This window comes from Malaclemys terrapin, chromosome 3, assembly GCF_027887155.1.
Source record: "Malaclemys terrapin pileata isolate rMalTer1 chromosome 3, rMalTer1.hap1, whole genome shotgun sequence".
Classification (NCBI taxonomy): domain Eukaryota; kingdom Metazoa; phylum Chordata; order Testudines; family Emydidae; genus Malaclemys; species Malaclemys terrapin.
Window position 1 is genome coordinate 194,612,868 of NC_071507.1, and position 144,179 is coordinate 194,757,046.

A 144,179-nucleotide genomic window follows, 5' to 3' on the forward strand; every position below is an offset into this window, starting at 1 on the left:
GGAGGGGAAGTGCCCGGCCGGGGGCACAGGGTCCGGAGGCATAGGGGCTGCCCGAAGCCCGAGCGCTACCGGCTTCACGGTTTGCCGGGCAGCCTCCAGACACTGCGCCTCCAGCTGGGCGCTTCCCCTCCCGGGCTCCAGTTGCGCTGGGGAAGCGCCGGCCGGGGGCGCAGGGACTGGGGGCTGCCTGGCAAACTGTGAAGCCGGTAGCGCTCGGGCAGCCCTTTCCGCGTGGCTGGGAGTGGGAGGTTGGAGGGGCGGGGTTAGGGCGGGAAGGGGTGGAGTCGGGGCGGGGCCAGGGGTAGGGAAATGGGCGGGGCCAGGGCCAGTGGAGGGTCCTCTTTTTTTATTTATTAGATATGGTAACCCTAGCTAAACCAGATTGCTGGGCTTTCAGCCAGCACAATGAGATCCATAGACTTCTCTGTCAACCTGTTACATAAGCCTTGGTTTGACAAGCCAGGCACTGCCCCTTTCACGGTGTATTGCAATCCTCATTTATTCACTGAATGGGGATTAGCAAATGACTGGGGAGGAGAATAAATTATTTGCAGTCACCTGATAGTTTAAATACTAGATTATAGGTAAGGTCTATGCAGTAGCTAATATGACGGGCATTAGTGCTTCACGCTGCTAATTTCTTCCAACGGACACTGATCATATTTTTATTGCACCCTTTCCATTTTACCCTGTGCAGCAATTTGCTTATTGAAAGGCAATGGAGTGGATGGATCCCATTTCCATATTTTTACTTTTTGTCCTGACTGTTCTGTTTATTATGAAAACTGAAAAATTCTGGAATAGCAACTTCCAAGAGGATTTCCCCCCGGGACCAAAGCCTTTACCCATCATTGGAAATCTGCATATAATGGACCTGAAGAGGCCCTACCGGACTATGCTGGAGGTAAATCCTTTTGGTGTTTGTATTATCAAATTGTTCACCAAACCCCGTTATCCCCAAGGTATCCTCCATCTCTTCTACCTGTCACTACCCGGATGTGTAATGCAATGTTAAATATAGGATCATTTTGCCTCACCCTGTGCAGGTTGAGTAAGAGAGACAGAGCTTAGAGATAGAAACCTGTAGTGAAAACCTGGCCTAATCGAAGGCAATAGCAAAACTCCCATTGGCTTCAATATGACCAGGATCTCACCTATGGTGTCCATTTACTTTGGAATGTTATAGATCCCTAACATCAGTCATGTCCATGAACCCAGCATTGTAGATAAATGTTCATGGGCTTATACTTGCCACATCCAGCATAAATTTGACAGAGCTACTTAGTCATTCTACTGCATGCTAGAAACCGACACAAAGGTCTGGTTTTCAGCTGGATCTGAATAGATTCCACGTTGGGGGGCACACATTTGCATCAACAAATAAGTCTACTCGCTATGAATTCTGGGTGCAAATACAAGTTAGACATTTTACTCTGCAGTTTGAGTACAAGGTAGATGTTTCAGTACTGTAACAGCAGGTGCAAATTTGTATCCACAAACATGCGTGCCTTCCCTAAAGATCAGACTCAGAGGAGTCAGAGTTGGGTTGTATGCCCATTTCTTTGAATATTTGTCTAAATTACTTTTTGCCGCAACAAATTTAACAAGCAAACTGGACCAAATAGATCCCTGGTGCAACACCACTGACTTCAGTGGATGAATTTGGCCCACTATGTTTATCATTCAGTATTCAAGCCTCTACTAGATACATAGGTAAAAAGTCTGAAACCTTATACTCACACTGAACTGAAATGTTTAACATTATAGAGAACCCTGACTTGAGAACGTATTTTTTACCAAATCCTGCTCTCAGCTGCACCAGCCTAACATTGGAGTAATTGCATCATAGGGTTGCCAGGCATCCGGTTTTCGACGTTAAAAGTCCGCTTGGCAACGCAGTGGGAGCCCAGGGCTAAGACAGGCTCCCTGTTTGCCCTGGCTCCACACAGCTTCCAGAAGTGGCTTCCAGGTTCCTACGGCCCCTAGGCGCATGGGTGATCAGGAAGGCTCCATGCGCTGCCTTCGCACAGAGTGGCAGCTCCCCAACCACCTGCCCCAGCCCCTAGCCCCTCCCTGCCCCAAACCCCTGATCTCTGGGCCCCACCCCAGAGCCAGCACCCCCAGCCGGAGCCCTCACCCCCCTCCCGCACCCCAACCCTCTACCTCAGCCCAGTGAAAGTGAGTGAGGGTGGGGGACAGAGAGCGATGAAGGGAGGGGAGATGGAGCAAATGGGGAGTGGGACCTTGGAGAAGGGGCGGGACCTCGAAGAAGGGGCAGGGCAGGGGTGTTTGGTTTTGTGCGATTCGAAAGTTGGCAACCTTACTGCATTATCATCAATGGAGTTACACTGGTTTTACAAGTGTAGCTGGCTCTGTGGTATTGCTTATAATTAGCTAGAATCAGTAACTGTATATGTCCTGTGGTTGTTGAATAATTGTTTTTTTTAATTCAATTGCTTTATGAGATGAGTGCAGACAATGAAATGACCAGGCCCGGCCCAAGGACTCAGAAGTCCAGGCATCTGAAAATATATCAGCAATGCAAATCAACTTCAAGTTTGGACCAAACAAATCTGGGAAATACGGCTTATAAATAGATTTATGGGTGTGTGTGTACATATAAACAATGAGAATATTTTCAATGCTAGCTAAAGACTTTGAAACCAAACTCTCCCTGCCTCTTTGAGCCAGCAGAGAAGGAGATTTGATCTGAAAAGCATGAAACAAAAGGAAAATGGTAACATGAGAAACGGAGTTAGGATTTTAAGGTCAAAATGTGGCTAAACTGATTAACCGGTTGCGCAGCTCCTTCACCATGGAGGAGTCCTCAGACCTGCGTAGAGCTAGTATCTCTGGCTCCTGGGTCACCACCCCACATAGCATCTGGCAAACAAGTGGGCGGAGGTATGACTGGTGTGCTGCTGTGCTCCAACAATCCCTAGCTAGTGTAAAGGAACCCGGGGAACCAATCCAGCCAGCATACCTTAGAGCAGCCCCATGACTGCTCTAAGCTCGGTCTCTGGGCTGCAATAGAATCGGACCTCAGATCAGGGAGGTGCAACCAGCTCCTTTTCACTTTCTGTTATTCCCTGCTGAGCTGCACCCTGTGGACGTTGGGTACAGACAAGAATCTGTGCCTATATTTTCATGCTCGTCATCTGAACAGATTGACTTAGACTGTAAGATCTTTGTCACAGTGACCGTATTATGTAGCACCTAGCACAATAAGGTTCTAGCCCGGACTGAACACTTTGGGAACTATAGAGTGACCAGGCTGCCAGTTTGAAAAATCAGGACACGTTTTTTTCGGGGGGAGGGGAGGAGAGCTAGTTGTGTACATAAGACGAAGCCCCTAATATCAGGACGTCTGGTCACCCTAGGGCATTATGACCCAGTGGGAGTTATATGCTTAAATACCTTTGAGGATCTGGGCCTATCAGCATAATTAATAATTAAAACATCTAATGATAGCCTTATTACTAATCACAGCTTCTTTTTCTCTGCACGTAGGAAAGAATTTGACATTGGAATAACATTCAGTCATGATGGCAAAATAGTGTTGAACCAGCTGTGACTTTCACTTCTTTCTTTAAGTCATTGTATTTTCTTCCCCATTTAAGCTGTCAAAAAAATATGGCCCAGTCTTCAGCATTCAGATGGGATGCCAGAAAATGGTGGTGCTGGCGGGATACGAGACAGTGAAGGAGGCTCTTGTGAACCAGGCAGATGCATTTGCAGAGAGACCTAAAGTTCCAGTACTTGAAGAGATTTCAAAAGGATATGGTGATGGTTTTCTTGTTACTCATAAGCCTAACTTACTCAAACAAATGGAATGGTTTCTCTGTGGAGGGAGAGAATGGCTTAGGCGCTGGCATACCAATTTGGATCAGTATGTCTGTCAATCAGCATACATTAGGAGTAACTTCAGAGAAGCCCATGGACTTGAGGCTAAAAGTGGCGTGAGTGAGAGCAGAAACATCCTGAATGAGCCACGAGTTCCTTAGAACTAGTCCTACCCCTTGTACCCATGTCTAAGGGAGACTAAGTTGAAGTCACATGTTGCAGAAGTGTAAGGAGATGGACACTGAAATGGCAGCATTGCTGACTTTCATGATATTGTTGTGACCCTCAGGATATTGAGTGTTTTTCATAACGCCCCAGCTCCTGGAATCATGTGAAAACATCTGCTTGTATTTAAAAAAAAAATAGTTTCTAATGGAACCTGCTGGTGAGTATGTTACAGGTTCCACACTGTACTGCTCCACAGAGGACGTGAGTTGTTACAACCCCAAATTACAGTAGCTTGGCTGTTTAGCTCAAACAGTAGCTGCTAGTGCTTTTAGCACTGGAGGTGCTTGATTTAATCCCCTCTATATCAGCCGTGAAAGCCCCTATTACACTAGCTCTGGTTGAGATAAAAGCTTGAAAATATGAATCTGAAAGACTGAAAACCCAGAGGGCAAGTACAGAACATACAAATTGTAGTTTTTTAAAAATGTGTTACTTTTTAAAATCTTATGATTTTTTGGGGACCTGACAGGTGATTTTTAATGTTTGGGGTTGACAATATGGAAATAGTCTCCTCTCTAGTTTCACTCACACCTTCCCCTGCCTCCCCTTCTGGGTCCTCAGCCACCATCATAGGCCACATAGGATGGTTGTAAATAGGTCTCGGGCAGACAATCTTCCCTATTCGAGAAAGTACGCAAGCAAGTTCTTTACTTTAAGCATGTATTTAACTTCTATTGATATCAATGGAACTTAAGCTATGCTTAAAGTTGAGCATGTGCTTAATACTTTACTAAATAGAGATGTCTTCCTGAATCAGGGACTCATTGCGTACAAAGGGATCCAGAGGAAGGGAATGTAACTGATGCCACCTTGGGTAGGATCTCTGAATTTGGCCCATGCTCCAGATAGTGATTTTTCTGGATGATTTTGCTAGACTGAGTGATTATAAAGCTCAATAAATATGTTTTATAAATTACAATTTAAAGAACTTAGATAAATTCTTCTATCTAATGGATCACACTGCAAAAACATAGCAAATCCATATCACGCAAAAACCATTCTGATTACTGTAGTGTATCAAAAAAATGTTAATTTATTACGGTGTGTCTTAAGGCTGGAGGAAATGTTTCTTATTTCAAAATGTCCATGATACTGGGATGGAAAAAACAGAAAAAAATGTAGATAAAATTTTCATGACAAAAAATTTCCCTCCCCCATTTTTGACTAGCTCTAGCACATCAAAATGAATGTTCTGGGTGTAAGGTTACATCTCTAAGAAGTATTTATTTTAATTATTCTGCTGACTTGAAGCTCTCCCTCCACTTCAGGTGTTATTTTTTCTCACGGCAATAACTGGAAAGTGATGCGAAGATTTACTCTCACGACCTTACGGGACTTTGGAATGGGCAAGAGGGCCATAGAGGACCGGATTGTTGAAGAATATGGATTTCTGATGAAGGATATTGAATCTCATAAAGGTGTGTGTGTGTTTCACTCCACAGACACTTCTAACTTTTGTTGCATGTGCCTTTGAAGAGGCAACAAGACAAAATTCGTCATCATCTCATCCAACATCCACCTTTTTAGGAAATGTCACCATCCATGTTGTGTTGCTTTTGACATCCTTTTTTCAGCAAACTGCGAAGCATTTTGTGAAGCAGTGAGATTTTACACCACTCTGTTGTTCTCTCTTTCTGCTGGGCACGCATGGCCTGCTGAAGCCAGCCTTTCGATCTAAAAAGCGTGCAACCATAGCCCCTCCCCTTGTTCATCCCCAATCTGTGGGACCAGGAAATGTAAGGCCTCATGCACGGTGAGCCATGTGAGCAGATCTATTAAACACTGGGCCCGATTTTCAGTGGACAAAGTGTGTCCCTCCATGTGCGATTCCTCCATTAGTGACAATCTTTGATTAGTTCAGAGGCACCAGGAATTGAAATGAAAGGTAACTGCAAGAACAGAATATCTATAATACAAACACGTTTGCTTCCCTAGTTTAACATAGAGCCCTAAATACCCTTTGATGCAAGATGCCCTAGAATAGGAGACATAGTCCTAGATCCTCAAAGATGTTAAGGTGTCTAATTCCAACTGAAATCATTATACCTTTGAGGATCTGGGCACTAATATACAATTAGTTTTCTTTTTATTCAGTATTACTTCTTACTTGTCTTTTTACCATTTCTGTGAATTGCAGTAGCCAGCTGTTAGATTATGAGAGTTAGTTGTGTGTTTGTGCTGACTTGTGGCACTTATCTATATACAGTTTGTGAATGCTGTTTGATTTTATCAGCTCCCTGCATATTTATGCCCTTCTGGCTATCCTCTGGTGTATTCTTGAATCATACTTCTTGGGCTAAGGAGAGGGGGGCTGGTGTCTGGATGTCTGCCTCTGAATGGGACAGGCTTTGAGGATCATCAGGTGAATGAGCCTTGCCCTAGTAGAAAAATGGCATTGTTGCAACCTAAGTAAAACCAGTTTTTCAAGTGTGGACTCTGTTGAACAGGAGTACTTGTGGCACCTTAGAGACTAACAAATTTATTAGAGCATAAGCTTTCGTGGACTACAGCCCACTTCTTCGGATGCATATAGAATGGAACATATAATGAGGAGATATATATACACACATACAGAGAGCATAAACAGGTGGGAGTTGTCTTACCAACTCTGAGAGGCCAATTAATTAAGAGAAAAAAAAAACTTTTGAAGTGATAATCAAGCTAGCCAAGTACAGACAGTGTGATAAGAAGTGTGAGAGTACTTACAAGGGGAGATAGAGTCAACGTTTGTAATGGCTCAGCCATTCCCAGTCCTTATTCAAACCGGAGTTGATTGTGTCTAGTTTGCATATCAATTCTAGCTCTGCAGTCTCTCTTTGGAGTCTGTTTTTGAAGTTTTTCTGTTGTAATATAGCCACCCGCAGGTCTGTCACTGAATGACCAGACAGGTTAAAGTGTTCTCCCACTGGTTTTTGAGTATTTTGATTCCTGATGTCAGATTTGTGTCCATTAATTCTTTTGCATAGAGACTGTCCGGTTTGGCCAATGTACATGGCAGAGGGGCATTGCTGGCACATGATGGCATAGATCACATTGGTAGATGTGCAGGTGAACGAGCCCCTGATGGTATGGCTGATGTGATTAGGTCCTATGATGATGTCACTTGAATAGATATGTGGACAGAGTTGGCATCGGGGTTTGTTACAAGGATAGGTTCCTGGGTTAGTGGTTTTGTTCAGTGATGTGTGGTTGCTGGTGAGTATTTGCTTTAGGTTGGGGGGTTGTCTGTAAGCGAGGACAGGTCTGTCTCCCAAGATCTGTGAGAGTAAAGGATCATCTTTCAGGATAGGTTGTAGATCTCTGATGATGCGCTGGAGAGGTTTTAGTTGGGGGCTGAAGGTGACAGCTAGTGGTGTTCTGTTATTTTCTTTGTTGGGCCTGTCTTGTAGGAGGTGACTTCTGGGTACTCGTCTGGCTCTGTCAATCTGTTTTTTCACTTCAGCAGGTAGGTATTGTAGTTTTAAGAATGCTTGATAGAGATCTTGTAGGTGCTTGTCTCTATCCGAGGGATTGGAGCAAATGCGGTTATATCTTAGAGCTTGGCTGTAGACAATGGATCAATGTTGAACAGTAACCACTGAGAGAAATCCTTGGTTACCTGAGGGAGGTTTTGAGGCTGACCAGGAGGGTCACATAACAGAAGGGATTAGAAGTTACAAAAGGAGCAGGTCTGTTCTGAGCAGCTCTGTCACACCAACCAGAACAGGAAGAGAAAACTGACCCGGAGGAGTGAGGTCTATGAGAGGGGACCGATTAGAGTTTCCAACTTTCTATTTGCTGAAAACCAGACCCCCGAGGCCCCATCCCCACCCAACCCCACCTCTTCCCGAGGCCCTGCTTCTGCTCTGCCTCTTCCCTTGAGGCCATGCCCCCTGCTCCGCCTCTTCCCCAAGGCCACACCACCACTTACTCCTTCTCCCCCTCCCCCTGTCGCTCGCTGCTCTCCTCCCTCCCCCTTCCTCATCACTGGATCATCTCCACCTCCCTCCTCCAACCCCCAGCTGGGCTCACTCTGCTCTGGGGCTGGGACAGGAGTTGCAGCCTGGCTCAGAGCCTGCCTCCCTGCAGATAGGAGGCGGCACTGGCTGAGCTGGGGCTGGCATGGGTTGATGACCAGGCGCTCCCACCCCACCCCTGGTGGTAAACCAGATTTTTGGCATCTGGTCAGTGCATCTGACCAGACACTGCCAGGTCCCCCTTTTGACCAGACTTTCTGGTTGAAAACCAGGCATCTGGCAACCCTTCCTGGGACCCTAAAAGACATTGAACAGATCCCAAAGAATGCTCAAGAGTTGTCAGGAAACTGAGGCATACAGGGAGGGGAGGTGGAGGGAGGGTACAGTTTGGGGGAGCTGGAGGGGTGTGTGTGTACTGGGAGGGAGAATTTGGCGGGGTGCTGGAGGGGTGTTTGTGCACTGGGAGGGGGTATTTGGGGAGTACTGGAGAGGCTATCTGGGGGTTGCTGGAGGGAGACCTGCAGTCTCATGCCTGAGATGGGAGGGAATGTCGCTCCCTGTCATGGTGGCAGGGCGGCTGGCTCAGACCCGGGACACAGTGCCAGCCATCAGTCAGCACCTCCCTGCAGGACTCTGCCCTTCCCCAGGGTTGGGAGCCAGGGCCTGGGTTGGCGGGAACCGGCAACTGTGGCTGCAGGGGAGGGACCAGTCGGGGCACAGAGACCCGCTCTTTCTCAGCTGCAATGTCTGCTCTGCAAAAATCCCAGACATTTCCTCTGACTTGAAAAATCCACCTTGACAGAGAGCTAGAGTTGCCAGGCATCCAGTTTTTGACTGGAATGCCCAGTCGAAAAGGGACCCTGCTGGCTCTGGTTGGCGGTGTCGGGGGGGCCCAGGCCTAAGGCAGGCTCCCTGCCTGCCCTAGCTCTGCGTGGCTCCCGGAAGAGGCCACCTGGTCCTTGCAACCTGTAGGCGCATGGGTGGCCAGGGAGGCTCTGCGCACTGCCCCCGCCCTGAGTGCCTGCCCCACAGCTCTCACTGGCCAGGAACCGCAACCAAAGGGAGCTGCGGGGACGGCACCTGCAGGCATGAGGGCAGAGCATGGTGCCTCCCTGGCCGCCCAAATGCCTAGGAGCTGTAGGGACCTGGCAGCTACTTCCTGGGAGCTGCAGTAAGTGCTGCCGGGACCCCGAATCCCCTCCTGCACCCCAAAGCACTGCCACAGCCCAGAGTCCCTTCCTGCATCAAAAATCCCTCCTGGACCCCACACCCCAACCCCCTTCCCCAGCCCTGAATTCACTCCTGCACCCCAAACCCCTCATCCCTGGCCCCACCCCAGAGTCCACTCCACAAACCAGAGCCTTCACCCCAGCCTGCACTCCAGACCTCCAGCCTGGAGCCCCCTCCTGTACCCCAAACCCCTCATCCCCAGCCCCACCTCAGAGCCTGCATTCCCCAGCTGGAGTCCTCACTCTCCCCACCCCCGCACTCCAACCCTCTGGCCCAGCCTGGAGCCCTCTCCCACACCCTGAACGCTTCATTACTGACTCCACCCAGAGCCTGCACCCCCAGCCCAGTGCCCATACCCCCCCGCACCGCAAACCCCGCCCCAGCCCGGTGAACGTGAGTGAGAGTGGGGGAGAGCAAGCAACGGAGGGAGGGGGGATGGAGCAAGCGGGGGAACGGCCTTGGAGAAGGGGCGGGCCAGGGGTGGGGTAGGGGGTGGGGCGGAGTTGTTTGGTTTTGTGCCATTAGAAAGTTGGCAATCCTACGAAGGGCAGAGGATCAAAAAAGAGGAAACGTCTGGGAAAACCTGGATGAATGGTAACCCTAACAGGATCCCACTTCCTGAGAATGGGTACCAGACAATCTATGCCCAGGGAGTGAGCCTAGGGGCTGAAGAAAGTGCCAGAAGCCTACTCAGACCATGTGAGCTTAAAAGATCATAGAGCCAGCAGATGGGCCCAAACCCAGCAGCTCGGTGAGTGTCACGGAAAAGGACCATTGGCCTATGATAGTGGTTAAGGCACTAGGCTGGCACTCAGGTAGAGCTGGGGTCAATGCCTGCCTCTGCCAGTCTTCAAGAAAACCACTTAATCTTTGTTTGCCTCAGTTCTCTATTTGTAAAATGGGAATTAATAATAATTCTTTTCTCCACCCTTTTTCCTGTCTATTTAGGTTGTGAGCACTTTGAAGCAGGGACTGTTTCTCACTATGTGTATTTACAATGGCTATCACAACGGGGCCATGATCTTGATTTGCCGACATCTAGGTACTACTGTAATAGAAATACATTGTGATAACTCACTATTAACCATGCTCTTTGCACAATCTCCTCTTGCATTTGAATGCTGTTTTTAGGAAAGCCCTTTGATATCGCTACAATTATGAATGCTGCAGTTGCCAATATCATTGTGTCAATATTACTTGGAGAACGGTTTGACTACAAAAATCCCACATTCTTAAGACTACTAAGTTTGATGAGTGAAAACGTCAGGCTGGCTGGAAGTCCGTCAGTTACGGTAATTCTAGTGATTTTAACGTCACTATTCAAGTGCGTGCAGTACACACACAGTAATTGTGTGCTGTATACTTACATGACATCAAATCATTTCTACCAATCAGAATAGTCCAACAAATAGGAGGATAATACATATGACTATCTATCTATACACCCCTACACTTACCATCATAGTAAGTGGGTGTCTGCCAGATATTTATGGATTTATCCTCACAACATCCATATGAAATACTAGTTTCCACATTTTAGAGATGGTGAAATGAGGCACAGAGAGATTAAGTGACTTGCCCTAGGTAACGTAGGAAGTCTGTGACAGAACTGGGAATTGAAACTACCTCTCCTGGATCCCAACGTATCCTTAATAACAAACCCATTAAAACTGTCTGACAATAATTCATGTGAAGTACAGTGGCAGTTGTGTATCAAGTCTGGAGACATGAACCAAACTAGCTCTGAAATGAATTCCTTAGTAGTTCATGTGTTTATATATGTAGATGAAATGAGTTTATATTATAACAAATAAGGGGTAACTGGCTGGGGTTTAGAGTGGCCTCTCATGTAGAAGATCAAACTAGATTATCTGGTGTCCCTACTGGCTACGTCTATACCCTGCTGTTCTGTTCCCTCTGGGGCAATGGCAGTAGTAATTAGCAACCAAAAAGCCTCCTTAGGAGAAAGTATTATTTATTTAGAACAAAGGCAATTCAGAGAAAACCAATCTTAAAAACAAGCAAATCTCCTGTCATCATCATCATGTTCCCATTACGCCTTCGGTGTTTCGGGCAGCGATGAAGCTCCTCCAGTCCTGTCTGTTTTTGGTTTCAATGGTTCCCCGGCTGTGCCCCAGGTTTTTCAGCTCGGCTTCCAGAGCTCTTCGCCAGGTTGTTTTCAGGAAGCCTCGTTTTCGCTTGTCTTCAGATGTCCATCTTATTGCTACTCCGGTGATGGAATCAGTTTCCATCCGAATCACATGGCCAATCCATCTCCAACACCTTCTTGGCTGCACTGTGCAAATAGATCCTGGTTTGAGAGTGTTCTGGGCCGAAAGATACGGAGGATTTTTCTCAGGCAGGTTAGATGGAATGAAGACAATTTGGACATGTGTCATACTTTGTCATTCCCTAGCATTCTGCACTATAAAGTAAAGTTGAAAAGTCTCCTGTATACATGTCTAATTCTTCCCTAAGGCTGCCCATGCCCTGGGCCTGGGCGCCCAATTCCTTCAGACTCTTCCACAGAACCTGTCAGTGTCAGCCTGCCACCTTAGAGTAGTGACCTCCTGGACAGCCCCTGGTGACTGACAACCCCCTACCTCATCAGAGATTCAGAGAGCTTATGGCCAGAAGGGACCATAAAACCATCTAGTCTGACCTCCAGTGTATCACAGAACATTAAATTTCACCCAGTTACCAGTGTATTGAGCCCAATAACTTGGGTTAGACTAAAGCAGTGGTTCTCGGCCCACGGGCCGCTTGTGGCCCAATCAGCACACAGCTGTGACCCATGTGACACCCTCAGGGCCATACAGGTAGTATATCTATTGTGTGGATGTGGCCCACATAACACATAGAGAGCTGCATATGTGGCCCACCATGGTAAATAGGTTGAGAACCACTGGACTAAAGCATTTCAGTCCCCAGGAGACTAAACTGTTGTGTGCCACAGGCAGAGAACGGGAGAGACCAAGGTGCCACCAATGCCTGAGGCCCCTGCAGTGGCAGGGAAATGATAAGGTAGAACATGCCCAGTTGATCCCTTAAGTCTGTACTAGGCTATTCTTATCTCAGAAGTCATTGTGTGGCTTCCTTGTTGTCCTTCCCACAGCCCTTATTGAATTCAAGCATTATCATTTATAACAAACATTCTCCTATACTAATATGTGTTATACAGTCCATCTAAATAACTAAGATACAAGTCAGTAATCATGGATTCTTACAGAGCACCTCCTACAGGATTCATAACATTTATTCCATTTCAGCTCTCCCTTCTGTCACAGTGAGTTTAAAAGAGAATCTGTATTAGCAGTAGAGCTGGTTGAAAAATGAAATGAAACTTTTGAAAAAAATCATTTACTTGTGTTTTTTTCTGTACAAATTTGACATTTCAAGGTGTTTTTTTTTTTTTTTTTTTTTTTTTTTACTAGCTCTGGTTAGCAATATAGAGCCTCTGAGATACTGATGAGCAGTTCTGATTCCATCCAGTGGAGGGCAGTAGTTACACAATACACACTATCCAGATTGTTACAGTATATTCAAAATATGGCTACTTAATCTACCTTCTGGGATATATGTTCAAGTGATAGAAAATTCATGATTGTTTGGTGGCACAATGCCAAAGATAAAAGAACCAGGATGGACAGCAGCCTAGGAATTCTTGCCCAATTCTGTGCCTCAAGACAGGCGGGGTCTCTGAGGAGTGAGGGCTTGTTAGCTGCTCATACCCCCAGGCACAGCAGATAATCTTCCTATGACTCAATTTCCTTATCTGCAAAATGGACATACCAACAGTCACTTGCTTTTATGAATTTGCTTTTAGATCTTTGGCAGATAAGTGCTATAATAAGTGTTAAGTATTCTCATTACTTATTTTTGCTTACTCTGACATCTTAAATTCTTTCAGCTATATAACATGTTCCCAGCCCTTGGATTTCTACTCAGGAATTACAAGATTCTTTTGAAGAACACAAGTGAATTGCATTCTTTTATACAGCGTACTTTCATAGAACACCTGAAAGAACTGGACAAAAATGATCAGAGAAGTTTTATTGATGCATTCCTTGTAAGACAGCAGGAGGTAATTATGATCGCTGCAGACTTACACGTTTCCTTTTCATATTTTATATTTAAAAACATATTTGCATGAAAATTTAGCATTGGTAAAGTATGCACCTAACAAACTAGCAGAGTTGAGCTAATAGCTTGCTATGACTAATGTATACAACAAATTTCCCCCCCACCTTTGCAATAAGGATGGCATGGATGGAACATTTGGCCTGCATGGAGTCCCACTGGTTTCAGTAGTTCAGGAGGTCCAACTATCCAATTCTTCCAGTGACCAGGGATCAAAATCTGTTTCATTGATAGTTGAATATTCCCTCCGTTAATTGCAATTTCCTCAAATGTATTCATTGTTTGAATTTGCTTGACAAATGTCTACCTGATGGAGTAATCCAGAAATATTCAAACTTCTAACTGTTTTGGTTACTTGTGATTGATCAGATTAGTCACATAATATTTTTTCTATTACTATTTTATTTTTACAATAGCACCTAGGAGCCCTAGTTATGGGCCAGGACTCCATTGTGCTAGGCAGTGTACAAAAGACAGAGTAAATAGCCAGTCCCTGTCGCAGAGAATTTACAGTCTAAGAATAAGACAAGAGACAAGAGATGGATATGGAGATGTGAGGCGATGTGGACATGAGGGAGCACAAGGAAACAGAGAGACAATATTGGTCAGCATGATAGGCCACTGGTCTACTGACACCATGGCCTAACTGCTGTCAAGCTTTCTGTAGACATCACAGCAAAGGAGAGTTTTAGGGGGGGATTTAAAGAAGGAAAGTGTGCTAGTTTTAAAGATGCTTGTGCGGAGCTCCTTCCAAGTGTTTGGGGCAGCATGGGAGAAAGGAGCTGACTGAGGAGATATCTGAGTCATTAGTGATTATCTTTGAAAAGTCATGGAAGATGGGAGAGATTCCAGAAGACTGGAAAAGGGCAAATATAGTGCCCATCTATAAAAAGGGAAAGGACAACCCAGGAAATTACAGATCAGTCAGCTTAACTTCTCTACCCGGAAAGATAATGGAGCAAATAAATAAGCAATCAATTTGCAGACATCTAGAAGATAATAAGGTGATAAGTAAGAATCAGCATGGATTTGTCAAGAACAAATCATGTCAAACCAACCTGATAGTTTTCTTTGACAGGGTAATAAGTCTTGTGGATGGGGGGGAAGTGGTAGGCATGGTATATCTTGATGTTAGTAAAGCTTCTGATACTGTCTCGCATGACCTTCTCATAAACTAGGGAAATGCAACCTAGGCAGCGCTACTACATGGTGGGTGCATAACTGGTTGAAAAACCATTCCCAGAGAGTAGTTATCAGTGGTTCAAAGTCATGCTGGAAGGGCATAATGAGTGGGGCCCGGCAGGGATCAGTTCTGGGTCTGGTTCTGTTCAATATCTTCATCAGTTATTTATATAATGGCATAGAGAGTACAGTTATAAAGTTTTCAGATGATAAACTGGTAGGGGTTGCAAGTGCTTTGGAGGATAGGATTAAAATTCAAAATGATCTGGACAGACTAGAGAAATGGTCTGAAGTAAATAGGATGAAATTCAATAAGGACAAATGCAAAGTACTCCACTTAGGAAGGAAAAATCAGTTGCACACATACAAAATGGGGAATGACTGCCTAGGAAGGAGTACTGTGGAAAGGGATCTGGGGGTCATAGTGGACCACAAGCTTAATCTGAGTCAACAGTGTAACACTGTTGCAAAAAAAAGCAAACAACATTCTGGGATGTATTAGCAGAAGTGTTGTAAGCAATACTTGAGAAGTAATTGTTCTGCCCTACTCTGCGCTGATTAGGCCTCAACTGGAGTATTGTGTTCAGTTCTGGGTGCCACAATTCAGGAAAGATGTGGACAAATTGTAGAAAGTCCAGAGAAGAGCAACAAAAATGAGTAAAGGTCAAGAAAACATGACCTATGAGGGAACATTGAAAAAAATGGGTTTGTTTAGTCTGGAGAAGAGAAGACTGAGAGGGGACATGATAACAGATTTCAAGTAAATAAAAGGTTGTTACAAGGAAGAGGGAGAAGAATTATTCTACTTAACCTCTGAGGATAGGACAAGAAGCAATGGGCTTAAATTGCAGCAAGTGAGGTTTAGGTTGGACATTAGGAAAAACTTCCTAACTGTCAGGGTGGATAAGCACTGGAATAAATTGCCCACGGAGGCTGTGGATCTCCATCACTGGAAATTTTTAAGAGCAGGTTAGATGAACACCTGTCAGGAATGGTCTAGATAATACTTAGTCCTGCCACAAGAGCAGGGGACTGGACAAGATGACCTCTCGAGGTACCTTCCAGTCCTATGATTCTATGAAAACACGAGAGTGCTTGTTTGAAAATGTAACACATGGGCAATGTAGGCTGGTGTCACTGGTCAATTGGAGCCAGGACTCGACATCTTAACAGTGAATGAGAGAAGATGGGCAGGGTGGGAATTGGTGGTGAAGGGCCTTGAGAGTGAAGACTTGATACATTTGAGAATTGGTCCGAAATCAATGAGATGAAATTCAATAAAGACAAAAACTGCATTTAGGAAGAAAACATCAAAAGCAAAAATACAACATGGAGACTCATTGACTAGGCAACAATTCTGCAGAAAAGGATCTGGGGGTTATAGTGGATCACAAAGTGACTGTGAGTCAACACTGTGATGCAGTTGAGAAAAAGGCAAATGACATTCTGGGATGTATTAACAGGAGTGTCATATGTAAGTGGCAAGTGATCATTGCCCTGCTCCGCTCAGCACCGGTGAGGCATCAGTGGAAGAACTGTGTCCAGTTTTGGGCACCAGATGTGAACAGAATGGAGACAGTCTAGAGGAGAGCAACAAAAATGGTAAAAGTTTTAGAAAACCTGACCTATAAGGAAAGGTTGAAAGAACTGAGCATGTTTAACTTAGCAAAGAGGATGCTGTGGGAGGACGTGATAATAGTCTTCAAATAAGTAAAAGGTTGTTATAAAGAGGGCAGTGATCAATTGTTCTTCATGTCCTCTGATGGTAGGACAAGAATTAATCAGGCCACTTCGAAATGCACTTTATATTAATAGTCTTGCCAGGAAAAGTCAATATCTCAGATATTTGCCGAAAGATTGGTGTACCTGGTCAAAAGGAACCGAATTTCCTGTGGATTTTTTCTATGTTGCTAGATTATTTCCCAGCTGCCCAGACGTGCATACAATTCACATGTGTCACAAAAGAATAAGAGAATGAACTACAAATAACAATAAAGTATAAAAAAAGCAAAAAGAATAGAGCATGATTGTGACTTAATGGATCAAGCATCGGAGTGGGACTTGGATGATTGCTGGCTCTGTTGCTCATCTTCTGGGTGACCTTGGATAAGTCATTTAGTTTCTCTGTGCCTCCAGCTCCCCATCTATAAAATAGGCATATGATATTTGCCTCCATTATAAGCACTTTGAGATCTATTAATGATTGTTTATGAAATAGGTATTAATGTTATTTGCTTAGATGCATGAGTACAGATGGTTGATTGTGCAAGATGGCAAGCTGCACATGTATGTGTCTGAGGTTGGACTCAATCACATATGGATTAATTGTCCTGAGCTGTCTCAGTTAGGTCTGGAAGACCATAGATTGAACTGCACTCAGCATGTTAGCTTCCTCAGCCTATAGCACTCGGGCTGGTTGTGGTTGCGTAGGAAAAATACACTTCTCTGGGAGCTTGATTGTGGAAGGTGATGAGCACTCTGACTGGGATCCAGTGAAACACTTCAAACATGCTTAACTTTAAGCATATTCCTGATTCCTGGCATCAGTGGCTCTACCCTTGTGCTTAAAGTTAAGCACATGCTTATGTGCTTTGGTGAATTGGATCCGGAGTGCTCAGCACTTTTCAGGACAGATCCTTAGTAGAGAAGATACCTATATGTTTCTGAGGGCATCAGATCAAAGCCCTCTTGGTTCTTTAACATTTATTTTTTACTATATACTTTATTATTTAGTAAATATGTTTTAGCTCTCTCCGTTATAACTGCCCACTGGAGTTCTTAGTGTGTTCATTTTTTTTTCAGGAGAAAAGTAATCCCAATGGATATTTCCATAATGCCAACTTAATAAGACTTGTGACCAACTTGTTTGTTGCTGGCATGGAGACCACTTCCACCACGCTGCGCTGGGGACTTCTGCTAATGATGAAATACCCCCAAATTCAGAGTAAGTGCTTTTGTGACAGCCGCTAGCTTGACTGGCACAGGAGGGTTGAACAGGAAAGCTGGAGAGTTAACAGCATAAACTGCTACAGCTTTAGAGCTAAAGAGTCAGGCCTGACCGCAGAGAGCTGTAACAGATCCATATCCTCAGTGGATCAGGCACAGAGTGGGACATGGAACAATCACTTACCCGTGGGTTATGCTTTTATTTCCTTAGAGCCAGATTCTGATCTCAGTTACACCTGTGTAAACCCGGAGCTATTTCATTCTACTCATTAGAATTGCTCCAGACTTACACTAGAATTTTGCTCTTGAGAAGCAGAACAATTCAGAGCAGAATTTAAATGGTCATAACTGTGAACACAGTTGTAATAATTGAGACCACACAGACCTACTTGAATTGTGAGCCTACCCCGTGGAAAGTGGGTGAAGGGTCATGAATTGTCACAATCACGTGTTATAGACAATTGTTTAAGAAAAGATTTAAGAAGGAGACAAACGGAATTAATTGAAACAGGGGGGAGGAGGTGTCTACTGGACACTGTTATGAGCATGACTAGTAAACAAGAGGAAAAGGGAACCAGAAATCAATGGATCAAAATTGTTACTTTGGAAATTAGACCTAACTGGTGCACAAAATAATGAGAGGATGGACCGTTCTACCCGCCACTCTTGGGGTGGGCCTTAAAAAGAAACTTGGGAAGTTAAAAAAGGAACTTCTACAACCACCGCGATTGCAGCAGAAAGATTTTTACCACAACACTCAGACTTTAATACGCCAGCAGGGATGCTTGACCATTACCACTGCCCCAGCAAGGACCCAACCCGATACATGTGAGATCTTGTTCTGTCTTCACCTCCCTCTTGTGTCTCTTTCCATCCCACACAATCTTCCTCCTCTCCTCTCCTCTGTGTGTGTGTGTGTGTGTGTGTATCCCTCAGCTTTTCACCTGATCCTGAAATCAACTGAACTGTCCTGCACCAGCATGACTAGGTGAGACAACCCATCCAGCTCTGGTTGTCCTAAGAAGGACCAGTGAAGGAGAGGGACATTAGCCGACCAACCAGATGATGTTCCTGGTCGAGGAAGCAAGCTGGGGTGCAGAGCAACAGCTGTCATGGCCCAACCTGCCAGCCTAAAGCATCTATCTCTGTGTGACTGACCCGCTGCCCTGTATTCTGAGAACATCAACAAAAGCTGTATTTCCCCCACCTGTCCTATCATATCTCTTCTCTCCCCTCTGTTTCTGTGTGTTTTGTCAAATTTTGCCTTCCCCGCCCCCCAGAAAATAGACAAAGCTTTTTTGAACATTTCTATGGTGGTTTCCCATATTCCATCCAGCTCTAATTACTTGTTAAATCCCAGTGGTATGTTCACCACTGTACAAAACAGAAGACAGAGTCCATGCCCCCAAAGAACTTCCAGTCTCAATAGACAGGCAAAATAATACAAGATACAAAGGAACTGATCGTACCTGTGGTGTGTTAAGGCAGTTTTAGTAAGCCATGCAACAGCTTGCTTGTATGCCTTAGAGAGACAAGGTGGTGAGGTAATATCTTTCATTGGACCAACTTCTGTAGGTGAGAGAGACATGCTTTTGAGCTTACACAGAGCTCTTTTCCAGTCAAAATGGTGTACTCCATACGGTGTGACCTCATAGGAGGCACATGCGAGGTCCTGCTGTGGAGAGGTTTGTGTTCTACAAAATAGAATCCCCCATGGGGGCTGGAAAGAATTGTCCCACAAGCCAGATTCAGCCTGCCAGCTGGGCAACGCACAGTAAGTTGGGCATTACTTGCATATATAGACCACACACCACCAGCTCTCATTTACTTCACTACAGCTCCACTGGTCTCAATGGAGTTACTCCTGATTACAATGAGGTGAGGTCAAACTCTGGCCACCTATGTTCTGGAGGACCCAGAGTTTGGTTCTGTAATAAAGCAAGGTTTTTTTCTGGTTGCTGGTTTTATTTTTATGCTTTTCCAGTTGCTTCCCCTAACTCCTTCCTCTTTGGCTCTTATAATCACCACACACAAAAACATTGCCTGCACATCTCAAACTCTGTTTCTGACATTCACAGGATCATTCCTTTCCAGTTCTACTTGGTGGCTTCTTGCCTGAAGGCTGCTTCAGGGCACCACGGGAAAAATCCTTTGTGCATGAAATTGACAGAGTCAACAGGGAAGCCTCAGTTGCAAAGGCATTGAAAACTGTTTGATCTGTGATTAGTAAAGTTTTTATTTCACAGTGGCCCACAGCCTGTTCCCATTTCTTTGATTAAGTACAGAAGGGCATGATCTAGTGGTCTGATGCAGGCCTGGGTGCTAGGAACTCCTGAATGCTGAACCTGTCTGTGGCCTTGCCAGCCTCTGTGAAAATAAGGATAATAATACTCATCAATCTCTGGATTGTTGGGAAGTTAATTAGTTAATGTTTGTAAGTGCTCTGATAGTTTAAAAATAGAACTGTGCAAAGATGGAAGTTCCATTCATGAAGGCTTTTGAGATTCCCCCATAGGGGAAAATTAAAAAAAAAATGTTTTGGGGCAATTGAAATATTTTGTTTCCACAAAATCAAAATGTTTCATGTCAAAAGTTGACATTTTAATTTTGTATTATATTATCATATAAAATGTCATGTAATACAAAAATTTTTTTTCTAAACAAAAAGTAGTTTCAGACCAAAAAAAACTCAAAATATTTCACTGAAAAAATGTTAAAAATGCGACATTTTTGACATTGCCAGAACGTACTTTTCTTCAGTTTTCTTCCAGAACAAAATTTCAGCAGATTGACATGATTTCATGACGCGTTTCAGTTTTAACAGAAGGACATGTTCCAACAGAATGTGCCATCAAAGTTTCTGCAACCAGCTCTAGTTTAAATGACTGTCTATTATTCTTTGGCAAGCCAAGTAATAGGATTGGTTACCTGTGTTTTCAGAAGTTCTCTATTTAGTTTTGATATTGACAATAAGTGTTTATAAACTCTAATATCATCAGTACCCCATTATTTCTGGAAAGAGACAGATTTTGGAGAGCACTTTAACATGCGCTTGTGCACCTCTGAAAGCCACAATGCACAGCAGCATTCCTTAGAGATAACTGAATCCTGATCTCTATTATATTTTCTCAGGCAAAGTCCAAGAAGAGATCGCAAGAGTTATAGGATCAGCCCAGCCACGAATCGAACATCGAACTCAAATGCCGTATACGGATGCAGTTGTCCATGAAATTCAGAGGTTCGCTAATATCCTGCCCATGGACTTGCCTCATGAAACCACTGAGGATGTGACTCTTAAAGGCTACTTTATTCCAAAGGTGAACAGTTTGTGGCATTGCTTTTCTTGTGTTCTGCGACAGGGTTAAAGTCCCGGTTCAGCTGATTGACCCTTTTAAGTCCTGGTTCATTGATTCATGTTGAATCGCATTGGAAATCCCGTGGCAGTATTTGCCATAGCATCGTTCACTTACTGTAGCTTAAATGCTTATACCAAGCTATAGTCAAGCGACCATATTGACCTATGGAATAACTCCACTGACTTGATTTACAGGGAACTTACATCATCCCCTTACTGGCCTCTGTACTGCAGGATGAATCTCAGTGGAAGAAACCAGATACATTCAGTCCTGAGCATTTTCTTGACTCCAAAGGAAAGTTTGTAAAGCAAGAGGCTTTCATGCCTTTTTCAGCAGGTACTTTCTGTTTTCATTTACTGCTGTGGGGATTAGATATCCAAGAATCAACAGACTATAACATAAACTTGTGAGTCTTTAAATCTCATCCTCTGTTTCCCCCTTATGTGAGATAATCTCCCATTTTAGACTGTGCTACTGCTGAAAGCACATGTGCACCATTGGGTACTCTAATTTGCAACTTGAGGGTGCAGTTAGAGTCCCAGCTGCTTTTAAATGATCATATATCAAGGGGAACCTGATAACTGTCTTCAAATGTTCCCTAATAAAGTTGTGGAATCCTCGTCAGTGGAGGTTTCTAAGAACAGGCCAGACAAACACCTGTCAGGGATGATCTGTGTATGCTTGGTCCTGCCTGACTGTGGTGGGGGATAGACTAGATTACTGTGATGGGGTCCCCGGGATGCAAGCTGAACTGTTGAGCCTCTGAGCCCTCTGTCCCACCAACTTGGTATCCCTCTCACTCTGTGATGCTGTTGTCAAGCCACAAACCTCTGGCAGGTACTGCACTTACACAGAAATCCACAGGCAGGGACATACCTAACTGAGTTATATGAATGCTTCTCCCAGCCACTCATGAACCAACAATAGAGAGGCTCCAGCCAATTCCCCCCAGCTCCCCAGTCTTGCTCCCCAGAACTGTACCATCTTGCCTTGGTCAGAAGCCTGACCACTGTAAGTTCATTATTCAGTCTGCCCCTCCCTCGATGGGGAAACGACACACACTAGCCTTTGTAAACTGAGCTGAGATAAAATAAATAAATAAAGTGAGATATCCTATCTCCTAGAACTGGAAGGGACCTTTAATGCTCTTTGAGTCCAGCCCCCTGCCTTCACTAGCAGGACCAAGTACTGATTTTGCCCCAGATCCCTAAGTGGCCCCCTCAAGGATTGAACTCACAACCCTGAATTTAGCAGGCCAGTGCTCAAACCACTGAGCTATAAAATATAAAACAGATTTATTACGTATAGAGAGATAGATTTTAAGTGATTATAAATAGCAGGCATAGAAATCAAAGTTGGTTACTTAAGAAACAAAATAAATTTGTAGTCTGAGTTCTACAAACTAAACGGGATTTGAATCAAGCAGTGTCTCAGCCTAACAGAGGGTACAAGCAGGTCACAGATCCTCAATGCACAGGCTGGGACTGCCTTCCAGCCTGGGACCACCCTGCCCTAGTTCTGTCTTTGTCCTTCAGATGTGTTTCCAGGTGTTGAGTTGTGGGGGGAGTGTGGCCAAATGATGATGTCACTTCCCCTCTTTTATAGTTTCTTCCAGCTTACTGGAAAGATCTATGCTGTGACTTGGGGAATCAGTCAGTCCCCATTGGTCAACAGTCTCCATTGCCTATGTGCTCTCTGAGAAATCTCCATTGTACACAGTTTCTGGGATAGTGGATTCTTTCCTTGATGGGTGTTGATGAGCCATTAACCGCTGTCTGGCTACTTCATTGTTGTACCTAAAGGCTGGTTGTGGGTGTACCCGACCTCACAAGATATTTCAATAACACACACCTTGCAAAACTTCATAACGTCACATACAGTGACCGCACATACAATCCAACAGGATATTAATGTTCAACAGATCAAGACTTTTAAAATGATACCTCACAAGGCATACTGTATACAAAACATATCCTAATTCTAAGACAGTGGTGAATATGTGGGTTCCAGGATGCTGCTTTGAAGTATAGAGTTTCACAATGACATCTCGAGCCCTACATTTCTGTGATTCTATAGAGCAGCTATGACCCGGATGGGTTATTATCCGCCTATATCTGGCTGGGAGGTTGCGATCATTCCTTTCTAATGAGGATCTTGCTAATCCTCCGTGCCTTTGTCACTTCACTATTAGGCTACTCTGATACATTCTATGGCTCCGATTAAGGTGATCATCAGTTGACTTCAATGGGACTTAAGCACTTGCTTAAAGTTAAGCACTGTCCTGAACTGAAGCCTATCTAGGTATGTTTACACTGCAATTAAAAACCCGTGGCTAGCCTATGCTGGCTGACTCGGGCTTTGGCTAATGTGCTGTTTAATTGTGGTGTAGACGTTTGGGCTCAGGCTGGACCCCAGACTCTAGAATCTGCAAGTTAGGAGGGTCCCACAGCCTGAGGCTAAAAGTCTACACTGTAGTTAAACAGCCCTTTAGCCCAAACCCCGCGAGCCTGAGTCAACTGGCTGGGCCAACCAGGGGTGTCTAATTGCAGTGTAGACAGACCCCTTTGAGATTACATTGTAATCAACTCAGAAGCTGAAAAATTGCAAATTGCGGCAGTTTGCGTAAGTGGAGTTTCTCATCCTGATCACAGGGCCCCAGTGTTCTGTGGTGTGTGCTCTTGGTCTGTGGGTGCAGTTTAAGATGTCGATTTTGACTGATAAAATATTTTTTGCAAGTGTTGCCTGATTTAGGAGGTTAATGTTATTAATTTGGATAATATGGGCTATAGGCTCGCCAATTAATCTGATAAGAAGACAATAAAGGCTCTTGTGCCAGAATAAGACTACACAGAGTTTGCAAAGGACCCTTGGGGGTATGACAGGACACTCACACTGAGACAAACATAGTCTTAAAGACTTTTATTGAGATAAATGAAATTATAATCAAATAGTAATCAAATGGTAAACTAAGCAGAGTTACAAATGCAATTCTATTATTATAAAAATCCACATAGTATTATACACTATACAACTTTTGATTACTATATTGACCAGCCTCGCCTCTGACATGTCAAAAGCGTTCAGGTCTAGGTTCCTTAATTCTTTGAGTAGGGGGTGCAGAGGTTGGAAGAACTTAGAGCTAAGCGCTATTGAAACTAACAGAGTTTTACTGAACTAACTGACTTAAAACTTAAAATTAAGACTTCACAGACTAATAAAACAAAGAACTAAGAAGCTTGGAGCTTTGAAAACTTAGAAAACCAGCCCAGAAGCTTCCTTGGCATGGTGGGTCACTCCTTGTATAGGGCATGGGTGCTTGAGCCTGTAAAGTTTACAGAGGGTATGAACTTAGGAAAGCCCCCTATGCCAACCTCCTTCAATGCATCCTTTCTCTACCTATGTTAAAGGTCGCAGCTATATATGGATGTCATACCTTAACTCATCACTATCTGTCTAGGTGAAAGTCCCAGACATACGTATGCTAACTTTGCCTTAGCTCAACATACAGGATGTGGCCTGTAGGTCCCTTGCATTACAGCCAAACTACTTTAATATAAACCTATAATAATAAAACAATCAAAACACTAAGAAAATAAGAAATGATATCTAGGCAAGCAAGCAGGCTAGCCCTGTAGGCTACGCAAATAGTCACAAACATTTTGAAAGCAACTTCATGCTGTGGAGTCTTGAAGCAGACTGTTTTTCATAACATTTTGCACTGATTCTTTTTTTTTTTTATTTTCAAAAGTTGTAATTTTCTTAAATGAAATTTTTCACAAAGTCAAAATTATTTGTTTTAAAAAATTCAATTCTGAAAAATTGGCATTGGAGAACAAAAAATAATCCAACCTCAATACTGAAAATGAAGGAGGGAAAAAACCCCTGAAAATGGTAAATTAAAAATAAAAGCAAAAAAAAAACAAACCCTGAACATTTTTTTTTTAAAAAGCGTGTATGTGTGGGTGGGCGGTGGGGGTGGGGTATTTACTTGGTTGAGGTTTTTTAATTTCTCCTGGAATAGAGGCCTGGAAAATTATTAAAAACAAAACAAAACAAAAAATTCCCTATCTTATTGGCTGCACCAGTAATATTTTTGAAGAGCAAATTTGTTCCGATTGAAAGGTTTAGAATATAATTAATTTCCATTTTTTTTTACTAGTAAGTGTATTTATAGGAAGAAATCCTGTTTTATGTCACACCTGTTTATTCTTGAAGTAAATCCATGTTTAAACTCTGGATTTACCCCTTATTACTAAGAAGTTGTGCTGTGGTTTTTACTTTTTCTTAGAGTTGCACAACAAATAACAGTCGGTTGTTTATTTCATTACAGGTCGGAGGATCTGTGCAGGTGAGACTCTTGCCAAAATGGAGCTCTTCCTCTTCTTTACGAGCCTCCTGCAGCGGTTCACTTTCCATCCTCCTCCTGGAGTTACCAGCTCAGACCTGGACCTCACCCCGGCGGTTGGGTTTACCACGCCCCCAATGTCCCATAAGATCTGTGCTGAGCCACGTTCTTAGAGCTCCTTGCCTTAGGCCAGGTCTCACTACAAAGTTTGGCGGATCTAGGTATGATGGTCAGAAAATCACATGCCTGACATAGCTATGTCAGCAACACCCTCCCCCCACCTCCAATGTAGATGCAGTTTATACCAAGAGAAGAGTCTTTGCGATGATCTACTTGATGTTGTTCAGGGAGGTAGTTTAAGGTCCTCGCAAAATATCTAATTTTGCCAGCATAGGCTGGGTCTCCACTACAGGGCTTTGCTCGTATAGTTACATCAGTATAGCTGTATCAGCAAAGCCGTGGTGGTGTAGACTAACCCTTACTCATGTGTATCTTCAGTCCTCCCTCTGCAGACTCTCTCTGGTACACGGCCGTGCACTGGCCTTTGGCTGTGGTTTGGCCCATGGTTTGTTAGGACCCCATCCTAGCCTCAGTTACAGCAATGGGCAACTCCATTGACTCCAATGACTTTAGCAAGTTTGCACAGGTGTAACTGGGACTAGAGTCTTGTATTGTCTGTTACATTGTACAATCTGAGAGGAGCCTCTGTGCCTAGCCCAGAACTTGGCCATTCGCAATATTACACATTACTGTGCAACCAAGAGGCAACATCCAACGGAGCGGGAGCTGAAACAGCAGACTGATGCAGAACACACGGTCCAATGTCCTCTGCACCAAAATCCCCTGGATGTTGCTATCTCCACAGATGCTGACCCTGCATCTTCAGTTGTTATTACTCCCTACGTTGATGATTTCCAACTCGGTGGGAGGGACATAGGAGAAGTGAGGAGTCTGCTCTGGAGGGAGGTGTGATGATGACATTCAGTAACAAAAAAGAAACCTCTGCACTCCCAGGGCTGCCCCTGACCTCTGAGACTATGTCTACGCTAGGGGATCACACGTGTTGTACCTTGTATAGGAAAAGCACATTGCACACACTAGCGGCTCCTGGCATCTCTCCATTCCCCATGCAAGCTCCTTCTGTTGCACTCTCCCATCCCCTTCTTTGTCAGGGACCCCCTGCAACTCCCACCAACCTCCCCCATGCTAGAAGTTCTGTGAATCTCAGTTCTCCCTCCTCCCATACCAGGATCCCCCATTCTCTCCTCCTGCCACAGTGGCTTTGTGTGCACCCCATATCCTAATTCCCTCCATTCCACTCCATGGCCGAGGCTCTGTGTGTCCCCCTTCACCCATACCAGCTTCTCCCAATCTCTCTCCCCATCAGAGGTTGTGTGCCCCCCATGCCTCTCTCCCACCTTTTCCAGGGTCCTCCATTCTCTCCCCAGGGCAAAGGTTCTGTGTGCACCCCCACTCTCATCTAAGTCTCCTATTCTTCTCTATACCGGCCATAGAATTTTCTTTGATACCTTTAGCTTCCCCCATCAATTGTATGCATTTCTTAGCTGCTACTTTGTAATCATTTCTATCAGCTCCCCCATTTTTCTATTTGCTATATATATATTTTTATGGATGCTTTCATCTCCCCTCTTAGCCAGATATATAATTCCCCCTCTCAAAAAACCCCCCCAAAAACAAAAAATCCTTTTCTGTGATTGTGGAATTCTGTTTTGGGGCATTTAATAAAGCAGTGGTTCTCAACTAAGGGTGTATAGGGGTACGCAGAGGTCTTCCAGGGGAGTACATCAACTCATCTAGATATTTGCGTAGTTTTACAACAGGCTACATAAAAAGCATGAGGGAAGTCAGTACAAACTAAAATTTTATACAATGACTTGCTTATACTGCTCTATATACTATACACTGAAATGTAATTACAATTTTTATATTCCAATCAATTTATTTTATTATTATATGGTAAAAATGAGAAAGCAAGCAATTTGTCAGTGATAGTGTGCTGTGACACTTTTGTATTTTTATGTCTGATTTTGTTAGCAAGTAGATTTTAAGTGAGGTGAAACTTGGGGGTACTGAACACAAATCAGACTCCTGCCAGGGGTACAGTAGTTTGGAAATGTTGATAGCCACTGTAATAAAGCATTCTTAAGCACTTCCCAATTATACTTTCTTGTTTTTAATTTTTTTTCTCCCACTCAGTTTCATGATTGTCTTTAGCTTTAGGAAATTAGCCCCATTCAGTAATATATACAGTTGCGGCTTTAAAAAAGCTATCTTCTGTTTGCACATACCAAATGAAATTAGTTCACGAACACTTGCACGTAGGCAACCTTCATACATAATAAAGTGGCTGAATGACTTGTTTACTACAAAACTCTATTCAGTATTAATTATGGAGCTGTGACCAATGCCTTCATAATCTCGGTATCAAAAGAGTTCAGACATTGTTAGCGCCAACAAAAGAAAATACTTCACCATGTGTTTCAGTCCAATTTTATGATGGTGTAACTCCTCTGAAATAATTGATTTACGTGAGTGTGAAACTGAGTACAGCTGTAGTGAATCAGTCCCATAATACCTGCAGAACTAAACAAAGATAAAAGCTGCCCCTAAGCATAGATCAAACAGTTAGTACGTGTTACAGAAGTACCTCCTTGCTAATGTTTACCTACAACTTTTGCAGCCCAGTGGATCTAATAAACAAAAGCAACAAATGAGGTGACACTAGCATCTCCAACTACACACCTGAACGCTGCTGATAACCTGGACATTTACCATTCAGCTTTTAGTGAAGGAAATGGCACACATGTTATTCACACTAGTCAACGATCTCCTGGACATGGGTAATTTAAAACAAACCAACCTCTATTAGGGAAGCGAAGTTGGATTATTCTGATATTCATCAATTTTTAAGGCAAGGAGAGACAATTATGATAATCTAATCTGACCCTCTGGATAACAAAGGCCACAGATTTCACCTTGTGATTCCTTCATTTAGCCCAGGGGTTCTCAAACTTCATTGCACCATGACCTCTTCTGACAACAAAAATTGACCTCAGGAGGGGGGACTGAATCCTGAGCCCACCTGAGCCCCACAGCCCCAGGCGGGGGCCAAAGCCGAAGCCCAAGGGCTTCAGACCCAGGCGGGAGGCCTGTAACCTGAGCCCCTCCGCTCAAGGCTGAAGCCCTCTGGCTTTGGCCCTGGGCAATGGGGCTCGGGCTTCAGCCCTGGGCCCCAGCAAGCCAAATGTCAGCCCTGGAAAACCCATTAAAACAGTGTCGTGACTCACTTTGGGGTCCTGACCCACAGTTTGAGAACCGCTGAAGCCAAACAACTTGTGGTTGACCTATAGCATTTCTTTTAGAACGATATCCAGACTTGACTGAAAGATTCCAAGCGATGGAGAACTTACCATGTGGTTACTTACCCTCACTGTGAAATGTGAGTGCCTTATTTCTAGCTTGAACATCACTGACTTCAGCTCCCAGTCAGATCTTGTTATGCCTTTGTCTGCTACACAATGAGCTCTTTAAGATCAGATAACTTCTCCCTGTGCTGGTATGTTCAGACTGATGGAATTACTCCTTAACCTTCTCTTCAATAAAGTGTATGGATTGATTTTGATTTTCAGTATAAGAGATGTTGTCCTGACTTTCAATCATTCCTGAAGCTTTTTTCTTAACCCTCTCCAATTTTTCAACATCTTTTAAAAGTGCGGACAGTAGAATTGGACCCATCATCCAGTCAGTGGTCTTACCAATGCCTTACATACACACAGGTACTTCCTCTCGGCTCTTAGAATACCATAGGTCTGAATCCATGTCAAGAAAACCAAAGATGGAGATTAAAATATTTTGTTTATTAATTTTAGTTCCTTTAAGTTCACTGAACTGTGCTTTCTTGCAATTACTGTAGGCTTGATTCTGCAAGACTTACTCATGAGTAGGAATTGCGCTTGCAAGTAGTTCCGTTGAAATCAGAACTCACAATGTCTGAAATTCACCCCTGGACTGATGGTGACTTTAAGGCTATGTCTACACTACACACCTTTTAGAGACAGCTGTGCCGCTAAGCAGGGGTAGGCAATCTATGGCACGCGTGCTGAAGGCGGCACACGAGCTGATTTTCAGTGGCACTCACACTGCCCAGGTCCTGGCCACCGGTCCGGGGGGGCTCTGCATTTTAATTAAATGTTAAATGAAGCTTCTTAAACATTTTAAAAACCTTATTTACTTTACATACAACAATAGTTTAGTTATATATTATAGACTTATAGAAAGAGACCTTCTAAAAACGTTAAAATGTATTACTGGCACACGAAACCTTAAATTTGAGTGAATAAATGAAGACTCGGCACACCACTTCTGAAAGGTTGCCGACCCTGCCCTAAAAGGTGCACAGTATAGCCACCCTTTGTCGGCGGGGACAGCTCTCCTACCGACAAAAAAATTCCACCCTCAACGAGCAGCGGTAGCTTTGTTGGCGGGAGAGCTCTCCTGACGACAAAGCGCTGTTCATACCGGTGCTTGTCATTGGTAAAACTTTTGTCATTCAGGGTGTGGTTTTTTCACACCCCTGAATGAAAAAAGTTTTACCGACGAAAGTCCAGTGTAGGCAAAGCCTAAGTCCTATTTAAATCCTCAAAACAGGGTCTAAATGAATCTTAAGTGGCAGCTGTCTCTCTGCACAGAGATTAATTTAATCCATTGTGTGTATGATTTCCAGAACTGGCCTACATTTGGTATCTTTATCAGTAAAGCTTTGGCTTTACTCTCATGCCTTTTTTTTGTAATGGCCACTTTGTGTTTCTAAAGTATGCACAGAATATTGATAAGATCTTTACATGTTCATCAGAGTATTTCATCCAATCAACAAAGGAATAAAATGTGGGACCTGGAACAGCTACAAAAGTGAACATTTCTGTGTTTCTGAAAATAGTATAAAATGTGTTACAACAAACAGGCGTTTCATTCAGAGATAAAAGCTTCTATGTAACACAGTACACATAGGATTTGCCATATTGGTCTGCCTAGCCCAGCCTCCTGTTTTATGTTGTTCAATGCTGGATACTTCAGAAGAACATGTAAAACCTCCAATGGGATATTTACTTTATGTAATTCTACATTATAGAGGGCATTTTCTCCCCAACCTTCAGAGGCAAGCCCTAAAACAAGGTGAAAATGGTCGATTTAATTTCATGCTTTAACCTTTTCAAAATCTTTCTGGTACCGCTATTTGTCAGACCTGTAGCTTGAAGGAATGAGTTCCATAGGTTAATCTTACACAATTCCTCTTCTTTTTAAATTAGTTTCTTTTCTGGTTCATCATGGAACCCTCTTGTCACTGGACTATGACACATGGTGAACAGGAGCTGATCTTCTCCGAGCTATTATTTTATGCACCTCTTTTCATAGGGAATTTTGTGAATGCTTCTGATTTTAATTTTTGTTGATATTCTTGCCACTTTTCCTTTTCTGTCGTTCGAGATGTGGTGTGTCCCCAGAGGAGGCGGCATAACATAATGGCATTCTAATATTCTGCCTCTGATTCTGCTGTGATTTGAACAAATGTCCTTACTGACCTTTCCTTAACGGTACAGTTCCTTAACGGTAACTTTTATTGAGACAGCGCTTAGCTCAGAACCAGTCAATGTACTTGAATAGGCTTCAGTTTTTCCTTCCAATGTATGGTATTTTTCACTTGTATATACTGGTTACCTAGTTTTGGTAGGTCCTTCTGGACTGGCTCATCAAATCCTGCCTTGACTGGTTTAACCTAAATAATTTAGCGCCAATAAAAATGTTGTCACTTTACTATTCACTTCTTTCTCTGGGTCATTAATAAATGCTATATTGAAAAAAAAAAAAAAACAAAAAAACTAAATCACGCTGTCTGGCTTTCCCAGTCAACTTGGTTAAGAAAATAGGCACCTCTTTATTCTCTGGGATCTTGTGGATCCCACACAGTCTCTCAAAGATGGACAGTTATTCCTCAGTGCAGTCAGTCTCTTGATAAATTGGACAGGCTTTCTCCCACTCCTTTCTGGTGAAAGGTTTCAGAGTAGCAGCCGTGTTAGCCTGTATCCGCAAAAAAGAACAGGAGTACTTGTGGCACCTTAGAGACTAAGATTTGTGTCCATTTATTCTTTTGCGTAGAGACTGGGGCTCGTTCACCTGCACATCTACCAACGTGATACATGCCATCATGTGCCAGCAATGCCCCTCTGCCATGTTCATTGGCCAAACCGGACAATCTCTATGCAAAAGACTAAATCGACACAAATCTGACATCAGGAATCATAACATTCAAAAACCAGTGGGAGAACACTTCAACCTCTCTAACCACTCAGTGACAGACTTGAAGGTGGCAATTTTGCAACAAAAAAACTTCAAAAACAGACTCCAAAGAGAGACTGCTGAACTTGAATTAATATGCAAATTAGATACAATTAACTTAGGTTTGAACAGAGACTGGGAATGGTTGGGTCATTACACTAATTGAATCTATTTCCTCATGTTAAAATATCCTCACACCTTCTATGGGTCATCTCAATTATCACTTCAAAGGTTTTTTTCTCTCTCCTGCTGATGATAGCTCATCTCAATTGATTGGCCTCTTACAGTTGGTATGGCTACTCCCACCTTTTAATGTTCTCTGTATGTATAAATATCTTCTGTGTGTTCCATTCTATGCATCCGAAGAAGTGGGCTGTAGCCCACGAAAGCTTATGCTCAAATAAATTTGTTAGTCTCTAAGGTGCCACAAGTACTCCTGTTCTTTTTTCTGGTGAAAGGGGATGTGCTCACAGTCGGAAACTGCTCCTTGTGCTGCTCCAGGAGCTGCAACGTGTGAGCTTCCCTCTGTTTCTGCGGTGCTCTTTCCTCAGCTCCTAGTTGTTCAATGTGTCTTATGTGAGCTTCCTCCTGAATTTCAGTGGTGGCTTTGTGTCTTTGGTAGGCCCTCTTCTCAGACTCCTTGGTTTCATTCTTCTTGATCTGGAGTTCCACCATCAGCATGTGGTGCTCATGTTCTTTCTGGGCTTCCAGGAGCTTTAGCCAAACCAATTCCATTGCAGCAATCTCTGCGGCAGCTGAGGTAAGGGGTGCTCAAACCCTGCTGCTTGGTCAAAGTCTATGTGCAAAGCTCTCAGTTCCTCATCCGAGGCTTTCTTTTTATGGGATATTCCCCTATTTTTACATAATTTTTTCAAGGTCTTTTGTGTCAAGGCCCTCATATGATTGCGATTCACTCATTGTGACTAGTCTTTAACCCTTAAAACTCTCCATCAAATTTAAACTTTTAACAGGTCAACTCAGTTGACCTGTGGCAAGTGAATCCTGTCAAGACTATGCCAATTGTCAGGCTGTCTGGAGTTCTCATAACTGTGAGTGGCTACCTCAGGCAAGGTCCGACGAGGGGGGGCGGAAGCCGGTACAAATTACCAGGGCCTGGCTTCCCCCCCCTCGTTGCCTTACCGGGGCCCGGCGGTCCAGAAGGGGGCCCAGGGCCCGGCTTCCCTGGCTTCCCCCGGTCTCGTTGGCCCTGTTTAGCCGGTCCACCTTTGCTGGGGGGCCCGAACCCGCTCTCGGTGGCCCTGACCTCAGGGCAGACTGTCAGGAAACTGGTAGTGTGTTCTATAAATTAGATTTCACCAAGCCAGGGACAATTGTGAACTCCTGGATCTCTATACCAGTCTTACCATGGAGTTACACGGAGTCCCCTTAGACCCTCCAGTCTGTTTTGTGACCCAGACAAACTAGACTTTGTGATAAAATGATTACTTACACTAAAACTCAGACCACATTTAGGTTGCTTCCAGTCCCAGGAAAAGAAAAGAGCTGGTAGGAAGCAAGCAGTTCCCAACCAAGATACAGACATTTGCAATAACTGTCAAGGATCATGCAAATCTTGGATTGGCCTATTCAGTCACATGAGACATTGCAAACCATCCACATCAAAGCAGCAATTCCCACCATCTCTCGCAGACGAAAGGATGCCAACAAACAGTCCCAAGAGACCAGTCACTTGCCCTAGATCAGTTGGTACTCTAGATCTTACACCAAAGACCATGCCTGTAGCCAATCCTGTAGTAAACGATCTAAAGATTTATTAACTAGGAAAAAGAAATGAGCACTATTTATGGGTTAAAGTAAGCAAACAAATACAAGCAAATGAGTTACCATCTAGATCCTAAGAGTGACAGAGTTGCAGTGATCTGTCAATTCAAAGTGTCTTTCAGGGCGGACCCAGGAGGTAAGCCCTGGGGAGCTCCAGCTTCAGTTTGATTTCTCTGGCCCTTTGAGATTTCAAACAGCAAAAGAGAGGAAAAATCTTCATGCCCAGTACTTTTATTTCCCTCTTCCAGCATTCAAAGGGATGGGGCAAGTCCTTCTGCATGTACTTCTCCAGGGGTGGATGGGGCAATTAAAGTGGTATAATGGCCCACTTAAATTTTGATAGCTCTCCTGGATGGGCTGGGGAATTCCCTTGCAGGGGTTCACACATTCAGAGCAAACATTTTCAAAGTTACAAAGCAAAACTTACATATTTTCTTATAGCCTGGAATATAGACATTATGCCTGAGATTAAGGCATGCAGCAACTTAGAAGCATTTCATAGAGTCTAAACACTAAGAACATTCTTATATGAGTAACACCTATTTTGAACAAAGCTAACATACAGGTGAAATGATCTGGTCTCCAGCTATGAGTTTGTCAGTTTTAGCTAATGCCTGAAGTCTTGAAAAGAGTTGGCACCTGCTCTGCCAGCATCACAACCTGATTATTGTACTGCTGCCTGAGATATCTCACTGTTACGCATTGTTCATACTTAGAATTAGCTATAAATTCCCAATACTTTGATTCCTGTCACTTATCCAGTTTTTAATCTATGGCACGATTCATCTCTTGACCCAGAGTGAGGTAAGGAAGGTTTCATAGACTCATAGGACTGGAAGAGACCTCGAGAGTTCATCTAGTCCACTCCCCTGCACTCATGGCAGGACTAAGTATTATCTACACCATCCCTGACGGGTGTTTGTCGAACCTGCTCTTAAAAATCCCCAATGATGGAGATTCCACAACCTCTCTAGGCAATTTATTCCAGTGCTGAACCACTCTGACAGTTAGGAAGTTTTTCCTAATGTCCAACGTGAACCTCCCTTGCTACAATTTAAGGACATTTTAGTGAAAAACCTTTTGGAAATCTAAATAATCTACACTAACTGATCCCCTTCAGCCTCTAATTGATTACACCTAGTAGCTTAAAGGGTATGTTTTTAAGTCTTTTGTGATTCAGCATGTTCAATGTGTAAAAAGAAACATTCCCAAATCTGAAATTTTGCAGTCAAATATGGTACCAGGGTGAAAGGCATATTAGAAACACATAGATAGGAAATCTGTACGTTAAAACAACCTCAGTGATGACGGATGGTTAAAATACAAAGAATACTGCATATCACTTAGCATCTTTCAGTTTAGAAAAATAAAATGTATATCAAGGATCCTCAAATGCGTTTGCATTGTGTGTATCACATTTGTCAGTGATGACATTCTAAATAAAGTTTGTTTGGGTTTTAAAAAGAACACAGCTATCTACACCTGCCTTTACGTATTGAAAACAATGAGTGGTGTAGATGATATTTAGATATTGTCTCTTTCAATTAGAAACTGGAAACAGCACCACTAGGACAGGAATTAATGATGGAGAATTCATCCTACACATTGATGTTGACTGTTCTGTGATCCCCAGCGTCACCGAACTGACCAGCAGGTTGTCTCTCTTCTGCTGGAACCTAGCATGAAAACCAGACAAGAGGTTAATGCCACATCGTGATATTTGGCTTGTTTTCCCCCTAGAAGTTACAGATCTGATTCTTTCTACTTATATCAATTGTCAAACATGCATAGTCTACTAAAGACTGCTGTGCCACCCAGAGTGATCACAGTTTGCAATGTTGCATCAGGCATCATGTACTGAAGTTCCCAGATCTGGCTCATGCATTTCATTAACAACAAGATGACCTAGCCTGCCATATAGGCCTGTACTAAAATCAGCAATTATGCGTTATTTACTGTCTTTTTAAACTGGAACTGACTGAAAGCCATGCCAAAGGAAGTATTTAATAACATGTGCTATAACCATCTATATAGCATAAAGACTCCATCTGTGATTTTCAAAAAAGCCTAAAGGAGATCGGTGCCTAATTCCTACTGAACTTCAACAGGAGTTGGATGCCAAACTCCCTTAAGATCCTATAAAAATACCAGGCTCTATTAGAGTCATGGGCTAATTAGTGTCATGGTATCTTACGCAAGTAGATTCACTGGCTCTAGTAGGACTCTGTGGTGGTGAGGTGAGCAGACCTGTATTTGTTGTTAAAATAATGCTGAGTTTCTTTGTGACTCTTTCATCAACACTTCAAAACTTTTCCACTCGCTCTAATTGTTGTTGTTAAATATTTCTATTACGGACACGCATTTCTGGAACTTCTGCATGATTTCCCCAGGATCAGACAGAATCAGTTGCAGAGCTCTCAACAGGACCCATGCGTCTGGCCACTCACCCCAGACGCTATCCTTTTTGATCACAGCTGCCCCTTAGGCAGGAAGCTTCCCTGGGCCACTGGATCAACCAAGTTGCATTTCTAACACTGGAGTGGTTTGTATTTCCCAGTGCATTACTGCATTCTCCTCCTCCCATCAAGTAAAGAGCCATGATTCACATACAGTGCAACAGTTTAGGCCTGGTCTTAAAAGACAGATTGTCCTAGCTACATCGCTCAGGGGTGTAAAAAATTCACCCCCTGCATGTTGTAGTTAAGCCAGTGTAGCCCATGGTGTAGTCAAGTGTAGATTGATGGAAGAATTCTTCCGTCAACCAAGCTACTGCCACTCGGGGAGGGGGAGATGGGAAAACCCTGCCCACTGGACTAAGAAATATCCACTCTACGGGGCTACAGCAGTGGAGCTGTGCCGCTCTACCGCCCATTGTGTAGACATGCCTTTACTTCCCATAGAACTTACCTCACTTACCTCCTCTGACATTGCACTTTACGGGCTCACACTAACACTCACAACATTCAGGTATTTCTCTCTTCTTCCAGCACATTTTTCATCTGAGTTTGCTGGTGCTCCCCTCTCCCCACAATATAACTTACTGGAGACCTTAGCTCTGACAAATGCTCATGACCAGAGCATGACAGGCTGAAGACAAAGCCACCTTCTAAGGGGCCAGAAGCCTCCTGGTGCCTAAACCCTTCTCTTTGAAAGCTAACTGTGGTCTTTGATGTACTCTTGACTTGGGAGGGCCTGGTGTCTATTGTTGTTTGTGAGATTCCAGTGCCAAGAGGCCTTAATTGAGATCAAGGCCCCATTGCGCTAGGTGCTGTACAAACCCATAGTAAGAGTCTGTCCTTGCCCTGAAGCACCTACCATCGAAATAGACCAGACAGAAAAAGTAAAGTGACTTTCACATTATCCTCATTTTACAGATGGGGAACTGGGGTATACAAGCAGTTAATGACTTCCCCAGGGTTACAAAGGTAGAGCCAGGAAGTGAACTGAGATCTGATGAGTCCTAGCAGAGTGCCTTTACTATGAGACCTTCCTTGCACCTACACTGCAAAGCCTGAGATTTTCATCCTGGCTCCCCTCTCCCCTGCAGCCCTGTCCCCAAGGTTTCTCTTTATCATATGAAAAAAAAAAGAGTTTGTTTTTTAAAACCATGAGCAATAACCATTTCCTGATGTGCAATGAAATGGATTTCAAGAGCTGTCTCCTTTGCAGCCTGCCTATAGAGGGCCCACTCTCTATTCCTCCTCCATTCACTTTGACAGCTGTAGCACCGAAAGTCTTGTGATTTTGGAGGCGAGCCTGAGAAATCCTAAACCTGAGATTAGGCAAGATTTTTGAAGCCTGGCTCCCATGTGTAAGTGAGTCCCCAGTTTATCAAAGATTCAACAAATCCTCCCTCTCCGACTAGGAAAACAGAATTGCGGTGTGTTGTAATCTTCTAATAAAAGGCAATAAAAGCTGCACTTCCTGATGGTCGGATTACTCCACGGTTATATCCTACCTCCCAGTAAACTGAGTCGTCGTAGCAGTTCTCATCAGGTGCTTGTCCCAAGAAAGGCAAATTTAGAACTAAACCTGCAGGAGAGAAAATACGGTCAACTACAATACTCAAACCTGCCATAACAGATGCATAAGAGATAGCCTTGGAGGGGGAAGCATGGCCTTTGTCCTATGGCCCTATCTACATCTCTGATTTTGTACTTCTGGAGAGGTACTGACTTCTTTTCAAAAACATCCAGCATCACAAAGGATCAGCCCCTATAATATCAAGCCATTCAATAGTCTAGGCAGTGCAGGTTAACACTTTCCATTATAAGACCCTAATTTCAGTTGCTTATAGCTTTTCCAAACATAAACTGTTTGGACTGAACTTTTCCACGCTGAGGGTCTGCCTCAGGCTAAATCTTTTTTTGGAAAGTATCAGCTAAAAGGGCTCACGCCATTTCTGACAATAAGGTTAGGGAAAAATACGTTTATTCCCTTCCCCCCCAGATTAAAAAATTCTTACAGTGGTTTCATTGGGAAGTTCTAGCCCTCCATGCTTCAGGATTTGAAATTTGGCATGCGGTTGCCCTGGTGTTAAGGACGTGCCTTTGGCTGTGCTTGTGACAATCAGCTGAAATTTGGTCAAATTCTAAGCCTTTGAAAAAATCAGTATGCACAGGTTTAGTAGAGGCTGGCAGTTAATTTCTCTGAACTGTTCATATTTACTGAGCATGCTCCATCCCTATACAGTATCTACCTGAGACTCAGGAATTCTGGGTTCAATTCCAGCTTCTGGGGAGAAGTGTTCACTAGTGACTACAGAGCCTTCTGTCCCAGCCCTCCACCAGCCTGTACCTGTCCATCTCTGCTTCTATTCTCCCTTCTCACTCACCCCAACTCCTGTCCTGACCCTCCCACTACTTCTTATACTTCCCACCCCATTGCAGGCTATTTAATTAATTAAGTATATAAATATAATTAATTAATTCCGCCATTTCTTAATATCTGAGTACTTCACTTTGTAACCTTAACCTTTTTTACAGCATAGGTTTTTGTTTTTTAAGATCATATATACACATAAGCTTGCTGCCTGATTCTTGGATTTCCAGGCAGGATTTCTTAAAAGTGTTGGTGGTTTGGAGACGATATGTTACATGTCTCCTATTGAGCACCCACAAATATACTGGAAAACAAACCAGAAGCTTTTATTACAGTTCCACAATCAGATCCTTATGCCTGTGCAGATTCTCTGTGAGTATCCAGCTACATGGTCAGGCATTCCAGTCTAAAACTGTTTCCTTAACCTATCTGATTTACATCCACTGGCATATAAATAGATAGCTATTAAATTATTCACTGTTCCAAACTTTTATTTTATTGAAAAAAATAGATAAAAAAAAATAACCCAACAGCTAAGTGACATATATCAAGGGCAACCGCTTCAATAAAACAAGAAGATTCCCAATGTGATCCTTATTTTAACATTCTTTATTGAAGGTTTAGCAGTCGGTAAGGTTGTGCAGGAAGTCAGACTAGATAGTCATAGTGGTCCCTTCTGGCCTTTAAAGCTATCAATCTGTTTTTGTGGTTGACATTATTTGCACCACAAAGTGCTACCTGAGGATGTCTCTAGAGTTTGCATCTTTCGGATCTGCATTTGGATGCTGTTTGCATCTTACTAACCTGCAAATGCTCCTCCTACCAAAGCAATCCCAATGGTACAACCCAGAGCAGCAGCCTGCATGGGAGCAGAAGGAGAGTCAGTCTCCCTGAAAACGAGAAAAAGGCAAATGACACAATATTAAAATACCACTGAGTTTCCAGAGCTGGTATTCTGCTAGCTTATACACATGTTTATTATCATCCCCTACTGTATGGGTGCGATTTTTAGGGAAGTTCATCTGCAGGAGAGCTGTGCTTTCATCACAAAAATTGAAACCATGTAAAATGTATTCACTTTGGGTTTTGTTTCAAATTCAGAGCATGGCACAGACTAGTTGAGAGGTTTACTGAATGCTATATTTTCATGTAAAGTTTCCATGAGAGAAAAAGGGAGCACAGTGAACAGTGCTGTCAACTATTGTGATTTTATTGCAGTAGTAGGTTTTTTCAATTCAGGCCGTGGATTCTAGATTCAGGTGAATTTGTGAGAACCTCTTCTGTCATTAGAAAACAAAACTAAGGGCTTGTCTACACTTACCAGGGGTTCGATGTGTGGCAATCGATGCATCGGCGGTCGATTTAGTGGGTCTAGTGAAGACCCACTAAATGGACCGCAGATCACTCTCCCGTCGACTCCTGTACTTCACCTGAATGAGAAGTGCAAGGGGAGTCAACCGGAGAGTGTCTCCTGTTGACATAGTGTAGTGTGGACCCCGCAGTAAAGTAGATCTAAGTACATCAATTTCAACTACATTATTCATGTAGCTGAAGTTGTGTAACTTCGATCGATCTCCCCCCATAGTGTAGACAAGGCCTACATTGCTAGCTCTTGTGGGTGCAAAGAAAAGAATGAAAATGTGACCTGGGTGCACCCTAAAGGTTCAGGAACCAGAAGACAAATAAAAAGAACACCTCTTCCCCAGTTTTTTAAAAATCTCACTGTTTTAAAGCCAATCTCATGATTTATGAGCATTCAGGATAAAATACAAAGTAGCTGCCAGTGACTGCAAAGAGGAAAGCTAAAGGTGCAGTATACAGAAAATCATATCCGTTACATAGCTCAATACACCATGCATTCAAGCAAGCCTAGGGCCCTTTTATGGTTCTGATATGTACCAGGGGGTTGACAGATTTACTCTGAATTGTTAGGTATGTTTGGCTTTGCAGGTGTGATTGCATTGAAAATGCCTAAGATATGACTGCAGAGGAAGAAGTGGCTTGTAGGACCCACTGGATTTTGAACAGCTCTGTTGTGTACTCGTGAGGCTGTTCTTTTAGGTCACTGGCAGTGGCCTATAGTTCTGGTGTCAAAGACCATGAATCTTATACCTGGTGTGTCATGTATGTGATTAGCTGTGATGTCTTTATGTCGAGAAGCTGCTAACTTTGGACAATTTGGGCATGGAAAAAATATATTTACATTTGGGCACCTCAGTAAGAATCACGTTTTAACTGCAGAATCGAGGCAGTATTTAAAAAGGTATGAAATCAAACCAGAGGGGCATCTTCTGAAAAGAAATAGTGTTTAGGGTGACCAGATGTCCTGATTTTATAGGGACAGTCCTGATATTTGGGGCTTTTTCTTATATTGACCCCCCCACCCCCGTCCTGATTTTTCACACTTGCTATCTGGTCATTATCAGGGTTCATGCTCCTTTCGTGTTTCTCCTGTGCAAATTCTCTAACAAATGGGTTTTCTGGTCCTTGAAACAGAATTTTTAAGTGATTGTTCAAAATAGTGACCAAAAATGTATTTCAAATTTTCAATCCAAAGGATTTGCACTGGAAACCTGTTTCAAAAGTTGCAGATAGAGAACCCAGGATCATGGTCATTGAATGGACACGCAGCTAAGAGGCAGAGGTACGGCTGTGAATAGACACTTCCTGACTTTCTAGTACTTAACTTCTAGTACTTAACTTGCAACATTAAGTTTGCCACAGGACAGTGCCTGATTCTCTCTCATTTACAGCAGGGTAAATCAGCAGTAACCACATGGAAGTCTATGGAGTTAACTGGATGTAAAAAAGGTAGAAGCAAGGGGAACACCAGGCCCGTGAGTTTTATATTTAATATAAACGGTATAAAATCTATTATATAAAGTTCTTATGCAGGGCTACAGGAGAGGATACAGTTTAGTCAGTCTGATCCCCACAGTAAAGTGGTGAAGGGGAATAAAGGCATTCTTGGGAATTGCCTTGGCTCATAGTCGAGTAATTCTAGATCCAATACTGCAACAAGGGACTCCATATAAAACATGGAAAGAAACCAAAGTAGAATGCAACTTCACTAAAGAAGCCTCACTTCCACCTTCTTTCACTCACCTCCATTTGACGTGTGCCACAGCGGCAATGATGCTTGCAAGACCTCCCAGTAATCCAGGTAACCCATGTAAATTATGGACTCCACACGTGTCATGAATTTTCAATTTAGAAGAAAAGAATGGCTAAAAGGGGAGGGAAATACACTTTCATGTCAGGGTATGGGCTACAGGTTTCATTGACCAGTTTTGCTAGGCAAATTAACTGGGGGAGAACATGAAATACTAAAATATGTTTCCAGAGCCGTCCCTAGGGGGGTGTGGGGCCTGGGATGGAAGTGATGATACTTCCTGGCCAGAAGTGACCAGTAACTGACCACGCTGGGGACGGGAAGGGGAGGTGGCACCTCTGGGCTCCAGGGAGTTGGGGCTGCAGCACCTGCCTTTCTGGGGCTGGAGGGGCTGCAGCGGTGCTGTTGCATGCTCTCTCTCAGGTGGAAGGGGTGGGGATCCCCCAGCCAGCAGTTCACCCACTGCCCATGCAGCGCTGGCCAATTGCACTGGCCTGTGGGGCCCCCCAAAGTGCAGGGCCCTGAGCGGCCGCCCCAATTTGCCATTCCCTACGTATAGATAAGGATTTGATCTTAACCAAGAGGACTTCCCCACCATGGTTATAGTAATTATGCAGGAGCAAATCCCAATATTACCTGCATTATGGCACAGAACACAGCTGCTCTATGATGCTTCTGAACAACTCAGCCACGGATGTGAAGTTTGAGGGCTGAGTGATATCTACATGCCACCTAAAAGCTGGCTGAAAATTTTCCAAAGGAATTTTTTTCTGTTGGAAAATGCTGTTTCATTGAAATCAAAACTTTCTACCGGATGTATCAATTTTGGTGAAATTACATTTAGAAACCTCTGGAATGAAAATCCTGAGTTTCAGCCAGCTCTAATGCCTACCCAATCCCTTCATCTCCCCAGGGTTTGGGATCCTTATTCAGGATAGCAATTAAGAACATGTTTTAGACCTATTGGCTTCCATGTAGCCCGCTGACTAGGTCTCGATGTCTCTATATACAGTACAGGCCTGATTCTGAGCTTTCTGTCTAGTAAATCAGGAGTAACTCCAGTGAAATCAATGAAATTACAGTGCCGTGAAGCCAGTGTAAGAGAGATCAGAATCAGGTCCTGCATATTCTACTTTATTTTATACTTACAGTCAAGAACTTGAACCCGATGACAGAGATGACACCAGCAATACTACCAATTAACATAGCACCAAATGGGTAGATGCTCATGTCGGCACAGGAACCCACTGCTACTCCTCCTGCTAGGGTGGCATTTTGAATGTGAACCTGTGTAGGACAGAAAAGCCTGAAGAGTAAGAGGACAGCTGGGAATGGAGGGGCCAGGTTTGTATGTGAATGACTAACAGCACAAGCCTCCTCTGTCTTCTCACGTGATATTTACATTGTAAAGTATTTATCAGTGAAACTTAAAAGTGCATCTCCAATACACTGATGTCAGACTGAGGCAGTCAAGGAATGAATTACGACCAGCAGAGGCCTGGTTTTGATTCTACAGCACAATCACTGCTCTGTAGGGTCCCCTTCTGTACCCAGGGACTGGTTATGTAGATCCATAGATCCACACTAAATCCATCTATTGGCATAAGGGTAGGCTACATGGGTAATTAATTAGGCTGCTTAATTTTCAGAGGCAGTTCCTATGCATCTTCCCAACCCAGCCAGCAGGCAGGACAGCTTTGAGGGAGGTCACACTCTGATATACTTTAAAGACATCCTCCCACTACAGGGAGCAGCAACAGTAGTTGGGAGACTACCAGGATCTGACTTCCCCGTTCCCATCAGCTAGGACATTGTGGGGGACAAGGACATCCACTCCTTCAAGGTCAGCCCCACCAAAGCTACAAGGACAGCAGCAGGGACCACGACTCCTCATTCCAGTGTGGATCGAGCAGCGGCCACTCCCTCACCCCAGTGGTAAGTTTTAGGGAGGTGGGAGGAGATGGCTTGCCCCTTTGAGCCCCCCTTCCCTCCCTCAGTAGCGCTGGCCTAGGGCACTGGAGTGCCCAACACCAGCCAACTGAGGGGGGCTTTTTTTGCTCTGGAAAGAGTCCAACTCAAACTATCACTTGAGGGAACACTTGAATAGGATGGTGCAGAGTGGACCCAGGCCCCAACTGCCTTCCTGCCTAAGGGGCTGCTGGTGGAGATGGTATGTACCCCTAGAGAGCATGAGGAGGGACTGTCTTTGTTACTGACCCCAATGTGGTCCATGCTTTCCCCTCCCACATGTCCCACCCCTGTAGCCAACCCTAGTTGGACTAACAGTTGGGTTTTATCCCTGGCCCTTCAGTACTACAGCTTGAGTCAATGGACTAAATCCTCTAGTAGCAGACACATAAATCTCAATGGATCATAGCCACTAGAGGGGGAGGGGAAACATGCACAGAACAGTGTGGGACACACACACACACACACACACACACACACACACACACACACACACTCACTCACACACTACAACCCTAAACTTTTTTAAACCATAAACAAGGGTCCTAGTTTGATCTGAGTTTGGAGCAAAGGCTCCAGCTAGCTCTTATATTTTCTGAACCAGCCCATTCATTGACAGTCCTCCGTCATTGTAATTCTACGCTAGATTTAATGGCAGACATGGGATTTTGATGTGACTCTTACCATATCCAACTTGCCTCTGTGTTCGACCAGGCTTGAGAGGGCAAAGGCTGTGAGGGTGCATGCAGCCATAGAAAAGTAAGTGTTAATGATCGCTCTCTGCTGGAGATCAGGGTGCGCAATGGCAGAGTTAAAACTCGGCCAAAACAGCCAGAGGAAAAGGGTACCTGCATGAATGCAAAAAACCCAACAACATTAAATCGCAGGAGGGTTTTCAATGTCAGATACTCCATTTAGCAGAACAAGCTAAGCCAAGAGCAGGAGAATGGGGAAGTGCAATAAGAAATGATTAGATGACTGGAAAAATGATGGACTATTACCCAGAACCTTTTGACACCAGAGATGAAAGAGAAGACAAAAGAAACCCCCCAGCCCGTGTGAGCTCCATTACCTTCCTGTGAAGTGGACAGGAATTCAGGATGGTCAAGTGCTAGTTCTTCCAAAGACTCACTGTGTGGCCTGCTTAAGTCACTTAGAGTAAGATTCTGTAATGCTCAGTCACCCTGAGTAGGACGTTACTCCCAAAGTAACTTCTAGGGAAACTCGCAGAGAAAGCTCCTCAACATGAATAAAGGGGGCAGAATCTGGCCCGTAACCTCTTTCTGTCTCAGTTTCTCTAGCTGTAAAAGGAGCATCATACTAGTACGTACCTACTTAGCAGGCTGTTAACTCATTAATTAGAATGGGTTGATAGTTTTCCATTGAACCTTTTTTTTTTTTAAACAGAAAATTGACTTTTTTCCCTAATGTAAATTTTTTGCAAAAAATGAACCATCACTGAAATTTTCTGTTTTCTTTTTTTCAATGAAAAACCAAAACATTTTCGGTTGCATTGAAAACACATCTGCAGCAGAAGAAAAGAAGCATACTGCATGGAGGGAGAGAAACACAAGTCTCTAATAGAGCAACGGTAGTACACCTCTATCTCGATATAATGCTGTCCTTGGGAGCCAAAAAAATCTTACCGTGTTATAGGTGAAACCGTGTTATATTGAACTTGCTTTGATCCACTGGAGTGCGCAGCCCCACCCCCCTGGAGCACTGCTTTACCGAGTTATATCCAAATTCGTGTTATATCGAGGTAGCGGTGTATTTATAATGTATCGGCAACAGGAAGGAACAGCTGACCCATGCTCTCCATTCTTTTGACAATCCACTTCTCTTACTTACCAATCATGGCAAACATGTCCGAATGGTAAGCTGACTCTTCATTTTTATGTCCCTCTTTCAGACCAGGACGATACAAGACTCGCGCTGCTGCCAATCCAAAATAGGCTCCAAAAGCATGGATAGTCATTGATGCTCCAGTATCAGTAGCCTGCAACAGGGAAAAAATGTGAATCCTAAAACTGGCACCATCCATACTGGGAACAGGGAGGGGGTAGGATTCTAATAGAGGAGGAATTTGGATGGGTCTGGCTGTGCACCTTCCATGGTGGAGACCAGAGTTAGAAGTTCAGGCTACTACAGAAAGACACAAGTAAGGATTAAAATGGGATCAGTAACTCTTACCCACCATTTAAACAAGGCACTTTTCTAGTGACCATCTTCAACAATGCTTCACGGTTCAGTTGTTTAACAGAGATTGACCCAAACCTAAATTCTGGCCCCCAGCATCCCTAAAGTTTGGGAGGGTTCACACAACCCCAGTCCCAAATTTCAAGTCGCTCCTCGTTTACTAGTGAGTGACTCAAAACTCCAGATCGGAGCACCCTCAGAATTTTCCCTGTTAGAAATCTGGGTTTGGATTGGAGTTCTGTGGCTCGAATTACGTCTCTGGGTTTTTTAAAAATTACCTTATATTTTATACACTGCGAGAATTATCTGCCAACTGTTAGCCAGGCAGTACAATGTTCTAGAGGAGATCCTAGGCAGATATATACAGACACGGGAGATACAAGAGGAAAAACATAGTTTAGTGTCAGGGATGGATGACTCAAAGATTTCTTGACTTGGGAGCAAAGGTCTGAACTAAAGACAATGAAAAGAAGCCAGGAGATCTCCAAAGATCTGGATGAGCAATTTTCATACTGGGCATGAGACTCTCTCAAAAGTAGATGATGCCATTATTTTCAAAGCAGCTCTCTGGGCTCTCTCATGCAGAAAACCAGAATCATGCCCATAGACCTAGAAGTCAGCTGCTCTTCATTCTCTTGGAAAGCCATTTGTCAATTATATACAAGATATTACTATCACCTTTTACCCAAAGGAGGGACTTCAGGAGAGGACTTCGAAGCATTCAGCAGTCACAAGTTATGCTGTAGCCAGGAGTTTGCAAAGACAAAGATACAGGAATTGGCAAGCGAGTTGAGGAAGACAAAGCTGTGTTACACACACTGAATAGTATAATAATTAATGGAGATATCCCATCTCCTAGAACTGGAAGGGACTTTGAAAGGTCATTGAGTCCAGCCCCCTGCCTTCACTAGCAGGACCAAGTACTGATTTTGCCCCAGATCCTCAAGTGGCCCCCTCAAGGATTGAACTCCCAACCCTGAGTTTAGCAAGCCAATGCTCAAACCACTGAGCTATCCCTCCCCCCCCATCAGGTCCTGAAGCAGTATCTGAGTTTGAAGCTAAGCAATGAGCTATCCGGAGAGGAGACAACAGATGGAGAAGTGAAGAAGAACAAGGAGGGAGATTGGATTCATCCTATGACAGAGCAAATGAATGGGAAATAGAATTCTCCACACACAGAGAACTGTTTGCTATAACTAATGGAGATAATAGTAGCTTTTCCTCCTCAGTAAATGTATATTTCCTACCCTTAGTACGTTCACAACAAGATGTTCATTGCATGAAAAAATTGTGATCTCCAGAATGGTCATGATCAGCATCTGGACTGGACTTGTTTTCCCCAGGACAGCTCCAAATGAAATCAAGACGGTTGCTGTACTGAAGTCTGCATTTATCATACTGTATTTAAGAAAAAAAAAACAGTTTAATCTGACGAGAAATTAAATGGATCCCCAAACTTGTATCAACACAATCCATAAAGCTAGAACCCTCAAAGAGTGAGATATCAGTTCTGCTAATTGTACATAAAAAACTCCTTAGGACTGTTTCAAAGTATGGGGCCCAACACATGCTGTGGGACAAATAGTGGGTCCCAAGGAAGGTTACATACATGTACAGACTGCATTCTTGCCAAGCAGAATGAAATCATAAAGAAAAAGTCAGATGAAACAAGGCAATTGAGGACACACAAGAAGATTGTTATTATCTAATTGTTATTGTCATTGCTGATGTTTCCAAAGGCAACTGTAAGATGAGTTACTCCCTTGTTCTGGGTAAGATTCTCCTCTTGGGTTACATGGTGTAGCTCAGCTCTGAAATTCTACTCCCCCTGTATGTGCCTCCCTCCCATTGTTATCAGGGGTAGATTTGCTTGGGTAGGTGTTGGGAGGGGGTTAGTGTTAACTGGTTATTGGAATGGAATAAAGGTATGTTAACTAGAGCTGGATGAATAACTGATTATGAGTTTGGCCAGGACAAAACTCAGAAAACATATTTGGCTTCAAAAATATTTGGAATTTGTCAGCAAATCGGAAAAAGGCAAACTTCAGAAAAGTGACTTCCTCAAAACCATTGGCCTTATGGTTGGGGCACTTGTCTGGGATGTGGAAGACAGAGGTTTGAATCCCTGCTCTGGATCGGGGACTTGAATACAAATCTGCTCCCTTCCTCAGTGAGCATCCTAACACCAGGCTTTGGGCTATTATGGGGTGGGTAGCATTCAATGCCTCCTGTTAACACTGCTCCCCACACACACACACACACACACACACACACACACACACACACATATATATATATGAGCCATTGCAGTCAGGGGATTTGGGGTGTTAAATTAACTGGGAACACCATTGGGCCTGAGAGAATTACACTTACCTTTCAATGCCAATATTAATTTTTTGTTCCTTCATGTGCCAAAATCCTTGCATCAGGGTGCCCCACTGGAGACCAAGCGCTGCAATGAGCATGTTGATACCGACACTGCTGAATCCATATTTCTTCAGGAAGGTCATTAAGAAACCAAACCCAACAAATATCATCACGTGGACATCCTGAAAGACTGAAAGGACCAAGGGCCCATAAAGCGGAGGTATTTGGGGCAAAGGATAGACAATTCTTTTCCTACCTAGCTGTTTGGCAGAGAACTAGACCATCCAACCAATGCTGACAGCCAAGATATAGATAGAAGCCACCCAAACATTCTTGCTGTCTGACAGATGGGGAGATCTTTGTACTACAGTTAATTAAAATGTTATTTTTAAAATTTTATTAAAAAATTGCAACCGAAATTCATTATATTAATGTGGACATTTACCAATTAATTAAAAAGCCCCTCCCCCCAAAAAACATCACTCTTCTACAGTGCCGTACATACCTCTCAAGGATTGCTCTGCTCCCAAAAGATCTGAGTCCCTTTATGAATATGAATAACATATTTTTCAATCTGAGTTTGACTTCCTAGTCAGAAAATTACTAGGGAATAACTTATTCTTTCAGTCTCCCCAACACTTGTCACATAAACGTGTCCAGCAACAACAGGGACAGTGGACGTTGTAAATGGAATATTTTGCTTGAAGATCCATTCTCCACGAGTATTATTTGCACACTATTTCTACCACCAAGACTGCATTACCACCTTATGCCACAAGAGAGCGCAAAGTGCATTCACTGAGATCTAATAAAGTTAAAGCGATTATATGGTGAGAAGCCTGCTGATTGTCTGCAGATAGGTGAGTCAACATTACATTGGTGAACACTTAAAATCAAACAATATTTATAAATAACTTAGATGAGGTCCCTAATCAAAGGGCTCTATGGATTTTATATGTACTGTCATATATGGTCCTGATCCTGCATGGAATGCACACAGGCAGACACCAGCACCTCCATGGAGCCCCACTGAAGTCAATGGGGCACAAGTGTTGACCTGCACTCTTCTCACCACAGAATGGGGGTCTATATGCAGATTATACACAGAGCTTTATCTTCAGACTGGACCGTCTCAGATTTATTTTATAATAAAGGATCCTCTCCTGACATCAATATGGGCTCTCCCTCTCCCCCACCCCAGAACTGCACCCCAAACCTTTCTGACAATCACGGTTGTGGTTACTATTTATTTTGAAGGGTTACACAATAATCTTAGATTTTCCATTTTGGGTTGTGACGTTGATTTACAGATGAATTTTTGACTGCGATTTAAAAAAAATGTTCATCTTGATTTGCTCGCAAAACATTTTCCTTCCTTATAAAAAGGCAAGTTGAAATGACCCTAGAAGGTATGACTGTGTATAGTATAAAGCATATATATGATTCAGTGATAGTGAATTTTATTGTTATGTCAATGGAATATATTTATCCATTCTGTGTTTCACAGAACATCTGGAAATAAAGCACAGGTTCTCTGGTCATTCTCTCTGCTTGATAGGGTGGCTGCGGTAATGGTCTCGGATAGTATGAAATAAGATCAAATAGAGTTTCACACATAAAATGTTTCACCAAACTGAAATGGCGGAATTAACACATACACATGGACCACAATGGAAAACACATAAATCCTAGAGGATGACTTTCCTCTGAGGACTAGTGACAGATTGTTATTCTCTAAGTTGGCTGGCAGATTTAACTACATGACTCCTATTTGTTTCAATGGAAGTTGTATGGTTAAGTCCCCTAGAACTTAGCTTTGAAAATCTTGACCACAGGATCCAAATGGTTTACTTCATGTGGAATAAGCAGTCTTCTGTGGCCTCAGTGTGAATGAGTTGGTCATCAAGCCTATTTTTCCAGGTCATAATCCTTTTGAAGTCCCTCTCCTTTCAGCAGCACACTCTTAACCTCCTACAGGCAAAATACTAAGCTAATAAATTCATAGATTTTAAGGCCAGAAGGGACCTTTATTATGATCATCTGGTCCGACCTTCTGCCCAACACTGGCCATAGAATTTCACCAAGTGCTTCGGCCAAACAGTTCCAGCTGATTTCCATCTCCAAAATGTCCCACTGCAAAAACAGAGCAGGCATCCTACCTACTCTTTGCATATACTTGGCTGTGCTTCTGCAGCTACAATTTCAGGCCCATTCTCCAGTGGAAACTTCCATAGCTGAATAACAAGCCTAGAGAAACACCCCCCACTTATTTATAGAAAATCTAGCAGGGGCCTCCAGGTAGCCAGTATTAGTAAAGAATTAAACACCTCACACAGCACCAGAGACCTCCCTGATCTGATCTTAATCCCTCAGTTAAAATGACATTACCAGGATCTTTCAGAGCAAACCACCACAAGCAATAATTCTCCCCAGATTCAGGGAGTACAACAGCCCAGAAGGGCTCAGGCACAGATGGCCACTGACCTTTTCTTTTGAGTGAAAGAGACAAAAGTAAGTTGATGGGTTCTGGATTCATGCCAGAATGATATTCCCGGATAATCAAATGAAGTGACAGTTCCTGTTTCCCCCTCATTTGGAGAAGCCAGGGTCAACATCAATAGGAAAAAGAAGTTTATAGCTGCTCTACAGATATTACTAATTATTATTATTATATTTTATTATTGTCAATTCTCCACCCCTGCAACCAACAGCTTGTGGGATCAGGGCATGAAATTGTAAGCATAAAACAATGCACAGAATTTAAGAAGTGTTATGAACCTTGCAAAGCCATTCCATGAAGTCTGTACAGAGGATAAATCTGTAAAAGCTGCATGAAAACACCTATCGTGGCTTTTATATAGAAACAGCCCATTTGCTCTGCTTCCACAGAAATGAATGTGAAGCTTCTCTACGAGTAAGTATTTAAATATGTTGTGATGCAGGTCTCCATAGCTCTTGGTCAAACTCACTGCGGTGTAAGAAGATAGACTTAACCCTTGGTATAACTCCATTGACTTCAATAGTTCCATCACACATGAATTTGACACATTGCAGCGGACAGTTGCATCACAACACGATTGAATGCTTATTTCTTCTACTGTCAGTCAATCTAGCCATGTACATTCCCTGAGAAACAGCAAGGGCAGTAATCATGTCCCTCATGAAAACAGCCCTTTGAGAAAGACATCCTGTCTTGATTTGAAGCTTCCAAGTGATGGTGACTCTACCACATCCCCGGGTAATTGTTCCAATGGTTAATTGCCCCCACTGCTAAAATTTATTCATTAAAATGTGTTAATGTTAAATAAGCATATTGACTACTAATTAAATTAATCGTTCAAAGGTGTTAATTAATATGTGTTTGAAACACTACCCATTTTCCTAGTGCAGACACAGTCATTGCAATGATTGGCAGGTCTGAGAGATTCTGGGGCAGTCCCCACCTCAACACTGCCCTCCCTTGGTTCCTCCCCTTGGAGATGTGTAGGAAGCCCAGGGTCTGCATAATTTAAAACCAGACTGGGCTGGACCACTGTTTCATCAAGCCTCTGATAGGGGCCAACACCCCCTAAAAGTCAATGGTGCTAAGCTGACCCACACCAGCCCATTTCTTTCATGTAGAACTTCATCTGGGGTAATTACAGGGCCCTGTACTTTTTGGAGGGATACTAAGGGGCTTGTGAAATACAGAGCTTGTGAGCAGTATCTTGAGAAAGACATGAGACAGGCAGGTGCTGTTCAAAGCCACCACACACAATTCTGCCAGTGCAGCCCAACGCTGATTAAGCAGTTCCACTGCCCGGTCGCTCTGCATGACTGTTGATCTCCATGCAGGAAATGTGTGAGTCCCATAGAGATTCTCTGGGGTGTAAAATAACTAATAGTGACTTCAGCTGAGACTAAGGAGAGAACAGTGTTGCATAAATACAGGTGTCAACACAGCCAAGCGAATTTACACCTGCTGAGGATCTGTCCTAGAGACTTTAAAGTAGAGTTAGGCCCCTATTCTCTGCTCAACAGGGTACAAAGGCCATAAAGGTGCTGCAAATAGCTGGGGGAAAATTCCTCTGGTGCAGGGCAGCTGTATGTAGTCCTGTGCTGCCCCAATTCCAGCCCCCAGCCAAAGGGGTTCTGCTAGGAGCTGTAGGAAGAGTTTCTATAGCACTCAGCACTATGGAGACTTTTACACTTCTTATCCTTGCTTTCAACACCCTACGTCATGGGTCCTCTGCCAATGTCATGGGCCTGCCCTGCTTTCATGTCCTTCCTCCACTCCTACATCCTCTCTGTGTCATCTAGCATGCCAGACTCGATAGCCCCTTTGTCCCCTCCTCCTTCTCTGCAAGCTCTTATACTTGGAACACCATCCCAAAATCAATGAGACAAGTCTCCACTGTCACCTCATTCCAATCACTTCTGAAATTCCACTTCTGTGGCATCACTTGCAGAAATGAGCATGTCTGTACTTTAATGTATAAAACCAAACACAACGGGAAAACAGAATGTTTGAGCCAACCGAACCATACGTGCTCCCTCAGTTTAGGCCGTATATACTTGTTTGTAAGACAAATTTTTTTAGTAAAAAAGGGAAACATCAGAGAAGGGGGTTGGGTTATGAACAGGTATAGAGAGGGAGAGGTGGGACACAGCCCCGCCCCCCAACAGAGGGAGCAAGGAGAGGCAGCAGAGCCAGAAGGGAAGAGGTGGGGCCAGAGTCTCTCCGCTTCTGGCCACACTGCTCTCCCCCCAGCCTCCGAAGCAGCTGCAGCTCTGGGGCTGGAAGGCTGCAGACATGCCGCTCGGCCCCACCCCCTAGAGCAGGCTGTGGCCGCGCCGCCCGGCCTGCCAGTGCATGGTGCAGCCGTGCCGCCCGGCCCAGCCCGCTGCAACATGCTGCAGCTGCGCTGCCCGGCCTGCCAGAGCAGCTCCAGCCAAGCCAGAGACATCCTCACCTGGCCTGCCCCAGCTAAGGTGGGAAGGGATGGGATGGGGAGAGTGTGGGAGTCCTGGGCTAGGGGTGGGGTCATGTGGGGGGTGGTCACAGGGGTTACTCCCGTGACCCCCAGCTTCTCCCTCCCCCCCTCTCAATTTCCCTACGAGTTGTTGTCCCAGCCCGTCAGGGTAAGCCTCTGGCAGGCCAGGACTCTTTGTTTATTTATGTTTACCTCCATGCCTGCAGATGCTCGAGGTAAACAAACCTTCTCGGCCCGCCAGCAGCTTATCCTGATGGCCCGGGAACCAAAGTTTGCCGACCCCTAAATTATAGGGTCGGCTTATGAATGGGTCATAAAAATTTGCCATTTTTACTTATCCATCTTGGGAGGGTTGGCTTATAAACAAGCTAGCTTATGATCAAGTATGTACGGTAATTAAAGATGCATAATATCTTATTCTACATTACATCCTGAGGCAGATCCAATGGGATTCCAGACAGGTACAGCAGTTCATACAAGCAGATCTGATTAATATCTATATTAAACTAGTCTAGAAGCCCTAAAGCATATCAAGGCCCAATTGTACTAGGTGCTTACGTAGGTAGTGAGATTCTGTCCCTATCCGGAAGAGCTTACAGTCTAAGTTTAAAGCCAGATTCAACAAATATGTTTAGCCAAAAAATATTGGCGGGGGAGGAAGAAGGGGCTAACTGTAATACTAACTCACCTCATGTGTGAGCTCTCTGAGGCAGAAAATTATCTGCTTTGTGTTTTCTAGGATGTGCCAAGCCCCTTTGTAGGTGCTACAAAAGGATAGATGACACTAATGATTAATAATGACAATAATGATACTCCCTGTGGTTCTAGCTGGAGGTAGGTTACTATATTTTTCAACTTGACACAATCCCTCTAAGTTTGCAGCAGTGCTCTTCTACTGCAGTTTTCTCCTTCACAAGTAACAAGCTTCCTAAGACCCAGGGCTTACAGGCTTTTAACACGTCGCTCATTTGAAGTTCTGACCAATATAGTGTGCAAATCAGAAGTTACATTCCCTGGCCATTAGGCATATTGGAGAGGAAGCATGGAGTCAGGCAATCGGGGTTTTCACTCCACTCTGCCACTGCCTCTCTGTGTGACTTTGAATGAGTCACTTGCCCTTGGTCTGCTTCCATTTTTCTTTATAAGGTACTTTAGAGATCTGCAGAAGAAAGGCATTAGGATAATGCTGAGTAGTCTTATAACTTGTACGGAAAATCCATACAAGAGTTTTTACATAATATACTAAATCTGTGTGTACAATTAAAATCCAATTCTATAGTACAGTATATGAGCACATGTGTTACATGGTAGTATGTCTGATTCACCACGGCCTTGTACTGTCATTAATACCTGTGCAAGGTGAGAGTTGAACAATATCAAATCAGAATGGTAACATTTAACCCAAATCACTCTGGCAGTGCAAAAGGACCATAAAGCAGCCTAGAATGGGTAGCTGGGGATTCCTGGCTCTACACTATCTCCTTCAGGCCTCCCACTGTATGGAGCATGCCGGGGCCTGCCAGGGAGACGAAATATGGCTGGAGTCCTACTGAACTCTGGCAATCCCTGGTGGACGTAACAGCATTTTTTGGGTGAGTTACCAGCCTATATAAAGCGGAGCAGCCTCAGAGCTGCCATAATTGACGGTAGGGTCCAAGCAAGGCCCTGGCAGCCAGGACCGGCTCCAGGGTTTTTGCCACCCCAAGCAGCAAAAAAAAAAAAAAAAAAAAAAAAAAAGCCGCGATTGCGATCTGCTTTACTGCTGCCGCTTCAGTCTTCGGCAGCTGGTCCTTTGCTCCGAGAGGGAGTGAGGGACTCGCCGCCGAAGAGCCGGATATGCCGCCCCTCTCCGTTGACCGCCCCAAGCATCTGCTTGCTGGGCTGGAGCCTGGAGCCGGCCCTGCCCCTGGGTGCAGGGCGGCTGGACCCGGAGGCAAAGCAAAAAAAACCCCAAACCCCTGGGTGCAGGGTGGCCGGACCCAGAGGCAAAGCAAAAAAAACCCCAAACCCCTGGGAGCAGGGTAGCTGGCCCCGGAGGCAAAGCAAAAAATAAAAATAAAAATAGGGCAGCCGTGCCACCCTAGGATTGGACGGAATGCCGCCCCTTAGAATCTGCCGCCCCAAGCACGAGCTTGCTTGGCTGGTGCCTGGAGCCGGCCCTGCTGGCAGCCCTGAGAATTGGGAGAGGACCCAGGTGGTATAACACCACTTTTTTCCACCCCTGGATCCTGTGTTCAGTAGAGTTCAGGATTAGGTGCTTAGCTGCAGGCACTGAGATTTCATGGGCCCCTTGAAGTCAATGGAAAGACTCTCAGACTTCAGTGTTCTTTGGATTGGGCCCCTGGTGCTTAGATATCAGTGATGGGTTCATTAAAAACACTTGATATACATTTAGATAAGAGTTGGGAGACTGAACTAGATGGACAATTGCTCTGTTCTAGGACGGAAACTCCTGTATTTCTGTTCCAAGGAGAATACTCAGGGCTCAGGGCAAAATTTTTCTCTCGGTGACTTTGCTGCATTGACTTCATTAGGGTTGACCCAATGTAGCTGACTTTGACCCTCCATGTCGGTCAATTCACATCTGAATAATGTACTGTTTTCCCAGCTCCCCCACATGGAGAATGTACCATTTACTATACGAGCGGCAAATTAGCAGCACATGACTAATAGAGAGGAATCAATGAAAAGAGCCCATAGTTCTGTCCTTCCTGTAACAGTCACTAAAAGACAAGTTGAAATAATGCATCAAGAATGATGCCTACTAACATTTACCACACTAAGGCCCTTTTAGTCGAAAATAAGCATTTGAGATTGCAGTTTCAGAAAATAATATCTCAATTGATGTCAGCAAATCACACGATTTCATTCCCATGGATCAGCTCTTTGTGAGAAGAGAAAGAGAAGGCAAACAGCAATATTATTGTCCAGGCAAAAGAACCTCCAAAACAGCTTCAAACTTTTACAGCGTAACAAACAAAAATGCCTAAGGATTGTAGGTTATAACTTTTCCAAATGCCATGATTTGGCAAGTGGAACCCTTCGAACCAGGGCTAGAATTCTGGTTAGTGGTAACTGCATACCCTGCCCAAACCCTGGTGCCGTTAGCTATAGAATAAACAGAACAGAAGGGTTGATAAGCAGCAATACAATTCATTTTAACAGATGAGCCCGAATTCCTGCACAATACTAGTGATCACTCAAAGGACTATTGCAACCTAAGCTTCTCCAAATCTTACCCTGCTATACAAACAATAATACTTACATGGATATAGTAATAGTTTATCCTTTTTGATGGGCTGGTTGTTTTCATATCTTACAAATATCCCAAATAAAACGATAATTAACACCTCCAGAAAAATCGCCAGGATAGAGAATTTGAACCTCATGTTGGTAGCAAAGGCTGAAGGCATAGTGAGAGTGCTCAAGGCTGCAAGGGCTTGATAAAGAGAGAGGTTTGCTGTTTGCCTTCAATGGGGCTAGATGATACTGCCAAGAAGAGAGACTGGCCCAAGTGTCACACCCAGCAGGGGAGGGGTGTAATAGGGTTCAGTTAGTTGATTCCTATTCCACAGGCTGTTCCTGGGGGGTATGAAATGTTATTAAATGCTAAAGCAAGCCGGGTGACTTACATGTTTCATATAATTTGTAGTGCAGAGTTTCTCTTCTAGTCATTTTCTAGTAATAGATAATGTTGTCAGTATGGTACTAAAAAAAAAGGGAAAACAGCAGTTTAGAAATCTGGTTCATGTAGCTATCAACTCCAAAATAAAGTAGCACTTAGTCATTTCACCAAGATATAAATCAGTCTCATTAAAAAATGGGGGAAAAAAACTTTATCTGGTATAAAGTATGAGAAACCACTTAACCCTTAACACTAGGACTAGCTTGGCACAGAGAATTGGTTTTTACTAAGTTCTAAGAAGCACCCCTTGATCCTGTTTTACAATCTCTAAAGCATACAAGAATAAAGTAGAAAAACTTTTTAATGGATAATTGTTTAAAGGGGAAGAGGTTAAACACCATATTTTAAAAAACACCAATGTCTTTATTCGTTACAAATAAGGCTTAGATTTCTAACACCGAAGGATTTTTAAAACTGTACTTTACATTTCAATATTTAGGTTAATTATGCTCTGGTTCAAGCAGGAATTATTTCAGGGACGTTTTGTGGCCTGTGTTATACAGGAGGTCAGACTAGATGATCACAATGATCCCTTCTGGCTTTGGAATGTAGGACTCTATAGTTATTCATTCTTTGCATTTCTCTTCGCTCAGACAGAGAAAATAGATCAGTCAGCAAAGCTGTTGGAACAGCAAAAATACGGATTTGTGAATATTTTCTTGATAAAATATGAGGTTCATTAGGATTTGAGGGGGTAATATTACTCCTTCAAGAGTATTCAGATAGCTACCGGAGTATTTGTGAAACTGTTTGGCAGTCCTGAAAGTTTTATGGATTTTAGTGAAAACTTTTATTTGGCTGAAAATACAACCTAAAAAGTTCCCTACTTGTGAGTTCCTTTTCACTATTCTCTTGTTTTCAGTCCACTAAGAAGGGTGCAGCAATAACAACACGTGACAGTTGGTGACTAACCTACAGGCTGAAAATGACAATCCACACATTTAAACAGGTTTCAGAGGGGTAGTCATGTTAGTCTTTATCAGCAAAAACAATGAGGAGTCCTTGTGGCACCTTAGAGACTAACAAATTTATTTGGGCATAAGCTTTCGTGGGCTAGAACCCATTTCATCAGATGCATGAAGCGGAAAATACAGTAGCAGGTATAAATACACACTACATGAAAAGATGGGAGTTGCCTTACCAAATGGGGGGCCAGTCTAATGAGACAATTTAATTAACAGTAGTATACCAACGGAGGAAAACTTATTTCCCCATACTAATTTCCCCCTACTGTTACTCACACATTCTTGTCAACTGTTTGAAATAGGCCACTCTCATTACCACTACAAAAGTGATTTTTCCTCCATTGGTATTCTACTGTTAATTGAATTGTCTCATTAGACTGACCCCCAACATTTAAAGAAAGTCTGGATCAACTCACCGATGTGGCTAACATCAGCCCTGACCATACAATTAGATCTGCATAGATGCACTGCTGCTCCTGCATGAAACCCTGTTGCAGGATTTGAAACAAGTGGTTTGATACTAGTCCATTATACTTCCAGGGTCTCATGCTTTATAACAATTCTGCAATGTCTGGCTTGCAATTACATCAAAGGAATGGGTTTCCCTGTTGCCCTATGTAACGTTTTAAACACACACCTACAAAAACCCTTTAGGAATTGTTTTTGTTGGTCTCTGATTTGGTAAAAAACTTGTTGTTTTTCTTTTATTCAAAATGTGCATTTTGGACCAAATTAACACTTCTGAGTGTCCCTTTAAACAATCTATATGGGAGAAAGTGGAGTTAGGCTGAATGCTTGATTTGAACTACTGAAATTGTAACACTGATAAAAGATCAGTAATATCACATGGCACTGAATGAGCCCTCAGCATTTGGCTGACCGAGAGCAGAATATTTCTTAACCAAATAATGATTCCTCTTACTCTGCACAGTGCAGCAGCTGTTCAAGTTGAGCTCCTCAGACACAAAGGCATTGATCCAGCAAAACACATAACCATGTGCTAAGCTTTAACCTAGGCCTGTGTGCCTAAAACTGAGGATGCCGTTACGCCTTTTACAGAATCAAGACCAAAGCAGCAGAATCAGCAAGAAAATAGAAAAGCTCTTATTGCTCTGCAGAGTGTTATTTAACGAATCTCATGTGGAATATTATGTAGAAAGTTATTTCCATTACTATCCATTGCTTCTCTGCAAACTCTTTAAAGCTTAGAGGAAATAAAGCTTACAAGCTGACCACTTTATGAAGTGCTGTTGATCAAGTTTGCAAAAATGATTGTAGTAAATAATGAGCCCTGGTCAAAGTGATCTAGATTGCTCGGTAAGCTGGGGACAATCAAAAATGCATTTAAGCCATAGGAATGGTAGGGATCGGATACAGAGGGACCTAGACAAATTAGAGGATTGGGCCAAAAGAAATCTGATGAGGTTCAACAAGGACAAGTGCAGAGTCCTGCACTTAGGATGGAAGAATCCCATTCACTGTTACAGACTAGGGACCAAATGGCTAGGTAGCAGTTCTGCAGAAAAGGACCTGGGGGTTACAGTGGACGAGAAGCTGGATATGAGTCCTGTTTCCTCAGAATTATGAGTACAAAACCACCCACGAGTATATTTCTTTATATTTTTAACAGGGAAGATATCACCGATGTCAAAATCCTCAACACAAATGGAGACAAATGCTATTGTTTGATGGATAAACACAAACCACGGCTCCCTGAAAACACACCGCTATTTAATCTAAGTAATATAGAGCCACTGTCATGGAAGTATCTAAGTGTTTCCTATTTAAAAAACAGAAATAATATCTCTTTCCTTTCTCAGTCTGTAGAAGTAATTTCTTGATTAGCACTTCCCCCAACAATCTGAAGGAGAGTCGGAGATTTAAGTCTCAAAGGAACCATTAGATAATCTAGTCTGACTTCCTACATAATACAGACCATGTAATTTCATCCAGTTATTCTGCATTGAGCCCAGTAACATGGAGTTGGCTAAAGCATCTCTCCCAGAAAGATATCCAGTTTTGATTTGAAGACATTGTGAGTTGGAGAATCCACCACTTCCCTTGGGAGCTTGTTCCAATATTGTCACCTTCACTGTGAAAAAATTGGGCCTTATTTCTAATTTGAATTTGTCTGGCTTTAACTTCCAGCCACTGGTGCTTGTTATGTCTGCGTTTGTTGCCCTACAGTGCCCTTTAGCCCCCTTAGATGCTATGGCAGGAGGGTTCTTCCATCTGCTTCTCACTTCGTACCAGCATAACTTCCAGCTTGCCTGGCTCATTTTTAGTCAGCTGCTCTTTGCCCAGGTGCTCAGGGAGGGAGTACGGAGCTGGGTGTCAAATAGCTCCCTAGAGGCTTCCTTTAGATGCTGAATAAGAACAGGGACAGAACTGACCCTGGTGGGACTCCACAGGTGAGGGCTCTGGAAGAACAGCTGACCTTAATTAGTCTCTGGACTGGGTTTGAAAGGAAGGACTTAAATCACTTCAGGTTGTTTCCAGCCTCCAGAAGCTGGGACCTGTAGCTGTCAGCAGTGCCTTGTCATAGGACACTTCATGCCTTTGAGACCCAAATTTAGCATTGCAGCATATCAACATGAAGCAATAGGACCTAGTGGATAGAGCACTGGGGGTATGGGGAGATCTGGATCCTATTCCTGGCTCTGGTACTGGCCTGCTGGGTGACCTTGGGACATGATGTCACCTGCCTGTGCCTCAGTTTCCCAACAATCAAACTGACCTCCTTTGTAAAGTTCTTTGGAATCTACCGCTGAACATTTTTATATAACAGCTGGGTAGTATTATCTTGCTTCCACTGAAGTCAGCGGAAGTTGCCATTGACTTCAATGACAGCAGGAACGGTCTGTTTTATTCCTGAGAAATATTGATAATGGATGTGACATCCTGACGCTGCAGTTCCAGAAAATGTTTGTTCACATTAAGGAAAAGAAGCTCCTGACGTTTCAAGCCTCCTCCTCTGTTACTGTTTGTTGGATACCTAGAAAAAAGAAGAACAGGAGTACTTGTGGCACCTTAGAGACTAACAAATTTATTAGAGCATAAGCTTTCGTGGACTACAGCCCACTTCTTCGGATGCATATAGAATGGAACATATAATGAGGAGATATATATACACACATACAGAGAGCATAAACAGGTGGGAGTTGTCTTACTAACTCTGAGAGGCCAATTAATTAAGAGAAAAAAAAAAAAAAAAAAAAAAAACTTTTGAAGTGATAATCAAGCTAGCCGAGTACAGACAGTGTGATAAGAAGTGTGAGAGTACTTACAAGGGGAGATAGTCAACGTTTGTAATGGCTCAGCCATTCCCAGTCCTTATTCAAACCGGAGTTAATTGTGTCTAGTTTGCATATCAATTCTAGCTCTGCAGTCTCTCTTTGGAGTCTGTTTTTGAAGTTTTTCTGTTGTAATATAGCCACCCGCAGGTCTGTCACTGAATGACCAGACAGGTTAAAGTGTTCTCCCACTGGTTTTTGAGTATTTTGATTCCTGATGTCAGATTTGTGTCCATTAATTCTTTTGCGTAGAGACTGTCCGGTTTGGCCAATGTACATGGCAGAGGGGCATTGCTGGCACATGATGGCATAGATCACATTGGTAGATGTGCAGGTGAACGAGCCCCTGATGGTATGGCTGATGTGATTAGGTCCTATGATGATGTCACTTGAATAGATATGTGGACAGAGTTGGCATCGGGGTTTGTTACAAGGATAGGTTCCTGGGTTAGTGGTTTTGTTCAGTGATGTGTGGTTGCTGGTGAGTATTTGCTTTAGGTTGGGGGGTTGTCTGTAAGCGAGGACAGGTCTGTCTCCCAAGATCTGTGAGAGTAAAGGATCATCTTTCAGGATAGGTTGTAGATCTCTGATGATGCGCTGGAGAGGCTTTAGTTGGGGGCTGAAGGTGACAGCTAGTGGTGTTCTGTTATTTTCTTTGTTGGGCCTGTCTTGTAAGAGGTGACTTCTGGGTACTCGTCTGGCTCTGTCAATCTGTTTTTTCACTTCAGCAGGTGGGTATTGTAGTTTTAAGAATGCTTGATAGAGATCTTGTAGGTGCTTGTCTCTATCCGAGGGATTGGAGCAAATGCGGTTATATCTTAGAGCTTGGCTGTAGACAATGGATCGTGTGGTGTGTCCTGGATGGAAGCTGGAGGCATGTAGGTAAGTGTAGCGGTCAGTAGGTTTCCGGTATAGGGTGGTATTGATGTGACCATCGCTTATTAGCACAGTAGTGTCCAGGAAATGGACCGCTTGTGTGGATTGATCTAGGCTGAGGTTGATGGTGGGATGGAAATTATTGAAATCATGGTGAAATTCCTCAAGGGCTTCTTTTCCATGGGTCCAGATGATGAAGATGTCATCAATGTAGCGCAAGTAGAGTAGGGGCGTTAGGGGACGAGAGCTAAGGAAGCGTTGTTCTAAGTCAGCCATAAAAATGTTGGCATATTGTGGGGCCATGCGGGTACCCATAGCAGTGCCGCTGACTTGAAGGTATATATTGTCCCCAAATGTGAAATAGTTGTGGGTGAGGACAAAATCACAAAGTTCAGCCACCAGGTTAGCTGTGACATTATCAGGGATACTGTTCCTGATAGCTTGTAGTCCATCTTTGTGTGGAATATTGGTGTAGAGGGCTTCTACGTCCATAGTGGCCAGGATGGTGTTTTCTGGAAGATCACCGATGGATTGTAGTTTCCTCAGGAAGTCAGTGGTGTCTCGAAGATAGCTGGGAGTGCTGGTAGCGTAGGGTCTTAGGACAGAGTCTACATAACCAGACAAGCCTGATGTTAGGGTGCCAATGCCTGAGATGATGGGGCGTCCAGGATATCCAGGTTTATGGATCTTGGGTAGCAAATAGAATACCCCTGGTCGGGGTTCTAGGCATGTGTCTGTACGGATTTGTTCCTGTGCTTTGTCAGGGAGTTTTTTTAGCAGATGGTGTAGTTTCTTTAGGTAATCTTCAGTGGGATCAGAGGATAATGGCCTGTAGAATGTGGTGTTAGAGAGCTGTCTAGCAGCCTCCTGGTCATATTCCAATTTATTCATGATGACGACAGCACCTCCTTTGTCAGCCTTTTTGATTATGATGTCAGGGTTGTTTCTGAGGCTGTAGATGGCGTTGTGTTCAGCATGGCTGAGGTTATGTGGCAAGTGATGTTGCTTTTCCACAATTTCAGCCTTTGCACGTCGACGGAAGCAATCGGCTATATTACAACAGAAAAACTTCAAAAACAGACTCCAAAGAGAGACTGCAGAGCTAGAATTGATATGCAAACTAGACACAATTAACTCCGGTTTGAATAAGGACTGGGAATGGCTGAGCCATTACAAACGTTGACTATCTCCCCTTGTAAGTACTCTCACACTTCTTATCACACTGTCTGTACTCGGCTAGCTTGATTATCACTTCAAAAGTTTTTTTTTTTTTTTTTTTTTTTTTCTCTTAATTAATTGGCCTCTCAGAGTTAGTAAGACAACTCCCACCTGTTTATGCTCTCTGTATGTGTGTATATATATCTCCTCATTATATGTTCCATTCTATATGCATCCGAAGAAGTGGGCTGTAGTCCACGAAAGCTTATGCTCTAATAAATTTGTTAGTCTCTAAGGTGCCACAAGTACTCCTGTTCTTCTTTTTGCGGATACAGACTAACACGGCTGTTACTCTGAAACTTGGATACCTAGAGCTTTGTCAAACATTAAAAGAGGTCACTGCCCTGTATTTTGCTCTTGCTGGGTTAGAACTGTGCAGACAGAACAAAAGCATAGGCAGAAGAGTGTCACAAAGCCACTGGGAGAGATCCAGCAAGCTGTTCACCAGAGATAACGCCTCCGATTCTCATTTACATAAGGGTCACTTTGCAACATTCTAGTCGTAGAAAGGGGCCTGAAAGTGGATGCAAATACAACTGACTCCCACATTAAGGCCCCTTCACATTGCCAGAGCAGCGTAAAGTGGGTTGAGTGTAAACGAGAATCAGGTCTAAAGTCTAGCTGCACTTTGCCATGAGTGCTCATGCAAAATTACAGGCTTATGTTTCCTTTGTTACTGTACCAGCTAGTTCCCCACCACGCCTCCGTGCTGAGTCTTATCTGAACTCTTCAGCTGGGTGTGACAGGGAAACTCCTGATGTCGTCGTCAGTGGAAAGCGTCCTCGTCAAGTCCTGTTCTGAAACAGGCAGTGAAAATCACGGCCAAGAAGCAGCAGCCGGGTCTGCAAAAAGCTGTGGATGGAGGAGTGCTTTTAAGTATTGTGAAATATGACACACACTGAATCATAGAAATTAAGGGTGGAAAAAACCTATCCGGTCTTCCAACCTACCTCTCTCTCAATGCAAGATTGTCCCTTTTACTACATAATTAAGTTTGGGGATGGAGAGCTGTTGATCTTGGAGGATTAGAGGCAAAGGAAAATACTTGCGAGAAGCAATGTGACTTAGTGAACTCAGCCCAGGAACATCTGACTTCTAGCTTCAGGTCTGCCGTTAATTAGCAGCATGGCACTGGGCAATTCACTTCATTTCTCTAGGCCTCAAACTACCTAGGAAGCTAGTTTGCATTTGTCGCTTGGCTGTCACTTAGATTCGTCCCTTGGCCACAGAGGCAGCCTTATCCTGGCTTATTCCTCCTCTCTTTTCACAGGTGCTTTTGGGGACCCCACAGCCAAGCCTCTCTTAATCAATACTACTCTGCACCACTACCTTCCTTCACAGGTGCATATTTGCTCCATTAACTATAGCAAATGGCTAAAAGGCTGGAGTAATGGTTATAGCAGTATTACTTCTTTTCGCTTTTCAGTGATAGAGCATGTTTTTATCGCAGCCACTTCATTGCACCTCCCATGTGCAAGTCTTTAGCATCTCTCTAAACTCCTTTCCCGGGTGTTTTACAGAGTGTGCTAAGAATGCTGAAGTTCTAGTTGAGCTAAATAATCCTAATTCTGAAGCTATCGTGGCAATGCATGCATGAGGACTCAAGGTGGGTGTTTAGGGGGATATTTCCATCACAAATACATGCTGCTTTCAGCTTGTCTGGCTTCATATGGCTCCTCGAGGCTGATATTACCTTTGGAGAATAATCCATCCCTAGAAACTACTTCCTAAAATGGTTTCTTCATGCTGTGCCCATGAGGCTTGGGTCCAAGGAGTGGATCCCAGAAGACCCCCTCCTAAGAGAGTGTTGTTATAATGGTTTACGTTGCTATCACCCACTTGGAATCAAAATGTTTAATGGAACAAAAGCTAGATAGTAAAACTGGAAGCATGGCAGCTAAATGCTAACACATTAAAATACTGATAAACCCTACAAGTGTGCACTGCAAGCAGAATATTATATATAGAGAGACTGATGTTGGCATTCATGGATTATATAGTCAGGAGGGACCACTGTGATCATCTAAACTGACCTTCTGTATCACAGGCCATAGGACCTCCCTGAATTATGTTTTAGTTCAAACCGGAATTATCTTTAATGTTTTCAGTGATGGACAATCCACCATAAAGCTTGGTAAATTGTTCCAGTGGTTAATTACTCTGTTAAAAACATGTGCCTAATTTCTACTCTGAATTTGTCCAATTTCAACATCCAGCCAATGGACTTTGTTATACTTTTGTCTGCTAGATTGAAGAGTCCTCTATTATCAAATTTCTGTTCCCCATGTACCTACTTACAGAGTGTGATCAAGTCACCCCTTAACCTTCTCTTTGTTAAAATGAACAGATCAAGCTCCTTGAGTCTAGCACTACAAAACATGTTTTTCAATCCTTTAATCATTCTTGTGGCTCTTCTCTGAACCCTTTCCAATGTATCAACGTCCTTCGTGAATTGACTTTACTCCTACTCGAGATTCCCCTGTTTATTCATCCCAGGATGATATTAGCCCTTTTGGTCACAATATTGCACTTAGTGCTCATGATCAACTGATAATCCACCAGGATCCGCCCAGAACCTCAAGTTCTTTTCAAAGTCACTGCTTCCCAGGCTAGTGTCCCCTATCTTGTAAGTATAGCCTACAGTTCTTATTGCTAGCAGTATACACATTTACATTTAGCCACATTAAAATGCATATTGGTTGCTTGGGTCCAGCCTATCAAAAAATTCAGATCACTCTGTATCTGTGACGTGTCCTCTTCATTATTTACCACTCTGTCATTTTGTGTGTCTTCTGCGACATTTATCAGGAATGATTTTATGTTTTTTCTACACCACTGATAAAGATGTTAAATAGTGTAGGGCCAAGAACCAACCCCACTTGAAACACAACTGCTTGATGATTCCCCATTTATAATTACATTCTGAGACCTATCTGCCAGTTTTTAATCCACTTAGTATGTGCCATGTTGATTTTTTTTATAGTTCTAGTTTTTTAATCATGTGTGGTGCCAAATCAAATGCCTTGCAGACATCTAAGTTTATTGCATCTGTGCTATCCCCTTAATCTTCCAAATTTGTAGTCTCAGGTCATTGGGCATTATGGGCTCTAGGCCACATCCATGCGGTGCATGTGATTGGAATAAAGTACAATTATTTATTTTATACAGACTTCACTGTTAACCCAGGATGGCTCTCAAGACTGAGAAAGTTTGACCTGTGTCCAAAGTGTACATGGAACTGCCTCACTTTTTTTTAAATTTCCTACAGAAAGTGTAGATGGTTAACATAGTGGATTCAGGTACTGTATTTTATTCATCTGACTTAGTGTTTGGCGTGCAGAGAATTGTTTGTTTGTAGCTGGGTGCAGACAAAACAGAAGTCAGACCTAGCTACAAAATATATTTAGAACACTTTTCTTAGTTACCAGGAAGTAGATATTAAATCATGGAATATCCAGTAGTGGCTTAGTTCTTTTGAACTGACGACATGAATTTATTACTTCCTTGTAACGGGTCAGGCACAGATTCTTTGCACGACAGTAATCCAATATAATAGCTAAAATACAGGACCTCTTCCAGCCCAAACTGAGACTGGAGGTACTTGGACAAAGGGGTCAATTGCTCTGACATGCTACCAGTGATTAATCACAAGCTGTTAGTGTTTCTGAGGGTGCTTGATACACAAGAACACTTACATAGAAGTTTTAAAGTTCATGCTGGCGATTTGTCTCAGGATCTGTTTTTAGCGTTCTGAAATTTCTTTAAATGATGCCAGAATTGGCTCATTCTATTTAAATATTCATTAATAATATCTCCACTGCACAGAATATTTTTGTTACAATCCTTGAAGGTTATAGAAAACAGAGAGTGATCCCCATAGTTTGACTCCCACCTCAGCAAAAGACTGGCATGGAACCTTTTAGTTTATATCAGATCTCCAGGAAACGATACAGAAATGGGGAGAGGATTGTCAACCTAACCATAACCTGACAACTTTTCTATTCAACTTTAACCTCACTGCTTTCAAAACATGCTTAAAACCTGCAACATGGCCATTTAGAGTTTTCCTACGCTGAGCTGACATTTGTAGAACAGAGAAAAAAACATCTTGGAATGTTTCCTTGTATATGGGTACGTGCGTACATAGACATACGCTGTTTTCAACGTTAATGTATTTCAATTAATAATCTGTTTTCTGAACAGGTTGCACCAGTCTGTGAAAGATACAAAGTTTCCATCCCACATCCCTTCAGATACGGTCTATCCCACCCACATCCACTTCAGACATCTTCCAGATGCCTCGAGAGTAAATGTTCAGTAACATTAAATAGTTTCTAAAAAGCTCTACCAAGGCCTTAGCTAGATATATTTGGCCAGATCTCCAGTGGGTATAAATCAGTATGGCCCCATTGAAGTATTTGAAGTGCCACAGATTTAAGCATCTGGCCCATAATGTAAAACTAATGTTATCATTTACCGTGTCCAAATTCAGAGCTAACAGTGTTTTGTTTGTTTACTATTTTATTTAAAAGGGCATTTCTGATTATAAAAAGGATAAATTAGCTGTCATGTAATTAACCAAAACTGACTGATGCAGCTAGTCCATGTGGGAGTTGTGTCTTTTTCTATCCATTATATTGTCACTTTTCAATACATTTACTCAGCAGAATGACAAAGCAAAAATGAATTATGATAATGAACTCCATCAGCCTCCCCATGAGATTATGGTGCAGTCACCTAACATGGCAAATATCTGTAGATGCCAAAGTGAGACAGAACCATTGAGATCATCTGCTCTGACCTCCTTATAACACAGGTCATGGAAACTCCCCCCAAAATAATTCTTAGAGAAAATCTTTTAAATCAAGATTGGATGTTTTTCTAAAAGTTGCCAGTGATGGAGAATCCACCACAACCATTGGTAAATTGTTCCAAAAGATTAATTACTCACTGTTAAAAATCTACGCCTTATTTCCAGTCTGAATCCATCTAGTTTCAACTTCCAGCCTTTGGATCTTGCTATACCTTCTCTGCTAGACTGAAGTCCCCATTATCAAATATTTGTTCCGCATGTAGCTACTTACAGACTGTGATCAAGTCACCCCTTAACCTTCTCTTTGTTACACTAAATAGATTGAGCTCCTTGAGGCTGTCACTATAAAGCATGTTTTTTAACCCTTTAATCATTCTTGAGGATCTTCTCTGAAATCTCTCCAATTTTTCAACATCCTTTTTGAATTGTGGATACCAGAACTGTTTTCCAGCAGTGACTGCAACAGTGCCACATATAGAGGTAAATTAACTTCTCTGCTCCTACCTGAGATTTCCCCTGTTTATGCATCCAAGAATTGAACCATTTTGGCCACAGCATCGCACAGGGAACTCATGGTCAGCTGATTATCCATCACCACCCCCAAATCTTTTTTAGTCACTGCTTTTCAGGGTAGAGTCCCCCATTATGAAGGTAAGGCCTACATTCTTTGTTCCTAGATCATAGAAACATAGAATATAAGGGTCAGAAGGGACCTCAGGAGGTCAACTAATCCAACCCCCAGCTCAAGCAATCCCCAACTAAATTATCCCAGCCAGGGCTTCGTCAAGCCTGTCCTTAAAAACCTATAAGGAAGGAGATTCCACCACCTCCCTAGGTAACCCATTCCTGTGCTTCACCACCTTCCTAGTGAAAAAGTTTTTCCTAATATCCAACCTAAACCTCCGCAACTTGAGACCATTACTCCTTGTTCTGTCATCGGTACCACGGAGAACAGTCTAGATCCATCCTCTTTGGAACCCCCCTTCAGGTAGTTGAAAGCAGCTATCAGATCCCCCCTCATTCTTCTCTTCTGCAGACTAAACAACCCCAGTTCCCTCAGCCTCTCCTCATAACTCATGTGCTCCAGCCCCCTAATAATTTTTGTTGCCCTCCGCTGGACTCTTTCCAATTTTTCCATATCCTTCTTGTAGTGTGGGGCCCAAAAGTGGACACAGTACTCCAGATGAGGCCTCACCAATGCTGAATAGAGGGGAATGATCACGTCCCTCGATCTGCTGGCAGTGCCCCGACTTATGCAGCCCAAAATGTAGACCTTTACATTTAGCAATATTAAAATGCAGATTGTTTGCTTGTGCCCAGTTTACCAAGTGATTCAGATCTCTCTGGTTCAGTCACCTGTCCCCTTCATTATTTACCACCCTTCCAATTTGTGTGTCATCTGCAAACTTTATCATTGATGATTTTATGTTTTCTTCCAGCTCATTGATATGTTAAATGTTAAAGAGCATAGAGCCAAGAACTGATCCCAAGAACATACCTGCTCGATGATTCCCCATTTATAAGTTACATTTTGAGGCCTATTAGTTAGCCAGCTTTTTTCAGTTCATCACACAATGCGCAAAATAGAAGCTGAACAATAAACATTAACATAGAAAAATGATGAGAGGTGGTGGTGGTCGGGGGATGGGGGGGAGGAAAAAGAGAACAGATTAGGAGACATGTTACTATTCAGGATTCCTTGTGTTTCTGCCAGTCAGCACATTTTAAAATGGGATCAAAGACTCTGGGCACCGGAAGGAATAAGATGACTGAAACTGGTGGAGTTACACCAGTGTATAAAATTGCTGAGAGAATAAGAAATGCCAATTGAAGATGTATGTACCAAATCCTGCACTTCTGACTCAGACAAACGTCCCATTGCCATCCATGAAGTCAGAGGGAGTTTTGCTCGAGAAGAAGTGACTTTACTTCGATCCCCAAAGGAATAATGCAGAGGAAACTCACGATGATTCCTCCCCATGAGACCTGTGCCCCATGAGTTTTTCTGTGGAAGGAGGCAGCTCTGTCCTGCCACAACATTTTTTTAACAGAAAATAACTTGAATTTGGGCAGTTATCTGCTTTTATGCTGATAGGTTGGATTAACAGGCAAGCCAACAAAAACACAAGGGCAAATGAATGGCTCTCTGTATTCCCAGAAAGATCAGCAAGAGTCAGGAGAAGAGGATGGTTCTTCAGGGTGCATCAAACCTCATGACCCAAAATCCTAATCAAAACCTGTTTTATCTCAGACTGCTAGTTAGCAGTGGTATGTGTTGTTTCCTTCGCCCCAGATGTATCTGTTTCCCTCCTGAGTTGATGACTCGGATCACTGACTGTGCTCTGCATTGCAAATTGCCTTGTGTGTGGCTTTATTGAAAACAAACAAACAAAATAGATGACTAAAGCTTATTTGAACAACCTTTTCTCCAGTTCAGGCTGTGACCTCTTGCTTGTTTGGAACCGCTCCTATCTCAGAAAGGCTTCTTGATAACCAGCCAACTGTCTCTCAGAAGATGAATCTGCAACCCTGATATTAGTTTACAGCTTGGCATTAGGAAAGTTCACACAAAGGGGAAGTATTTCATGGTACATGGTATAGGAACTAAGGCAGATTTAATGACATAGGGCTAAAGCCTGTCATTCTTCCTCATGTAAAACACCCAATGATTTCACTTTGCTGGCTAGTGTAACCCCAGCACACTGCGGATTCCACATCCCCACTGTGCCTGATACACACAGGACAAAAAATCTACTACCGCTACTACAGCTTAAAGTTCAGACCCTTATCTCTGGAGGTCTCAGGGTCCAATCCCAAGTGATGACCCAACAACTCTTATTGTATTGCCAATAGGGGGAAATAGGACCCAGACTGTGCCTGTCCTCCCCCTTCCATGTGACCTTGGGGGGAAACAGCAAAGCAGGAACCCGCCAGAGAGTAGCAGCCAAAGCAAGGACTGCTGCACTTGCAGGCATGGATAAAATGGAGCTCAGCTGCATCACCATCCCCACAGTATCCCCACAGAATCTCCATCCTTAGAGGTTTTTAAGGCCTGGCTTGACAAAGCCCTGGCTGGGATGATTTATTTGGGGTTTGGTCCTGCTTTGAGCAGGGGGTTGGACTAGATGACCTCCTGAGGTCTCTTCCAACCCTAGTCTTCTATGATTCTATGAACCCAGAGCTGTGCAGGTGAGCTCGCATACTCTGGTGGCAGACGGGGCCCAGGTGGTGCCTCACCATTGCTTGTCCCCCCTCCCATGTGGCCTTGAGGAAAAACAGCAGGGAGGAGACAGCCAAACACCAGCTGGCAGGAGCAGAAGCTGGCAAAAGGAGGGACCCTCTGGACATTCATAGAACTTTCTACAGTTTTGCTCCAATTCTTCCCCTCTCTCAAAATCTTTTCACCCGCACTTCACTCTTCTCCCTGGCCTGTGTCCCGTCTCTCACTTCACTTTTCTTTCCTAACTGATACCCTCCCTCCAAAAAACAAACCCACACCAAAACAGAACGCAACCATGTCAAACTAACATGATGTGTGCCCCATGATGTTTTTCAGGCTGCTTGCATGTTCTACCTGCCCCCCTCCCCACTTCCACCCCGTGTCTGTCTTGTCAGTTTAAATTGTAAGCTTTTCAGGGCATTGAGTGTGTATTACTCCATGTCTATGCAGTGCCTTACACAGTGGGGTCTCATTCTTGGTTGGCCTGTAGACACTATTGTAATAAACATGAACAATCATCATCATCAGAAGGATATGGGAGAATGATGCCAGAGACAAGGAACTGGCCTGTATTCAACAGTGATTCTCTTCATTATTTAAACTACAAGTTTAAGCCTTGACTGTACTCTAGAGCTGGGGTTCTCAAACTGTGGGTTGGGACCCCAAAGTGGGTCAGGACCCCATTTTAATGGGGTTGGCAGGGCTGGCATTAGACTTGCTGGGGCTCGTGGCTGAAGCCAAAGTCCAAGCCGCACTGCCCAGGGCTGAAGCCCTGAAGCTTTGGCACCCCACAGGGAGGCAGGGCTTGGGTTTTGGCTTTGGCCCCCCAGGCCTGGGTGGTGCGGTTTGGGCTTCGGTCCCCCTTCCCAGGGTCACATAGTAATTTTTGTTGTTAGAAGGGGATCGCGGTGCAATGAAGTTTGAGAAACCCTGCTTCAGAGATACTGCCCTGCCCCAAGCGTGGTGGAGAACAAGAGCCCTGAGAGGAGCTGTGCCTCAAGGCATGTATTGGGGCGCTCTGTTCCTCAAGAGGAGCTTGCTTGCTGCACCCTCCTTAGAGTGTAGCACATGCTTCTTTACACAGCAGCCCGCAAACCCAGCCCTCTTGGCGAGGCTTGCACCCCAGAGAGTGCAGAGATTACAATTTGGGCCAGCCATTTGGTGTGGGAAAAGCTCCTTGTACTCCCTCCTATCCTGTGTAGTGTCATCCTCTAGCTCTTAATGCGGTCATTGGTCTGACTGTAAACCTCTCATTAGCTGTGTTGCAAAACTCAAATGGGAGCAGGAGCAGGCCTGCAAATCTTGTAATTGTAAAACTCTAGCAACTCAACCAACACTCATGACATGTATTTTCCTGCATATTATCAGCACACAGATCCTGTACATTAGTGGAGACCTACTGGGAGAGCACCTTTCCATTGAGGCAGAGAGGGTAAGCGACTTTCTCCAGATCACCTGAGTTAGTGTTAGGGTTAAAAGTTAGGAACTCCTGGCTCCCAGTCACATGCTAGACCATGCCTCTTTCTGACAAGAGGGGAGAATTTACTTTGTATTAATAGCTTCAGAAAAGCATAGGTTCTGATCTGATTAGCTTCACAAGGTCAATGCCCCTTCCCATGGTTGCACACCATCTCTCCACCTCTCTCTCTCTGGGTCTGTAACCCCCATCTCACTCCATGGACTGCTGCTACCTCTTCATGACTCAGCCCTCTGGCTAGGTCACTATACACATTTTCCCCTTCTGGGGTACCAAAGTCTTCCTTTGCCCATCCTAGGCATTCTTCCCATTCACTGCCACTCCCTCAGTGGCTGGCAGGGGAACCCAGGTGCACCCTCTATGCCGGATTTCAGCCCATGAGCCCTCTAGTCAGCAGCCAAGGTCTTTTCCCTCCTGGGCCTTACTGCTTTTCCCTGAGCCCTTTCCTTACCACCTTGCACTCCCTGGTTTCCCAACTTCACCACTCCCTCCTTCCAGGAAGCAACTACAAGCTACATCTCTCTGTAGCCTCCCAACACTTCCCCCAGAGAGTGACTGTGACCTATTTCCCTGCAAGCCCCTCAGCTTCCAGTTTCCTGTCTTTATAAATCCCAGCCCAGCTTATTCTCCCTCAGCAGGGCTCCCTCACTCAGTCAGGGGTTTACTTAGCCACCTGATTCCCCTCAGCTATGGCTTGTTGGGTTAATTAGCCCCCTTCTCAATCCACATGAACCCTTTCTGGGCAAGTATGGGGTAAATAGTCCATCACACAGAGCCTTTCCCGGTGACTGAAGTTTTTGCCTGTGGTGGGGAAAGACACTAGCATCAGGGAGGCAGCAGGACACTACACTGCTAGAAATAGCTGTGTACCTGGGGAGTCACAGCTTGGGTGAGTAGAAAACCATGTGGGGTATGTACACAAGTACATATCCACACCCTTCAGGCCTGTCTTTACTCTGCTTGCTTGAGCTGTGTCTCACTGTCAACACTGTTATTATTGCTAGTGCTAGGGGGACTACATGTGTATGTACCCTACATGCCACTGAAAGAAGGGTGCAGTTCACCCCCCTGTATAGTGACTATTGTACCAAACAACATTGGGATGAGACAGACACCTATTTGTTCTATATACTGTCTTTATTTTTTATTCTAAAGATATTATAAATAACTGAAAGATTGCTGCTTCAAATGACTATTGGGGAAGGGGTAGCTCAATGGTTTGAGCATTGGCTTACTAAACCCAGAGTTGTGAGTTCAATCCTTCAGGGGGCACTTAGGAATCTGGGGCAAAATCAGTACTTGGTCCTGCTAGTGAAGGCAGGAGGCTGGACTCCATAACCTTTTGGGGTCCCTTCCAGTTCTATGAGATAGGTATATCGCCTTATATTATATTATTATACTTATGAGATGGAGAGCAAACAAGCTGTGAATCTATGTGTATTAGGGATGGTCAAAGAATAGTCAGAAGGTAATAATCAAAAGAGATGGAACAGCTGTGGGTTTTCTTTAGTAATTTCTGTTTTTATAAGAGCAAAATATACAAACAGGAAAGGCAAAATCATCACTAGGTAAAAGGAATTGAATACAAAGTACAGTGGGCACCATCACCAAGTACAATAATGCCATACTGGATATAGACTTTATTCTGGTATTTCTTCTATTGGGGGTGCATGCAACTCTTAGATGGTGCTATCATGCTGTGATAAACCCTTTCCTTAGTGTTACCAATGGTAGTACTATACCAACAACATCACAAGCAAGTATTCAAAGCAAAGAGTTAGCCAGGAGGCTCCTAATTCCTAATTCTATGTGGCTGCTTTCATTATAGTTAGATATTAAGAAAAACTTTCTAACTAACTATGAGGGTAGGTAAGCTCTGGAATACGGTTCCAAGGGAGGCTGTAGAATACCAACATTGAAGGGTTTTAAAAACAGTTTGGACAAACACCTGTCAAGGATGGTGTAAGTTTACTTGGTCCTGCCTGGACTTGATGACTTCTCGAGATCCTTTCTAGCCATACATTCCTATGATTCTGTAATATCTGAATATCTCACAGGCTTTAATGAATCTAGCCACACAACACCCCTATGAGGGTGGGAAGTATCATTATTCCTATCTCACAGAGGGGGAACTGAAGTACAGACAGATACTGACTTCACTAGTCTGTGGATCAGGCCCTGGGTGACATGCTCAAGGTCACATGAGCTGATTGGGACCAGAACTCTAATTTCTTGTATCCCAGTTCAGTGCCTTAACCAAAAGGCCATCCTTCCCCTGCAGAGGTAAAGGGGGCTAGAAAGGGCCATTCTACATTTTGACAGGACTCCAGCTGCAAGAAATACAGTCATGCCAGTATCAGACTCCAGCTACTCCTAAGTTCCTGAAGTCATGGCTCCATTCAGATATAAAACAGGCTCATGGGAAAATTTCATTGTGAATAGAAGGCAGAAATGTTTCTATTCCTGGTTATACACAATAGAAAACATATACAGGACGGGTGTGATGGCATAGGATGTTCTTTAAGATTTGGCAGATTGCAGCTGTATTTCTTTTAAAAGAATAATTGCCTAGGGAGCCAAGAGTCCAGCCCTTCATAGAGGAGTCTTTAATCACGCAAGCAGCCCTAGAGCTTTAAAGCAAAGAGCCCAGGTGAGGGGCAAGGACTTGGGTAAGTTTAAAAAAAAAAGCCAAGCAAATGCTGCTGCTGCAGAGTGAAATTTAGAGCACAAAATTAGACAAGACACACAACTTATTAGGCTAAATATGACACTCCATAGCTTCATATATGGGTATAGTCTTATCTGGGGAGAGCCAATAATTCCACTGACTTCAGTAGTGTCCCTGGAAAGTCCAAAAAGACTGTATCTTGGATGGCCTGACTGCTAGGTACAGAGATCAGCCAAGATTATAGGACACTATTTACTGTTGTTCATTACTGTGAGCAATCCACTTAGCTTGGGACGCTGGGGGATAGAAAAGGTTAGGGGTTCAAAGTTCCTCTGAGTATGCTAAGCAGTACATAAAACTTGGCACAGTGCAGTAACAATGAATCTTTTATGATGATAATCACAGACTAAAATGTTGGAAAAATCTGGCAGATTACCAACTCTGGAACACAAACCCGAACACAGTGGGGAAAACAGCTATGAAGATCTACACCATCACCACCTCCAGCTAACCTCTGCACTAATGAGTCCTTCTCCCTACTGAAGACCCATATGGCCAAATTCTGATATCTGTAACACCCACGCAGCTCCCTTAAATCCATGGGGTTGCACCTTTGTGACAGAGGAATTTGACCCAGTGTTTTGAAACCTTTATCCCTTTAGATATCTCTCCTCTTCTACAGTCATGTTGCTTTGATCTTCGGAAATAGAAACTTAGCTGTCTGCAGTAGATGGAGACCCCATGAACTCTTAAATTATACTGTACTATAAAGCAGATCCAAAACTTAAGAGTTATTAAACTGCCTTGTGTAGTAAATTACTACAGATAATGTTCAGGCCATTAAATAGGCACAATAAAGTCAACCTTTCCATTTATATTTCCTCCCTTAAATCAAGCACAGATTTGAATGAGCATTACCTCTGTTATAGTCGGAAAAAACAGTATAGCCCTTACAGTAACATGGGAGGCAACATTTTGAGGTGGTAGGACCTCTGTTGTAATGAAATACGGTGAAACTTGTTCAAGGGCAAACAGTTACCTTCGCAGCTCTTCACAAAAAGTCCCCAAGCTTAGGATCCAGTCTTGCGGCTACCAAAGTCAATGGCAGCATTCCCATTAACTTGTCTGAGAATAGGACTGACTCCACACTTAGCACTCTTTCTTTACTAGAAGAGCATCAACCAATAGTTGCTGGATCCTTGAGTAGCAGTTTGAGACAGGTTCCACTGTATTACTTTACGTTTTACTATGTGTTTGTACAATGCCTAGTATAAAGAGGCCTCCATCTCAGATGAGGACTCCTAGGTATGCTGGTTGGACCTAATCCAGCTTCTATTTAAATCAATGGGAATAGATTAGGGCAGTGGTTTCCAAACTGGGCTTTGTTAACCCTTGGGGGTTCGTGAAATGTATCAGGGGATTCTCTGAAGAAAAATCTGTAATGGTGGACAGAGCTGTCCCTAGGGACTCTGGGCGCGGGGGCCGGCAGCCCGACCCCCGTGACCATGATTTCCTAGCAGAACAAGTTTAAACTTTGTTGTAGACGTGCGTTGTTTGCCTGGACTGCTCAAGACCTGAATGCTTGTGGGAGGAACTCTTTATTTCAGTTGGCTTCTTAAATACCTTCATGCTGTTTCACGTCTGGTACTCCTTGATGAAACGTGTAGGAGGCTTAATCTAAGTGATATGAGATACAGAAGTGAAATCTTGGAAGAGTGTTGTTGTTTTCATAATGTAATAAAATTAATAATGTAATGATAAAGAGTGTAATAAGTGTGTCATACAAAAACCAAATTATTTCTATGATCACTGCTTCTATAATTTTGCTGAAGTAAGGGAGAAAATCCCTGGAAATACGGTATTCATTTTTGGAAGGGGGTTTGTGAGATTTGATAGTTTTGTGAAAGGGGTTTGTGAGGCTATTAAAGTTTTGGAACCACTGGGTGAAGGCATCATTATCCTTTCCCAGTGTAATATCCTATGGATACCTTTAATTTAGTGTACTTCATGTATATTGAACCATGTTCTTTTTTCATTAGGGATACATATCATACTTAGAATTGAATTATGTGATGTCCCATGTTTCTGCAAAGTGATGACCTGATGATCAAAATTAGTTCAATCAGGGAGAGTTGAAGCCCTTGTGAGTTTTGTCTACAGAGGCACTGCAGGAATGAGACCATGGGGGAGTAAAGGAGTATCTCTAAACATCGTGACCTCCAAAGCTAGGAAGTTGCAACATGAAATCAATCATCTTACAGGGAAAGGCAGGAAAAACAAAACAAAGAGAATAGAAACCTTATGTTCGGTTTTAAACAAAAGTCAGAAGGAAACCTAATTATCTTTGTTATTCAAACACTGATTAGCTGCTTTTAATTTATATAATAAAACACACAGTAATGAGCATATGATTGTTTTTGCAACTTCGGTATCCGGTTTGTCCTGTAGAAAAGAGCACAAAATCAAGGCAAGTAAATTTATATATTACAAAAATTCCAGACCCTGTGGTTATAACACACGATCTACTTTACCATGGAAACTTACAAGAATGATTCAAAAGATCTGAGAACCGCGTTTGATTATATAAATTTTTCATCTTTTACCAATTGCTTCATTATTTTTTTTAAATAATTTTCTAATACAGTACAACTCACAATAAACAAACTCTTTTTAAGTGAAATTGCAGGTTAACCAGAGTTTTATGCCTTCCAGGCTGGTATGGAATATGAATACTAGCCAGTTTTGCAGGTAGGCTGGGTAAAGGTGGCACACTCATAATATCCCAACTCGTGCATGTTTTTAGACTTGATCATAAAGCCAAAGGTGTTCTGTCCACTGTGCCTTTGGGTTGGAGACCCAGAGCACAGGTCACCAGCTTCCCCTATTTATGTTAACGTTTTAGAAGTCAGCACGGGCTTTAGAATAACTGTGATTGTACAGTAGACATTTTAAAGAAAGATTCACCCCATGGTTCAGTTTTCAGAACTATGGATGGAATATAAAATAGCCTTGACTGCATCAATTGATAATGCCTTTTTTCAAGATAGTGCGACAAGAGTACCTGACCTTGTAAAACCTGTACCAAGCAATAGCAAATCCTGCTCCAAACAGCTTGCATTTTAAAGACAAATGCAGGTACAATAAAGAATAAACAGAGTAATAATAATAATAAACCTCTTACATAGCCTTTTCATCTACAGACTTCAAGACCTTTTACAAAGGAGATCGGTATCATTATCTGTACTAGGGCACTGAGGTACAGAGACTTATGTAGGGTTGCCCAGTAGGCCAGTGGCCAGAACAGAATCCAAGTGCAGGTATCTGTAACTAGCTAGATACAACACAACCTCGACCATTAGAGTAACCATTTTTCAGAGTAACAGCCGTGTTAGTCTGTATCCGCAAAAAGAAGAACAGGAGTACTTGTGGCACCTTAGAGACTAACAAATTTATTAGAGCATAAGCTTTCGTGGACTACAGCCCACTTCTTCGGATGCAACCATTCGGAGTAACCATTGTATCACTTGAGTAACAAAGTCCTCCAACCTTTTAGGCAGTTTCCTTTTTCTTGTAGTTCTAACACCATCAGAGGCAGGAATAAGAGTAAGCTGTGGAGCAATTCCCACTACTATAGATGGACCATCATCTATCGGAGTCATTGATGTTCTCCTTTCCAATGTGGAAATCAGCATTCTCTTCAACTGCTCATTGATGAGTTGCAGACAATCTTGAAGTGTTCCATTTCTTTCCATCTATTAACACAGCAGAATCTCCTCAGATTTCCCTTATCTGTAAAGGACATGAATATCTTAAATGTCCCTTTTTGACTCTATATGTCAGCTTCACATGAACAAAATCTCTAATTTGAAACTGGTGAAGTTTACAACTTTTCTTGAGATCTTCATTCTATCTATGCTCTTGTTTGTTCTTAACATGTTCATTAATAGTTTCATCTGAAGGTTTGGTTGAAAAAGGGAAACTGGTAAGCCCTTGACAGTTAGTAAGTCTGGTATAGGCCTTGCACCATCTTAACCATTCAAAGGGGATACTCCTGTTGTTGAGTGTGAGGAGGTCCTGTAAGCAAACCATGGTTCATGTAAAGCTTCTTTCCATGGTGTCACTTGCAAACATCTTTCAACAGTCTGTTCATTCTCTCAACTAGACCATTAGCTCTTGGATGGTATAAATAAACCATTTTGTGTTTGATACCATTGCTACTGAGGTATTGCTACATTTCAGCAGAGGTCAAATGAATTCCATTGTCAGTTACCAGTTCCTTGGGGAATCCTTCTCAGGTGAAGATTGATAACATGAACATAATCTCTATTTCAGTGGTAACCTTTCCAGCGAATATAACTTCTGGCCACTTTGCCATTACTATGGAAAACCTTTGCATAATAGAATGATCTTCACAAGGTCCCACTGTGTTGAGAGGCAGTTTCTCCCATGGACAGTTGGAATAGTCAACTGGTATGAGAGGGATGCTGAAGGTTTTCTATGACTTATCGCTATTAGCCCGAGCCATTCAATTCGTGATTACTTCCTCAACTTGCTTGTTCATCCATGGCCACCAGAAGTCTTGTCACAATTGCCTTTTCATTAAAGTCATCCCTAGATGTCCTTCATGTGCCAGGTCAATCAATATTTCTTTTAGAAGTGTAGGCAAAAGATGATTAATTCTCAAAACCCATTCATTCACTGGAATACAGACACTGCAGAGGTTAGCCCACACAGCATCCGTTTGAATTGGAACAAACCTTCAAATGCTGAAAGCTGCGTGCTTGTGGGATCCTTCCATTAAGGGGAACTGGTACACAGAGGATAAATCAAGGGCCGTAAAGACTCTTGCTTCCTTCAAGATAAGCAGCATTTAATTAGTTAGGCAGAAGATGACAATCCATCACAATGTTGGAGTTTAGCGCTCTCAAGTCCACACACCTGCAGATGGCAGTATTCGGCTTCCTGGAGCGAATGACAGGAGGAACCCATTTTGATGAATCAACTGGTTCAATATCTGCTTTGCATCGTTTCAGAATCTCCTCTTTGAGTGGTTGTCACACTTTATGCTGTACAAGCCCCACTTTTTTTTTTTTTTTAAAGCTGGATCTCGTGTATGAACTTTTTTGCAACATCTGAGGTATTGATGAAAACTTCCGGAAATTCAGTGATGATTCCTGGCTGTAGCCTATCCTCTGTTTGCAGGACAGGTTCAGTACTATTATCTAAAGATCCCTTTCATGATTCCATTCTCATCGCCAATTCATTTTGTGCCCGAAGCCCTGTGAGGAACACTTGGGAAGCTAGATAACAGCAAAGGTAAAGTTAATTCCCCTCAGTCCTTCACAAAGCTCACAATCTAAGTTCTCCTCTTCCTCTCTCCCCTCCTACTTTCCAAGGTGCATCCTGGGAGCCGTAGTTCCTGGACTCAAAGCTATAGGAACCACATAGGAACAAACTGATCAATGCAAACTGGTATAGATGCAGCTAGATAGATATAACACCAAGTTTCCTGAATATCAACCTCATTTAAGCTGCTCTGCCTCCCCTAATGTTGCTCCTTCAGAGCAGGAATGTTTGTGGGATAAGTGTTCAGAATTGTCTGTAAGGAAGAAAAGGAGAGGATGGTTTACTTGAAGGGATAATGATATATTACCTTATGGAAATGTTCACTTATGCCCTTTCCTCTCTATTAGAAAAGGAGAGGAAGTGGGCGGGAATGAAAGGGGGAGAAATAAAACCCAATCCCAAAGGTGAAGCAAAAAAAATTCCATTTGAATTGAAAATAAAATTTTGGTTGGCTTAATTGAAAAAAAAAAATTAAACTTTCTCATTTAAAAACATTTATTCCCCTCCCCCCCCGCCCAAACAAACTCTGTTCAATACCATGAATATCTGGCAATTCCACCCATGTGCACTAGAATGTTTCAGTCCCGATTTGTTAACTCAGCTGTTCTAAAATCGTGTCTTGACAAGGTTTGGTATTGATGTCTGAGTTAAGGAGGCCTTTTTAGCCTGAACACCAGCTAGGTCTCCTAAGCTACACAGCACTGTGTCTCCATCTGCGCAGCTCTATAGCTAAGCCATTCTTCAGCTCAACTGCTGTTCAGTGAACTTTCAAATACCATTGTGTAATGTGGACGGAGCGTGGCGTTTCCTTACTTCTGTCTTCTCGTATGCAGAGTCTTCTTCTCTACTTGCGGTTACACAGAAAGTTATAATTGAACTGGAGGCGTGGTTATAAAATATGACTGTGACACTGCAGCCTATAGTCTTCATAGTGATATTATTATGATATGATTATAGCATAATTATGGTTTATTTTATCCAAGATGGGTCACATAAGGTGTCATTGGAAAAGTTATGATTTGCGAAATATGATAATCCTATTTGTATGCATGTATCATTTTTTGTATCTGAAGTTATAAATACTGACTATGTGTCTGTACTTCAAATGTAGTTACACCTGGGTAATGCCCACTAGACAAGATTCAGGGCAATGAGCCATTAGGGAAAACAATAGGCCTTAGGAGAGGCTTATGTCCCACCTGGTGAGCCTCCCTGAGAACACTCCTGTAAGTAATGGCTGCTATGACTCTACAAGGACATGTGACCAGGCCACATGATTCTGGACTCCATCTTGGGATGTCAGTATTTTTCCACAAACTGGTCTGGGAACCAAGTTTTGAAACAAAGGGTTACTGACATATGCTAAAGCTATATAAGGCGGGAGTGACATCCTCTGTTGTCCTTCATTCCCCACATAAGAGGACTCCTGGAAACACCTGAGGAACAAAGACTGAACTGGGGGATGTGCTAGACAGAGCATGTGAAGAATTTTGGGAGGACTTATTTTGTCAATGCTGTATCTGGGGGAAATCTGCCCCCACAAGGTAGGGTGTCCAGAGGCTCTGACTCCTGAGAGGGACATCATTCTTGAATGCTGGGTAACCATGGCTACAGATACATGGAATGTTGTAGGAGATGTCATCATTTAGTCTACGTTCAGCCTTTTGGCGCAGAAGTCCTTTCTCCTGAACACCGTGTAAAATCCCTGAGGTTCTTGAAGTTCAGCTGTGGACTATTGTTGGTTTATTTGAATATTTTTGTTGGTTTTCTGTCAATGAATGGTTGATTTTTACCACATCCTGGATTTTAAATTTACTTAAGCAGATGCAAGCCTCATTGACGAACTCATAGGGACATTATAACGACTGCTCAAGGGTGTGTGGAGGATAATCGGTTCATGTTTATACAGCACATGAAAGATGCTATCATTACTTTTTAAAAAAGATATAGTGAACCCATTCTATAGAATTCTTTTTACGGAGCAACTTCATTATATTCAGAAAAATAGTTTGCATGTGGCAGGGATCAGAACAATTCTAGATGTTTATGGTACTAGGAGTTTTACTAGTTTTACTATAAGTTCACTATAAAACAAAAGGCTCCACTGAAGTTGGATATAATAAACTATGGAGAAGTTGTTTAAGATCACCACCACAATAGTGGAGTATATATTCAGCTAAGGTGGTTTTGTTCTAAGGTTTTGTACATTCAGCCTTATTGCATGCTTTCTGTGGAATCTTTATCCTGGAGGATGCCAAAAACTTACATATATACACACACATGCTCACCTCTCCCACTCTTGAAATGCAGCCATTTCTGTTACTGATATATTCTGCTGCTATTACTTGACTGGAATTTGTTCCCTGATTGCACAGCTCTAATGGACAGGTACCAGAGGACGGGAGTTCTATTTTGCAAAGGATTTAAAGTCTGGCTTACTTCCAAACCAGCGCTAAATTTCAAAATTCTCCATGAAGGAAAATCCTTCCACCCCACCCACCAATTTGTCTTGAGTCATGTTTCTTTGGACAAAAAAATCAAAGTGTTTTGTTTTGATTTTGACTTTTTAATTTAAAAAATAAAATTCAAAACAAAAAGCAGCTTCCAAATGAAATTTTAAATATGGCATTACAAAAAAGATGAACCGGGACATTTTGACATTGTCGGCATTCCCTGCAGGTCCTGCCCCCGCACTCCCTCTTTTTAAACCAAAATTTTGGCAAATTGACTTGATATTATAAAGCATTTTGACTTCAACAGACCTGCATATTCCAATGGAATATGGTATCACTGATGTTTCTTCAGCTCTACTATCTACCATGATATGCTCAAATGTATTCAAAGTGGATATTTATGAGCACTCTCTGATACTATATATGGTAATTAGATGGTATATCAAGATCATTGGGTTACTCTCAGTGAGTCAGTGTGTTGTTGTGACATTAGGTCTGCATCTCTTACAGTGGCAGTGGGGAGCCAGCAGGTGCTAATGCAGACAAAAATCATAATTTTAATTCCATTTTCTTAAACGTTGCTACCTATCCCCCACCCAAAAGCGTGCTGTGCACCATTACATAGGGAATGGTAGGGGTTAAGAGACAGGGTGAAATAGGTGGAAATAGACACACCAATGTAGAAATGAACCAAAAGTTCTAACTGATTCAACAACAACAACAACAAAAAAGGAATGGGACATGAGGCAGAAATCCCAGTCAGAGATGAGTTTAGAACTCAGTAATTCCTGGCTCCCAAGCCTGGGATAAAGGAACTTGTACTGGAAACTATGGCAAAACCCCCCAACAGTTTTCTTTCTCAGATCATTGGGTTTTCTGCTTGTTTGATTTTTGGGAGGGGAGTTGGTACAGTCCTTTGCGTATTTTAAAAATTTAAAATGCTCTTAATTGGACATAAGCCATCAGACTGGTAGGTTATTTTAAGGCATATGTTCAAAACTTGACATGTAAAATTCTTATAATTTAAGTGAGTTACTTATTTAGTTTAAGAGCCCACAAAACTTAAGAGCTTGTCCATAAGCTTCCACAGATAAGACTTAGTTTTCTCCCATACTTGCTCTTATCTCCCAGCACATGTGCCTGGTGTAAATGTATCTATAGCCAAAACAGAACTATACAGGAAAGTCTCGGTGCTATTAATTTCTCTGTTGAATCAGGGCCTCATAGGAGGCAGAATTATGTAGTTATAATTTTGAAACATACATCACAGATCCACATGAAAAATGATATGCATGCAGTTATTTAGAAAGTAAGTATATAAAAATACAGTCTAGTAAACAATGAGCAGAGAAAAAAATCCCTGAAACTCCATTTCTCAAGATGTTATACTGAATCGAATGTTTCAAAGAATGTTTTTTTTTTAATCTTACTTGCCTACAGGCAACTCATATTCAAAAGTATCTAAGCCTTTTCTGGTGTACAAACAACTCCTGTTAAATGGGTATGTTTAACTTTGCAGCAGATTCATAGTAAGTTTTTTAACACAGCTACTGTTTTTTAAAGGATGTTTTAAGGTCATTCAGTGTAAAGGTGTTTAAAATCCCATCCACAGTCCATTTTGTTAAAAAAAAAAAAAAAAATTCAAAACAAAGATGTGACTGATTGTTGGTTTAGGAGATACTATGGACTCATTTACAGATCCAGACTAACCCGGCTACCTCTCTGATACTATGGACTCATTTGTAGAAGGAACCTCTATGTAACTCCCAACTTTAAAGCAGCTTCCTAGGATGTCTTTGGGTGCTTGAGATTGTCATGGTGGGAGGAATGTTTTAAAATGACACCAACGTTTGTCATGGTTCCTGGGTAGTCTTCCCCTTCTGAGACCCTTTTCCAGTCACCTGAGTGCATCCCTTTCCAGTGACAGGCCTGTGCCTCCATTTCTCTTTGGTGGGGTGAGGGTGGGAGGAGCCTGAAGTGCAATCCAATCACTCCCCAACTGGGTCTCTGTGTTACATCTACCTGGGTGACAAACATGTTACCTAGAAGGTCCAATTGGGCCTGAACCCTGTGGTCAGTAATAGAAAGCAGTGACACACAAGCAGTTTCTCCAAAATAAAGTATGATTTATTTTGCTCAAATGGTACACAGAGCTCAGAAAAGCAGATTTAAAAAAAGCAAGTACACCTATAGCCATATTCTCTAACCCAGGGATCGGCAACCTTTGACACGTGGCCCGTCAGGGAAATCTGCTGGCAAGCCGGGATGGTTTGTTTACCTGCAGTGACCAGAGGTTCGGCCGATTGCAGCTCTCGCTGGCCACTGTTTGACATCTCCGGCCAATCAGGGCTGTGGCCAATGGGGACCACTTCCCACAGCCCCCATTGGCTGGGTATGGTGAACCGCGGCCAGTGGGAACTGCGATCAGCCAAACCTGCGGACGCTGTAAGTAAACAAACTGTCCCGGCCTGCCAGCGGATTTCCCTGACGGGGCCGCGTGTCAAAGGTTGTGGATCCCTACTCTAACCGATGCTTGGCAGTCCTTTCCAGCCCCTATTTAGACATGACTTAGTCTTGAAGTTACAGCTTGCTTGCTGACGAACCTGATTCTCAACCAGTCAGTCTATGTATCATCCCCACTGCATGCTGACTCTGTGTCTCTGTCAGTTTCCTGCTGAGCTGACCTTCTCCCCCTTCCCTTCCTGTCAGGGGCATCTTTTCAATCACTCATGGTCTTTTTCTCTCAGCCCGAGACTTGGGAAGATAAAAACATCCTAATTTGGATGGAGCCAGGTAGGTTCTTCCCCAATGGCCCAGCCATGGTGATCTTAATTCCTTTTGAAGCGGGGTCATCATTTACCCTTCCTGGGTTTCTTAACCCTTTAAAGCCTTTTTGATTTGACTATTCATTCATACAGGTAAGAATACCAAATTGAAAAGGGTCATACGTAATGTTTCTTATTTAATATACAGATGCTTTCCCAGTTTGTCAGAATATTCACATCCAGATTTTACAGTTGTGCCCCTATCTCCATAACAGACCGAAACATAATCCTGAATCTGAACAACTCTGAATGCAGGGGATTTTCTGATTTTTTTTTCACTGCTTGAGCCCATCCATACTACCAAAGTCACAATCGAAATGAGAGGAAAGGTAAATAAAGCAGAGCTCCACACGGATCACTTTTTATCATTGGGTCATGGAGGAGACACAAATGAAATACCAGATTATAGTCCAGACAAAAGATCAAGAAACCAAGGAGCTTGGAGAGAAAAAGTCATAAATTTTAGAAGCTGTTAAGGGACATGAGCCCGATAAAGTGACAGATGAGGTAATTTAAAAAAAAAATAAATAAAACATTCAAAACAAAAAGTGGCTTCAAAATGAAAAGGCTAAATGTTTCATGCCAAAAATGAGTAAATGGGATGTTTTGGCATTAAGTCTCTCAGTTCATTAGGCTGTTTGTTTGCTTGTAGATAACAGAGTCCAGAGAAAATATAAAAAAAAACAAGTAGCTTGAAGGGGAAACGTCATACATTTTAGAAGCTGTTAAATGATATGAGCCAGATAAAATGACTGATGAGGTGGGTTTGGCCTGAACCATTTTCTGGCTCAGTTGTTCTAAGAACTTAAAAGTCACATCCTAAAGGATTCATTTTCCTGGGGAGGAAGTACAATGTCCAGAGCCCTTATAACAACAGAGAAGATGGTAGCATTTAGTACTATTAAAATTTATCAGGCATCAGACCAACCGGAATAGGGTCTGACAGTTCTGAAGGGACTTTGTAAAGGAAAACAAGATTCTCTTTTGGCAGTAGTTTTTCATAGTTTGTTGAGAGCATTAGCCTCCAGTGTTCCCCTCCCTGTAAAAATGAGCACAAGGCAGAGACATCCAGGAGACAGTATGGAACTTACAACACAGAATTCTATGATGCAAAAGTCCCAGTTTGGAGGCAAAAATCTCATATGACGTGAGAATACTATGGTTACCTACTCCAGACTGGCCCTCTGCACATAGTAAAAGCAGAACTATAATGGCAATATCTTCACACTGCCCCCTCACTCTTTTTCTCTTCTGCAGACTAAACAAGCCTACTTCCCTTAGCCTCTCCTCGTAAGTCATGTGCCCCAGCCCCCTAATCACTTTCGCTGCCCTCCGCTGGACTCTCTCCAATTTGTCTCATACCTTCTGTAGCCAAAACTGGACACAATACTCCAGGTGTGGCATCACCAGTGGCGAATAGAGGGGAATAATCACTTCCCTCGATCTGCTTGCAATGCTCCTACTAATATAGCCAATATGCAGTTGGCCTTCTTGGCTACAAGGGCACACTGCTGACTCATATCCAGCTTCTCGTCCACTGTAATCCCCAGGTCCTTTTCTGCAGAACTGCTGCTTAGCCAGTTGGTCCCCAGTCTGTAGCAGTGCATGGGATTCTTCCATCCTAAGTGCAGGACTCTGCATTTGTCCTTGTTGAACCTCATCAGATTTCTTTTGGCCCAATCCTCAAATTTCTCTAGCCATCTAGCCATCTAACCATCTAGCCAGCTTTATTTCCACCTTATAGTCCATTCATCCAATCCATACTCCTTTAACTTGCTGGCAAGAATACTGTGGGAGACTGTATCAAAAGGTTTGCTAAAGTTAAGATATTTCACACCCACCGCTTTCCCCATATCCACAGAGCCCTTTATCTCATCATAGAAGGCAATCAGGTTGGTCAGGCATGACTTGCCCTTGGCGAATCCATGTTGACAGTTCCTGATCACCTTCCTCTCCTCCAAGTGCTTCAAAATGGATTCCTTGAGGACCTGCTCCAAGATTTTGGCCGGGGACTGAAGTGAAGCTTAGCGGTCTGTAGTTCCCCGGGTTCTCTTTCTTCCCTTTTTAAAATATGGGCACTATATTTGCCTTTTTCCAATCGATCACCATGAATTTTCAAAGATAATGGCCAGTGGCTCTGTAATCACATCAGCCAACTCCCTCAGCACCCTTGATAGAAGATACACTAGCTTCAAAATAGCTAAATTTGATCAACAAGAGGGAATGAAAATAATGAAATGGAACAAAGGATTCCCCACTGATTGGATTATGCTGTACTTATGTAGTTTTAATTAAGTAATTCAATGCCACAAAGTATTATAATCAGGTAGCAATAAACCCAAAACTTAAATTCCAAATTATAGGAAGGGCCTTCTTTAAGATACCAAAGTCAGGGAATTCCAACAAGGTTCACTCTCTGTGCATAACCTGCCCCCACGTGCTTGTAATAGGAACTGCAGCTTACTGGCATAGAGAGATGCTGTGGAGATGAAACCGGGAGCCCACCTGCTTAGATGTTTTTGTATTTGTTTCATCATGACTGGGTTGAGGAAATGTGTTTTTTGTGGGACAGATGTTTTGGCATTTTTGACACTTTCTAGTTTGCAAAGGATAACTCTTATGTTACTATTCATTGTCATTCATAGTAGCAATTCATAGTCATTCATAATGACAATGAACAGTCACTGGGCCAGAGCACACAAGTGAGAACTACTTTAGCTTGGTGGTTGTGACACTCACTGGCAAAGTGGGAGACCGCACATCAAGTCCCTACTCTAATGACTATTTAATGAGTTACAGAGTGCAACAGCTCCAACAGGTGAGATTAAGAGCATCTCCACAGAAAATCCCATAACCCAGTGGCTAGGACGCTCACTTATCCTGTAGGAGACCCAAGTTAAAATCCCTTTGTGTTGGGGAGATCCTGACAATACCCACATCCCCAGGGAGTGTCCTAACCATGGCCAAAAGTTCTGAGCATGAATTCTCTTCCCTCTCATTTTGTGAATGGCATCTAAGTCCCAAACAAATTTTGGGGACAAAGTATTTTGCAAATTCAAGTAAAATTTGTGAATAGTTTTGAGTCAGCCAAAAACACATTTTTCAGCACATAAACAAGGTGTCTGAAAAATTTCAACAGGCTCTACTCCAGGAACCCATTTTACCATTTGCTCCCAGTGTTAATAGGCCTGTGTCAGATCTTCCACCGTCTCAGTAATGAGAGGTGCTGGCAGAAAAGTTACATACAATACATAAGACCAACAGGAAATCACTCAACCAAAAGAAGGTGGCAACTGTTTGGAAGCAACTCTCCCAACAACAGCAGTAACCCAAGCAAGAAGTGGGAGACTGATTTGAAGACCAGCACACTTGGGGAAAAAAAAAGAGGCCTAACAGGTTGAACTGGGATCACAGCAGAGGCCATATCCTCAGGGAGGGCAATGGGTTACCTAGGGAGAAGGTGGAATCTCCTTCCTTAGAGGTTTTTAAGGTCAGGCTTGAGGAAGCCCTGGCTGGCATGATTTAGTTGGTGTTGGTCCTGCTTTGAGCAGGGGGTTGGACTAGATGACCTCCTGAGCTCCCTTCCAACCCTGATATTCTATATGTACTAATAACCTCTGGCCCGAACAAGTAATTAAGTGGTTGTGCAAATGACACAACCATACATTTGTTAAAAGGGAAGCTATAGCAACCTCTATGTGTAACGCTGACGGACCCCAGTCGTCGGGATTGAACTGGGACCTCTGGAGCTTAGGGCATGAGCCTCTACAGCCTGAGCTAAAAGCCAACTCCCTGTTAGCTACAGCTGTAGAGAAAACTCATTTTATTTCTCTAAGTGGTCTCGATGGGACAGAACAACACACCCCAAAGGTGTGTGGGTTACACATGGAACTTGGATGGAAGAGTTTAGAAAAGGCACCAAGAAATCAGTCTGCATGCAGATAGTTACAATGTTCAGCTGCAGCAGCTAGGGAGGTCATTTGTTTAATAAAGAGCCAGTTCAGTTCAACAAACACGGAGTCCTCTCATGTTATTACCCAGCATGTGGTACATAAAACAACTGGGGCCGTGGCTCCTCCATCCAAAGCTGATTATGCTGGAGGGGTGACAAGGAATTGCCAGAGGGCTGCAGAAATTCATGGGAGATGCATGCTGGCTTCGGTCGAATTCTCCATGGAGCTGAGGGACCATGCATGCTGCAGCCTTGCAAGTGCTCCTTCTGCTGCCACATGTACAATGATCCGTGGAACTGGAGTCAGAAAGCCCATGTTCCCTGGCGGGGCTCTTATTTGATGGGACACCAGGGGAATGGGTGTAGCTAAGTTGGAACCAACTTGGCCACATGGACAGAGTAGTGCACAGCTTTTAATAAAGTTCCACTTGTTCAACACAACGTGCATTCTGCTTCACTGTTTGCTAATGAAACACGGTATATGCTGGCCCCACAGCTTCAGGAAGAACTCTGGTTGTGTCAGCCAGGAGTTTCCCAGGGGCTCTCAATGCAACATGGCTCCTCCTTGCAGCCCCCCCCAAGCCAGCCAAGGTTCAAAGCCAATACCTGCCCCCACCTCCGATCAGAATATGATTCAGACTCTGCCTAAGAGACATCTCTTTGCTGGCCTGCATTGAGAGGTAATTTGCTAGGGAAGCTTGCCCTGATGCTGTTCCAACTGCACCCCTTGACAGAGAGAGAATGGTAGTCTCCAGTGATGTCAACATCCAGGCTTTCTCAGGGTTTTCATGAAGTCAAACACATAATTTTAAATGACTATAAAAAGACAAGGAGGCTGCTAGGGATCCAACTCAGGGTAGGATTCCTTGTCTCCCCTCTATCCGCTGAATAAATTCATCACCATGGACATGCAGACGAGTATCTCACGAGGCTCTGCGTGGTCCTTGTGAAGGGATTGAGATGCCAAGGGGGAGAGCTATGAAGCTGGAGTCCCTGTACAGAAAGGGAGCTGAGAACATGCTTATCCTTCACATGAGGCTTTTCCCCTGCAGGCCCAGCCCAGGCTGGAAGAGACACAGACATTTAAACACTTTTCCAACCCCTTTCAGGAGGAGCGTAGTAAGGGACAGCTGCTCCCTTCTGTTCCTCCTTTCCCACACTTCTCGTAGCAGGCTAGCCACTTTGCTATAAGAGTTACTGCCTGATCCCAGCAGCCTCCCAGAAAAAGGAGCTTTGAGGGTGGTTTTAAATCCCCAGTTCCCATCCAAAAACTCTTCACCAGCAGCAGGTCCACCAACCAGCTGTCATCAGACTCATTCCAATTTAAATCTAGAGCCTCAGGAGTTATGTAACACCCACACCTCCTGGGAGTGGTGTTCTGTCCCATCTCGTGGTAGTGAGACCACTGAGGGTACGTCTACACTACCCACTGGATCGGCGGGTAGTGATCGATCTATCAGGGATCGATTTAACTCATCTAGTGTAGATGCGATAAAATCGATCCCCGATCGCTCTGCCGTCGACTCCAGAGCTCCACTGACCGGGCCATTGACTGTCCGGTTGGGGGCACCGCGCAGTGGGGCTGGCAGGCTCCTTGCTAGTTTCCATTGCACGGCTCCCGGGAAGGAGTCGGCATGTCCCCTCTCTAGCTCCTACATGTAGGGCGGAGGTGCGGGGGATGAACCTATGGGCCCTGGGCTTGATCTGGTCCCTTGGTTAATTTCATCCAGCCTGTGGCGCCCCCACCCCCTACAGGGCTGGAGCCACAAGTGCCAGCTCACCCCACTGCAGGGGGAAGCCATGAGCCTCCACCCCCCCCACCTCAGTGCTGGAGCCACGAGCGCCTGCTCACCCTGCTGAGGGGGGAGCCCTGAGCCTCTGCACCCCCCACAGGTGAGTGAGTGGCCTGCAATTGATTTTTTTCTGTGGGTCAATGGCCCATGACAGAAAAAAGGTTCCCCACCCCAGATCCCACACCCCCAACCAGAGCCCTCACTCCCCCCTGGCGCCCCAATGCCCTGCCCCAGCCCTGATCCTCCTTCTGCCCTCCCAACCTCTCAGTCCCAGCCCGGAGCCCCCTCCTGCATCCCAAATCCCTCATCCATGGCCCCACATCAGAGCCTGCACCCCCAACCAGAGCCCTCACCCCCTCTCACACCCCAGCCCACTGCCTCAGCCTGGGGCCCCCTCCCACACTCCCAAACTCCTCATTTCTGGTTCCACCCTGGAGCCCACACCCCCTCCCGCAGCCCAACCCCCTGAGCCAGAATGAGTGAGTGAGTGAGGGTGGGGAGAGTGAGCGACAGAGGGAGGGGGGAAGGAGTGAGTGGGGGGGCCTTGTAGAAAGGGCGAGGCATGGGTGGGGCCTCAGAGGGGCGGGGCAAGACTGTTCGGTTTTGTGTGAGTAGATATGGCAACCCTACACACCACTGTAAATCCAGTATTGCTAACCCCAAATCAAGCCCCCCAAAGTAATAATGAGATATTTTAAAAAGTAATATGAATTTTAGGTTATTATTTGCCTTTTGGGTTTTGAACCTTTATGGTGCAATGGGGTCACATTTTCAAGATTTTTCTCTGCAACCACGAGGGCTAAAATCATTTCCTTTTACAATGAAAGCTAAGATTCCCATCTAATCACATGGCTCCAGGAGCTCGGACTTCAGATAAAACACCAAACTTTCCTAAACTCCCTATAAAATCAGGACAGTTAACACCACTGTAATTCTAAAATAATCCCATCCATTTCAGTGGTGCCATTCTGGATTTACAGTGGTCTAAATGAAGGCAGAATTTGGGCCTATAACTTTATAGAGTAAGGGTATGTTTCACTACGAAATTAGGTCGATTTTATAGAAGTCTTTTTTTTTAGAAATCGATTTTATAAAAAGTCAATTGTATGTGTCCCCACTAAGCACATTAAGTCTACGGAGTGCATCCACAGTACCGAGGCTAGCATCGACTTTCAGAGCATTGCACTGTGGGTAGCTATCCCACAGTTCCCACAGTCTCTGCCGCCCATTGGAATTCTGAGTTGAGCTCCCAAGGCCTGATGGGGCAAAAACATTGTTGCGGGTGGTTTTGGTCGTCAGGCCTCCCTCCCTCTGTGAGAGCAATGGCAAACAATCGTTTCTCTCCTTTTTACCTGGATTACCCGTGCAGACAACATACCACGGCAAGCATGGAACCCGCTCAACTCACCGTCACCGTATGTCTCCTGGGTGCTGCTGGCAGACACGGTACTGCATGGCTACACAGCAGCAGCTCCTTGCCTTCACGGCAGCAGATGGTGCAGTACGACAGCTAGCCGTCATCGTCATGATGAGAAGCTTTGAAAACCAATTTCATGACTGGCCAGGCTACGGTGTGAAAGTTCTGTTTGTTTCTCCCTGATGAAAACCTGCCCCCTTGGTTCGCTCTACTTCCCTGTAAGCCAACTGCCCTCCCCTCCCCCCTTTGATCACCGCTTGCAGAGGCAATAAAGTCATTGTTGTTTCAAATTCATGCATTCTTTATTAATTCATCACACAAACAGGGGGATAACTGCCAAGGTAGCCCGGGAGGGGGAGGAGGGAAGCACCGGGTGGGGTGGGGGAGGAGGGAAGGACAAGGTCACACTGCACTTCAAAACTTATTGAATGCTAGCTTTCTGTTGCTTGGGCAGTCCTCTGGGATGGAGTAGAGTTCTGATAGCAAGGATTCCTCTCCCCATACAGCGATCAGATCCAGTACCTCCTGTTCGGTCCATGCTGGACTTCTTTTGCGGTTCTGGGACTCCATGGTCACCTCTGCTGATGAGATCTGCATGGTCACCTCTAAGCTCGCCACGCTGTCCAAACAGGAAATGAAATTCAAAAGTTCGCTGGGCTTTTCCTGTCTACCTGGCCAGTGCATCTGAGTTGAGAGTGCTATCCAGAGCGGTCACAATGGAGCACTCTGGGATAGCTCCCGGAGGCCAATACCATCGAATTGCGTCCACACTACCCCAAATTCGACCCAACAAGTTCGATTTCAGCCCTAATCCTCTCGTCGGGGAGGAGTACAAAAATCGATTTTAAGAGCTCTTTAAGTCGACAGAAATGGCTTCGTCGTGTGGATGGGTGCAGGGTTAAATTGATCTAATGCTGCTAAATTCGACCAGGGCTAAGATTTCTAGAATTAAAGAGATGTGATTTTACAGAGCTCTCTCACGTTTGCTGATGGAGACAAGTACTGCTCAGGAATGATCAGACTGTGGTATACCATCTCCTTTGTTTGTTTTGTATGATCTTATTTTTTAAACTTCTCCAGACACTGATTTGATGCCATCTTCTTGTCTAACAAAAAATGGATTTTGTATTGGCATATGAAACAATGATCTCCTCTGTTTTTTATGATACATTTCCAACCATCTCTAGTTATTCCCTTTTTCTGTTGGACGGGCGTAGGTACTAACATTTCCTAACATTGCAGATCACACACAAAAAGAAAGTAGCTTATCGTGGCTAGAAAGGATATAGGAACTTTTCTGTTATCTCATTAAACTACATCCTCCCGACACTTTCAATAGCACCATTAGCTCAAGATAAACACCACAGGGATAATAAAGGATTTACAATGAGTGTGGTTGACCAGCCTTTGGCTACTAGAGAACAAGGGTACAACAGCTGGGACACGTGATTAGAACTGTGCACTGTGGGGCTTTAGGTGGTACTATCATGCTGCAGCCAGGGCCCAGGAGCAGACAAGGTGTTCCACGTAGATTAATTCTCCCTTCAAACTCTTGGGAGGGGCACAGAGAACGCCAACTCTCATGCTTTTATCACATTTACTGCATGGGGCAGAGAGGCTGCTCTAGTAAAGATGGCCACTGTCTCCTTCTTGCTCCCTACACCTATCTTGTTCTTCTTAAAACTGCAGCCAAGAATGCCTGGGGGGTGGACTCTAAAGTTAGGAACCTGTAAAGAGTGAGGAGACAGTGGAGTGTGAGGTGCAGGAGGTAGGAGTGGAGAGCAAGAGGGAGAACTTGATGGGGCATAGGAGGATACTGAGTTGAGATGAAAATGTGGGGTGCAATAAGAAACTGGGGGACAAGGGAATGTGAGGAGAACACTGAGGGGGCAGCAGAAGGAGACTGGAAAGAAACAGCTGATGGGATAGACAAGGTGGGGCGCAGGACGTGGCTAAGGGGGTGCGGGGTACAGGAGGAGACCAAGGGACACATCTCTTAAGGCTGAAGATATAGAAATCTGGAGATTTTATGTAAACAATCTAATACCCTAATTTGCATAATTACTCACTAATCTGGTTTCACTAAGTAAGGATCCTAACAGTGAATTTTGCATGGAGGGGACTTTATCAGGGATTGGACATATGGGGAGCAGCTGGAGACGAGGTGGGGGTTGGCTGCAAGTTACTGATATACTCCAGCCCATCCCACCAGTCGGAAATCTATACAACATTCCTTTGGGGGGCAAAGGACTAATCCTGTTCTCTGACAGGCCCCAACATTCTGTGAATACGTGCACGTATTCTGGGTTGAACTGACTTTGGAACATCAGGAATATGGGTTGGAATATCCTTTGTCATTCCTAATTCTCCAGTTTTTCAGAAGTCTGCGCTTGGGTCTCAGTTTCCTGCCATGTGAGCTGTTGTCTTAGTCTGATGTGCTTTGTAGCTGTGATTAACCCACCTTCTGCCTACTTAACCATGTTTAAGGGAGTTATTTTGTGAGGAAGGCTGTTGCTATAGTTTAGAATCCAATTCCTGATTTGATCAGCTAAGTCCATAGAAGTGGCTCTCTCAGCAATAGGACAAATGAAGAGAGTTGGGAGGCATGGGTATTTCCTACTCCTCACCCATATCCTTTATTCCTGCACTTTATAATGTGATATGCACAATAGTATTTTGGGGGAGAATAGAGAATTGCTTTACAACTATTTTTCCACATTCTGCTGTGTGTGAGCGTTTTGGGGCAAACTTCTTTGGGAGTTGGCGTATTCTGTTTCAATCCTAACAGTAGATTTTGCATAAAGGTGACATCAGAGACTGGACATCACAGGTGCTGACTTTCCAAAGTGCCAGGGAGTGCTCGACCCTCGGGTCTGCCCCTACCCCGGAGCACCCCCGGAGTTGGCGCCTATGCTGGACATAGGGGAGTAGTTGGACAGTAGGTGATGTTGACTGCACATCGTTATACTTCCAACACATCACTGGGAGGAGGGGGAGGGGGGCATGGATCAGCATTCACGTCACACTTTCCATTAGTACCTGGCCCAAGTCGGGGAAGCTAATGATCCAAACAGCGGTCCAAATTCAGTGATGAATCCTGGCCATGTGCCACCTAAGGCACGTTGTGCATATGCTAAGAAGAATCACATCACCCCACCAAGAAATCTATACAATTCTCTTTTTTTGGGAAAAAGGACTAATCAAGTTCTCTATTAAGGCCCAAGCAGTTTACTTGGTGTGTGTATTGTGGGTTGAACTGACTGTGTGGTTTCAATATCATCTGTCATTCCTAAACCCCCAGTGTTTCAAAAGTTTATGGTTCAATCTCGGGATTCTGCTGTGTGAGCTATTGTTTTAGTTTCAGGTGCCTCAGAGTTGGGAACATACCATCTGCCCAATTATCTCATGCTTACGTGTTATTTTATGAGGAAGACCCTTTTTTCAGTTTTGGAATCTGAAGCTCAGTTAAGGATCAGAGCAGTTGAGTTAGCATGGAGGTGTCACGGTTAGCAGTACATTTAGAGCAGGGATCGGCAAACTTTGGCACGCAACCTGTCAGGGAAAGCCGCTGGTGGGCCGGAATGGTTTGTTTACCTGCAGCATCTGCAGGTTCAGCCGATCGCAGCTCCCACTGGCCGCGGTTTGCCGTTCCAGACCAATGGGGACTTCAGGAAGCGGTGGCCAGCACATCCCTCGGCCTGCGCCGCTTCCCGCAGTCCCCACTGGCCTGGAACGGCAAACCGCCAGTGGGAGCTGCAATCGGCCAAACCTGCGGACGCTGCAGGTAAACAAACCATCCCAGCCCGCCAGCAGATTTCGCTGATGGGCCGCGCGCCAAAGGTTGGTGATCCCTGATTAAGAGAGTTGGGATTTGTGTGGTGTTTCCTACATATCACCTATTTATCGTCAGCGCTGCACTCAACCAGGGGATTTACTCAATGACATGTAGGATAAAATGGAGAAGTCATGTTTTAGAAGTGGGTGGTCACAGTCTGCTGGATGAGAATTTGTTGGGCCCTAACTTGTTTGGCGGTTGGACTATTCTGTTTCATTCCTAATTATCCCATTTTTTTTCCACTAGCCCGATACTAGGCCCCAACATGCTGCTCTATATTTTTTATTTGTTTACATTTACCTAGAGTTAGGAGCAAATATTCAGCCTCATTCCTAATTACCCATTTTCAGAAGTCTGCTAATGGACCCTCACATTCTTCTGTGTATTTGTTTTTTTTGTTTTGTTTTTTTAAATTTGAACCAATTTTTGCTGGGGATGTCTTGTTTCCTTTGTAATTATTCTAATTTTCCAGAAATTAATTTTTATTATATTTTGTGAGGAAAGGAGGCCCCTCCACTTTTGGAATCTTAAATGCTTTGCATTGGGGTGACGCTATCAGGCATTGGACATAGCAGGAGCATGTCTGACAAGAGCTGGGAAACATGTGGTGCATCCTACACATAATCCTTATCCTACACCGCTCCCTACCGGGGATCCTGCTGGTAAATGTACACTCTGAGGTAGTACATATGAATAGAGCTGGGGAAAGAGAGAGCGTTTCCTACTCACCAGCCGTATTTTGTATTCTACCCTATTTCAAATCAAGATAAGGTGCCTTTCTGGGTGATATGCTTTAGTCGGTCACAGGTTATTGAGTTCCGCACAGGAATAACAAAGTTCTATGGTGAGTGTGTAGCAGAGATACCAGCCTAATATGCCCCCTCCTGGAGTGGTGATACAGAAGATCTCATAGACTCATAGACTTTAAGGACAGAAGGGACCATTATGATCATCTGGTCTGACCCCCTGCATGCTGCAGGCCACAAAACCGTCCCTACCCTTTCCTTGACTCTGCTGATGAAGTCCCCAAATCCTGTGTCTTAGTGACTTCAATTGGCAGAGAACCCTCCTGCTAGAGATCCCTGCCCCATGCTGTGGAGGAAGGCGAAAAACCTCCAGGGCCTCAGCCAATCTACCCTGGAGGAAAATTCCTTCCCGACCCCAAATATGGCGATCAGTAAGACCCCGAGCATGTAGGCAAGAGTCTCCAGCCTAACCCTTGTTAGCCATTATACTGTTTGCCTACCATTGCTTGGTATTCCTCAGCTAATATGTTTTACCATTAAACCATTCCCTCCATAAACTTGTCTAACTTAATCTTAAAACCAGACAGGTCCGTCGCCCCCACCGTTTCCCTCGGAAGGCCGTTCCAATATTTCACCCCTCTGACGGTCAGAAACCTTCGTCTAATTTCAAGCCTAAACTTCCCCATGGCCAGTTTATATCCATTTGTTCTTGTGTCCACATTAGTACTAAGCTGGAATAATTCCTCTCCCTCCCTTGTATTTATCCCTCTGATATATTTAAAGAGGGCAATCATATCCCCCCTCAACCTTCGTTTTGTCAGACTAAACAACCCAAGCTCCTCAAGTCTCCTTTCATACGACAGGTTTTCCATTCCTCTGATCATCCTAGTGGCCCTTCTCTGCACCCGTTCCAATTTAAGTTCATCTTTTTTAAACATGGGAGACCAGAACTGCACACAGTACTCCAAATGAGGTCTCACCAGCGCCTTATACAACGGAAGCCTGATCTGCCTCAGTTTCCCTACATAGTCTTCAGCCCACTTGCACTGGAGAGGTGGCTTAGCCCTCCAGCCAAGTTGCTTCAGAGAATTCAACCCCTTGCAAATTAACTGAGTCCCTCAGTCAAAAACCAACCGAGACACCAGACAAAAAGAATCTTGAGACCAGCCCGGCTCAGCTTTCAACCCCTTTCCTGGCAGGCAGGCCCCCAGCTGCAACAGCCTGTCCTAACACTTAACAGGCTCCTGGACTCCAATGAATCTTGGCCAGGCCCACCCTTCTACACAGGGGCTCTCGCAGGCTGCAATCTTCAGAAAGCTCCTAGACCCAGCCATGTTTCTTGCCTGTCTGCTCTCCTTCCCCATCAGGCCTGAACTAGTGGCCTCCCCTCCTTTTAAGTCCATCTCCCAGGCCTAATGCCCAGAACAGGTGGAGCAGAGCAGAGCTAATCGAGTGCATGTCTGGTGTTTAACCCTTTCCTGTCTGTTTCAGGCTTTGTCAGAGTATGGTACAGGAGGTCAGGCTTGATGAACTAATAATGGTCCTTTCTGGCCTTAAGATCTCTGAATATCTTCGGTACTGTACCCTACCTATTGAGACTTTATCATTGAGGGTCTGATGCCTGATACGCAGGGTGTGTTGCAGTGCAGTGCTTTGTATTTTGATGAGAGAGTAGTGTACAGTAAAATGAGGGAGGTTTATTTAGATTCTGCTGTGATTGGCTCCTTCCAACTGGAAATTTTCCCCATATCTCACGTTCTTCGCGTGCTATGGGAGCTGCATGGGGATGTAGGGTGACCAGACAGCAAGTGTGAAAAATCGGGATGGGGGTAGTGGGTAATAGGAGCCTATATAAGAAAAAGCACAAACGGCAGATCAGCTTGCAGGCAGAATTAATACTTGATTTCTTTTATTTGAATTTCTGACTAATCTTGACTAAGCTCTGCACACCAAGATCATGTTCACTTATGACAAAATAGGCCAGACAAAGCTTCCCTGAGACCAAAAGATGGAGCATTTTATCCACAAAACATCCAGCCTCCAATTCATGCCACTGTTGAAAGTGAGAGCTGTGAAACCTTTCAGATTACTAAAATGGGAGTGAAAAATATCTCCCAAGTAAGCTAAATTGATGGAGTTACCTTTTAGAGCTTGTTTTAGATGCTTGAGACGGGTAAAGCTTTTTTGCCTGTGTAGCTGACGTACGATTTGAAGTTTTATAATTCATTAAACACTTCTTACCCAAATCCTTACATTAACAGGTTTTAATTGGGTCCCTTTGAGGTTTGGAAATCAAGGGGTTAGGAAGGTGAAGATGGAGAGAGAAAGAGAGCCACACACCACAATGAGCAATTCCTACTGTTAATGTGCAAAATGGCCAGCCTTCGGTTTAAAGAAAACAAAACCATTCCAAAGGAAGTTGTAAGTTGCTGTAGGCCTGGAGATGTTAATGCATGAAGATCTGTGGGTCTAGGAAATACTAATGCATGAAGATCTGTGGTATATGCTTTTCTCTGTGGTATTCAAGAGAAATATTGCACGTACTTAATTAAGGCCCCTAATCTTGCCAATACAAGTTTGGGGCTGATCCAAAGCCCATTGAAGTCAATGGAAAGACTCCTGTCGACCTCAGTGGGCTCTGGATTGGGCCCCACAGGCATGACTTTACTCATGTGAGTAGTCTCACAGGCTTCCATGAGACTGTGCATACAGTTACAGTTTTATGCATGTGTTTACAGGGTTGGGCCCTTAGATCCTGATTCTACAAGAGGCCCTCAACTCCTGCTGTAGTCAATGAGAACGAAGATTGCTAAGCATCTTGCTGGACTTGGCCCTTACCGAGCCTATTTGTTTTGTATGTATTTCAATTCAATGGTTATATGAGATAGGGAAGCACTCGCCCAGAACGCTTAGTGCTTTGACTGCGGTTAAAGACAACATCCGCACAAACACCACCAGCAACTTATCCCTGCCAGCAAGGCCCAAGTTTTCCAACCGGCAAACTAAAAAATACCCCACCCTCTGCACTAACACCAACCCTCCTTGTGCTCTAGCGTCTTCCCCCAAGAGCACAGGAAGACAGATTGGCTTTGCAACATGCCTTAGTCATCAACCGCCCAAGGGTTGAGTTCCATTACCATTCCATTATAAATGGAAGGAGCTCTCACTTGAGTGCCTTCAGAGCCTAAAGCTTAATTGAAAGTATTCTTTGGCTTAAATTCTTTGTGGAATATTACATGCACAGTGGCAAAGAATTACAGGCAAGAATTACTTTGCAATGATGGAGTTAAACAATGCTTTTATTTAGCAGGATTACATTCATTTTATAATCACAGAAAAAGTCAGCGGCAAATCAACTGAAATTTAATGTGCAATACAAAAAAAATAGTCAAGTAGATTATGACTCCATTTCCTGTTTAAGAATAAAATTCAGCAGGAGTTCCATGCTTTGAAGTAGACTCCTATAGACTTTAAGACCAGAAGGGACCCATCATCATGCACATTGCAGGCCACAGAACCTCACCCACCCACTCCTGGAATAGACCTATGCTCATTGATAGCTAAAATAAGATTTTTGAATAATCTAAAGTAATTATGGAAATAGTTTCAATCACAGAACAATATTCAGGACAGCTAACACATAATGCAGAGCACAACTTAATCATTGTTTTATCCAGTATTGAAGCGGTTATGAAAATATTGGGAATGGTTTTGTTTTTGTTGTATCCTGGGTTCTTTTCTCTATCAAATAAAACCATCTCAAGGAAGAGAAAGTGATGGATAGCAGGATATTATTTTATTTCAGTGGTGCATTTGCAGGAAGCTGGACAATTTTCCTTCACCATAGAATGACTACAGCCAAAGAGCTCTTTTAAGGTGCCACAGTTTGTGTATTTATCCATATACTTGCAAGGGTTGGCTGAAATAAACCAAATGGTAAACAGTTAGATGATAAAGGGATAAGTCAGTCCTAAATCAGTTACAGGGCCGGCTCTATGAATGGCGGGGGCCAATTCGAATACCCGGCGGTGGTCTGGGGCTTCGATGGCACTTCGGTGGCGGGGGGTCCGCTCCGGGTCTTCCACGGCACCAAAGGACCCCCCCGCTGCCGAAATGCTGCTGACGACCCAGAGTGGACCTTCCTCCCTGCCGCCGAAATGCCCCCGAAGCCCCAGAGCAGACCCCCCCTGTCATAACTATAAAGGGAAGGGTAATAGCTGTCCTGTGTACAGTACTATAAATCCCTCCTGGCCAGAGACTCCAAAATCCTTTTCCCTGTAAAGGGTTAAGAAGCTCAGGTAACCTGGCTGGCATCTGACCTAAAGGACCAATAAGGGGACAAGATACTTTCAAATCTTGGGGGGGGAAGGCTTTTGTTTGTGTTCTTTGTTTGGGAGTGTGTTCGTTCTCCGGGAATGAGAGGGACCAGACATCAATCCAGGTTCTCCACATCTTTCTAAACAAGCCTCTCCTATTTCAAACTTGTAAGTAAATAGCCAGGCAAGGCGTGTTAGTTTTCCTTTGTTTTCTCAACTTGTAAATGTACCTTTTACTAGAGTGTTTCTCTTTGTTTGCTGTACTTTGAACCTGAGACTAGAGGGGAGTCCTCTGAGCTCTTTAAGTTTGATTACCCTGTAAGGTTGATTTCCATACTGATTTTACAGAGATAATTTTTACCTTTTTCTTTAATTAAAAACCTTCTTTTTAAGAACCTGATTAATTTTTTCCTTGTTTTAGATCCAAAGGGGTTTTGGATCTTGATTCACCAGGCGTTGGTGGGAGGAAGAAGGGGAATGGTTAATTTCCCCTTGTTTTAAATCCAAGGGGTTGGATTTGTTTTCACCAGGGATTTGGTGAAGGTTTTTCAAGGTTTCCCAGGGAGGGAATCCATTAAAAATGGTGGCAGCCAAACCAGAGCTAAGCTGGTAATTAAGCTTAGAAGTTTTTATGCAGGCCCCTACATTTGTACCCTAAAGTTCAAAGTGGGGATCTCAGTCCTGACATGGTGGCAGCGGTGGGATCATTTTATACCCAAAAAGCCAGTGAGATTTTTTTTCCTTCTAGCTGCTTGAAAAGCCGAGCTAGAAGTAGATAGATGCATATCTTATCTCTCCTTGCCTGAAGGCAGAGGTGTTAAGTTTTTTTTACAGGTCCTTTGTTAAGAGAAGGGTTCAATTAGCAAATGACTGGTAAAAGGTATTTACAAGCTGAATTGTTTTTTTTTCTTTTTACATCCTCCGGAGTAGCTAGTTAGAAAGTTACTGTTAACTCTGCAGCAGCCAGAGCTGAGAGCTTCCCAGTTTGTCAACTGCAAAGGGGGTGACCCAGCACAAGAAAACAGGAAAATGACTACCAAAGAAGTAGCTAACAAAATAGAACTGGCCAAACTAGAAGCAGAAAAAAATAAAAGAAAACATCAGAGACTGCTTCAATTAACAAAACTCGAGACAGAGCAGAGAGAAAGAGAAGAAAAAGCCAAAGAGGAGGCCCACAAGAGAGAGATGAAGCTGAAAGAAAAAGAGATGAAGATGAAAGAAAAAGAGATGGAGGAGAGAGAAAAAGAAAGGAAGCATAAACTGGAAGTAGCAAAGGCTAAGCAGAATGCACCAGCCAATGCTAACAACCCCCCTCCAGGTACCACTTCCCATCCCAGAAGATTCCCCACCTACAAGGCAGGCGATGATACTGAGGCCTTCTTAAAAAATTTTGAAAGGGCCTGCCTTGGATACAGCATCGCTATAGACCAGTACATGGTAGAGCTGAGGCCGCAGCTCAGTGAACCCTTAGCAGAGGTGGCGGCTGAAATGCCTAAGGAACACATAAACAGTTATGAACTTTTTAAAAACAAGGCCAGACTCAGAATGGGGCTAACACCCGAGCATGCCCGTCGGCGGTTCAGAGCCCTAAAGTGGAAACCGGATGTGTCATTTACCCGTCATGCCTACCACATTGACAAAAATTGTGATGCCTGGGTATCAGGAGCAAATGTTAAATCTCTGGAAGATCTGCTTTCCCTAGTAAAAATGGAGCAGTTTTTAGAGGGTGTTCCTGAGGAAATAGAAAGGTACATCCTAGATAGGAAGCCCAAAACTGTAACTGAGGCGGGGGAGATTGGAGCCCAATGGGTGGAGGTGGCAGAAAAGAAAAAAACTAGTAGCAGTTGGAGCGAATATCAGAAGGGGCAAGCCGAAACAAAACCTTACCACCGGGGACAACCCAAGGCCCCACCCACATCTCAAGGAAAACCCCAGACGCCTTCTCACCCCACCACACCAGTCTCCACCAACCAACATCGCCCCGGTGATACCTTAGCAGGGCGATGTTTTAAATGTAATAAACTGGGACATATAAAGGCTCACTGCCCCAAGAACCCTAACCAATTACAGTTCATTACACCCCAATCACACCAAAGATCCCCAAACCCAGATGCCTCTCTCATACCCTCGGAGCGAAGGGAAACCTTGAGAGTGGGCGAAAAGAAGGTTACCGCCTGGAGGGACACTGGGGCTCAAGTGTCAACTATCCACCAATCCCTAGTGGACCCCAAACTCATCAACCCAGAGGCTACAGTGACAATTCAACCCTTCGTGTCACAATCTGTAACCTTGCCTACAGCCACGTTGCATGTCCAGTACAAGGGCTGGTCAGGAATGTGGACTTTTGCAGTCTATAACAATTATCCCATTCCCATGCTGCTGGGGGAAGATTTGGCCAACCATGTGAAGGTAGCCAAGAGGGTGGGAATAGTCACCCGCAGCCAGGCTAAGCAAGCTTTCACCCCCATCCCTGTTCCTGAGCCGTCCACCAGGGCCCCGTCTGTGTTACCGGAGACCCAGACAAAGGTGGTGGAACTGGATCCTCTGCCAACGACTGCAACAGCCGTAGTGGATCCAATCCCAGAGACCCAGCCAAAGCCAGTCCCAGAACCGGAACTGGCAACGCAACCAGCACCAGAACCATTGCCAGCCCTGAGTCCAGCGCTTGCAAACCCGTCTACAACTCCAACGCCAGAGGGCACCAGCGAGCCTGAACTGGCAGAAGCAGCAGATAAGCCTACCCAAGAGGCTCAGCCAGAGCCTAAGATACCACATAGTGCACCAGCGGACAGCGGTTCACAGTCAATGGAAACAGCCCCAGCACCTGCATCGCTTCCAGAGGGACCAAGCCCCAGTCCACAGTCCAAGGAGGAACTGATGTCTCCAGCATCAAGGGAACAGTTCCAGGCCGAGCAGGAAGCAGATGACAGCCTTCAGAAAGCTTGGGCGGCGGCGCGGAGCACCCCACCGCCTCTCAGCTCTTCTAACCGATCCCGGTTTGTTGTAGAACAAGGACTTTTATACAAGGAGACTCTTTCTGGTGGGCACCAGGAAAACTGGCATCCTCAAAAACAGTTGGTAGTTCCCACTAAGTATCGGGTAAAGCTCTTGAGCTTAGCCCATGATCATCCCAGTGGCCATTCTGGGGTGAACAGAACCAAGGACCGGTTGGGGAAGTCCTTCCACTGGGAGGGAATGGGCAAGGACGTTGCTAATTATGTCCGGTCTTGTGAGGTGTGCCAACGAGTGGGAAAACCCCAAGACCAGGTTAAAGCCCCTCTCCAGCCACTACCCATAATTGAGGTCCCATTTCAGCGCGTAGCTGTGGATATTCTGGGTCCTTTCCCAAAGAAGACACCCAGAGGAAAGCAGTACGTACTGACTTTCATGAATTTTGCTACCCGATGGCCGGAAGCAGTACCCTTAAGCAACACCAGGGCTAAAAGTGTGTGCCAGGCATTAACAGACATTTTTGCCAGGGTAGGTTGGCCCTCCGACATCCTTACAGATTCGGGAACTAACTTCCTGGCAGGAACCATGGAAAACCTGTGGGAAGCTCATGGGGTGAATCACTTAGTTGCCACCCCTTACCACCATGAAACCAATGGCCTGGTGGAGAGGTTTAATGGAACTTTGGGGGCCATAATACGTAAATTTGTAAATGAACACTCCAATGATTGGGACCTCGTGTTGCAGCAGTTGCTTTTTGCCTACAGGGCTGTACCACATCCCAGTTTAGGGTTTTCACCATTTGAACTTGTGTATGGCCGTGAGGTTAAGGGGCCATTACAGTTGGTGAAGCAGCAATGGGAGGGGTTTACGCCTTCTCCAGGAACAAACATTCTAGACTTTGTAAGCAACCTACAAAACACCCTCCAACATTCTTTGGCCCTTGCTAAAAAAAACCTAAAGGATGCTCAGGAAGAGCAAAAGGCCTGGTATGATAAGCATTCCAGAGAACGGTCCTTCAAAGTAGGAGACCAAGTCATGGTCTTAAAGGCAATCCAGGCCCATAAAATGGAAGCATCGTGGGAAGGACCATTCACGGTCCAGGAGCGCCTAGGAGCTGTTAACTATCTCATAGCCTCCCCCACCTCCAACATAAAGCCTAAGGTATACCATGTTAATTCTCTTAAGCCCTTTTATTCCAAAGAATTAAACGTTTGCCAGTTTACTGCCCAGGAAACAGATGACGCGGAGTGGCCTGAAGGTGTCTACTACGAAGGAAAAAAGGATGGTGGCGTGGAAAAGGTGAACCTCTCCATGACCCTTGGACGTCTGCAGCGACAGCAGATCAAGAAGCTGTGCACAAGCTTTGCACCAATTTTCTCAGCCACTCCAGGATGGACCGAACGGGCATACCACTCCATTGACACAGGTAATGCTCACCCTATTAGAACCCCACCCTACCGGGAGTCACCTCATGCCAAAGCTGCTATACAAAGGGAGATCCAGGACATGCTACAGATGGGTATAATCCGCCCCTCTAAGAGTGCATGGGCATCTCCAGTGGTTCTAGTTCCCAAACCAGATGGGGAAATACGCTTTTGCGTGAACTACCGTAAGCTAAATGCTGTAACTCGTCCTGACAACTATCCAATGCCACGCACAGATAAGCTATTGGAGAAATTGGGACATGCCCAATTCATCTCTACTTTGAACTTAACCAAGGGGTACTGGCAAGTACCACTAGATAAACCCGCTAAAAAAAGGTCAGCCTTCGTCACCCAGGCAGGGATGTATGAATTCAATGTACTCCCTTTCGGGTTGCGAAATGCACCCGCCACCTTCCAAAGACTTGTAGATGGTCTCCTAGCAGAATTGGGAGAATCTGCAGTTGCCTACCTCAACAATGTGGCCATTTTTTCTGATTCATGGGCAAAGCACATGGAGCACCTGGAAAAAGTTTTCGAGCGCATCCAACAGGCAGAACTAACTGTTAAGGCTAAAAAGTGTCAAATAGGCCAAAACAGAGTGACTTACCTGGGGCACCAGGTGGGTCAAGGAACTATAAATCCCATACAGGCCAAAGTGGATGCTATCCAAAAGTGGCCGGTTCCAAAGTCTAAAAAAACAGGTCCAATCCTTCTTAGGCTTGGCTGAATATTATAGGCGATTTGTACCCCACTACAGCCAAATCGCCGCCCCGCTAACAGACCTAACCAAAAAAAAACAGCCAAATGCAGTTCAGTGAACTGATAAGTGTCAAAAGGCCTTTAACCAGCTTAAGGCAACACTCATGTCTGACCCTGTGCTAAGGGCCCCAGACTTTAACAAACCGTTCCAAGTAACCACAGATGCGTCCGAGCGAGGCGTGGGAGCAGTTTTAATGCAGGAAGGACCGGATCAAAAATTCCATCCTGTCGTATTTCTCAGTAAGAAACTGTCTGAGAGGGAAAGCCATTGGTCAATCAGCGAAAAGGAATGCTATGCCATTGTGTACGCGCTGAAAAAGCTACGCCCATATGTTTGGGGACGGCGTTTCCAACTACAAACAGACCATGCTGCGCTACAGTGGCTTCATACCGCCAAGGGAAATAACAAAAAACTTCTTCGGTGGAGTTTAGCTCTCCAAGATTTTGATTTTAAAATACAACACATTTCGGGAGCTTCTAACAAAGTGGCTAATGCACTCTCCCGGGAAAGTTTCCCAAAGTTAACTGGTTAACAATTGTTTTTGGAATGAAACATATTGTTAGTTTTTATATAATCAGTAGTATGTCTAAAGGTACATGTGTCTTATTAACTCTGTTTTCTCCTAGAACTCCAGGAAGAAATCACAGCCAGTGTGGAACCAAACATCCAACACTATCTGTGATTTGGGGGGCGTGTCATAACTATAAAGGGAAGGGTAATAGCTGTCCTGTGTACAGTACTATAAATCCCTCCTGGCCAGAGACTCCAAAATCCTTTTCCCTGTAAAGGGTTAAGAAGCTCAGGTAACCTGGCTGGCATCTGACCTAAAGGACCAATAAGGGGACAAGATACTTTCAAATCTTGGGGGGGGAAGGCTTTTGTTTGTGTTCTTTGTTTGGGAGTGTGTTCGTTCTCCGGGAATGAGAGGGACCAGACATCAATCCAGGTTCTCCACATCTTTCTAAACAAGCCTCTCCTATTTCAAACTTGTAAGTAAATAGCCAGGCAAGGCGTGTTAGTTTTCCTTTGTTTTCTCAACTTGTAAATGTACCTTTTACTAGAGTGTTTCTCTTTGTTTGCTGTACTTTAAACCTGAGACTAGAGGGGAGTCCTCTGAGCTCTTTAAGTTTGATTACCCTGTAAGGTTGATTTCCATACTGATTTTACAGAGATAATTTTTACCTTTTTCTTTAATTAAAAACCTTCTTTTTAAGAACCTGATTAATTTTTTCCTTGTTTTAGATCCAAAGGGGTTTTGGATCTTGATTCACCAGGAGTTGGTGGGAGGAAGAAGGGGAATGGTTAATTTCCCCTTGTTTTAAATCCAAGGGGTTGGATTTGTTTTCACCAGGGATTTGGTGAAGGTTTTTCAAGGTTTCCCAGGGAGGGAATCCATTAAAAATGGTGGCAGCCAAACCAGAGCTAAGCTGGTAATTAAGCTTAAAAGTTTTTATGCAGGCCCCTACATTTGTACCCTAAAGTTCAAAGTGGGGATCTCAGTCCTAACACCCCCCTACCCGCTCGCTGCTGGGTATGTAAAAAAAAATTAAAAATTAATTTTTAGGTGCGGGGCCCTCTTAGGGGAATCGGGGGAATCCGCTTAATGCCGGCCCTGATCAGTTAACTTTTCCCTTTCAAAATGTATTTTTCAATCCATTGTCTTCATAAACCTATGTAGTCTTGTTTGCCTCTCTGTTTTTGTACCCACAAAAACCTGGTGGGCCTCCTTCTGAGCTCCATTAAACTAGCTGCAGCGGAGTTACACTGATGTAAGTGAAAGTAGAATCAAAGTTGTGCTTAGGCAAAGGTAGGTATTAGTCACTGGAATTTACTGAATATCACTTTGAAACAGAAGATCAGCCATATCATACAGTGTAACAAGCCAAAATCAAGCATGGTACAAATCAACTGAAGTTAGTGGAGATACAAAAGGACTGAACTGTAATGTTGTACCAAGAATAGGATGGTTTATTTTCATTTTTGTTAGGCATTTATTGTTCTGAACACAAATTGTTGTTGGTATTGTCCTCTGAAGATCTCAGTGTTCTTTAAGCTTTAATAGATTAAGCTCCACAACAAAGTACAGTGAAGTAGAGAATTATTATTTTTCTCAGTTTCAGAGACTGGAGTGGGAGGGGGGTGAATGCAAATTGGAAGGCGAAACTATTTGCACACTTAACCATATACACACTTTTGTTCACACTTAATTGCGGCCTGCAAAGCTCCAATGCATATGCAGAGCTCTATGCATATGTGTAACCCACCAGCTTGTGTGCGTATTGGGTTTGTGTGTCCCTAAGTGAATAGGGCTGAAAATCTTTAGCTTGAATACTTAATATAGAGTACTGAGGTCTCCAACAGAGGGCACTGCTAGCACTACCTAGATTACATAGCCCACTGATGTATGTCTAGTGGTAGGACAGAGCTGATGGGATTTACTTTACCCATGGCTGTTTTAAAGGGACTCTTATTTATTAAATATTGTCCAAAATAGCTACTTATATAGTTTGAGAGATGCCAGAGGGTTTTATTGTACGGTTTGCGGTGTGGGCTGCAGCCTGGGCCATGCACCCCCGCTCGTGGCTTCCCAGGGCCATGAGACTCTCTCCCCCCGTAGCAGCAGCTGGGGCTGTGTGCCTGTGGTTGGAGCTGGGACTGTGTGCCCTTGCCCCGCAGCTGCCACCAGCTCAGGAGGCTGCGGCCACTGGAGCCAGGGCTGTCCCCCCCATGGTTGTGGGTCTTGGCCTGTCAGTCTCCCCCATGGGACTCCAGCTGTCATTCTTCCCTCCTACCTAGCTCTGCCCCCCGGGTTATTTTTAGTAAAGTCACAGACAGGTCACAGGCTCCCGTGATTTTTGTTTGTTGCCTGTGACCTGTCTGTGTCGTTTATTAAAAATAACTGTGACAAAATCTTAACCTTCATTATTATCCCAGGTAATCTAGCATTTGTATTTATTTCTTCAGGGAAGATTTGGAAAGAACAAAAAACCATTAACTTACTGCAGAGTCCTCGGTCGCAGGCATTAGGGCAATCGCCACACGCTGGTCCCTGTTTGTACGGTTTAGCTAAGTTTGCTGCATTATTTCCTCTGAAATTAAAAAGCAACCCAAACATCATATATCCCTTTAAAATAAAGTTAACATACTGTATAATTTAGAACTAATTCCATAGATTGTGTGTGAAATCTGCTCCTAAACAATCCTGTTTTAGTTCAAATTATGCTTTGGAGATAAGATGTTCTATTTGAAAGGAAAGAAAGACATATTTCTGTGGTTATAATATTTTATAATTCAATATAATAATTTGGTCCTTGTATAGAATATACAGTAACACAATTAATCCTCTTACGTCTGAAGAAGTGAGGTTCTTACCCACGAAAGCTTATGCTCCCAATACTTCTGTTAGTCTTAAAGGTGCCACAGGACCCTCTGTTGCTTTTTACCTACCTTTTACCTCTGCACCTTCCATTCAAAGACCTCCAAATATGTTGTGGGCAGGAATGAAATAACCCTTACAGCACCCCTTTGAGGTAGGTCAGTATTAGAGGTGTACAAATACTAAAATACCCCCTTCTCCCTCTGAATATTCATTTACAACTAAATCAAAAGCAGGGGGAAGAAAGCAATAACTTGTGCAGGAGGAGGGTCTGGGAGGACATGGGGGTGACAATGGGGAGGAGCAAGCAATAACTTGTGCAGGAGGAGGGGGAGGGAGGTGTCTTGCTGCTGCTTCTGGAAGGGTGGTTTCTGGTACTGGGCTCACCTCCTTTTACTGAGCTAGGTGGGCTCCCTTCAGCTGAGTGAGCCCTTGCTTGCAAGGGAGGGTGGATTTTTACCTCAGGGACTCATCATACTGCAGGGGAGGAGAGGCTGGTGCAGGGAGGCTGAGCTTGTCAGGCCCACGATCTCTATGGGGCGCTTCCAGAGCGAGCGGCCGGCTAGGGCCAATGGGCGGGGGGGCGGCTCCAGGCAGCAGCGCACCAAGCGCGTGCCTGGGGTGGCAAGCCGTGGGGGGCGGCTTGCCAGTCGCCGTGAGGGCGGCAGTCAGGCTGCCTTCAGGGGCATGCCTGCGGGAGGTCCTCCGGTCCCGTGGCTTCGGCGGCGGGTACGCCGAAGGTGCGGGACCGGCAGACCTCCTGCAGGCATGCTGCCAAATCCGCGTTACCAGCGGACCTCACGCAGGCATGTCACCGAAGGCTGCCTCACTGCCGTGCTTGGGGCAGCAAAATACATAGTCGCCCTGGCAATGGGGCATGATGCAGGGGGCTTGGTCCCGGGAGTGAAGGGCTGGCCGGGAACAATACGCCCGGGCTGGCTAGGGTGACGATACATCCTGTTTTGGCCAGCACAGGCCCCTTTTTCAGCTCTGTCCCAGCCGTCCCTACTTCTTCGCCAAAACTGGGCATTTGTCCCGGCGGCAAGGCAGAGCAGAGAGAGATGGCAATGCCGAGGGGTCATCTGAAGGCATCACTGCCTGCCAGCGGGCAAGCAGAGAAATTTGCAGCTGGCAGGCAGTGCTGGCTTCAGAACTGACCCCTGGGCAGCGCAGAGATGGGGAGGGGGGAATCCGCCTCAGCCGGGGGAGGCACAGAGCTCGAGGGTGGGATTAGCCTCAGCCGGGGGGAGGGGGGATTGAGCCCCAGCCATGGGCAGTGCAGAGCTGGGGAGAGGGTTCTGCCTGAGCTGCGGGCAGCACAGGGCTCGGGGTGGGGGTCAGCCCCTGAGCTCGGGGTGGGGGTCAGTCCCAGCCCTGGGTGGCATGGGGGGGAGGGGTCAGCCCCAGCTGTGGGCAGCACAGGGCTGGGAGCAGGAGACCCTGCCATGGGCAGTGCGGAGCTCGAGAGGGGCAGCCCCAGATGTGGGTGGCACAGGGTGGGGGGGAGTTAGCCCCAGCCCCGGGAGGCAAGGGGAGGGTGGCTCGGGCGAGCCCTGCAAGGGGGAGGAGGGCTGCTCTGGCAAGCCCCTGGACGTCCTGTTTTTAGTTTAAAAATGCTGGGATGAGACCTACATTACTTTCTGTAGCCTCTTCTCCTCCCACCCTCTGGTGGCACCTTGTGTTACTGCACCTGACCCGACAGGTTCTTCCGAGCAACTCATGCTGCCCTCCTGCCCAGAGGGTTTGCGATTAACACGCATTAAAAAAATTAACACGTTAATTGTGCTGTGCATTAATCACACGCGTTAACGGCAGTTAATTGACAGCCCTACCTAGAAGGTTTCAAAACATCTTACAAAGTGTTTCAACTTAAAGGAAATATATATTGGTACGTACGCGGGACAGTACTGGCAAACATAAAAGTATTGCCACTTATTCTGAGGACAGTAGGCAACTGCACATCCAATCTGGTAAGAATGATACCAAACCACCTGCAGGCATGAAAATAAGTTCATTCAATCAGCAAGGCTTCGTTTCAATCATGGATTATTTGAGAGCCCCTTCATGAGCTCACAGAACAGCAGCTCTTCAGTTCATGAACCCATAACAGCCCTGTGGGAACTGTAGCAATTGCTTACATGGAAAAGTAATATCAAGGAAATATTTCTGTATATTTAGCTTTTTGAAAAATGCAATTTAGCAGTTGGGAGAAGGAGGAGACTGAAACACGTGACCAACCATCTTTTGCAGAGCACCTATATGATTTTTCAGACAAGAAAAGAAATGTTTTGTTTCTAATCCACGCTTTGAAATGTGTTGCTTTGACATTTCCAAATCAACATTTTCCAGAAACTGTCATTCCACAATTTAGTATATTATTAGTAATTTAAGATACTTTGACATTTGGTCCCATGTTGGGAAGAAGAAAAATCAAAATATCATAATTTTCTGCTGGAATATATCTTATTAAAGACCTGATCCAATGCCCTTTGAAGTAAATGGAAAGACTCTGAATTAGTTCAGTGAACTTTGGACCAGGCAGGGAATGACAGATAATAGTAATAAGTTTCTAGAGGTACAGACTCCTAACTTTCCTTATTTACACAGACACAGTTCCATTGACTTTGATGGGGACGCATGGGTGCTCACATACATAGATTTTATTTCCAGACTGGGATCACTTTTCTTCCTAAAACAATATTTCATTTGTTGGAAATTTGTCATTCATCTCCATACCTGAGTGTAGCCACCAATAGGGGCATTGTCTTTGATTGCTCCAGTACCATATTTGAAATTAGACACTTGATTATACCAGATTTGGATTGCATCAGACCAAGACTGGGGATAAGTTGCCTGTAAAATATTTTCACCACAGAAGACACCTGAAAATAGAAATGAGGCAGTTTCAAGACAGTGTGAGGACAAGGAGAGAGACTGTAGGAATAGCAGAAATGTGAGTTGCACCCTACAGTTAGGTTAACCACCATATATTTCCACCCTGGGCATTGTGTCTAATCAGAGATTCATCGATTCCAAGGCCAGAAGGACCATTGTGATCAGCCAGTCTGACCTCCTGTATAGCACAGGCCATAAAACTTCCCCTCAGTAATTCCTGTTTGAATTAGAACAGATCTTTTAGAAAAAAAAAAACATTTCGTCTTGATTAAAAATTTCCAGAGATGGAAAATCCACCACAATCTTGGTAAATTGTCCCAATGGTTAATTAACCTCACTGTTGAAAATGTACATCTTATTTCCAGTCTGAACAAAGCAGTACCTATAAGCCAGTACCTCTAAGAAGGGAATTATTGACCTGATCCAACCCCAATGAAGACAATAGAAAGAGTCCCATTAACTTCCATAGGCTTTGGAGCAGGCCCTGTATGCCCAGAGATATTCATTTACAGACTGTTTAAACTAGAAGCACCTCATTAAAATACTAGATGAGAAGGGCAGATTAAAAATAACACTGATTTCTAGTTAAAAGATACCACCTGTTCTTGGATTAACAGGCTACCATTAAATATTAGATTAAAATAGTCTCCCCCCTCCAATAACTGATTATGGTGTACATACCACCCGTGCAAACTTCTTTGTTTGTAAAATTCATCTCTGTGCAGAAGATTCACTCAAAACTTGTGCATCACTCTAAGTCCCACTTTACCAATTATTTGTATTACAATAGCATTTAAAGGCCCTAACAGAGATTAGGGTTTAATTGTGTTGGGCACTCTAATGACCTAGTAGGAGACAGTCCCTTCCCCAAAGAGTTTCATGTCTCAGCAGTCAAGACACGGCACACAGAATTAATGGATTCCTCTCCCCTATGGATTTTGGCGGGGGCAAATGGGAAGAAAAAAAAAGTTTGAAGCAATTTTTTTCCATGGTGAAGAAAACATTCACTCTCTGGCTGAGATTGTGTGTGTCAAGTTTCAACACAAGTGAATTTTTTCCTTTATTGCATTATAGACCTCTAACTATATGGATCTGGAAGGGAAATCTCAACCTGTCCTATATCAGTGCTCTTGCTCTGCTAAAATAACAGTTTTGCAGTAATATGGTTGTACCTGTAAGTCTCCAGATGGTTATTTCAATCACTCATAATTTATAATTACTCTTCACTTACCATTAACGATTCTCTCATTGCTAGGACTGATGGACATTTTACACTGATCTGCCCATCTCTGAGCATTGTTCGCAGCTTCAGGATTCCATACCTTAAGGAAACAAGGAGAAATATCATATTTACCTTTTGGTAAAACCAATCCGCAATAGTGAATGTAGAACTAAATACAGATCTGGAGATTATGGCCTGGCTACTCAGTGGGTGTCAGTCAAAATAGTCCCATGGAAGTCATTGCATCTAGGCTGGTTTATATTAGCTGGGGATCCTGAATGTTATAATGTCCTGAAGATTTCTTCTACCTATTTGAAGTAGATTGTTCCCTTAGAGGAAAACTCCTCAGCCCCACAATCTAAGAGGTGACCCTCTTGTCACCATGAATGAATAAACCAAAATCTCTATAGTTTAGAGCCTAGCCCTGAAAGTGCAGTGGTTTGTGATGGTACCAATGCCCAAGTCCAATGGAAAGGTCTGTAAACTAGTTTCCAACCTGCTTTAATAATGGTTTGGCAGCCATAAAGGACATGAAACCTGTATTGTACATTAGAAATAGGTTGAGGCAAGCCTTTTTTGCACAGTTTCAGCACACAAAGATCCAGGAGCTGGCAATCCCTGCAAAGGGGGCCTGGAGGGACAGCATCTGCTATTCCAGGCCTAGGCACCACTCAGGCCTTATTTTGAGGGCTTAAATGGGACATAAGTGGTGCAGAGCCCATGTACTAGATTCCTGCACAAGAACTGGAATTTGTCTCCTAGAGCTCCTTCCATTCAAAGATCTCAACACAATAGAGAAATATTATTGGTGTAAGATTCCCGGTGACTAGGATTACCAGATAGCAACTGTGGAAAAAACAGGACAGGGGGTGGGGGGTAATAGGCACCTATATAAGAAAAAGTCCCAAAAACCGGGAGTGTCCCTTTAAAAACGGAACATCCGGTCACCCTACCAGTGACCCTGGGAGGTAGGTGAATATTATTAATTCAGTTCTGTAGATGGGAAAACTGAGGCACAGAGGTGAAGGGTAGGGTTTTCAATAGCACGTGGGCTCCTAAGTCACTTCAGTGGTTTTGAAAAAATTCCTCTGCTCTGCTGCAAGTCAATTACAGAAGCAACAGAGGGTCCTGTGGCACCTTTGAGACTAACAGAAGTACTGGGAGCATAAGCTTTCGTGGGTAAGAACCTCACTTCTTCAGATGCAAGTCTCTGTTGCTTTTTACAGATTCAGACTAACACGGCTACCCCTCTGATACTCAATTACAGAAGTAGATTCTGGCCTACCAGTGCGTAGGCCAATGGCCAACCATAAGGACATGCTTCTCTCCCACTCTTTTACACTTCCCCAGCTTAGTGGGAAAACTGCACTTTATCATGGAAAGGATTCTGAGGGCCAAGTTTGCCACTCTGTGACAATGGGAAACATTTCAGATCTGTAGGAACAGCAATGCCATGTAGCTTACCATCTTCAGCATGTTTCTGGCAGTGGGATTCACTGCTCGCCGAAGGTCATTATGCTTGTCGACGATCACCTTTTGGTTATCCACATCGAAACGAGACAAAGCAGAAAAACCCAGAGCTGGCTTCTAAAGTGAAAAATCACAGGAAAAGTTTTGTCTCATTTTTGTTTGCCAAATCCCACCACACTCAATGCATTAACCTATAATCCCAGTTGACTATTTTAACAACTACTGTTTGATGATTATACTGTACTCATAATGTTCTTAGGATCTGTTTAACTGGCTCTCATTGGTTTTGGAAGCATCCCCTGGGGTTATGGAGCACTGTCAGTAAATGACTCTCCTTCCTCTGTCTTTTTAATGAGTAGCAGAAAACCCATCTCTCAGCATTCAGCCCCCCACTCCTCCATTTAGTGCCTTCCCTTCTGCTTCCCCAGTCAATAGATTCCCAAACTCCCTATCTGTCTCTTGGTGCCCCAGTCAATCTCTTCTGACTCTGCCCCCTCCCACTGTCCATCCTAATGCCCACATATTTGGCTCCTTCTACCTCCTGCTTTTCTGACTTTCCCTTCCATTCAACCAGTTCATCAACTCCCTGCTCCCCGGCTGCATTACACTGTTCCTTTCCACTGATACCTTCTATACCATCCATCTAGTCACCTCTGTCTGCCACTCCCACTAGTTAGCACCTTCCCTCACATTCCCTTAGCATGTTATTTTCAGTGGTCCCTATCTTGCTGATCCCTCTCCTTCTACTTCACCAGTCAGTGGTGATCCCTATCTTGCTGATCCCTCCCCTTCTACTTCACCAGTCAGTGGTGATCCCTATCTTGCTGATCCCTCCCCTTCTACTTCACCAGTCAGTGGTGACCCATTTTGTTTTCACCTGCTGGTGAATTCCCTTTTCTCCTTAATTGACCCTCTTGATCCCAGAGCTGGCTTTGGGAATGCATAGATGGGCCTGAACTGCATCCCCAGATCCAAACATCCCTGAATGTTTGGAAAGCACAGATGTGGATCCAATATCAAACTTTGCAACTAGCCTCTGTCTCTAGACTGGGCTGAACAAGATGCTGGGGCCCAAACACTTCCCTACTTTGGAAAAGCTCACATCTGGATCAGCACTCAGTGGATTCCTGGCATTTAAGTTAAATGGCTTTAGAGTGAAACGACTCATGTCCTGCCAGGGAAAGGTTTGTTGTCAGTATCACAGTGAAGAGAAGGGTATGGCTCACAACTAATAGGGAGAAGGATCAGAAATATAATTTTAAAAGATGTTGGAAAACTGGAACGTTACACGTTTTTTAATTGAAATGTCCCCAAATGGGACCCTTAATTCTAATCTCTACTGTACAGTATTTAGTATACAGCATTGAGATCAGAGCAATCAGAGATTTGCTCTGTAATGCTGATGTCAATGGAGATCCTGTGTGCAACTGTCTACATCAGTTTCAAAGAAAGAAAACCGTTTTAAAGGGGGCAAAAAAAAAGTATTCTATTCCTGAGGGGACAGTGCAGTTAACAAAAGAGCAATGAATGAACCCAGTTTGTTATGGAGCCCATTGTGGCCTGCATTTTAGTTTAATCTGTGATTAGAAAACAGTTTTATTGAACAAAATAGAATTGGAGTTGAGTATCAGGAGGATGCTGAATGCATGCAAATGATGTTTCAGATCATTGTGGGAATTTCCAATGTTATTAATAGGTGTCAGAGGACGTATCAGGGGACATGGACAACAGGGAGTTTTGAATAGCTGAGATTCTGATAAATGAAGGTGCTCTGTATGTGAATAGCTATGAAGTGTCTGTCCTCTGTGAACAAGCAGTGCCTTTAGAAGCAGCCAGCAGTAAACTACCTGCTTTCCTGCTTGTTTCCATTAGGATGGCAAAGTGCTAGGAAGGAGTTCCAGAAAATAGTGGGTCCTGGTGAAAGCACTACAGCACCAGCATTTCCATACTGACAAAGTTTGATTCTCCTCTTGCTTGCACCAGTTTAAATTAGATATAATTCCATTAGAACTCAGTGGAATTACACCAGTATAAGACTAATGTGAGAGGAGAAGCAGACCTTAGCTGTAGAAAGTATTTAAATAAATAAGGGTGGATTCTTTGAAGGGAAAAATGTGGAGATGCTTAGAGTACATGCTGAAGTAATGGGTACTGGTGGTCAAATACCATCTGTACTTATGGAACTCCAGGCAATTAACTATTTTGGAGGTGGTTTAGTACAAAACTCAGCCTGTTTCTATTCCTCTGCATAGAAATGAAGGTTCATACCTGTCCAACAGCTTGGTGCAGTGCAGCAAGGCATACGATCACAGTTAGCAGACCCATCTCTGGGGAAAAAATAAACACCATGTCATTTAGCCTCTTTTCTGTCAAAGAGCAGCATTTTTCTGAAGCAGCATTTTTGTTAGTGGAATATATTTCTGGAGCAAGACGGGGTTATTAGGGATGAAGGCAACTTGGGTTCTAACATTTTAATGAGAAAAATCTTCTTTTGTCTCCATTTCTCTTATTTGAAATAACTTGAATGTGCAGCAGTTTCCTGCCTGTCTTCTCCTCACTTTATTAAAGGAGCCTTTGTTCGGTGATGCAGTAGATCAGGATCTCACCACTGCTTTCCTCAAAAAACATAGCGTTGAACAGCTGTGTGCAGGAGAGAGGTGCTGTTTTAACCCATGCTGCACTTAGATGGATATAATAGTCCTCAGTTCCTTGCCCTTCCTCTCCCATATCAACTCCTACAGGTGACCCAGTCCTCTACCAATTTACACATAGCACTCCATTCCTTGTTAATGTTCTTCCACTCGCTTCTCCTGCTCTGCTAGTTGCCTTTTTTCTGTATTGCTTCCTTACTGCTGATTGCTCAAACTCCCCACTGTTTCCCAGTTTGGCCCTACGCCATCATGGCTGACTTGCCTTCCCTAATTCTGAAGTCAGAAATCAGAAGCAGGGAAGTGGGTGAGGTGTAGAGCTGGTCAAACTCTCCCACCCCCCAGAATTTCTGCTATATGGGAAGTTCTGATATTTTGAATTCCCGTCTCCCCGCCCTGAATTGGGTAGAAAAGTTAGAATATCAACATTTCTTATTGAACAGAAAGTTAAAAAAAATCAGAAATGTTGAAACATTTCATTTTAGTTCATTTCAACATTGAACTGAGTCCACCTGAGCTTTTGCAATGCCTCATGGAAGTTTTAGTTCTAGGGTGTTTCATCCAGATTCTCCTCTATGGACCTGGCTCCCTGGCTGGACTACACCTCCCATGATGCACCATGGTAGTTCAGAGGGGAGACTGGGATACATGATGGGAGATGTAGTCCAGCCAGGGAGCCCAACCAACAGAAGAGAATGGGTGCATGAGGCACCCAAACTACAACTGCCATGAGGCAGTGCAGCATCTTAAATGGACATAGATTAATGTTGAATTTACCTGAAACGAAACAATTTGATTCAATTTGACAAAGCAAAATATTTTGATTGGGGTCAACCTGACTCAAAACAAAATGCTTCTTTGATTTTCCTGACTGAAAATTTGATCAGCCCTGCTATATTCACACATTAAAAATATATTCCTCATACTGAGTAGGGATACCCTGAATGCAGGTGTCATGAGTAGTAGAGGTTACCAAGTTAGGAAACATAGCCTCACTAATCTGTTTTTTCACACCAGCTGACTCCTTGGAGATGCCAGGTTTCCCCATGGCTCCTGCAGAGCAGCTGTTCAGACTTTTCCAGGAAGTTGGGTTTGGGGTTGATAACTTCTGCACTATGGTGCTAAAACCAAATGTGCATGTGTCCGTGTGCTTGTTAGTTTTTTGTTTTCTGTTGTGACCAGAATTGGAGTGAATATTCACAGAAGTGTTTCTGCAGGATTTAACAAAGCTCTATTCACTGTCAGATGGAGGGATGATTCCCTCTGTGTATTTGTATAATACATACATACATACATACATAATGGAGGGAGGGAGGGATAGCTCAGTGGTTTGAGCATTGGCCTGCTAAACCCAGCATTGTGAGTTCAATCCTTGAGGGGGCCACTTAAGGATCTGGGGCAAAATCAGTACTTGGTCCTGCTAGTGAAGGCAGGGGAGGGGGCTGGACTTGATGACCTTTCAAGGTCCCTTCCCATTCTAGGAGATAGGATATCTCTATTAATTTAAATTTATTTTTGCACTATTGCTTTTTTAGACGGTCAATGTATTTGTTGGGACTCTTGATTGAAACTGGGTCATAAGGCCAGGTTACTTCAAACAGATAACTCAGTGCAAGGTCACTGTGATACCAGAACATATACATGGGCTAAAATTACTCCAGATGTTGAGAGTTAAATAGCAGATGGTGCTTGCCCTCACAGTGCCCAGATTATGAAAACAGACTATTGTCCCTTGGGGTGATAAAGTGACTTCCACAGGACAAAGCCAATTGAGAGAAAATTTCAGCTCATAGAGCAATATTATACATAACAATAAATATTAGTTTCAGCCTGTTGTATAAACACAGAAACTAGGTAGGGTAGGAATATGGCAGAGATCTGAGAAATCCTGTTTGACTTGGACGCAACAATTCTAATGCCTATTAAATGTGTAAACATAAGAAGGAAGTAGAAAACAGAGTTGTAAATTCCTATCAGATGAATAAATTAACTACACCTGTTCATAACAGGTAAGAAGCAAGAATTAGGAAAAGCTGTAACTTTTCCCCCTGATGTGAACTGAGTTCTTCTGCTGCAGTCTGGCAAATTGCTAGCAGCAAGTTAACACACTACACCGCAAAAATGGGTTACGCAACGATCTACTTTAAATGAGTGGACAACTGGTATTCTCCTACTCCTTGAAACAAGAGTAGGAGGCTCTGATATTTATATGATCCTGATATACATCAGACAGCCGTTTCCTGTTTAAAGCCTAAAATTTCCTGTATATTTGTAGCCCGATTTTCACTTAAACTAGGTTGAGACCATTGACTTCAGTGGAGATACATCAGTGCAAGTGGGAAAAGCACCCTCAGATTGCTATGATCACAAATTGCTACTAGTCAACATAAAAATCAATAAGTAAACATAAGATCTGCTTTAGTCAAACACAAGCTATTGGATGCAATGCAGGGGAAACTGGGTGAAATTCTATGGCCTGTGATATACAGGAGATCAGGACAGATGATAAGGATCTCTTCTGATCTGACCTGCTAGGAATCTATAATTGCTGCAGTGAATGATTATGATGTGACAAAGGATTCCAACTTCTGCAGAAAGCATCAGAGGGTCCTGTGGCATCTTTGAGACTAACAGAAGTATTGGGAGCATAAGCTTTCGTGGGTAAGAACCTCCCTTCTTCAGACTTGCATCTGAAGAAGTGAGGTTCTTACCCACGAAAGCTTATGCTCCCAATACTTCTGTTAGTCTCAAAGGTGCCACAGGACCCTCTGTTACTTTTTACAGATTCAGACTAACACGGCTACCCCTCTGATACTTAACTTCTGCAGAGGAATTACCAATAAATAGCTTTTAAACGGGAACGGAGAGTCCTGTTACCTGCTAAGATTGAAGTCCAGCTGCTCAGGACTCTCTGTTTCCCATTCTACAGTTTCATGATGTGACCAACAGGACAATCAGTATGATGGTTACAGTTCCCTGCATTGCAGGCATGAGTGATATCATTACCCGTAGCATGGAAAATGCCAGACCAAGTGGGAGGCAAAGGTTTTAAATGATTTTGGTTTAAAGTGCATTTCTAATATTAAAGTCTGCTCACAGGACAAGCTCTGCTTGCTGCATTTGCAGAAGTAGCTACACTGAAGTCAAAGGCTCAGTTCGTGTGGGTGAGGCAAGCAGGGTATGGTCACGTTTTGTAGCAATGAGAAGATGTTCCATTATCTGCCCAGCGCCCACACCGAGTAGCCTGGGTCTAGGCACTGGGGAAACGTTGTCCCTTTCCCTACCAGCCAATGGTACGCTTATGGAGGCTACTTTACCACGTGCACCTCTAGTTTAGCCTGGCTGTGCTGAGGAGGGACCAGAGGCTCCACTGTCAGAATCTCTGCCTTGGCATGCTCTATCCTTCCATATTCTATGTATCTTGCTACACAGAGCCCACACAACACCAAACAGGGCTCCACACCCCTCACATGTGCATAGCCCATGTGCACCCCCACCCCCCCGCCTTGTTACATAAGAAAACCACACCAGGGGCTTGAGACTATGCTAAATAAAGCTAGTGGCAAAGCTGCCATATAATGCATGCTGAAGTCTGAGTCCTGCAGAGGGAGGGAAATCTTTGGGTGCAGAGGTGTTGTCTGGATTTCCCGCTAAGTACACACATTATCTTCATTCTAACATATTAGTGAATAGTGCTTGAAATTCCCCAGATAAATGTATGGCAAGGGATACAAAACATTTCTAGCACTAGAATTAAATTAAATGTTTGTTTCACAAACTTAAAATACGAATACACATTTGCACTCAATAAGATCTGACAATCAAGCCCACCCATATTAATAAATAGGTCCCGATCAAACTATATTATCCAACATTTTGAAACCTGAGCACTGAAGGTAGATTCTTAAAAAGATATTTGTGCTCCCAAATACAATTTTATACCAAGTAAATGGGATTAATTTCAATAGAGTTAGGTGCCTAAACACCTTGGAGGATCTGAGCCTTAAGTGCTCTTGAAAATTCCAGTTCTAGAACTCTAACATCAGGTACCCAGGTTTGAAAATTGTAGCCATTTTATGCAAATTGTAATCATATATTAAAAATTCCTAATTATAAAAAATCTATTAAACTACGAAGTTAGAAACAAATTCATACATTTGCGTTTTTACAAGCCAACACTATTTTTTTTCCTAGCTGAGAAATTTTTCTGACCTGTTTTTAATGCTGGGAATTTTCTGATAATTTTGTGACTAACAGTCATTGGTTTGTTTATTCAGTTTACATTGTAATACATTATTTTCTATTTTTTATGTGTTTTACATTTATGCCTTTTAGGATTTTTTTCCCATTCACTAAGAACATACAACTAACCTGTTTTTCACTTAAATATTTAATATACAGTCTAATAAACTGTATGCATGAGACCTTGGGCAAGTTGTTTAGTCTCTCTAGAGAAGAAAAACCTGTGCTCAGATACCCTGGTTTAAATCGGGGGTAATTCCACGGAAATTACACAGCATAAAATCAATGTAAGAGAGAGAAGAATCAGTCTTTCAGTGACTGAGTTTAACCATTTGCAAAGTGGGATAATAGATACCCACTGTGCAAAGTGCTTTAAGATCCTTGCATGGAAAATGCCTTGACATGATGGGCCACATTTGGATCTAAATTACAATGGTGGGAATCAGATTAACTCAATTGATTTTAGGGGAGTCATTTCTTATTTACACCAGTGCAATTTAGATCAGAATAATATAGACAGACAATATTATTTATTAGTATAGTTTCCCAGTGGGATTAGTACATTAAAATTATACAATTAAAAGTAAAGACATTTTGGTACTATTTAGATTTTGAATAAAATAGCCATTGTGAGACAGTGCTGAATAAGTATTTTCTCCAATATAATTTCTGTAAAAAAAATAATTTGTTACCTTTCTCCAGCCTGAGTCTTTCTGTATCTTTGGAAGGGCTGTAAGTGTTTGAAGTTATCTCCACTCTGGAGGTGTGTATATATAGCACACCTACTTCCTGTTTTATAAACACGTGGTTTTAAAAAAATTACAATATCAGCATAGGTTTCAGAGTGGTAGCCATGTGAGTCTGTATCAGCAAAAACAGCGAGGAGTACTTGTAGCACCTTAGAGACTAACAAATTTATTTCGGCATAAGCTTTCATGGGCTAAAACCCACTTTATCAGATGCATGGACCCCGGTGGGGGGGTCGAGAGAAATCTATTAAAGTGGGATATTATCAACAGGATGAAAAATCACTTTTGTAGTGGTAATCAGAGTGACTCATTTCAAACAGTTAACAAGAAAGTGTGAGTAACAGTAGGGGCAAATTAGCATGGGGAAATTAGGTTGTTGTTTTTTTATTTCTTGTAGTGACCCATCCACTCCCAGTCTTTATTCAGGCCTAATTTGATGGTGTCCAGTTTGCAAATTAATTCCAGTTCTGCAGTTTCTTATTGGAGCCTGTTTTTGAAGGTTTTTTTGTTGAAGAATTGCCACTCTGTTATTGAGTGTCCAGGGAGGTTGAAGTGTTCTCTGACTGGTTTTTGAATGTTATAATTCTTGATGTCTGATTTGTGTCCATTTATTCTTTTGCGTAGAGACTGTCCAGTTTGGCCAATGTACATGGCAGAGGGGCATTGCTGGCACATGATGGCATATATCAGCATAGTGTAGCATTCTTTAAAAAGAACTAACTTTAATCAGGAAACAGCTGATTGAAATTAAGCTAGTCCACCTGTGCTGTTCTTGCCTTTTAAAAAACAAACAAAAAGAAAACCAGAAATTGGCTCTCTTAACATGTGCCAGGTCTTGGAAGGTCACTTCTTTCACAGAGCAGGTGAAAATTCCTTGCCAATGTTCCGCAAAGCTGACCTGTAGGCACTTCTGCTAAAGGGGGAGGAGGGGAGCAGATGTAGCACTGATCCTCACAAAAAAGAAAGAAAGGTTTTAGTGGCAATGATTGCTTTGTAAGTCTCACTTCCAACCCTAGTAAAATAACCGAATACATATGGGGGGGGGGGGGGGGAAGGGAATTACTGGGCCAGCTCACCTCTCTCTAACACAATAGCCTCCTTGCTAAGGAAAACTCTGTGCTACAGCCCACTTAGAGTTTTCGTGGAACTGTTTCCTATGTTAAAATATCATCTGTATTATGCTAGCTTCCAGAGATGAGGTTGGGGCCCCATTGTGCTAGGTGCTGTACAAACACATAGCAAGAGAATCACGGGCTGTGTTTAGAAAATATCCAGCACATAGGTGCATGTGTGTTTGGTTTGCACCTTTCCCCATGGAGCAGGACTCTAAATTCCCTTCCACAGCATGAAAAACTTTTCTACTCTATCACTGATTATTGCAGAACACCTTAAGGCATCTCAGCCCTATGAGGCATTCAGGGTCCAGAAGAAACAGCAACAAGGCCTGGAGTAGCATTTAGAATTCTGATGAATGGAGCAGGGGGCTGAGCCAGTCACATTCTCCCCAGAAATTGCCCAGTTTGCCAGCCCCCTCCCCCCAAGCAAATGGAAGAAGTAAATGGAAGGGGACTAAGTATCTTCTACAGGGTTAGGACAGGACATGGGTGTGACAGTGAACCCCATAAGGCTTTATGGGGAGGGGGTGCTTATAAATGTATGGATGACATAGCTGGAATATGTTTTGCGCTGCCTGTGCCATGTAACATATCTCCGTAAAGGTTATGGTCTACTATATCTATTCATCCTATTTGTACATATATATCATTTTCTACTCGAGGTTAAGAATATGGGCTGTATGCTTGCTTGATTTCTAAGTAAGCTTTGTGAGGCATTTGGTCAGCTTCTTTAGGAAGGACTTTGCCAGGTTAAGTACCTGATCAGGAGACACTTGGGGAACAATGCATCTTGGAATGCTCCAATCTACATGAGAAGTCTTCCTGGAGACATGCAAGATGCCATGTGGACAATGGCGTCGGCCTGCAAAGACTGAGTCATGCAGGGGCATGTGACTTGCCCAGGTGACTCCAAAACTCCATCTTGGAGCTGGACTTTGCATAGGAGGGAGGTCTCCACCCACAAGAGAGAGTCTATTTAAACCTGTGGGAGACCCCTCCATTTTGTCTTCAGCTGGCTAAAGAAGGAGCCTCTCCATGCCCCCCCCCCCCCCCCCGGATACTTGAAGGAGACTGAAACAAAGGACAGTAACTACAGGGGGTGTGAGTGATTGCTGGACCCAGGCTAAAAGGAGATTAGCCTGTAAAAGGGAGCACTCTGGAACTGGTGAGGAAATTATCTGTATTCAGTTTGATTAGGCATAGATTTGCGCATTTTATTTTATTTTGCTTGGTGACTTACTTTGTTCTGTCTGTTACTACTTTGAACCACTTAAATCCTACTGTCTGTATTCAATAAAATCACTTTTTATTTAGTAATTTACTCAGAGTATGTATTAATACCTGGGGGAGCAAACAGCTGTGCATATCTCTCTATCAGTGTTATAGAGGGCGAACAATTTATGAGTTTGCTCTGCATAAGCTTTATGCAGGGTAAAACGGATTTATCTGGGTTTAGACCCCATTGGGAGTTGGGCATCTGAGTGCTAAAGACAAGCACACTTCTGTGAGCTGTTTTCAGGTAAACTTGCAGCTTTGGGACAAGTGATTCAGACCCTGGATCTGTGTCTGGAGCCAGACAGGAGTGTCTGGCTCAGCAAGACAGGGTGCTGGAGTCCTGAGCTGGCAGGGAAAACAGAAGCAGGGGTAGTCTTTGCACATCGGGTGGCAGCTCCCAAGGGGGTTTCTGTGATCCAACCCGTCACAATGGGTCAGACAAAGCCTAGAGTATTATGAGGAATAGGTCACTGGGCCTTTCCTCCTCCTTCCCATCAGACAACGCAAGGCAAGAAGTGAGCCTGTACTATGTAGGCGAGGGAGGCTTTGTGAGAAGACCTAGGTCTATGGGGCTATGTCAAAAATTCTTCCGCTCAAACCCCCTTTAAGAGTTCTGAGTAGTTCAGATGCGCTTTGCATGAGCAATGTGCATATTTCTTTTCGGATGCTTTTCTGAAACTTTTGAAGTTCATTCATCTAAGAGGCCTCACGTTTCCTTTCATGCTCTGAAATAGGAGTGCAGAGGCTCGTGATTCTTGAGTCACTTGAGCTGCGCTATGTCTCTGAAGAGACCGGCAATTTTCCTTCGGGCACTGCACATTCTCCCAGGATATCAGGTGGTGAGCAGGATTTATCTAATATTAGCTCAAACCTACACCCAGTTAGCACACAATCCTTTCTGTGTGGGGAGGGAAACTTTCACACATCTAATGAGGCCCTATTGAATATGAAAACACACAAGCCACAGTATGATAGATCTGAACCAGACATTCAGATAATCTGCAGTGTATTTATTTAAAGCAATATTTGCATAAGCCAGAAAGCAAGGGCCTGTGTAAAGAACAATATACTCACAAACATTCCTTTACAACATCCATACTTGTGAATACGGCCACATCCCTTTGGTGCACTGAACATTTTTTCCCCACAGCACTTTATAACTTATTAGTCAAGGATGAAAGAAGGAGGAAGAAAGACCAATAAACATGATGTCTGGGACTGAGCTACACAGAAAACAATTTTGCATGGTAACGAGCTTATCTTGATTAGGGTTAAGTGAAGGGGCGAGGCACTGGATACCAGATATTGTCATATATTCCTACTGATCATTGCTAAATGTGGGTTGTAAATTTATATATTTTGGACTGGGTCTACAATGAAGTGCTTCCTTCCAGGGCTGGCTCCAGGCACCAGCAAACCAAGCACGTGCTTGGGGCGGCACATTTTCAGGGGTGGCATTCCAGCCATCTGTTTGTTTGGTTTTTTTGCTTCGGGCAGCAAAAGCCTAGAGCTGGCCCTGGCAGCAGCAGCGTGTCATGCGCGGGGGGCGCCCTGGGGCCGACGCAGTTTGCGCCGTGGGGGAGCAGCACCCGCACCTTGTGGCTGGGCCGGGCAGGCCCCGAGCGGGGGACACTCAGGCTGGGCGCCGCCCTGCGGGGCACACGAAGCCGCCTGCAGATGCCGCAGGGCGGCTGCCCCCCAGCACTGCAGCCGGGGCTGGGCGAAGTGGCCCGAGCCGCCCAGGGACTGTGGCAGGGTGGCCAGAAGCAGCAGCAGCGGGGCCATAGAGTGCGGGGTGCTGCCGTGCAGGGCCCGCGTCTCGCTCTCTGGGTCTCCACTCCCTCTGGGGCTACCCTGCCCCGGCTCCTCAGCCCCCTGCCGGGGCAGTCCTCCGGCTCTGCCCTCCCGGGTCCTGGCCAGCCCTGGAGGCGGGAGCCCTGGCTGGAGGAACCCTGGGCTGAGGCGTGGCCCAGGACCCCCGCTGCTTACCCCGACCCTGCCAGTGCTGGACTGGCTGGAGGCGAGGGGGGAGTGTGCGGAGTCAGCCCTGGTGGCGGGGAGCCCAGGGCTGGGGCAGCAGCGGGTGTGGGGGGGGAGAGGGAGAGCCCAGGGCTGGGGTGGCAGGGCGTGCGGGTGGGGGAAGACGCTAGTGGGGGGGGGGGTAAGAGCCCAGGGCTGGGGTGGGGGGGCAGTCAAAATTTTTTTTTGCTTGGGGCAGCAAAAAACCTACAGCCGGCCCTGCTTCCTTCCCCACCCTTAACATAAATCATAATCACCAGAATCTAATTAGAATTGAAGTACTAGGGGTGTAATCTTGGTGCCATTAAAGTCAATGGGAGTTTTGCTAAGTTTTCTCTTAGGGTATGTCTACCATGCAGTTAAACACCTGTGCCTGGCCTGTATCAGCTGTCTCAGGCTTATGGAGCTGTTTCACTGCAGTGTAGACATTCAGGCTTGGACTAGCACCGGGGGTCTGGCACCCTTCCCCCTTGGGTCTGTGAGCCTGAACGTCTACACTGCAATTAAACAGCCTGTGAGCACAGGCCCGCTGTGAGTGTTTAATTGCAGTGCACACATATCCAGAGCCTGCCTGGTCCACCTCCCATTGAAGTCAATGGAAGAGTTCAAAATTATTATTAACCTCAGCGGACATTGGATTAGATCCCAGGTTCCCCATCGATTGAAGGGAAATAAGGATGTTGTCAGAAAAAAGATCTTGGAGTCATCATGGATAGAACTCTGAAAATGTCCCCGCAGTGTGCAGAGGCGGTCAAAAAAGCAAACAGGATGTTAGGAATCATTAAAAAGGGGATAGAGAATAAGACAGAGAATATCTTATTGCCCTTATATAAATCGATGGTACGCCCTCATCTTGAATACTGTGTATAGATGTGGTCTCCTCATCTCAAAAAAGATATACTGGCACTATAAAAAGTTCAGAAAAGGGCAACTAAAATGATGAAGGGTTTGGAATGGGTCCCATATGAGGAGAGATTAAAGAGGCTAGGACTCTTCAGCTTGGAAAAGAGGAGACTAAGGGGGGATATGATAGAGGTATATAAAATCATGAGTGATGTGGAGAAAGTGGATAAGGAAAAGTTCTTTACTTATTCCCATAATACAAGAACTAGGGGTCACCAAATGAAATTAATAGGCAGCAGGTTTAAAACAAATAAAAGGAAGTTCTTCTTCACGCAGCGTACAGTCAACTTGTGGAACTCCTTGCCTGAGGAGGTTGTGATGGCTAGGACTGTAACAGAGTTTAAAAGAGAACTGGATAAATTCATGGTGGTTAAATCCATTAATGGCTATTAGCCAGGATGGGTAAGGAATGGTGTCCCTAGCCTCTGTCTGTCAGAGGGTGGAGATGGATGGCAGGAGAGAGATCACTTGATCATTGCCTGTTAGGTTCACTCCCTCTGGGGCACCTGGCACTGGCCACTGTCGGTAGACAGGATACTGGGCTAGATGGACCTTTGGTCTGACCCAGTACGGCCTTTCTTATGTTCTTATGTGAGGATTAATACATTGACCCTTGTGAGCTGCTCAGCTGCTCTGGCAATAGGGGATATACACGCACTCAGATCTGGCTAGGGAGCACAGACCCTGCTCCCTTCTGGTGCCCCAGAAGATGCTAGTTGCCAGAAAGGGGACAGGGTGGGTATAAGGCCATTCCAAACCAGCTTGTAAGGCACAGAGGAGAAGCAAGCTGCACTCTTGTATCGTGATTATGCAGGACATATAGAGCTTATTAACAGTAGTAATGCTAGAGACACCCGCCCACCCAGGTTAATATCTTGGCATAACTTAAGCCTAAACCGTTAAAAAAACAGGAGATGCTCTTTCTGTGTTTAACCCAGGTTGAGTAACTACAACAGCTAACTGCCTAGGTAACCACAATCTCTTGCTAAATTGTGAAGTAACTTCCTCTTTTATCTTTTTCTTCTATTTTATATGCTTTAAACTTTGTAATAGAGATATAAGAGCTCAAGCTATGCTAGTCAATGCAGTGTCAAGGCATAATATAGATAAATACATTAAAATGTGTTAATTATGGTTTAAGAAACAATATCAAAATTAAAGCTATCTAAAGTGTTATATAAGAGCTAGGTATTTTATTTTATTTGATTGTTAAAGGCATTCTCTATCAGACCCCTTTGGTTTGAGGAAGCTTCATCACCTAGGCAACTTGACCACAATGTATTGCAAATAGTTCAGACCGTGTTGTCTATTTAAAATAGAAATTGATTAGTAAGATATATAACTAAGCTTTAACAAAAGTATATCTAGCAAGGTGTTTATTTTGTATAAAAGAAGCTGATAAATTCAAATGATATGTTGAGAAACCAATGTGAAGTTAAATCTTTAAGGTCAGTCAAAATGTTATAAGGCCTAAATGATTGTAAGACCTGATTAGCTTCATGATTGGCAGTTGCACAGAGAAAGTTCCATATATGCAGCGATCCTACAGACTATCACTGAAGTATAGGGTATAATCAAATACTGGTGCAGAAGTTTGCATTGCTCTTTTTGTATGATTTCATTAATTGTTATGTTATTGGAGATAGACCAATTGAATGATTCAAATGACATGATAGTGCTGCATGATAAATTACTAAACAAAGACAGAACCATCCAGGAGTGTGAAGAGACTTTACATAAAAACTCTGTTCTAACTTAAAAATAGCTCTTCCTACAGAAAGCTGACATTGCTGATTGAAAGAACATGGAATTGTGCAAGGTTGGCCAAGGGAACACACCACAAAGCAGTGCACAGAAAGTAACTTGTGGAAGTAGGTTACTAATGAGGGCTAAGGCAAAAGAAGTTTAACATATGGTCCAACATGTCTTACAAAAATTGGCATGGCACAAAAAGTTTGCACAGGAATCTTTGCAAGATACGGGAATCTTCCAAACGAAGTTGCAAGAAGCCATAAGGAGACACTGTTTTTTCACTGAATCATGAGAGGGACACAACTTGTATTCTGGTTGGACATTTCACATTTTTACCAGAAGCATTGGTCACTTTCCAATCGGCAGACATCAGCTTTGCCAAGGAAAAGAACCAGGCCAGGCAGCCCTGCAGAAAATGTCTAAAATGTCTTGTGTTGTTCTGCATATTGCTTCTTGACGCTGAAACATGTGGGCAGGCGAGTGAGCGCATCTCCTCCTTGGAAACAACTAAAGTCTTCTCACTGACAAGCACTCAGTTAACTCTGTCTTTTAAAGTCCTGTCTAGGGAGACTGCTGCAAAATGTGGAAAGAGAAGAGGAATTCAGCTATCATAACACCTTGAGAGAATCACCTGAATGAACTCTTTATCTATCTCGAGAAACTAGTAATTACAGTTTTGCAAGTGAACTGGAGAACCAATCTTCCTGCCAGCTCCAGTTTATAAGTAGCAAAAGGACTTGTATTGTTTACTCATATTTACTCATGTGTAAACTTGGTTATGTTAAGTTAAATGCTTCTCAGAAACTTACCTGAGTTAAAACCCTCTGAATAACTATAATGCACCATATGTACTTTATTTCACTAATAAGTTTAGTCTCAGTTGTCTAGAAGTTACGCTAAATCAATAAGAATTGAGAACATTAAGACTGGAGAAACTCATTGCACTAACCAAGCCTAATATTGTTTGTAACAGGACCCTGTGCTACACTACAGCGAAAGTTAGCTGTGAGAAATCCTGAGTTTTCTAATAATTCAGTTTAAAAAAATTTAAAAATCACACAGATTTTTGGTGGTCAAGAGAATTGACAACTTCTTAGACAAAAAGAGGAAGAAGTTTTGAATTGACCAGTAAGCTGAAGATTTTACCACTATTTGAACTTTTGCTTAAAGTGGCATAAGAGCTTATAGCATTGGTGAAATTCCAGAAAATAATTTGATAATTAAGGAACGTGTCCTAAATATCTAAATCCTACTTTGAAACTGTTCTGGTTGAAGTGACATGAGTAGTGACATCACTCCATTGGCAAATAAGCTTGATTGGAAATAAACAAGTGTCTATGTTTAGGATCAATACTTCTGTGCTGATGCTGAAAGCATCTGCCTAGACTAGGGTAGGATAAAAGTTGGCCTTTGGGAAAAGACTGTAATGAGACCTACAATTAATTGATCTGATTTCCTGTCTCTTGAAAATTGTCACATCCTGTGTTGAATTCAATTTTGGACATTGTGAACACTATCATCTAACCCTCTTTATTTTGTTTGCTGTAATTTCTCATTTGCTTTCAAAGCTATTTTGGCTAATTAAAACTCATACATTCATAATTCTCCAGTCTGTACTTTAATGAAGGAACACAGACTGAAAGAACTGTGAGAAACCTAGAAGAGGTAACAGGTTATAATACACACAGCCAGCTCTACCATTTTTGCCACCCCAAGCAAAAAAAATACCTCCCCAAAAAACACTCGGACTGTGCCACCCCAAGAATGGACAGAATGCCGCCCCTTAGCATGTGCCGCCCCAGGCACATGCTCCTTCTGCTGGTGCCTGGAGCCGGCCCTGATAAGACACACAGTGGTTACATAATGTAGTTAACCAATCTTTCTCACTCATTCCAGGGGATCGGTTAACCGCCTTACCAGTAGGAAATCTGGCTGAGTCAGACAGAATTCCTCCAGGAGATTCCAGGTGCAGCATGTCCCATACGCATCCCTGAGGGCACAATCTAGCCCTTAATATAGTACATCTTCACTTACCGGAGGGTCCGGCGGCAGGCAATCGATGTTCTGGGATCGATCCCGGAAGTGCTCGCTGTCGACGCCGGTACTCCAGCTCGGCGAGAGGAGTACGCGGCATCGACGGGGGAGCCTTCCTGCCGCGTCTGGACCCGCGGTAAGTTCAGACTAAGGTACTTCGAATTCAGCTACGTTATTAACGTAGCTGAATTTGCGTACCTTAGTCCGAAGTGGGGGCTTAGTGGGGACCAGGCCAAAGGCTAACAAAACAGATGCCACTGGACCAGTGATTTCTGGGAAGGTATTTCTTTGCTGTATTGGGCTGCACTGTAGGCCATCCAAAGGACATGACCCAGATTATGCCAGCATTTATAAGGCTATTTGAAAAGGATTAATATTGTGAAGACTTTCTGCTCTATTCCAGACCATAAGTAATACCAATAACCATTCTAGTGGCGTGAGGAAGGGAAGCCTGAGGGCATTTTTTCCCCCAGTAATGACTTTGCCATTACAATAAAGCTAAGCAGTTTAGATATTTATAATGATTTCCTAAATCTTTGTTCAAGAAATTTAGCAAGTTGTCTCCTGTGAAGAGGTGGCTGCTGAAGAAGAAGACAACCAGCCAACTGTGAGGGCCTCCCAGCTGAATTAAGCAAACTGGGTCAGTGCTAGACTCTATTCTCGTTATACCAAGTAAAGTTTAGAATTTGATTGTTTTTTAAAAATTTTCTTGGAGTGATTTATTAGGATTTTTTCCTCCCTAATAATTGCATACTTTGAGAGACTCTCTCTCTCCTTGTGGGAGGAAACCTGCTCAAAGTAGGAGCTGAATGAATGCAAAGGAGAAGTATGAAATGTCATCTTGACCCAGGAACATTACTGATTTCTTTAATTATTGCCTAAGGTCACTTCATTCTGGTCTGACAGCCTAACACCAGCTTGGTCCAGTATCTTATGTGGGAACTTTGCTATACAATTATGGATAAATCTCTTGGAAACAGGCTTTTTACCTCCCACTGCTCACACAAATATTCCAGAACCAGTTTCTCCTCTGGCTTAAATAATGATGAACTGAGAACTGGTTTACTGATGAATTTCAAAACACAATTGTTAATAGGGACCCTCAAGAAGAGGTGGTATTTCTAGTGGGATTCCACAGGGATTGTTTCTCAGCCCAAATCTAGTCAATATTTTTATCAATGATTTTTAAGAAAATATAAAATAATGGCTGATAAAATCTGCAGATGATGCAGATCGAGGGAGTGGTGAATATTGATGATGGCAGACCACTGATACAGAGCACTTTGGAAAAACAGGCATAGCCACCAGAAAACGTGCATTTTAATGCAACCTAATGCAGGGTTTTTATTTATTTATTTTATAGGAAAAAAAGAATGTACTCTATACTTACTGGATGGGGGATTGTATCCAGAACAGCAGTGACCCTGAAAAAGACTTAGGAATCATTGTAGATAACTAAATGTTCATGAGCTCCCAGTGTGAGGTTGTGGCTCAAAAAGCTAATGTGATCTTTGGTTGAATAAGCAAGGAAATATTGAGTGGGGGCAGGATAATGGTATTGTCTCAGTATATGGCATCAGTAAGACCATTACTGAAATACTGTGTCCCATTTTTGGTGTCTACATTTTAGAAGGATCTAGAAAAATGGGAAAGGATTCCAAGAAAAGACACAGCAGTGCTTTGAGGTCTGGAAAACATGTACAGTGAGAGAGACTGAAGGGATTCAATATATTTAACTTGTCAAAGGGAAAGTTCAGAAGTTACTTGATCAGTCTTTGAGTACAATATGCGGAGAATTGATATTTAGTGTAATAAACAAAGGCATTACAAGATCCAGTTGTTGGAAACTGAAGCTACTAACATTCAGACTGAAAGTAACGCACACATTTTGAAGTGAGGGGTAATTAGCCATTGGAATAGTTTATCAAGGGATGTGGTTGATTCTTCATCACTTGGAGACATTAAAATAGACTTGGAACTCCTTTCTGAAAGTTATGCTCTAGTGTTTTAATCACAAGTTATAGAGCTCAGTTCAGGAGTCACTGGGTGAAGTTCTCGGACCTGTGATATTCAGTGTTGTAGTAGCTGTTGGTCTCAGGATATTAGAGAGACACGCTGGTGAGATAATATATTTTTATTGGCCCAACTTCTGTGGGTGAGAGAGAGTCAAGCTTTTGAGCTACACAGAGGTTTACCTCAGGTCTGGAAAGGTACACATAGGATATGTCTACATAGCAACAAGACACCTATGGCTGGCCTATGCCAGCTGAGTTGGACTTGTGGGGCTCGGGCTGTGGGGCTATTTCACTGCTATGTTGATGTCTGGGCTTGGGCTGGAGCTCAGGCTCTAGCACCCTGCGAGTTGGGAGGGTTCTAGAGCCCAGACTCCAGAGAAGGGGGAGAGCCAGAGATGTAGGAAAGGCTCAGCGGAAAAGCAGCAAGGCATGGACCTTGGCTGCTGATTAGAGGGTCCCTGAGCTGGACCCCAGAGCAGAAGGCAGGCCCTGGTTCCATTACTAGGTGTTGGGGAAGTGGTACAGTCCTCAGGCAATGGAAAATGGAGTGCCTGGAACCATTTGCCCTGAAAGACCTTGACACCCCAGAAGGGGGCAGCATGTGTAATGACCTGGCTAGAGGGCCAAGTTGCAAAGACTTGGAGTTGCAGAGATGGGTGGAGAGCCCGCGAGCTGAGGATGCAACACTTGAAGGACCTAATGCCCAGAGTGGCCAGGAGGAGGTGTCCCAGTGGTGAGTTGAGCGCCCCGTGATAGAAGCACTTCAGTATGTGCTTGAGACACTCATTTTGGTGAAATTGAAGCAAAAGCTTAAAGTTAAGCATGTGCTTAACTGGCTTCCTGTGAACAGAGATGGGCTAACATATATGCTTAAATGTTTTCCTTACTCAGGATCTACGGGCTTTCTTAGACGTGCATGAGTAGGGTCTTAAGGTACCCTGTGTCTTCCTACATGTCTGGTTCTAGATGAATAGTCATGCCTTTGCTCTGTTTCCTTACAAATAATTTTTTCCTTGAAAATAAATTTTCCTTTGCCTCTGATTTTGTTTTACTCTCCACATCTTAAGTCTCTTTTACAGGTCTCTATTAGAACAATGTCTCCATGATCACTGATCATTTTCTTCTTAATAGCACGTTTTTTTTTTTTTTCTTTCAGAAATCGCCTTCTTTCTTCCCTATATAACTGGGCAACAATAGGACTTCAACAACTTCCTCGTTCACTTAGCCATTGAAAAATATGCTTTCCTCCTACTCGGACTGCCTCAAGTGTAGTTGTACATACCCACATTGGTCCAATACATCATGTAAATTGCCAGATTGCAGTCAACTAGAAATCCCCTATTTCCTTTCCAGATTAATTACTAGTTTCAGAAAGCTTTGTCTAGGCCAGTCATTGAAAAATGAATCAGAAAAGAGAGCTATGCACTATGCTGTTTGTGAGCATTTCAGCAAAAAACATCCTTCCCCCCCCTAAATACTTCTAAACATCCATAGATTTCCCACAACTAACTTTTCATATTCTGTTCCTCATTCATTTCTCACTGTTTTACAAAATACTTTCCGTATAGTCTTCCCCCTGCCCAGGCTCACTGTTGGCAACTCTAGTGATATTTGATGTTTTTCTTAAAGCCTTAGCTCCTGGACTTGTGATTATGAGAATTTCAACTTTAAATTAAAAAAAAGTTTCTAGCCTTCATGACTGCAGAGAAAAAACATACAAACATGAATTTTAAACAGTTGAAAACTAGAGGGCAAATAACTAGACCATCTGCCCATATATTTATATATTTTTCAACTCACTTGATTTTGGGGGGCCCTGACTAGTGATTTCAAACAATTAAGTTTGTCAGTGCTCACCAGGCTCATCTCACTTGGCATTTGTAATGCTGATCCCCATGGCCGAGTTGTCAGCAGTGGCTTGCAAGTTAATTTGCTAGCCACCATCTCAGTCTGGTTAGATGATTTGTCCCCTTTTAGAAAAGTGTATTGCAGAGTTTAATTGTTCATAATTTATTTCTGTGTATGATTCACATGCTGTATCATTTCCTGTCTTTCTATCATTTACGCACATTGGTATGTCAATACCAGGGATCGGCAACTTTTGGCATGCGGCTTGCCAGGGTAAGCGCTCTGGCGGGCCGGGCGGGTTTGTTTACCTGCCGCGTCCGCAGGTTCGACTGATCGCGGCTCCTCCTGGCCGCAGTTCGCCGCTCCAGGCCAATGGGGGCTGCAGGAAGCGGCGCAGGCCAAGGGATGTGCTGGCCGCCGCTTCCCGCAGCCCCCGTTGGCCTGGAGCGGCGAACTGTGGCCAGGAGGAGCCGTGATCGGCCAAACCTGCGGACGCGGCAGGTAAACAAACTGGTCCGACCCGCCAGGGGCTTTCCCTGGTGGGCCCCATGCCAAAGCTTGCCAATCCCTGGTCTATACCTACAGTTAGAGCTAGTCAAAAACTTTTAATTGAAAGCAGTTTTCCATTGGAAAATGACATTTTGCCTAAACCTAAATTTTTTGATGAGGTAATACCAATTTATTCAAAACTTCTTTCCAAGAAGGATTGGTAAAACATTTTGAGAATGTCACAACAGCTCACTCTGACACTTTCAGAATGGAAAGTTTTTTGATTTTTTTCATTTTGCAGCTACTTTATTTTGTATAAAAAAGATCAAAATTGAAAAGTTTGATCCAAACAATAATATTGGGGGCGGGGGGCTGAGGGAATTTAACTTAAAAAACAATTTTAAAATGTTGACTTTTTTTTCCCGATTAAGGATGGTGGAAAAAATGAAACCTCAAAATATTTTGCAGGATAGAAAATCCATTTTCCAGCCAGCTCTAGCTATAGTCACCCTATGGCTGGCCTTCTGCTACAGTTCTAACCAAACATTATCTTCATACCCATAGCCTGCAGGGTGTGTGCGTGTGCGCGCGCTCCAGGGGGAGCTCGGGAAGGGTTTGCATCTTGCAGCTCTAAGGAGTATGATGGCAATTGTTGGGATTGTACAGGATGTTCAACTTGCTTCTGACCATGGCCTGATCTTCTTCCCTATCCCTCCCTGCCTGTCCTTGCTGCTCTGCATCCATCAAGTCCATCTCTAGTGAGAATCTATTTGACCTAGGCAGTAGCAGGAACACACACAAACCGTTCTTGAAATTAAGTCATAAATGTTTACCCAGGGAGAGATACTTATCTTCGAATGTAAATACTTGGATTCTTACCTCTGCCCATCAGAAACATGAGCTGGGATGGGACTAGGAGACCTAATTCTGTCTAATCTTGCAAATATCAATTCTAACATTACTGGGTCCATATTCTCCAGAGGAGAGTGGCAGAGAAAAACAACCATGGAAACAGGGCAAGTGATGAGGGGCAATGAGCTCCGACAATATTATTAGCTATTGATACCTTATATGAGTCTAGCTCTGGACATTGCTGGTCTAAGTTAATGACTTCTCCTATTGCAGTTTCTATTGCCCTTCTTCCTCTGCTAAATCTCTTTTGTTATACCTACTGTTAGGGGTGTCTTGGTTTAAACAGACTTAGAACAAGGCCTGTCTTTCTATTGTTTGTCCAGTGCTTCATGCAACAGGGGACCTGACAGAATATCAATGCAAATAATAAATTAAAGAAAGAAACTGAGTGGGCAGAGGGAGAGAACTGTGCTAATGAAAAAACAGATGCAGACTGTATACAAGGGACCCATTATTACCTAGAAATATCATTTTTTTAAAAAATTGAAACACTCTTGGAAAAACCTATGGATTTAAATTATTAAAGCTGACCAAGCATTCTCTCTGGGTGGGATACTTTTTACACTGTCTAAGCAACTTAGGTTTTCTGACAATAGTTGCACAACTGGAGAAAAACTGGCTGTACCTGGAGGAGGAGGAGGAGGACATGCTCAGGACAAGAACTGTGTTGATCCTGTGGGAGGCAGAAAATGTTCTGAGGTTCTGCTATTGTTCAGTTCTTGCCCAATCATTATTATGTTTTGAGGAGGCAGCATGACACCAGCTTGCTCCAGTGCCATAAATAAAACAGAGAGCACAATTCTCCTCTGACACTGATGTACAGCAGAAGTAACTCCAATAAAGTCAATGGAGCTGCAATGTGTAGTTAGAAGCAAGTTAGGCCCAGAATCTTTTGCTGCCTTCACTCCCTTAGTAGATTTGTTAGAATCCCTTTGTCTCTTTAGTACGTGTGTGTGTGTGTGTGTGTGTGTGTGTGTGTGTGTGTTTGTGGTCAGTGGAATTGGGCTCACCAGGCCCTATCACTAGTATCCCTGGGGGAAATTCTGCCTCCCATTGCAGCTGCAGAGGCCTGAAAGCCCAGGGCTGCTCTGACACACTGTAGAGAGATTAGCCTCTTGCATGCCACTTCCTGTGCAAAAAGGAACTGAACTCTACAGCAGAAGTTCCCAACCAGGGGTCCGGAGCCCCCTGAGGGGCTGCGAGCAGGTTTCAGGGGGTCCACCAAAATAAACCTTAGAGCAGGGCCAGCATTAGACTCACAGGGGCCTAGGGCAGAAAGCCAAATCCCAAGCCCCGCTGCTCGGGGCTGAAGCTGCAACCTGAGCCCCTCCTCTCTGGGCTGAAGCCCGACCAACTTAGCTTTGATGGGCCCCCTATGGCATGAGGCCCTGGGCAGTTGCTCTGCTTGCTACCCCCTAACGCTGGCCCTGGCTTTTAATCCACTGAAAAACAGTTGTTGTGGCACGTGTGGGCCAGGGCATTTTTATAGCATTTGGGGGGAAGTGGAGAGTGAGAAGAGTTGAGAACCCCTGCTCCACAGCGTCCCACATCTCGGCAGCAAAGAGAGGGGAGTGGGCATGGTGTGTGGGGCAGGTCCATGTGTAGCTGGTCCATGAACTCCAGGGATCCACTGGTTCATAAAAGCCAGACAGCGAGGGTGGCTGTCCATGCTTGCTACCCCTGTCTATGCCCTGATGCAGTGGACTGGGGTCTTTCTGGGCTGGTTGCTGCAGGTTAAAGCTGAGGACAGCCAGCTTCAATGTCTGCCTTATCCAGCCCAGACTGTTCAGTCAAGTGTGTTTCCCAGAGTATGGGTAAGACTAGGGCCTTGAGAAGCAAGCCAGCTGAGACTCAACCTTGAACTGAATTGAGATCATGAGGGATCCATAAGAAGAGCTACATTGGGTCAGACCAATAGTCCATCTAGCCCAGCATCCTGTCTCTGACAGCAGCCAGTACCAGATGTTTCAGAGGAATGAACAGAACAGGGCAATTTTGAGTGATCTGTCTCTAGTCATCCAGTCCCAACTTCTGGCAGTTGGAGGTTTAGTGTCACCGAGAACATGAGGTTGCATACCTGATCATCTTGGCTAATACTGATTGATGGACCCATCCTCCATGAACTTATCTAATTATTTTTGAACCCAATTATACTTTTGGCCTTCACAACATCCCCTGGCAATGAGTTCCACAGGTTGACTGTGTCTTGTGTGAAGAAATACTCCCTTTTGTTTGTTTTAAATTCGCTGCCTATTAATTTATTAGGGTGACTCCTAGTTCTTGTATTATGTGATGGGGTAAATAACACTTCCTTAATCTACTTCTCTACACCACTCATGATTTTAGAGACTTCTATCAGGTCTGAGGTAGCATCCCTTCTATGACCCTCATTGTATGGGAGGTAGAAGAATCTTGTGTCTGGTCAGCAAATTACCGTAAGCGGAGATGCCTTGCTCCAATGAACACTCATGTGTCCAAAGGTATGCAGTCGTACCACAAGGAGGAAGGAGTGTGTATAGATTCGGAGCATTTGCTATGCAAACAGGACAGCATTATTTACTTTGACTGATAACATATCTTATAGAGCAGTGTTTCCTGGGAGGCACCTTACTCCTGACAGAGGCTTCAGTGATTCCAGAGAACTGGAAAAGAGGAATATTGATTTTGTCTTGTTTGCATAGGGCCAGACTGATCACCCGCTGTGCAGGTGTTCAAGGTGCCTTGCCTGCTTTGCGCAGCCCTTGACAGTTCCTTGAGTGCAGGGACTGCTTCTCTAATGGGTCCCTGGGGATATGCAGGATCCCAAAGGGATAGGGATGAGGCAGCAGTATGTTTTCCCTCAGCACCAGCCCAGAAAGTCCCCCCGCCACACACACACACAGTGCCCTGGGTTAATGGGGCCTACTCAGAGCAGTGACTAAGCTCTCCATCCTGTAAAGTGGTGAGCAGCTGGACCCCAATCCAGCAAAGCCCTTAACCAGTTGCTCATTGAACTCAAAGGGTTTACTTCTGTGCTTAAAGTGAAGCACATGCCTATATGTCAGTGTTACTCAAACTGGAGCTGCCGCTTGTGTAGGGAAAGCGCCTGATGGGCCGGGCCAGTTTGTTTACCTGCCCCGTCCGCAGATCCAGCCGATCACGGCTCCCACTGGCCGTGGTTCACCGCTCCAGGCCAATGGGAGCTGCTGGAAGCGGCGGCCAGTACGTCCCTCGGCCCGCGCCACTTCCAGCAGCCCCCATTGGCCTGGAGCGGCGAACCGCGGCCAGTGGGAGCCGCGATTGGCCAGACGGGGCAGGTAAACAAACCGGCCCAGCCCGCCAGGGGCTTTCCCTACACAAGCGGCAGCTCCAGTTTGAGAAACACTGCTATATGTTTTGCTGATTCAAGGCTAGTGCTCAGCACCTTCCAGGGTCGAGCCCTTCATGCCAAAATGTGACCCTTAATTTTCACTTAAGTCTCAGCCGAGTCTGAATTGCCTCTTGTAAAGGGACTGCTTAATAGCTGTATCTTTCTTGTTATTGTTTTAATTCTGGCTGGAAACAAGAACAAGCAGATTGTCCTCCACTATGTTTAATAAACACACTTGGAATTTCTTCTTTTTCAGTAATGTTTTTCCTACCTTTCTCTTTTTATAGGGCTTCCTTATGAGTAGCTTTCAGTGCCTCTATTAATTTAGATTTAAGAGATGAATTGATGTAAGTGACAATATTTTTATTTATCTTTTATAAGATACAAAATGTTTATAAACGTAATATTCAAGTTAATTGATACTGTCAAGTTAAAAATGCGTGGGCCAGAACCTCACCTTTTGTAAATTCCTTAAAATCAATGGGCCTATGTCAATTTATACCGGCTAAAATAACCTTTAAAAACCAGTTTCCTTAATTACATTACAAATAGCACCTTTAAACAGTTAAAACAGAATTCTTAATGTCTAATTTAATTATACTATTCTATTTGGTTTTCCTGTGCTTTTATCTCTTCTTGGATACTAGAAACAAACCAATTGCTAGTCAATTACATTTCCAACTTCTTGTACTGTTGTAGGATACTGAAATGTTTGGATTGAAAGCACTGAAGGCTAGCATTTGTTGATAAACCATTTCCATTTAAAGTATACACACATGCACACACCTTGAGGACATTTTTATTAAGCTCAGGCTTTGTAATGATCTGGCTGTGTTGCCGGAGGACATTTAAAATATGCCTTGTTAGCATGTAATAAAAGTGTCATGATTCTTAATCATCACGCTTGCTGAGCTGATAAGCATTTCATAAACTGATTTAAAATCCTGGGGAAGAAACTCTCATTGGGTTGGAGAATTTCAAGATTACAGCAGGCTTTCAGAAGGTGTCAGAAAGCAGCATCTACAGAAGCAGTAGGCTTGCAGCTTCTTTTCTGCTTCTGGGGCTGAATGCAATTAATGTTCTAACACCGCATTTTAGGGCTTGACTCTGGGACCCTAGCTCTCACTAGCTTGCATTTACTCACACAAGTAACTTCCATTGTCTTCAATAGGATTGTGTGCATTCTCACCAGTGAGAGTAAGGAATGCTTAGTTGGGACCTTAGTTAGTATACAACTGTGCATGGAAGATGAGAGACAAGACAGGCGAGGTAATATCTTTCGTTGGACAAAGGTCTATTGCTTTCAAGCTTACATAGAGTCCTTCTTCAGCTGGAAAGCTTGTCTCTGTCACCAACAGAAGTTTGCCCAACAAAAGATATATTACCTTACCCACCTTTTCTCTTTAATATCCCAAGACCAACAAGGCTACATGAAAGATGTAACTTTGCATACACGGAAGATGAGGCAGAGTGACACTGCCCCCAGGGAAAGTGTAAACAATCAAATTTGGCGAGATTTCTTCTTCTGTGCTGTTTCCAGCTCGGGATTCCATTATCTGTGTTCATTGCTATTTCTCCTTTAATATTTGTTTTGTTACTCCATTAGGAATAAATGGTAGATTCTTCTGCAGCATGGGCCGTGGATCACCTTATGGGATCATCTGGGCATATCTGTCAGGTGTAGGCCCTCAGCAGTAGCTGCTCAGCACTTCTGATGCCCTAGCAAGCCTAACACCCATAGCCATGGACACTGCCTCCCTGTGCTCATCTCTCCAAGCTTTGCTCCTCTACAGGTCCAGCCCAGACCCTGCCCTGCACCCAACCTTGTTCCCATTCTGTCTCACCCTGCTCCTGGCTCAGAACCAGCCCTGTCTTGACTCCTGGTAATTTGGTTCCAACCCTGAACTCTGATTCCTGAGAATCTCTGCCTTGGCTCTGGCATTGGACTCTGACCACTAGGTTTGACTCCTGCTCTGACCACTCGGAGCAGGAGTCCACCACTGACCACCTACTACCTGCTCCGCTGACACTATCTCACCAAATTGCAGGAGCATTGGGTATTGGTGGCGACTTGGTTTCTCCTGTGGCACAAAACAATTTAGAGCATGCCTATACTGCAATGACAGGGTGTGGTTGTGGCTACATACCCAACTGAGCTTAATCTAATTAGCTCAGGTACAGAAGCAGTGAAGCTGCAGCATCATGTGCTTCCGCATAGGCTAGCCCTGCATTCGGGGTGGGCTTGTACAATCCCCACTGAAGACCAAATTGCTGTGGCTTCGCTACTCTGATCCCCGAAACTAGCTAGATTAAAGCTACCTCCAATATGTCTATATGGGCTACAATTGCACCCTCTTGTTGCAGTGTAGATGTACCCTTAGTCTCCTGAAGACTGAACTTTGCTCTAACTAGAGTCATTGGGCCCAATATAGGGGAGTTGTCACTGTTCATGACAACATTTGCAGCAAGGCCTGACAGGGGAAACCGGCTTGTGTTACTCAGGAGATCAGACTAGATGATTTAATAGTCCCTTCTGGCCTTAAATGCTATGAAAGTTATGGGATAATTACCAGGATCACTGTTCTTTCTTTCTTTGAAAATTGGTACTGCTTTTACTTATTCCCAATCTTTGGCACAGCACACGTTGTACATAATTTAAAAAAATATGTTATTAGTATGCCCTATGTGGCATATGTTCAAATGTTGTATGTATCCCTTAATCTGCTCTTAAATTATTACTTTTATAAGATCTTTTCCTTACTAGTTGTTCAGTTTTAGTTTTTATATTTTTCTTGTTAGAGACCTGTTCAATAGTCTCTGGTGGGGGATCAAGGAAATCTTTGCTACAATTAATGGGCCAATTTTGTCTCTAGTACAACTCTAATTGCTTGGAAGTAAGATGTTGCTCAGCATGGCCAAGCTCTGGGTTTATCTTCCGGAGAGGACCTTTAATGGTATGAACATTAACATGAAAACAAAAGTTAGAAATAATGAGTGATGCATTTTTGGTTGCAACATACAGGGTATTGT

General features: G+C 43.8%; 3 protein-coding genes across 3 annotated transcripts; 1 reads left to right on the top strand and 2 right to left on the bottom strand.

Annotated features, from left to right (window-relative positions):
- The first annotated feature begins 703 nt into the window (after positions 1-703).
- On the top strand, positions 704-33,253 carry LOC128834194 (cytochrome P450 2K4-like). The gene is made up of 9 exons (XM_054022774.1): positions 704-904; positions 3,621-3,783; positions 5,340-5,489; positions 10,389-10,549; positions 13,168-13,341; positions 17,382-17,523; positions 20,658-20,842; positions 21,076-21,217; positions 25,212-33,253. Exons 1-9 carry the CDS (start codon positions 719-721, stop codon positions 25,397-25,399), a joined length of 1,491 nt encoding a protein of 496 aa, XP_053878749.1. The 5' UTR covers positions 704-718; the 3' UTR covers positions 25,400-33,253.
- A 77-nt stretch (positions 33,254-33,330) lies between these two features.
- On the bottom strand, positions 33,331-56,263 carry RHAG (Rh associated glycoprotein). The gene is made up of 10 exons (XM_054022775.1): positions 56,068-56,263; positions 47,836-48,019; positions 46,710-46,860; positions 45,115-45,262; positions 43,948-44,111; positions 42,445-42,582; positions 41,289-41,410; positions 38,988-39,073; positions 37,321-37,394; positions 33,331-35,038 (listed from the first exon to the last, which is right to left on the bottom strand). The coding sequence occupies exons 1-10, from the start codon at positions 56,213-56,215 to the stop codon at positions 34,961-34,963; spliced, it is 1,293 nt and encodes a 430-aa protein (XP_053878750.1). The 5' UTR covers positions 56,216-56,263; the 3' UTR covers positions 33,331-34,960.
- Positions 56,264-100,665: 44,402 nt separating this feature from the next.
- LOC128834566 (serotriflin-like) lies at positions 100,666-123,455 on the bottom strand. Its single transcript, XM_054023474.1, has 8 exons — positions 123,382-123,455; positions 118,068-118,126; positions 115,794-115,916; positions 114,339-114,429; positions 112,949-113,094; positions 112,109-112,203; positions 109,837-109,925; positions 100,666-101,303 (listed from the first exon to the last, which is right to left on the bottom strand). The coding sequence occupies exons 2-8, from the start codon at positions 118,122-118,124 to the stop codon at positions 101,176-101,178; spliced, it is 729 nt and encodes a 242-aa protein (XP_053879449.1). The 5' UTR covers positions 118,125-118,126; positions 123,382-123,455; the 3' UTR covers positions 100,666-101,175.
- Between the last annotated feature and the right edge of the window lie 20,724 nt (positions 123,456-144,179).

Bases quoted from the DNA above. Each gene is read 5' to 3' on its own strand.
- LOC128834194 (XM_054022774.1), top strand. From the start codon at position 719: ATGGAGTGGATGGATCCCATTTCCATATTTTTACTTTTTGTCCTGACT. The intron at 5,490-10,388 runs GTGTGTGTGTGT...TGCTGTTTTTAG, and splicing joins GGATATTGAATCTCATAAAG to GAAAGCCCTTTGATATCGCT. The intron at 20,843-21,075 runs GTGAACAGTTTG...CTTGATTTACAG, and splicing joins AAGGCTACTTTATTCCAAAG to GGAACTTACATCATCCCCTT.
- RHAG (XM_054022775.1), bottom strand. From the start codon at position 56,215: ATGCCTTCAGCCTTTGCTACCAACATGAGGTTCAAATTCTCTATCCTG. The intron at 42,583-43,947 runs GTAAGAGTCACA...TGTCCTACACAG, and splicing joins ACAGAGGCAAGTTGGATATG to GTTCACATTCAAAATGCCAC. The intron at 39,074-41,288 runs GTGAGTGAAAGA...TCTCGTTTTCAG, and splicing joins GTGGCACACGTCAAATGGAG to GGAGACTGACTCTCCTTCTG.
- LOC128834566 (XM_054023474.1), bottom strand. From the start codon at position 118,124: ATGGGTCTGCTAACTGTGATCGTATGCCTTGCTGCACTGCACCAAGCT. The intron at 114,430-115,793 runs GTAAGCTACATG...TGTTTCCTTAAG, and splicing joins CCAGAAACATGCTGAAGATG to GTATGGAATCCTGAAGCTGC. The intron at 109,926-112,108 runs GTACGTACCAAT...TTTTAATTTCAG, and splicing joins GTTTGCCAGTACTGTCCCGC to AGGAAATAATGCAGCAAACT.